Source organism: Pipistrellus hanaki (assembly GCF_964339955.1).
Source record: "Pipistrellus hanaki genome assembly, chromosome: 14".
In the NCBI taxonomy this organism is placed as follows: Eukaryota; Metazoa; Chordata; class Mammalia; order Chiroptera; family Vespertilionidae; genus Pipistrellus; species Pipistrellus hanaki.
This window is the reverse complement of record NC_140516.1, coordinates 50743153-50885859: the sequence shown is the minus strand read 5'-3', so window position 1 is coordinate 50885859 and position 142707 is coordinate 50743153. Positions and strand designations below refer to the sequence as shown.

Genomic DNA, 142707 nt, shown 5'->3' with positions numbered 1-142707 from the left:
TAAGAAATCATGGGAATCGGAAGTGTTTTAGAAGAAGGGTAACTAAGCAGATATAATGTATCAATAAGCCATAGTTTAGAGAAGCCACAGCACCTTACCTTCAGAGGAAATCTTGAAAGCAGTGGGAAGAAACCCAATGAAGCAACAGCAGTAAGATTGACAGCAGGTTTCCCAAGAGCAAAAATGGAGTCTAGAAGACAATGGAAAACATCTCCAAAATGTTATCAAAATGAACCATTTAAGATTGCAGACACTGCAAATTCATTGTACTGTAGAACGACATTGAAATATATATATATATATATATATATATATATATATATATATATATATATATATATCAATAAAATGTTCCCAAAGAATCAACTAGGAGAGTTCCCGACTCTCCCACCTACTGCAGGGAACCCTAGGGACATTCTCCAAGAACCCTGGCTCTCAGAGCCAGATCCAAGAAGCAGCGCTGTGCACCAGCATTGATGGATGTGGTGATACCCAAAGTGAAACGGACTGTGTAGAAATTGCACAAGTGTCTGATTTCTGGGGGTAAAAAAGAGCTAGAATGGTGAACAGCAACAGAAAGTTAATGGAGGCGGGGGAGGGGGGGGTCATGATCAGAGTTCAAGTGTTTTTAAAGAACCAGTGTTACCTTTTGTCTCTGTTTTGTCTGCAAGTGAACATCCCAGCATCCCCTTGAAAGGGCAGCATGTCCGAGGGCTTCCTGCCCCGGAATGTGAGGTGGCGACACCCCCCTGGGGACCGCTGTGCCCAGGGAGCCGCCCTGCCCCTGGGGACCCTGCGGACCCTGCAGAACAAAGCTGTGGGTGGTCTGGAAGACCTCGGACAAGGCGGGGTGTCCTTCTGCAAAGCTGCTGAGTGAGCAGGGCTTCCGCCTGTGCGTGGACAGCAACAAGGATGCCCCTCTGGAGGACCTGTTGATCTGGACTCCGGGAGGGACCCAGGGCAGCAGTGTGTGAGCCGGAGGGGACCTCACCCTGAGCACGGAAGCTTCCGGCCTGGGAGCACACCCCACTCCCACCAGACATGCGGTTAGCCGTTCTAACGGGGACAGTCCGCTCACCTTAAGAGTAAGGCTCAGGCAGGTTTCCCTCCTGATGTGCCAGTAATGGCTACACGTTATTCCGAAGCATGGCCCCAGTCCCTGGGCCATTAGACCAAAGAGCTCGGAAATCAGAGCTCAGCTCTCACACCGAGACGTGTCCAACCTCAGTCCTCTATTTCAACGTATTCATGTTACAGGAACGAAGTGTGTTTTATATTCTCGGAGTCTGGGAGCTTCAAGGACAAAGCCTTCTCTGCCTTCCCTCTACAATTGTCTGCTGTGAATAAGGAAGAAGCCTTGAAATTCTCATCCCCCACAGGCCATCGGCAGTGACTCGGAAAAGGATCTCGTTTTGTTTGTGTGTTTTCTTTGTTCCCGTGATTGGAATCGGTCTCCTCCGGTTTCCTGGCCCCCGAGGTGGCGTGTCCAACCCTCAGGGTGACATTGGAGGGAAAGGAAACCTTTTGTATTCAGCCAGGAGCGAATCGTCTTTAATTATTTCCAAAATTAATTTTCTCCCTAGGAATATGATTCCTTCATCTACGGAGATGTCAATACAAGTGATTTGGAAACGGGAGGGTGCCGGAGTTGTAGCTTGGGGGGTTCGGGGGATAGAAATGGCGCCCTGTGCGTATAGAGTGGGTTTGTGGTTGAGTCGTAAGCCGCACGGAGACGGCAGGTAAAACACAGTTTCCTCTGGTCAGAAATGGTGTTTTATCCTTGACCGGTAAGACACCATCTATAAAGAGTGCATACATTTGAGGATGGTCTTTTCCTAAAAAGAAGGTAATACTAGTAACATCTTAGAAGGCTGTTACTGAGGTCCAGCAAGTGCGAGGGAGTGTAAAATCTGATTCTAAGTATCCGGTTTAGCTTGTTGTGGACAGTTGGACCATGGTCAGTGCCCAGCAGAGCAGGCCTGAGAAGAGTGAGTGACATGCAGAGCCATGGCAGGAGGGGGGGGTGTCCACTTACCTTCTCCAGGACCAGAGGCCACGCAGGAGGCCAGCTCACCACACCCCGAGGCTCGGCCTCCGTGAAGGCCACTGCCTGGCTGAGGGATGGCACCAGCTGTCACAGCTCCCCTCTGCTGCCTGGGCACCAGCGAGCGGGAGCCTGCAAACCTGCATGTGAGCTCCGAGCACCACTTCCGCTCCCACGGCAGGAGGGGCGCCGAGCGCCGGGCTGGCCTAGCTCTGGAGGGAGCTGTCAGGGAAGAAGGAAAAGGCAGGAGGTCAGGAAACTCCATCGGGAGGCCTGGCCCCCGCCTGCAGGTCCGTCTACACAGCCCGTCCCGAAGCTGGACACCCCACCTTTCTCAGCCAGGCCCCTCTTTGTCAGCCTCCTTGCACGAGCAAATCTGTAGGACAATTACAATACCCAACTCTCCGGAGTATTTTTCGGCATCACACCCACATCTTTCGAGTCCGGCCATCTGTGAGGCAGCTCACCACTCACACATTGTTCCTCAGGAGAGAGGATGTCAGTGGATCCGGGAGCACAGCAGGCGGGCTCCACCTCCCACCCACATGAGGGGAGGCAGAGGTCCGCTGGACTGAGCCTGGAGCCCTGGCCAGCAGCTTCAGATCCAGCGTGAAGGTGCATGAAGGTCACAGCCCTGCCTCCTTGTTTACTGTGGGTTCTTGTTTCCGTTTACAATTTTAAAAAAGGTGTTTTTTATTTTTGCCCTGGCCTGTGTGGCTGACTGGTTGGAACGTCAGCCCACAGACAGAAGGGTCATGGGTTCAATTCTGGTCAATGCACGTCCCTGGGTTGCAGGCTCCGTCCCTGGCCTAGGTCGGGGTGCATGCAGGAGACAACCCATCGATGTGTCTCTCTCACATCGATGTTTCTCTCTCTCCATCTCTCCCCCTCCCTTCCACTCTCTAAAAATTCTGGTTTAATTTGTTTTGGACGTTTTTACCATGGCCAGTGCCCACCGGCGCAGGTGTGAGAACAGCAGAAAGAATATCCTCGGGTGAACATCAAACATGTGTTGACCACTGGGCTGTGAGTTAGGGTTCAGCTGGAAGAAGTGCTTGCCAATTAGGCAAAGGTGGGTTCCGCCCCCTCCCGTGGTGGAGAGCTGGAGTCCCAGGGTCCCTGCCCCCGTCTTTCTTTCTCAACTGTGACCATGGGCTCCCTGCCTGCTGCCCCCACAGTCCCCGAGCCCCAGCCCGAGGTGGACGGCTGGAGGGGCAGAGCCACCCTGCCCTCCCACCTCATGCTCCCAGTGCCCATGGCGACAGGCCAGCCTCCTGCACCCCATTATCTCCCTGACGGTCCCGCCCGCGCCCGCTGCGCTCGGGAAAAGGGCCCAAATGGCTGCCTTGTCATTTTTCAAGCAGCGGCAGCTTCGTATTTATCACGCTAATGCATCCTCGCCATTATCTCCCCGCGATGTCACCGAGCCGGGGCCGGCCTCAGGAGGGAGCTTTCATTTCCAGTTAAAGTGACACTCAAGCCGGCACCTCGCCTGCACTTGCCGTGGGCGTCCCTCCGGGAGGAGCTCGCAGTGATCCCAGGAGCCGCCCGGGAAGCCCAGGCCCGTGTGCAATCCTCTCCCCGTCCAGCCAGCCACCGCGTCCCCCCACCCCCAGGTCCCCACAAACACACCGACATCCCAGCGGCCCCTGCAGCCCGGGGCGGGACCCTCGAAGGAAGACGGACCGAGGCCAGCTGCCCCTCCATGGGTGACAGCAGAGAATCAGAGCGGTGGCCCTCGGACCCGGAGAGGCCCAGGAGCCCAGGGGTCTCCGTCGCCCCTTCTGGCCATCCAGAGAGTAGGACACACGTCCTGAGCTGGCCCCTGGGTGGGAAGGGTCTCCTGTCATGCCCCTGGCTGTGTGTGCCATTGGGGGGGGGGGTCCGGAGTGACCCTGCTTTCCCCTCCCACAGCCCTAACTCTGACACGGAGCCCCTGTGCCCGAGGGTCTCAAAGTCCCTCTCTCCTCTGGGTTCCGGAGCCCTTTGTTCCGCATCACCCTCAGGAGCCTCTTCATACGTGTCCCTGGCGGTGCCACCAGGAGCCGTGGCTGCCACAGGCACGTGAGCTTCTGCTTATGTGCCACGCGTGCAGCTGAGCCATCCGTGTGAGAAGAGTCACGTCCAACAAGAGTGTGCACGCCCCTCCCCCATCCATGTCCTTCCCGGGTCCTGGGCCCCAAGGCCCTGGCGCTCCCGCAGGACGGCCCCGCGGGTGCCTGCTGGCTCTTTGAGCTCCACGCCTGGCTGCCCCGAGCTCAGGATGACGTACACAGAGCCTGTCGTATCTAATAGTTCACAGCCTCAGGGGGTGACACTAATCCTCCAAAGATCATTTCTTTACACAACGCCCTGTCAGACTCCCCCCTGCACCCACCACCCACCGCCGCTCACTTAGGGGCGGAGCCGGGGCCGCCGTCACCTGGCATCGGTGTGACATCCGTCCGCACGCAGCCTTCATGGCACAGGGGCTCCCCCGCCCGAGGCGGTAAGAGCTGCTGCAGGCAGAGCCGGCACCCGACGGGAGGACCAGCCGGCTCAGTTCTGAGGCCGGTTCCCGGCTCAAGGTGTTGGAACAAAAATCAAGGCGATTCAGGGGGGACCCAAGGCCAGAGAAGCCGGCACAGAGGAGACCTGGCTTCGCCCGGGTGCCTGTAGGCCCCTCAGACCGGTGCTCCTGCCCCACCCCCAACGCGCGCGCGCGCGCGCGCGCGCGCACACACACACACACACACACACACACACACGAAGCAGGGGACTTCTCCAGCACAGTACAGAACCCTCCCTGGGACAGGGCTCTGCACCGGGGGCCAGGGGAGGCTGCTCCTCGGGGGCCTTGGGCGAGGCCGTGTTTGGCTGCCGCCGACCTCGATGGTTTGCACAGAAAATCAGTCACTATTTGAACATTTTCCTCCTGAAGACACATCTGAGAGCCAGCGCTCAGAACGGGAGTCTGCGTAGGTAAGCGGGTAAATTGGAGCTATCAATAGATTTCTCCTTTCAAATTGGGAGGGCAATAAACTGTGGAGAAGTGATTTTGATGGTAGCGTTTCAGAGCAGCGTGTCCTGGCAGGGCTCCCAGGCTGCCGCTGCCCGCCCCACAGCCTCCCCTGCACCCGGGGGGACACACGGTTTCCATGGACACAGCTTAAAGGTGAGTCCCAGGATTGTCCACAGCCCCATGCGACTTTCCACGCAGGCTGACCTACGGGAAGTGGACAGGCCTGCGCTGGAGGCGGCTGTGTGGACCTGGGTCTCATCGCCATAGTCCATGGCACTGGCCCAGGCCCTGTGGTTGGCGGGACGCAGGCTGGCTCTGAGGACGGTCCGGGGACCCGCCTTTACGCTTTACATCCAGGGACTGTGAGCTTCGCTGGACCTGCCTGTGTCCAGCGAGCCTGTAAGATCCTGATTGCAGGCACCGCACACCTGTCACTACGCCCCCAACCCCCAACCACAGGGCAGGGCCAGGGCTGTGGCTTTCCAGCCGGCCGTCCCACGTCCTGCCCTGCAGGGGCAGAGCCTTCCTGCCCACGGTGCCCGTGATGATGCCTCCTGTCCGGGTCCCAGCCCCCTCTCTCTCCAAAGTCTCCTGGTCTGATGTGAAGCAGGAGACACCAGTGATGACAGATAGCTCTGTCCGTGGTCCTGTCCAATCAGCACTGGGCAGCCCTTGCCTGGAGGGGAGACCCTGCCCAGTTTGTCAACCTTCAGAACTGGGTGCAGGGGCCAATGTGCTCCTCACTGGTCCTCCCACGGAGACCCACCTTCAGGGCCCGGGGGTGAGGGAACACACCAGCCAGGCCTACTGTGGTTCGCCCTGCATTTTCTTAGTCACAGAAGCCCAGTCATTCAGTTTACATCACAACACACATCCCGATCCGTGTGCCGTGTGTATGTGTGGGAGTTTCTCAAGGGTATTTGCTCAGAAATGCACTTTGAGGGCATCTTCCATTCTCTAGTTTGGGCTAAACTGCTCTACCGCGTGGTCCCCCAGTTTCCTGTCCTGTCAGCCCGATGGCTCCCAGCACGTTTCCCTCAGACCTTCACCCACCCGGCTGGATGGCTTCCTGTCTCAGTATGCACCTCCCCATCACCCTTGAGGCCCCAGGCGCAGGGTGTGGGTGGTGGCTCGGGGCAACTCCTCTGTAAGTTATCTGCTCGTCTATCAGGTTTTGCTTCCTGTGTGAACTGCTTGGTGACCCTTATGAACCTTGGACATCGATGGCACGCATTCTAAACACCTGCCCTGCCCCGCCCGTATTTCCGTTCTGTTTTCGGAATCGTCTGTTGTCAGAAAGGTAACATTATCCGCCCTTTCTTCCATGATCTTGGCTCTGGATGTCTTAGTCAAGAAACCTTGCCTGACCCCCAAGTCAAAGATACGCTCCTAAAAGTTCCTCTAAACCCTTCGAAAGCCTGTCTCTGGCACCTCGGTTTCTGCTCCACTTCTGACACTCAGAAATGTGATAAAATGGCTTTGAGCCGCGCTGTGTTTCTCTGGCTCCCCTTTCCTGCCCGGGGAGCCGGTGGATCCGAGCCCGCAGCCCCGCCTGCTCAAAGCCAGCGCCCATCCTCGGGGACTGCAGCTGCTTTGTAGCTGGTGCGGGAAGAGGGGGGGAGGGGGAGGCCTGCCCTTGACCTGATCGCTTAAATCTGCAGTGAAGCTCCCCTGCCCGACCTCTGTTTCATCCCCAAGATCAACAGAAGCCTTTTGGCATCTGCCCAGGTGGCTCCTTCCTTCTGCGTGCTCGGTGGGTATCGAGCGTTTATCTGTCTGGCTTGCTTAAGGCAACAGCCTCGACCTTGCTCTTGCTGGGGAATTGGGCTTCTGTCAGGACTCAGACTCACGGCGCCAGTTTCCCCATGAGCTCGCAGCAGCCCTTCTTTGAAAGAAAGCTCCCAGGACCCCAGGCGGGTAGAGGGTCCCCAGCGGGGTGCCCGTCCCCAGTCTATCTCCACGCACCCTTTCTGGTCCACGGTCACGCTCAATCCCGCACTCAGAGGCATATGCCACTTACCACCGACCCGAACTCCTGCACCAGTAACACGGCAGTGCTGGCAGCCCCGAGTGGCACACTGGCGGTGACCTGCCCTCGAGCTCTGTGCTTGCCCCGGGGCAGCCCTCGGGCGCGGTGTGTGACAGACAAAGCTGGTGTGCAGGGGCAACATCCTCCTAGGCAAGAACTTGGCCCAGCATGCCTCATTTCTCTGCACTGCTCCCCTCAAAATGCAGCCACACAGTGTGTTCCCCAACACCCCTCCCCGATGCCCCCAGCGTGGCACCTCATGTCATCATGGGGCGCTGTCAAAAGCAGGAAATGGGCATTGGTGCCATGTAATAGGATCAAACACAGTCTTCTGGGAGGGTTCATCGGTTCTCGTAGGGCTCGCTCTACTTTAAAACGTTGGGTGAACCACACCATGAAAACTTACCGTACGTACGGAGCCACATTCCAGTTGGGGCACATACAGAAGGCAACCAATTGGTGTTTCTCTCTCCCCCCCTTCCTCTCTCGAAGCATGTCCCCATATGAGAATTAAAAACAAAACAAAAAACAATACAATGGCTAGGAACATGTGTGGACGGGTTTTTGTACAAACGCAGTGTTCATCTCTCCAGGATAAAGACGCATGTTACCGCTGATCATAAAGCCACATCTGCCCACCGATTCTCGCCATCATGCCAATTGTTTGGAAACGGCCTCACGATTCCCAGGACGATGTGCCATTCTGTCTTCCGGCCCCTGATGCAGGAGCACTCCCCCGTCCCATGCGCTCGTCGGCACTTGCTACTGCCCGTGGTTTTTATTTCATCCATCCTGATAGGAACGTGCATTTATTTCATCACCGACCCACTTTGCATGTTCCTCCGGTTAATGACTTAAACATCTTTTTGGTCCTTTGAAACCACGCCAAACGAGCGGCCCTCTGCTTTTCCCTCCCACCTCCATAGCCCTGCAGCCTGCTGGACTGCTGTCCTCCTTTCCCCGAGGGCTCGGCTCACCCCATGTCCACATCTGCCCCTCCCTGAAGGGTTCTGTGTCTGCTGCCTCTCATTTCAGTGGCATCAGAGGGAATCAATCCTCCATGAACTTGGCTCCACCCAACATTCCTACATAGAAATAGAAAGGCATCAAGGAATGGAGCAAGATGCCGAGTGTGCACCACGGGGGACATGAAGTCCCCTCTCCATGACAAGCTAGAGAGACGGGACAGCCCCCGGGCAGCTGAATCCACCTGTGCCCACGGGGCTCTCTGGCCAGGGGTGTCAGGCCTGGATCTCTCACCAGCCATTCTTGGGTCCAGAACTGTGGACAAGCCTGGGTCACTCTGGTGTCCCACCAGCTACAAGCCCCATGAGACCACGCAGACTTTCCAGGAAAGGCCTCGGTGGGAACCCGCCCACACCCTCAGGGGTATGTGTATATGTATATGTGCATGTGTATGCGTATGCATATATGTATATGTATTAGTATATGTATTTGTATATGTATATGTATATGTATATGTATATGTATATGTATATGTATATGTATAATGGACTTGGAAAGACTCCAACGTGAGTGCTGCCTTTGCAAACCAGGCTGCAGTGCCAGGGACGCCGGCGGGGTCCCGGCACGGTTCATTGTGGCTCCCAGGAAGGAGGTGGACGGGAGCCAGTATTTTGCAAATAGCAAGGCTGCCCGGGGTTCGTGCCCTGGGGACCTCAGCTCAGCATGGCCGGCTTCCAAAACCTGGCCCTGCTTTCACAGGGCAATTCAGATTACTTTGCACAATGGATGGGAATAAAGTCTGAACATTAATGCTAATGGTGTCAAAGGCCCATAATCAGACTCCACGGGCCTCATCGCAGAGCCCGCAGTGCATCGTGGGAGAGCACAGGTCGGGAGAACCCCATATGCCTTGGTGCATTTCGAACTGGGGGCGCGGGATGACCTCAGCGCATTGAAAACAAAGGCACCGAGGAGAACCAGGAGGAAAGGGTGATGCTTTCGCCTGTGGTCCGGGTCCAGATCCCAGAGGGGGCGTGGCCGGCACTGAGCCTCCCTGACTCAGAGGGGGAGACAGCGGCAGCCAGGTCTGTGACTCAGGAATCAGGGAGCCCAGGAACCACAGTTTGTCCAGTAGGGGACCCAGAAAGTGGGGTGAGTCTCACAGGAGAAAGATGGGAGACCTTTGAACCCCCAAGTTTGTGGGTGAAATTACCCAGCGGGTTGCTAGAAATGAGTCCTAAGAGCAGCGGAGCAGCAGCCAGTCGGAGCCGAGAGTCGGGGTCACGAGGAGAAGGCGGGAAGCCCCGGGCTGACATTCTCCGCCAACAGGACAGAGGAGGATAACATGACACCCCCACCCTGAGCCCCCAGGGGTAACCTGGTGGACAAGAGTGGACAAGCCTCCAGCGTGGGGAGTAGCGGCCGCTTACGACGTCAGAAAGGCCCTGAAATCTCACAGTGCATACGTGGAAGAAACCTAAAGAGATTTCCCCAAATTAGGCCACAGTCCTGCAGGTGGACACGACACCCCCAAACTGGGGAAGCCGAGGACGCCCTTTTAAACTGTCTGTTGGAAACAAAACTAGCGTTGATCTGCCCTGGCTCACGTTTCTCTCCTACTCAGATGATGTTTCTGCAAAACCACGTGAAACAAAGCACCGGGTGAGTACAGCCAGAAAGGCAGCACTCCAGGACAGAGTCCCATCTGTCTCCCCCCGCCCCCCCCATACACACTACTGCCTGCTGGTCTCATCCTCCAGCCACGCTGCCCAGCCTTACCCTCACCAGGCTGAATTCCTACAGCTTCTCTTACTACGATCTCATGAAGGAATTCATGTGACACCCAGCCACACAGATCCTTCTCTTTCCCGGATGGCTCTGAAACTTGATAAAATCCCCTCCTTTTATACTAATATCTGTCTCTGCCTCATCCTGTGTGTGTGAAACATGGGCCTCTATTTCCAGCGCCAGCGAAAGGCTTGTAACGGATTGCTCCCTGCCCTACGTTCCAAGGACTCCGTGATTCCGTGTTATCCATCACCGAGGCGGCAGATGAGCGATGTGCCCAGGGCCTGGCATCACGGTGCCTATGCATATTAAGCGCTTAGGAGAAATCTTCCAGACCCAGCCGTCAGTCATCTTTGGGCACGTGACTCCACGCGGCCGCATCACTGCAGACGAGCACAGTAGTTAGTGCAATACTACAGTGTGACTCTGGTGCCACTATGGACAGCCAGGGCACACCCCAGGGGCTAAGGGCACAGTCCCCAACAGGACTGCCCTTGTTCAGATGCCAACCGCAAATTCCCAAGGGCACCCACACTTCCACCCAACTGGTTCCAAATGTGAGGGCTTCTTGACCCCCCACCGTTTTGATAATTCACTGGAAAGACTCAGAGGACTCGGTGAGGTGCTCTTCTTGTGATCCGTTCCAGGACAGAGGATACACTTCAGAGCCAGCCACGTGAAGGGACACATAGCATGAGGTCTGAGATGGTCCCAGGCACGGAGCTCCTGTGTCCTCACCCCAGGAAGCAGGATGTGTCCACTCCGCAGCCTCCGGAGGAGACTGCCAACCGGGAAACTCACCCGAGCCTGGTAGCTGGAGTTTTGAATGGGGTTTCGTTAGGTCATCATGATTGATTGGACAGTCGGCCACGTGACTGAACTCGGTCTTCAGCCCCTGTCCTTCCTCACAGGGGAGACTCCAGCGTGGCTCCCAGCCCCAGCCCTTAGATTCCATCGCTGATGGTTCCGGCATGGCCACCCCCCACCCCAAGGCTACCAAGGGTCCCACCATGAGTTACCAGTTACCATGAGCTCCGATGTGGTCCAGGGCCCACCACGAATAACAAAGAGGCTCGCTCCCACCATTCAGGAAATCCAAAGGGTTGAGAAGCTGCTCTCAGAACCCAGGATGGAGATTCGGTCCCTGATTTATTAGTCAACAGCTAGATATTCAAAAACGCATTGGAAATTGGGTTGTTCCATGTTATTTCTAGTAAATCAAAAATTTTGAAGTCCTAAGTTCTCTCTAGAATTGTGAAATGAAACTTACACACAGGCACACCATTTTATACAGGTCCCTGGGAGATCCCAGCTCCCATACGTAATAAAAAACAGAGAATTTTGCACCTTTACGCAGAAGAAAGTAAGAAAAATATTGGAATTCATATACACACATGTTTAAAACACAAAAATACGGTGTGTCAGACAGAACATCCCAGGACTGGATACGTGGATACATACATATTTTTTTTTTTTTAACTTTCTTTTTTTAAAATATATTTTATTGATTTTTTACAGAGAGAAAGGGAGAGGGATAGAAAGTTAAAAACATCAATGATGAGAGAGAAACATCCATCAGCTGCCCCCTACACACCCCCCACTGGGGATGTGCCCGCAACCAAGGTACATGCCCTTAACTGGAATCGAACCTGGGACCTTCCAATCCCCAGGCCAACGCTCTATCCACTGAGCCACACTGGTTTTGGCAATGGATACATATTTTGGCCTAAAGAGGACCATGCTCCCAGGTTGCCTCTCTCAGCACCTAGAGCGGAGGCCGCAGGCACAGACAGCAAGCTTGCCCCTCACAAACCGGCGGGCGGGGGAGGGGGCCTGTGTCCCCGCCGCTGCCGGGGTTCCCTGTGACCACCTCACCGGAAGTGTAGGAGGAAAGAGCGTTGGATCCCCAGGTCTGCATTTCCCCCCAGACTCACTGCAGGTGAGACTCTTACTTTTCTGTTAGAATGGAAAGTCGAATTTTAAAATGTTTTTTGAACCCCTCCGTCCCTGACGGCTCTGGCCAGGCAGGGCGTGTCCAGCTCCATGTGCCTGGCCGGCGGCCATGAACATGTGTGAAGCGTCCATGTGCCTCCGGACCTGCTGGGAAGTCTCCCTCCAGAGGCTTCGGTCAAACCCCCTCCAGGATGAAACACAGCTTTCCCGCGTCTGAGACAGGGCCCCTCTCTAGGACTGACTTCTGCTTGGGAGAGAAAATAAAAAAGTCATTTTCCTGCAGCTCCAGTCGCTGAGCTCAGTTTGAAAGGAAGCTCTTCTTGGTGGCCCAGTTCCATTCAAAAGAGGATCAGGGGAGCCCTCCCCTCAGGGCAGCTGGGATTTCTGCACATCGTGGTGTCCAAGAGCCTCATTAGCATATGGTTTTCCCTCTGGGCAGGGCCACTTCGGCTCAGAACCCAGGGAACAGCTGCCATTACCGCCGCCTCCCGGCCTCTCATCATCTTTATGGAGTTCAGACAACGCCTTTGCTGTTATGGATGCTTTCCTTTGACATTTCTCTTGGTGTCACCCAGGGAGCGGAGACAGGGGGCCCCTCTGGGTGCAGGTGTACATCCGCTCGCTCTGGTCCCCGAGCGGGAGGGGACGAAAGGCCAGGGCCTCCGGTGGAGGCTGCTGACAGTTGCCACGTGAGCCGTCAGGTAGGCCAGCGCATCTGCATAGCTGTGCTGGAGGGCTGCTCTTTTTGCAAAGGCTGCCACTGAAACAAAGCTCAAACTGGCCCCGAGGCAAAAGCTGTTCATCTAAGGCCAAGCAGAAGGAGCCACATAAAAGGGAGAAAAGGCCGAAACCGGATTGGCCCAGTGGATAGAGCATCGGTCTGCGGACTGAAAGGTTCCAGGTTCGATTCCGGTCAAGGGCATGTACCTTGGTTGTGGGAATATCCCCAGTAGGGGGCGTGCAAGAGGCAGCTGATTGATGACTCTCATCGATGTTTCTAACTCTCTTTCTCCCTTCCTCTCTGTGAAAAACCAATAAAATATATTTTAAAAAATAAAATAAAAAAAATAAAAGGGAGAAAAGGCTCGACCAAGTGTTGTTCAATGGTTAGGCGTCGACCCAGGAAACAAGAGATCAAGGTTCGTGCCCTTGATCAGGCCCTTGACTGCATCCCCCGTTAGGGGGCGTGCAGGAAACAGCCGATCCATGATGTTTCTCTCCCATTGATGTTTGTATCTCTGTCTCCCTCTTCCTTCCCCTCTTTCTAGAAATCGATAAAACACACACACACACACACACAAAAAAAAAAAAAACACATTTCTTAAAAAGTGAGAAATGCTGGCCAAGGCCCAGGTCCTGGGAAGAGGCTGCAGGGGTGTGGCTTGGTGTGGGGGTCGGGGGGGGGGGGGGCACTTCCTGGCCCAGAGGCGTGGCCCTTTCCAGAGTCCCTGCAATTTCCTGGGACCCACCATGCAGATCCCCCCCCCCCCTGCACTTTGCACCCAGGTGACCCCGCTGGTGCTGCTCACATGGCCCACACTCCCCTCTGTCCTGCCCGCTGGGGAGTCACCCTGTGCCCCCTGCGCATGCTTCCTTGTCCCTCTGTCCTAAGGCCCCCACTCGCAGACTGCGGGAAGGGCCTTTCCCAGAGTCGCCCTGGCCTGGGAGCCTTGTATTCAGCGCACAGGCCACGCTCCTGCCCGGCGGCCGCGCTGTCCTGTACAAAGGAGCCGTCATGTTCTCCTGTCGCCGGGATCAGATTGCTCTCAACCACCATCAATAACCCGGGAGTCTCCGCCAGGACCGCCGAATGGATCCAATTCATGCGACGGAGCCGGGAATGGCTGCCTTTTGAGAGGTTTGTGCTAAGACATGGAAGGAGGGGGTCTGGTGTTCTCCGCGGAGATCCTTTGGATGTACAGGGGTCTCTGTTCTCCGGGGCTGGCCTGAGTGTCCTGCCAACGGGGCCCCTTTGGGAGGGAAAGAGAGCTGGTCTGCGAACGGCCACGGGGAGCGGCGAGGCTGGGGGGTCCGGGCGTGGGTGTCGCTGGCACGTGGAACAGGGCAGGCAGGATTCAGGGCCATCACCACGCTGAGAGCCACGGGAAAGCTTTCTCTGGGAGAGGGGGCGACCTGCTCCCCAAACCCTCAGCCTGCCCCCTCTCCCCCCCCAGTCCTGCAGGGAGAGCCGGTGGAACCCGGTGAAAAGCCCTCGCGCTGCTCCTCACAGAGGAATCTGGGGCTCCTTCCGGCGAGAAGGGGTCCATGTGCTCCCTGCGCTCCTGGGAGGCCCGCTGGCACCGGCGGGAGGTGTGTACAGGGACAAGAAGACTGTCCAGCCGCGGGGGGAGCAGATCTTCCAGATGAGACCTCCGGCCCCGACCCCGGCACACACAGCCACTGGCCGCCCTAAGCCGGAGAACGCTGGCTCCCGGACAAAACCGCGCCCCCACCGGAGTGGCCATGTCCAAGGCCACCTCACTTTCTTTTCCTTTTTATTTATTTTATTTTTTGTTAATCCTCACCTCAGGATATTTTTCCATTAGTTCTTAGAGAGAGTGGAAGGGAGGGGAGAGACAGAGAGTGAGAAACATCAGTGTGACAGATCGGTTGCCTCACACACATGCCTCAACCAGGACCAGGGATCGGGCCGACAACCTAGGCGTGTGCCCTTGATGGGAACTGAACCTGGGACCCTTCAGTCCCGCAGGCTGATGCTTTATCCATGGAACCAAACCAGCTAGGGCAAGCCACCTCCCTTTCATTAAGCCCGGCTGAGGCAGCCTTCTCACAGGCCTTTCCTGTTATGCAGAATTAAAAATTCACTTTTTTTGTTTTATTGGCTCAACTAAGATTTGTGTGAATTATTTCACATAAACTAGAAATCAATTTTTACAGCAGCAAATTAAAGCTTAAAGATATTTCCTTCAAAATATATTCCCTTTTCTTTATTAAAAATATTCATTTTCAATTAAAGCATAATTGTATGCAAATTACTATGAGCCTGAGTCAGGAGATTATAGCTTTCATCATAATTTTAGAGTCCATGATTAAAAAAAAAAAAAGAAAAGAAAAAGAAAAAGTGAAGAACCACTGACCTTCTGAACTTTTATAACTTATCCTAAAGGCCCAGTGCATGAAATTCATGCAGTGGGTGGTAGGGGAGGGTGTCCCTCAGCCCAGCCTGCACCACCCTCTCTTAATCCCAGACCCTTCAGGGGATGACCCACTGGATCGGGCATCCCTCTCTCAATCCAGGACCACTGGCTCCTAACTGCTTGCCTGCCTGCCTGCCTGTCTGTCTGATCGCCCCTAACCACCTCTGCCTCGGCCCCCACCACCACAGCTTCATCAGGAAGGATGTCCGGAATGACATCTGGAAGGTCGTTCAGCTGTCGGTCTAGTTTTATCATTAGAGATGATCAAATTTGCCAAGAGGAATTATTTGCAGTACTCCTTTTAGATCATCTAAGGAACACACATTAAAGAAAAGAACAATGACCAAGCACTGCAGCCCTCACAAAACCGAGGTGCCTGAGTGGGGTCGGAGCAAACTCACGCACACAGCCCAGGCCCTGCCGCCCGCATCCCCTCATGGTCCCTCACCCCGTGCTCAGTCACCAGGGCATTGCATTGGCCACTGTCAACTATCAAACGGGAAAGCTTTTATTCCGGGCGGTGATGCCTCCTGAGGTGTGTGAGGGCGGACCTCAGTCTCCTCAGCTGTGAAATGAGGGGCGGGAGGAATGACCACGGGGCTAATGAGCCGCGATGGCCGTCCCCTAATAGCCAGAAGCCTCCTCTCGCTCATTAAGCCAGAGCACAGCGTGGCTCCGGAGTGCTTGGATGGGGGGAGGGGTTGGAAGGGACTGAGCTCAGTTCAGGAAATGCCTCCACACCATCTCCTTGGCCTCTGGGCCTCGAAACAAGAAGGGTCTGGCCTAGAAACATAACTCCAGCTGCCATGTCAGCACCCCACGTGCCCCGCCCACTAGAGGGCACGCACTGGCCATGTACTTGCAGGATGCCCTCTGCTCAGCACAAGAACGGATGCTTTCCTGGGAACCCCAGCCACACACACCCAGGTGGCGCCCATCCCAGACAGCCCCCTGTGGTCCCGCCCAAAGAGAGAGCTTCAGGGACTAGGGGACCCTCCAGCAGGCAGGGCAGGTGCTGGGGGGCAGGGAGACGCCCGCCTGCAGAGAGGTACCCATTCCTGATGGAGCGAAGGGCCGGTGCTTGGTCTGCCCTGCTGCTCTCCTCCCAGCCCAGCCCACAGAGCCTCCCTCTGGGACCAGGGCCTCGTTCTGAGGTCTGGGCTCCACCCGCGGCCCACGCTCTTCCTCTGCCGGGCCCTCTGGCCCATCTCCCACCTGGAAAACCCCCCCTGGACCTCAACACCCGCCGCAAACAGTCTTACTTACCGAGCGTTCCCGGTTCCCCCTCGCCCGCCCTGTCCTCCGGGTTCCCCACCGCCTGGCAAGTCCTCCTCGCCATTTCCAGGGACTCGGTTCACACCCTCAGAGAGAGCGTCCCTGAAGGCAAACGCCTGCCCCTCACTGTGGCTTCACCGGGCTTCCGGGCGAGGATCTAAGTGAGGGCCTGCAGCTGAGGCCTGGCTGCTACCCAATAAAGCCTTGGGGTATTCGCGGGAGGAGGGAAGGAAGGAAGGAAAGCCACATGCTTACCCTGACAAGCTCAGGGGAGGCCTGCACGGCAGCCTTACAAACTCAGGGACGGGAAGTGGCCACCAAGATGGTCTGAAGTTAAGACCTTTCAGCTTAAAGCAGTTCATGGCGGGAGCCTTGTCCTAGGACCTAGGTGGTATTTTCCCAACAGAAGTCCATCTTCCCCTTAACTGAGATGCCCCCGTCTCTGCACCCCGGGTAACACACCGGGAGAACAGGCCTTGGCAATAGCTAAGTGGCTTCCTCCTCTCTGAGCCCCTCAAAGCACAAGCACCAGAGCAGAGGCCACGCCCCTCATCATTCTGGGGTCATGGCGGACCCTGCCCCCCCCTGTGTAAGAGAAGCCCATGTCTATCATTTTGCCTTTCATCCAACCCCAGAGGTTTCCCTGCTTGGCTTCCTCCCGCCTCCCTAATCTATCTCCAATGGCATTCAAGTAACCCACTTATATCTTCCCTTTTGATTGCAATGTGTGAAATAAGGTACAAAACTGCCATTTTCCGGAGCATTTTCTCAATCCGTTGAGATTCCGATTCCTGGCAATAGTCATCAGTTTGGCTCAAATAAACTTATAAAAGTTCCCTGCAGGTTTGAACATTTCTTAGGAGGAGAGGAGGGAGGTGTGGCTGGAGGATACTGTCCAGACCACAGGCCCACACACAGAGCGTCGGTGCCAGAGCCGCCTGGGCTGTAGGCGGTGACGTGTGCCCAGCCGCTGGAGGCATCATGATCGGGAATGCCCATTAGTCCACCGGGGCCAGGACGCCCTGCTCCGGGGCCATGGTGGGAGTCTCCGCCTTTTCCTGATCACCAGCTCTTCCGCTAAAACAGACCAGGGGCCAGGGGGTATTCAAGCATCAGGACAGAAGGGGTGCGCAGGGCAGGTGGAGGGCCAGCTGACAGGGCTCAGAAGCAGGATAGGCTGTGGGGAGTTCGATTCTGACCTTCCTGAGGGGTAGCTGGCCGGGTCCCCCACATGGTCCCCCCATGCCCAGGCCTTCTCGAAGGGCCTGCTGCAGGGTCCAGCTGGCCTGATGGCAAGCCACAGCCCTTTCAGAGGCCCCCATGCGGGATTTCCAGCCCCGGAGACCCGGTGTCCGGCGTGGGGCGGGCAGAACGTTGGCCCTCCCTCCCTCAGACACATGTGTTTTCCAGGACAAACCACAGAGTAGCTTCATTCTGTTCTGCACTGGAATCACAAGACTGTCACCTGGTACCAAGCAGCAGCATCTTCTATTATTATTATTATTATTATTATTATTATTATTATTATTATCACTCAGGGATGTGGAGAGCGGCTACAGTGTTTGGACAGGTTCGAGTCTCAGACTGAGAGGGCACAGTCCACTCATGGCCATGTGCAAGTGCCCGCGTGGAGGGCAGAGCCCTCCCAGCACAATGATAGCCAACAGCTGTGGTTGGGAGCTTGCACCTGTGGTTCAAACACGTGGCCGGCCCCACGTGCCTGAGTGATAGAGGCTGCAAGTAAACAAAGCTTGGTCAGGTGCATGTAGTTGAGTAGGATCAAAACTGACGAGAATCGTGTAAACATCTTGACCCACCCTTACTTTGCCTCGTGGCATCTGCTATAAAATAAAGACACAGCTTATAGTCTGTGGCACTGGCGCTGTCTCTCAATCAGAGAGGCTCTTCAACAGAGAACCAGCGTCCCACCCAGACCCAGCTTTCATTCTCTTGTCTGTCTTTTCTCAATCCTTCACCGCCCCCACTCTTGGCCGTGCTGTCGCGGCACACAAGGACATGCCTACAGAGAGAAATATAGAGGGAGAGAGAGAGACGTTGATGTGAGAGAGAAACATCAATTGGTTGCCTTCCATATGCTCCCTGAGTGGGGATCAAACCTGCAATGCAGGCATGTGCCCTGACCAGGAACCGAACCCACAACCTTTCAGTGCTCAGGATGATGCTCCACTAACAGAGCCAGTCTGGCCGGCCGGCAGCAGCACATCAGAGGTTACAAAACACTGCCACGCCCCTGGGCTCTCTGGAAAGGACAGCGATGCCCAGCAGAGGACTAGGCTGCAAGTCCTGGGGAGACAGGAGCAAGCCCCCTTCCCCCCCTCCCCCCCGGGAACTGCCATCAGCAAGATTCCACGAGCCACACCTAGCCTCTGGCAGCTAACACTTAATTTCTAAGGAGGAAAATAAAGAAACCAAAACTGTATTTCAGTCATACACATAAAACAAACCGAATAACAATAAACCGAGAGAAGAGGAAAACAGACTGGAAAATGAAGATCTATAAATGTGTAATGATGTGTGATGAGGTGCTCCGTTAGTCAATAGAGAGCAGAATAGAAATATCTGATTTTCCAGGAGCTCAGGAAGGCTGCGGCTCCGGGGGAGGAGAAGGCGAAGCAGTCCAGGCTCGGAAACCACCCCCCAGCTCAGCCTGGGGGCCCCAGGGCCCCTCTTTATGGGGAGACCACCTATTGCTTTTCTGTCATTATTATTATTTTTGGAAAGTAATACATGCTCGTAAGAAACTGCCCAGAAAAAACACATTTTAAAGACCTGCCTGCTGTAACCCAGGGTGAGAGCCTGGGGAGGCATTTGCATTCTCTCCCAGTGTTGTGCACACATATTTACATAATTGAGCTTATACTGCACATGAAATTTTATATCCTGATTTATTTTTTTTTACTGAATATTGTATAGTCAATTTTTTTTTTTACCAGTTGTTGACAATTTTCAAGAAGTCGTTGAATGGTTCTGTAATTTATCTGTTGTACGATCCAGCACCATTTAATTATTCCCCGATCGTTGGACGTGAGATTTTTGCATTTTTCCACTATTATGGCTAATATTGTGATGAGCACCTTTTCCGAGAAGTCTTTGATGGTCATTATGACTGTTTCCTGGGACTAGTTTCTAAGAAAAGAAATCACTGAATCAAATTATGTTAAGTCAAGAAAGTCGGCAATAGCTAACTAATCCTTAAGTAGCAGAAGCAGGCTCACTGCTCCCTTCCTTAATGGGCAATGACTACCACCCTTGTTTTTAAACTTTTCTAGTTCGGTACGTAATGAATATCTCCCTATTGCAGTGGATTGGTTCTCCCTAATCAACACAGATTTGGATAATGTTTGTGTTTATCAATACTTTGCTTGCAAATAACCTATTATTCCTTCAGCAGCTTTGCCAGAAAACAAAAGACAAAATCCTAAAGACCCCGATTAAAACAATAAACATGCTCAATTAAGTGGGAATTGGGGGACATATCCTTGACATCATAAAATATTCCTTAGTACCAAAGCCAAGCTCGTACCTCATCAGAAAACATCTCCATACCTGTGGGACATTGTAGTGGAGACATTAGAGACATTAGCCAATGCAATCAGACAGGAAAAAAATAATAGCGGGGCAGGAAGAAAACCCTTTCTGTTTGCTGTGACATGTGAGTATCCCCAAAACCCCAAGAAAGTTGGAATTAAAGTAATTAAGCTAAAACCAAAACCTACCTATACAAAGCATAACAAATTAAATAATCCAGTAAAGTTTCATGGTATAAAATGAACATAGTAATAAATAGCCTTTGCACAGTAATAACCAAACAGAAGAGACAGTGGATAAGAATAGAGCATTTAACTAGCAATAAAAAATACATAAAATAAACTTTGAAAAACTACAAACTTACATGAGAAAAATGCCCACTTTAAAACTAAAATTAGACTTGCCCGAACAGAGAGGCATCTCCTATTCGTGGGCAGTAATATTCAAAATTATAGAGGCCAGTTTCCTCAGGTTAATGTATAAATTTCCTGTGATACCAATGAAAAGTCTAATGGATTTATCTTTTTCTGAAATGAAACAAGCAGAGTCTACACCTCATGTGGAAACTACTGCAAAATATCTTAGCAGATATTTTTGAGCAATTAAGGGAGGCTTACTAGATATTAAAAATATGATAAACAGACCAATAGAAGAAGCCACAGATCAATAGAAGAAAATAGAAATCCATAAATAAACCCAATTACATGATGTGGGAACTGAACACACACTAAAGAGAGCGTCTCTCAAATCCACGGGTAAAATATAAACGTATTTTTTGGGGGTGTGAGAAACTTGGCAGCCCCTTGGCAAACCAGACTCTCTCCCCTTCCCCCCCACCCTCACAGCATTCACCCTGACACATTTCAGCTGGATCTGGAGGCAAAAATAAAAATGTGCAAATACCAGAGAAAGCAGGAGTGACTGTAACCTGGAAATGAGAAACACTTTCCTGTTTGGAACTCAAATTTGGGAGCAATAACATGAAAGATTGATAAGCGGAAAGGCATACTTTTAAAATTAGATGGCACAAATCACTCTAAATGAATTCAAGATAAACAGCCCAGTGTGAGAAAACACTTACAACTGTATTCATCATGGAGAATAACACGTGAAAACTGCATGTGGATCCCGTTTCTCCCCTTTCAGATGCACACAGTTCATAAGCTTGACAAGATGGGGGGGTGGGCACCCTGGCAATGCTGGCGGGTGTAGAGAGAGTCGCTGTCCCATGGAGGGGGACACACTCCTTGGAAAATGGCATGAGCACACACCACGGCCTGGTATCACATGTCTAGGAGTTTCCCTTGGTGACCAATGCCCTGAACTATGACCCAACATTGGCAAAAATGTAATGATTCCCTCGTTGCTGACATTGGGAATATGGAAAGCCCCGCAGGGCGGAGAGTCACGTGGTCAGGAGGCTGAGAGATGATGGGAGCTCTGTGCTGACATGAGGGATGGCCTGTTGGATTTTTTAAGTGAAAAACAAATAAACACAATAACCTAGTGCAAAAGAGTGAACATGGTGCACAGTCGCTTATGTTACAAAAAGGAGCAGACGAAGGGTGACGGGTAATTTTCTATTCAACTTCGCACATGTTCTACATGTGCAGAAAACAAAACCAAGGGAATAAAACGACAAGCCATAGAGTTAAATCCAAACAGAACTCTGTGGACCCAATCAAGTTTACAGCAAATGCATCATGAAAATCACACAAACAATTCAGACGTCTTGTGAATAGCATACCCTCTGTGTCCGTCCTCCGTGGGCTGTTCTCTGAGGACAGCGAGGGAACGGGGGCTTTCGCTGGCTTTCGTTGGACGGGCCGATAACACAGGGAGAGTGAAATCGTGTGTCCCAGAGCGAGCGGATGAGCAAGTCACGGTGGAGACCCTGGGTGGTGGCCCGTGCTCTTCGCGGGAGGGGGAGGGGAAGTGGGGAGGGCAGGCGGAGTGGGCACACACACCTGGGGTGCTGTCTTTGCATCCGTGCCATCACTGCAGCCCCGCGGTTGCAAAGATGAAGTGTTTAATGAAAATGCAACAATCCTCTTTTCTCTAGTGCAGTGGTCGGCAAACCACGGCTCTTAAGCCATGTGCAGCTTGAGAGCCGCAGTTTGCCGACCACTGCTCTAGTGTAATGAAAGTATGTCTGCATATGCTTGTTATATATCCTCTATCTGTTCATTAAAAGAAACCCGGGTTCCTTGGAGAAATGGGTAACTCTAAGACTGGAAAGGGAGAGCGCCTGTGAGCCTGAGCACCCCCCCCCCGAGACCCCTGCCTGGGCAAGCCCTGCCCCCCCTCCACCCCGCACCCCTCTGATTGCTACTTCTTCAGTGCCCAATCGGGGTTCCTCGGGGACATGCCCCTTCCCCCAGCCGCACTCCCTAAAATACGCTGGTGATTGTTGGGCACGAATCCGCTCACTCCGCTCGCACTGTGCACCAGCTCCCTGACACACGATGTTTATGTGCTCATTACAGAAATGTTTATAGCAAAATAAAATGAATATTTCAAAAGGAGATTATGCATTTAATAATTTCTGGGCCCAAATTGTCTAGCACTGGCGTTTTCCAGCAACTGTAGAAACTGGGCACGTGGGCCTCCTGCTGGCTGAAGCTCCCGGGTCCTGCGGTGCCACGGCCTGCAGCCCACCCCCGAGGCCCCCGTGGACAGGTCACCTGCCGCGAGCCACGCTTCTTCTTCTGTTTCATGCACACATGCACACGTATGTACACGCATGCACATGCATGCACACACACACGTACCCTTACCCCCGAGTGTTTCTCACTGGAAGGTGCACATTTAACACCCCCGGCTCAGACCACCCAGCATCCCTGCTCTCCCATTCAGAGAGCTCAAATCACGTCCCACGTCCCTGGTTCCAGTGGGGCTGTGGCCCTGGGTCCCGATGGCCCACACTGGGCCCCTGCTGCCTCCACCTCCAACCCAGCCCTCCCCACACCCAGCCTGGCCCGGCCTCTGCTGCCGGCCTGCCCCGGCTACACGCATCGAGGGCCATCCAGGTACCTGAGGACAGCAGATCAAATCGCTAGGTTGGTGACTTAGGGCAACGAGGCCCCAGAGCGACAGGTGACTGAGCAGAGAACAGCTCTGACCCGGTAAGAGAGGCCCATGCGGAAGCTCCCGGGAAGGCTGACTCAGGGCCCTGCTGAGCAGGTGCTCTGGCCACCGTCTCACCCCCAGTGACGCTGCTGGAGGGGAGGGTGGCATGTGTCCTGCAAGGCCAAAGGGACTCTGAGCCCAGGAGGGCTGGCACCTGAGCCTCTAGAAAGAGAAGGAAGAGCCCAAGGACACAAGTTTCCACTGTGGCAGGCCGGCCCCTTGGCGTGCTGTGTATGGGGTCAGGCAGCTTCAAGGGGCAGGGCCTGCATGGCCCTGTGACCCTGACCTTCAGACCACGCCCTCCAGCTTCCTGCCAATGCCCAGCGCTTTTCTCCAGAATTCCACAGCCCGCCCTGTCCTGCGCGTGATGCCCTCCTCCACGCCCCCCCCCGTCCCCGCTAGCACTTCTTCCTAAAGGCCTGTCACAGGCAGAGCAGGTCCTCCACCCACCCCCCACCAGCAGGTGGCTCCGGAGCCGGACACCCATCACCGGCCCTCTCCCTCCACCCCAGCAGCAGGCAAACACAACCCTGACCTCGGGCTGTGACCCCGAGAGCCAGCCTGGGGCCCCGTCCCCCAGGAGCAGGTGGGAGACCTGTGTCCCCCCGAAGGGCCTGGCTGGCAAGCAGTTCACTCTCACCGTCCACCGGAAGCCCGAGCTGGGGTCCGGGCTGGGGCTGCAGCCTTCTCCCGCGCCCTCACTTCAGGCTGAGTGGGAGTTCTCCCTGCGTTTCTCTTGCAGAAAAAAAAAAAAAATTCTTTCCATGAATCAAAATTTTACACATCTCCGCTGAGGCTATCCACAAGCATTTCCAAAGATGCAGATCCCTCTGTCCTCCTCTCATACCGGGCCTTTACCCCAGATTGATATGGCGAGGTCCTGAGCCCCGGACAGGACGGGAGGCCGCTGGCCCGGAGCAGTGGGGCCGGGCCCGGAGGAGCCGGGATGCAGCTGCGCCCGGAAGGCCGTGCCCTGATCGCAGGTGCGGAACCCCGTCTTCCCGGGGTGAGCCCAGGTGTGGGCCCCACGTCCAGGTTTTACCTCCATGGAAACAGGTCTACCCCGCGCATGGCAACCTAACCGGCCAATGAGGATTAAATCAGAAACAATAGCGGGGTGTGTGAGGTCTGAGCTGCCTGCAGGGGCAGCCGGGCTGGGTATCACGTGGCATCTCTTCCCAGAAAGCTCATCAGCTCCGCGCCCTAAAGACTCCACAGCCTGGGCTCTCACCCTGGGCACCCAGCCGGCTCCTAGAGGGTCCTCGGCCCCATGGCGGCCGAGGGGGAAGGGGGGCCCCAGCCAGAGCCTCCTCTCTCTTATTTCTAGCGTTGGTTTTTAAAAAAATAATAATAATATTTATTGATTTTTAGAGAGAGATAAAGGGAGTTGAAAAGGGAGAGAGAGAAATCAATGGGAAAGCACAACATCAATCGTCTGCCTCCTGCACGGCCCCCACCAGAAATCAAGCCAAAACCCGGGCATGTGCCCTGACTGGGAATCCAACCCACAACCTTTTGGGGTCCGGGACAAAACCCAACCAACAGACCCAGGGCCGAGCTTTCCCTCTTTATGTCACAGCCACTGGGACAGGGCTTCCCCTCTGAGGCCCCAGGCAGGAACCGGAGTCCAGGTGCCCGAGGCACAGGAGATGCCCAGGTGTGAGCCAACCTACAGGGGGGAAGGGGGAGGACTCAGCCTCCTCTGCTAACATCGGGCAGGTGCCCACTCCTGCTGGCTCTGATATCGGAGACTGGAGCAGGGAGAACACCAAGGGACCCAGCTCTCGGCCTGGCTCCTGGGGTGCCACGAGGGTGCCCGGGGCCATTGTTCTCTCCCCGATTTTGGAAGTTCCATCATGCAAGTCTCTTAAAGGCCTAGTTCCTCCCAGATCTTCATCCCGTGTAAGCACAGGGAAGCCTGGTTCTCAGACAAGGACAGAGGCTCAGAATGTGGGCATCTCAGCCACCTTCCTGCCTGGGGCCGTGTCAGCCGCACCCCCTCCTGGACGCCTGCACCCTGTGGTCCCCGTCTCCCTACACTGGGTCTCCGTCACGGATCTCCACCAGGTCGGCCCACAGCCAGGTGGGGGCCATTGCTCACCGACCAGTCCCAGGCTGGCTCCTTCTCCGAGCTCCTGGGCTCCCCGCTAAGAGCGCCTCTGAGCCCGTTGGCAACGCAACCCCCCACGCCACCAGGCCAATCTGGGCCCCGAGCCTCTGTCTGTGCTTTCCGACACCCGCTGTCTGCCCGGTGCCAGGGCTGCTGAGGAGGAGAGGAACGTGTGAAATATGCATGAAGCTTTCAGCAAGGCCGCCCCGGACCTCGTTCCCTCCAGGAGCAGCGGCCACCGCACAGCCCCGCGTGGCCAGCAGCGGCCAGGCCACCAGCGGAGCGATGCCCCTGGGCTCTCTGTAAGGCCCTCCTACCAGGAGCTCCAGCGGGAAGGAGCTGCCGTAGGGTGGGGAGGGGGGCCCTGCTGCACCCCAACTCTGTCCTGACCATCACCTCCTCTCTGGGCTTCCTCCAGAGCCAGGGGGAGGACTCAAGCAAAATCCGTGAGGGAGGAGCCTCCTAACGGGAGGGGAGCCGGCGGCCTGGGTGAGGCCTCAGAGGCTGAGACAGGTCCAGGGCTCTTTCCGAGCTGCAGGGACCTGGTGGCAGACAGGTGGGGTCCGGACTCTGAGCCGCCCCATCCCAGAGGAGTGCAGTAAGGGGTGGCCTGGCTGCCCACGTGGCTGGGGATCGACACAGGGTGACCCCGGAAATGACCGGTCCTGGGTGGGCTGGGCTCTGAGCTTTCTGAGCAGAAGAAACCAGTTCTGTCCCAGTGCTGCCCCCTCCGACACCGGTGATGGCTGACACCCGGGACAGGTGTGAGAGCCAGGGCTCAGCCCAGCCGCAGGCCCGCCGAGGCTGACAGGAGCAGGGGCTGGGCCTGCAGGGGGACGGGGCCAGCAGGCCTGGGGGGTGGCCCCCAACCTGGACCGCACAGGTGCGCTGTGCACCCACAGGTGCCGGCCCGGGCACAGAGGAGGGGAGGGAAGGAGCCCGAGCAGCTGCCGGCACCCCAGGGAGAGCCAGGGGGTCTGTGACCAGGACACCCTCCCCCGCGTGGGTAGGGGCCCCTCTTGGAGCTCGCCCTGTCCCTGTCCTGGGTTCTCAGCCCTTGACCAAAGGCACTTCTAAATCCTAAGTATCTTCATGGTCATTTGTCTTATGCAAACATCGTGGAAGTGAACACAGCTAAGAGGCCGACCCCACCCTCCACCCCACCCCCACCCAGAGATAATTTCATCATTTGATAAGGATTTTAATGGATTTTAACTACCTCCCCAGGTATTCCTTCTTAAATGTTTTAATTTTAAGACCTTCCCGGCTTAATACATTATCCGGTGCATAATCAGGCGGTATATCCTCTCTCCGATCTCAGCCTGAGACATAAGAAGAGGGATAATAATACCTCGGTCGGGTGATTAAGTACAGCAAATGGGGCAAGGCCGGCCTCCTCCCAGCTCCAGCTGCCCGGGTGTCCCTCCCTCCCCTATCTGTCACCTCCTGACACCCCTCTCCCTCACCCCTCGGCCCCACTGGCCCAGGTACCGGTCACTCCTTGGGCAGCCCAGGCGGACCCAGACGCTGTCTCTGGGATAGGGTATGGTGCACGTGGCATCGATCAAGCCTGCTCTGAGGCTCACTTGGCCCCGCTCCCCCTCAGCCCCCAGGACGGGGAGGGCTACTTGGAAAGAGCGGAATCGGATCTTTAAAGACCAGCCCAGGCTCGGCCGCTGGCACCGGGCTCTCTGGCCCCCGTCTCTGTTTTAAACAGCACTGAGCGTCGCCCCGCCCTGGAGAGAAACGGGGACAGGTATGCTAGCTCCGCGGGCCTGGGCTGGTGGCTTCTGCCGCCTGAGACCTGGAAGGCATAGAACCGGGACTCCTGAGGGCCCACGTACCCCGGAGGAGATAAGGGGGTGCAGGGAGCACTGAGCGCAGAGCAGGTCCTGGCTTCCCCTCCCAGCGTGACTGTGTGGGGTCTTGCTGAGCAGTGGTGAGACACCAGGGCCCCGAGGCCACTTGCTTGCACCTCGGCCCGATCGCTCACTGCTTCTCTTTGACTCAGTCTGTCCGTCTGTAAAATGGGGCGATCCTGACGGCCCTGTGGGTTCCTGCGAGGAGCACAGGAGTGAGCAGCCTGTGGAAGCAGGAAGCAGGGGAATGTCCGGCAGAGGTCCGAGCTGAGGACAGCTGAGTGCCATTGTGGTCTTAGGGCCATTGCACCCAGGCCAGCACGGTCCGCTTCGCCCCTCTGCCTTCCCCGCACTCGCTGCTCCCAGAGGCGGGGCTGTCTCTCCTCTGCTGCCCCGGAGCAAACCGGCTGCGGCCTTGCTGGGGCTCAGTGTCTGCTATGGCCAATTGCCACATGCGACCCGCTGTTGTGCCCCCCTCCACCCCTGCCCAGCTAGAGATGAGGGGCATTGGCAGGGGACTCAGCAGAGAGACCCTCTGGACAAAGGATGCCCCGCACAGGAACCCAGGCTTTGCTGCCCGGGCCTTGCGGCCACCAAGGTCAGGCCGACCTCGGAAATCAGCTCCGGGACAGTCCCCTCCTGGCCACCCACAGGCAGAGCGGACACGGACGGTGTGGACGCGGTCGGATCACTGGGCCGTTACGGGCCATTCCATTTCTAAAATACGGCGTCAGTTGCAAAGCGATGATGCCTGTGGCAAGAGATATTTATCGTGTGTGGGACCATAATAAATAGTGCTTTTATATCCTAAATAAAACCGAAAAATCCTGAATGCTTTGCGGGCCCCTTTTATGTCTTCCCATTACGGCCCCGGTCCAGTGGTTTAGCCAAAATTTAGTGGCGGTGACCGTGAGCTACGGTGACACGCGCCCCGACGCCGGGCAGCCGTCAGCGCACGCCACCCCCGCTGTCCCGGAGGGACCCCCCGCTCTGACCCAAACCGTGGGACGTGCAGGGAACCGCTCCTGGGAGCCGGGAATGGCCGCTTCCTGCAGCACCTGGTTCTGCACCGGGAGGCCGCCTGGATCAGGATCCTCTTTTCTCAGCCTGGGGTGCTTTCCCAGTCCCTTGAGGGGGTTCCAGCACAGGAGCAGCTGTGCCATCCTGCCACTTGCTGAGAGCAGAGGCGCCTTCTCCTGAGAGGTCTGAACCTCTGTCTTTTCTCTAATATATTCATTTCAGAGAGGAGGGAGAGGAAAATTAATGAAGAGAGAGAATCATTGATCAGATACCTCCTGCATGCCCCTACTGGGGATCGAGTCTCAACTAGGCATGTGCCCTGACCAGGAATCGAACTCTGACCTCCTGGTACAGAGGTCAATGCTCAACCACTGAGCCACCCCAGCTGGGTGGGGAGGCACTTTCTGTAGAGGCTCCTCCGAGCCCTCGGGGTCATGGCTGCTTCTTAGGTCAGCTACCCCGGTCTGCCACCGGTTCTGTCCTTCCGGCCTGAACACGAATCCGTTAGCCCCGCTCACATCACAAGATGATTTCTAGTTCTCGTTAGACCCTGGCAATGGGAGTGGGACTGGCTTCCCCGGGGGCCACCTCCTATAAACCAGGAGGTCAAGGTTCAATCCCAGTGATGCCCTGTAAGGCACCCCCCTGGGCCTGGCCTTCCCCTCAGTCACGGCCCAGAACCGCACAGAGTGACCTGGGAACGGTGCTGGCATGAAGACCAGGGCACAGCCCAATAGGGAACCCCCGGTGCCCAGGTGTGTCCTGATCTGTGTGGCTGTGGGGACTGACCGAGCGGCAGGCGAGGAGGTAGAGCCACCAGGGGCCAGGGACAGAGGCCGCGTCTCTGAGTAGACACTCCCTGCCCCCGGAGTGAATAGATGGGTGCGTCATCACGCAAAGAACACGTTCATTATCCGGGGTTTTATCTCGCGTCGCTGCACGTTGGGAAGGGGGAGTTTTGTTTGGGTAGGATAGAAAGAGCCCACCTGTGCCGTCATACATGTTTTTGGGAATGTCTCCAAACAGAGCACCGTCAGTCACCACACCATTTTGCTGCTTGAGGTTGCGTGGGAAGACTCGGCCACACAAACACCATTGGTTTAAAATATTTATTAATTTAAAAATCTTAGATTTTTTTTTTTCTATACAAAGATGATGAGAAAAGTCCCATGCACACTCTGGGCATACAATAAAAATAACTCAAACGTTATTGGATGGTTTTGTACAAAATAATTCTGTCTCGGTGGGACCTCCGACAGGCAGTGCAGCCCCCTCTCCGGGCCGGATGCCCTGGGGGTATGAGGTGATTACCCTACGACATCTGGGGGTGCCCCCCACCCCCGTCCCTGTGCCCTGGTGTTCACGGATGTCACTATGACGAATGATAAAGGACCCTATTGCTACTACGCAGGAAACTAGACGGAGACGTGAGGACACTTGAGTGAGGCGGGCCCCGGCTCCGGAACTCCTGGGGGACCCCCCCCAGCCCCGCAGGAACTCACAGAGGGGTGCAGGGGAGTGGCAGAGCGTCGGCTCACCTCGGGGTGGTTTCAGACGGTGCCCGCTCCTGCCCGGTTACCAACCTGCAGTGGGTTTAGCCTCTGTGTATATTACAAGTCATTTGCATAATTGAAACAACCAAGGGATCCACATGGCATGGCAATTAGAAATGCATCCAACTCTGCACCTTGTACAAAAAGCTTCAATATGAAACAGTAATCCTCTGAGGACTGAGCCGGCCCGGGAGGCCCTCTCCCCGCCCCCCGCTCAGCCTGGGCCTGCCCCACCGCCCTGCCCCTTCCCGCAAAGCTCAGTCTTATTGCATTGTCCGCACACTCATCTCATCTTCCGCAGCCTGAGTCTGTTTTCCTTGTCCCGCTTCTTAAGCGTAAGGATGAACTGGTTGAAAAAGTGCTCTTGGTCCTTCCTTTTCTGAACGAGTCGAAACCTCTGGTCCCGGCCGTACTTCTCGGCAAACTCCTTAAACGTGGTCCTGAAAAGCAAGAGGGCCATGGCGAGCCCTGTCCTGAGCCGAGTCCCGGAACCGTGCCCGCCGGCCGTGCCCGAGAGGGAAGGCGCCCCTTCCCCCAGGGCCAGCTGCAGGGCCAGGGGAGCGGGGAGTTTGGGGATCAACAGGCTAGAGGGAGTAGCTCTGGGCCTCCAACAGCTGACCAGCCTGCTCCCCACACTGGACTACTCCCTCTGGGGCTGGCAGGGTCCTGGCCTACTTTCACTTGCAGACTGACCCCCCTCCCCCCATGGGCACATCCAATGGCCTCCAGCAATGAGCCTGCCTTCCTGCCTCTCCGACCTTGCTCTGAGCACACTACCTCCCACCGGTCTTGGTATCTGCTGTTCCCTTGCCTGGCACACCCTTCCCTTATGTCTTCACTCATCATTAGGCGTCAGGCCAACCATGTTTTCCTCGAGAAAATGCTCCCTATCCGGAGGGTCAGGGACCTGTGCGTGGCTCTGGCATGACCTCCGTCAAGGTTACGACCTCCGTAAGCCTCCATCCTGCCGTTTTACCCGACCCTCCCTCATGGGGAGGAAGCGCCCTATTGGCTGTGCTCTCCACTGGACATCCTGCAGTCCGGCCCTGTGGCCGGGTGCAGTGAGCACCCCGAAATTGATGGCCTGAACCCGGAACTGCCAGGCCAGAGAGTCCTGTGAGGTCCCCGGAGATGGGTCATGGGCCTGGACCTGGAGCTCAGGAGCAGTGACAGCTACGGAGCGGCCGAGGCCCAGGGGCCGTGTGCAGGCGATCAGACCTGCCTCCCTCGGAGCCTGGCGGGGCGCTGGCCTGAGCGGGTAGGGCTCCTGGGGTGCAGGGGAAAGCTCCGCCTTGGTCCAGGGGGCACCTCTAGCCTTCCCCCCCCCCCCCCATTTCTGGCATATTTCTCTCCATACCTGGGCGACACCTTCGACTCCTCCAGGAGTTTTCTGAATTCTTCTTTGGCTAGCAGCAGCTTGCTTTTCTTTTCCTTGTACTCCTCTTTTATCCTTGTCTTGACGAACTGTTCAAATATCTGCGAGCACACACGAGAGAAAAGTATGAGGGGGTTGCGTCTCAGACATGCAACCGTGTGTCTCAGACACGACACGGGACAGCAGGCCTGGAGACGACCCCGTGAGGGGTCCCTGCCCAGGGCCCCGCCTGGGTTCCCCGGGAGGCAGAATGCGGCCGCTGCAGGCACCATCCCTGACACCAAATCGCCCGGGGTGATGCTGTGGAGAGCTGCGGTGTGGACGCCCAGCCCTGCGGCCCCCACGAGTCTCCTCTCGGGTCTCGGAGAGCAGCCTGCAGCCCCGCCAACTCTCACATCACAGCCGGAAACGCGCAGAGGACGCACTCTGTTCTAGTCCGTTCTTATGGCCATTGTCTTTGAGCCAGTGCGGCCCCTGGTCCCGCCCACTCTGGCCTCCAGAGAGACCCCCCGGTGAGTGTGGGCTCAGGGACCCCTCTCCCGGGGTGTCACGGAGCCTCCAGGTCACCGGGGTGGGTCCTCAATGCGGACAGGACCGAGAGGAGACCTGACCTGGACACCGGCTGCCCGAGTTTGACAGGCGGTGTGTTTGGAAGCCCCACCCGCCCTGGGAGGCAAATCCCTTCAGGAGCGGGGACGGTGTCCCTGGGGCATTGGGTGGCCCGCCCTCCGGCAGGTTCAGGTGGCTCGTGGTGCTGACATCAGGAACAGGGTCGTTCCAGAGGCTAAAGCCACAGCGGGCAGAGCAGGGCGGTCAGGTGCCCTCCAAACCTCAGAACGTGACAAAGAGCATCAGCTGCAGGTGCGTGCGAAGACAACAAGATGAGTGAAAATCCCACAGGCGACCCTATCAGCCGATAAGGAGCAGTTCTGTGCTGTTCTACCCAGTGGCCCTGGCAGAGGGCGGACTTCCTGCCGAGGGGACCGGGACGGGGCTGAGGGGACAGGATGGGCTGGCGGACGCTGTGACCTATCTCTATTTCGGGATTCCATCCATCACAAGCTTCTGAGATTAGACACATGGGATGCTGAGCGCCCCCTGAAGACTCAGCAGCAGAGACATCCCGCAGGGGACTTAAAGGGACCAAGTCCCGATGTGACTGGCTTATCCCCTCGGCGGCAGGCGGTGCTGTAATCTCTCCGGCTGCCTGGTGTTTTAACTCACCCGGAGGTGAACGGGAGATAATGTCCAAACAGGAGCGTGCGGCCCCGTCCTGCCTGGGAATCCCACTCTATTGATTTCAAATCTGGAGAGAGAGCCGGGCCCTCCCTCTGCCCAGAGCCGTGTATCCACCTGATCAGTGCTCCGCTTCCCTCCCCCTGTGCTCGCCGCTTTATTTACACGGCTGCCACTTAATGCCGGAGGTTTTGTCCCTCCTTAGCAACCGGGCCGGCTGTATTCAGAGTGGGGTATGGCTTTTCCACAGAGACCCAGCTGGCTCTCGTCCCAGGATGGCGTGTTCCAGGGTAGCAAGGTGAAACGCCACGAGTTACCATAGAAACGGGTCTGTGTGCAGGCCCTTGACCCCTGCTCCCTGTCTAGGCTCACCCGCCTCCCCTCAGGCGCCCCGAGAGCCTCAGGGTTCGCCACGCCCACGCCGCTGACGGCAGGCCCCTCTCGGACTCCGAGTAGGGTACTTCCCTTCGTAAACAGGACTGTGTGTTTTGAGGGGGGCCCAGCTGTCCTCCCCCATCAGGTCAGCCTCAGCTCCACGCTTCCTAGGCTCTGCCGCCTCTCCCTGGGGTGGGGCGGTCTCTCCTGAACGCTGGCGTCTACCCTCTGAGGACGCCCGTGCCCAGTGCATCGGCTCCTTCCCTTCCTCCTCGGGCCTGGGGACCAAGCGCCAGTCCGTCAGGCCTCCCTGAGAAACATGCTCCAGGCAAGCTACCCGAGATCCAGCCCTGCCCTTTGTGGAGACGCCCATCCTTTACGTAGGGACACCGTTCCCTGGGGCAGCTCCCGTCTCCCCGTTCGTACCCCGGACCTTCCATCTCCCTAACGCGGGCGTCCGGGGCGAGCTCAGTACGCTGGTGACAGGACACCCTTCCTCCTCAGCCGCCACGCGCCGGCCACAAGCTCTGGGCTGGGGCACCGTCCACACCTCCCCTCTCCCCCGGCGACGGCCTCTGTCCGCCAGCCGTGCTCCCAGGAGGGTCATTCCGATGCCGCGTCCCCAGGCTGTCCCCCAGCCTTGCCCCCGGTACCTGCTTCCGTTCCTCAGAGTTCAGCAGGAGGTAGCGGGGATCGAACACGACCTTATGTAATTCTTTCTCCCACGTAGAAAACGCTGACACCTGCACGGGAGAGGCAACAGAGCCGCCGTCAGCACCTGTGCTGAGCCCGCAGCCCGCTGACAAGGTCACGGCCAAGGACAGCGGTCAGGGGCGGGATGCGGTGCTGTCTGAAAGTGTTAACTTCTAAGAAGTCAATGCTGAGAGCATTAGGAAGTTTCACATCTGCTCTCCTGACCCTATTTCTTCCCGGGACGTCTCTCGGGGCCACGAGTCTCTAACCCGAAGCCCTGTCCATCCTTGGAGCTGTGACACGCTGGATTGCCACAGCTTAGAGGGAGAAAGGGCACGCAGACCAGAGAGAGGCACAGCCTGCAAATAGTCTGAGTGGAGCATAATTTTCGTTGACTTTTCATTTTCCTTTATTGGTTGAGAGAGAGAGAGAGAGAGAGAGAGAGAGAGAGAGGAAGACAGAGAGATAGAGAGATAGAAACATGGACGAGAGAGAAACATAATTGATCCCCTGTCTCCTGCATGCCCCCTACTGGAGATCGAGCCCACAAGCTGGGCACGTGCCTTGACTGGGAATCGAACCAGTGACCTCTTGGTTCCGGGGTCGATGCTCAACCACTGAGCCACACCGGCCAGGCTTAGTTGATTTTTAACCCCCACTTAACCCTTTTTGAGGTGGGTTTTATTTTTTTCAACTATTTTATTTTGCAGTGGTTTAAGGTTTACAGAGAAGTCACAAGCATATTGCAAAGTCAGCATGGACCCCACATCGAGTTTTCCATATTGTCAACTTCTTCACATTCTCTCGATTCTTCTACAGGACTGCTCACAAAGCCCACACTGCACTCAGAGGTCATTCTCCCTTCCCACCTAGGAACCACGTGACACTTGGTCTGTCTCCTGTGGGCCCTGCCAGGACTCGCTGTCACATAGCTCACTCCACCAGTTTGCTGACCGTCTTCGGAGTTGTAGATGCGTAATAAAATACATTTTTAAAAAGTTAACAGTATATCATCCTTGCCTTTGACAGAATCCACAATCTGTGAATATTTGAGATGAGCCACATCGACAGCGACTATAATTTACGGCGATAAAACAGGTGTCGTCACATCTCTGGGCAGCCAAGCTAACCTCCTGCGGGACCTGAGCAGTCGAGAGGGGGTGCCCGGGCGTGGGGTCCAGGACGGAGGTGGGAGCCAGACAGCATGACATAGGGACTCTCAAGGCGGATGAAGATCGCCCCTTACGGAGTCCTGGGCCCCCAGGTCTGGTGCTGAGGCAGCAGCGGCTCTGGCTGGGCCCCGATACAGTCAGGCAGGAGGCGACGAGGATGAGGAGGGCGGTGCGGACAGAGGGTCACACGGATGCACACGGAGCCAGGACGGGGTTCCCAGCGGCTCAGAGGGGAGGCCCTGCCTCAGCTGTAACTGAGTGACATCTCAGTCCCGGGATCGCCTCTGATAAATGCCCCACCCCCAGGCCTGTGTCTCCACAGGTTGGACGGCAAGTCCCCCCGATGGGGCCTGCTGAGCGCTTCTTGGGGCCGTTCTCAGCCCCGAGGGGCCCCAGAGTTATGGGACGTGGCCCCCACTGTGGGCTGTGCTGGCCGGCGTGCCCTCACCCCTGCAGCCGCCCTCCTCTCCTGCTGCTGACGGCCCTCTGACGTCACCGTGTCTGTTCCGGTCCTTTGACGCCCTCTGACGTCACTGTGTCGGAGCGGCTGTCTGCTCCCGGCCGTTTCTCCAGCGGAGACACCAGAGCTGGCGTCTACAGCACGGGCACAGGAGGAGCGTCAGGGCCCACTGCCCACCCGACAGATGCCACCGCCAGAACGTGGCCACGTCGGGTAGGGCCAGAGGTCACCGTGGCGGCTGGCTGGCACGGCGTCCCTGGTGGCACCATCTGCACCTGCAGATGCCACGGCTGGAGGGAGGGAGGCGGAGGGAGGCTGCAGCTCAAGGTCGAAGCTGGTGCCGTCTGCAGCCCCTGGAACTGGCCCTTCCTTCCACAGCTGTTTCACCGCCGCTTCGTGGAAGCAGCCTCGTTTGGGAGCCCGGGGTGCTGTGTCTGCCTCCTGACCAGCCGAGCACTGAGCTGTCCGTTCAGAGGACAGAGTCAGGCCCTCACCAAAGCCCCCGGGGGGGGGGGGGGAGCAGGCCACAGGGCGGGGGCAGGTGCACAGTCTTGAGCACAAAGGAGCAAAGTCACGGATGAAATGGCTCCGCCTCAGTCGCAGCGTCACCAGAGCCCGTCCGAGCTCTGAGCAAAGGGCCGCGTGGCCGCCGGGGGAATCCGTTCAGAGGAAAATGGATTCCATTTAAGTAAAGTGTCTGAGAGGTCAGCTCCGGCTAAAGGTGAGAGCGTGTGAGTCCCTCAGCGCCCGATGCCGGCGACGGCCCCTCCGTCACCAGACCAGCCCTGGGCGGGCAGGGCGCCTGCGGGAGGCAGACGCTGCTTTTACCTTCAAAGCCAAGGCTATTTTGAGTCTCTGTCGATCCTTGGGTCCCAGAGCGGCCAGGACTTAAAGACGGGAGGACAGGCAGGAAGACGGCCAAGGACGCCTCGCCAAGTTCTGAATCGCAGGATCGATGGCCTGCCCCCGGGGGAGGGGGCAGGAGGGAGGGGGGTAGGCGCCGTCTGGCTCACTCAGTTACAGCTGAGGCAGGGCTCCCCTCTGAGCCGCTGGGAACCCCGTCCTGGCTCCATGTGCATCCGTGTGACCCTCTGTACGCACCACCCTCCTCACCTCGTAACCTCCTGCCTGACTATCGGGGCCCAGCCAGAGCCGCTGCTGCCTCAGCACCGGACCTGGGGGCCCAGGGCTCCGTAAGGGGCGGAGCTCCATCTCAAACAAAAACCCAGTTACTCCAGAAGCAAGTGTTTTTTAAGCAAATGTTATGGTCCCACATGCTGTGCTGGTGGGTGACCCGTGGGCCCTGGGCTTTCTCCTGCTGCCCACGCTGGCTGCCGGGTCTCAGGGGATGGACCACAGGCCTCGGGCGGGAGGAGCAGGCCTCTCTCACCTGGTGGAGGAGGCGCGGAAGCAGGTGCCGGGTCCTCAGGGCACCAAGGCCGCTAGGGGCAGGAGGACAAGACAGCCGCTTAGTCTCACAGGAGACCAGCGGCCCCTCAAGATGGCGCTTAACCATCCCTTTGGCCTGAGCACCCCTCGGCCGCCCCCCATGAGCCTCGATGCTGCCAATTCGGTTCTTGAGGAGCTGCCTGCCATCCTCGGCCCTCCCTCGCGTCTGCAGGCTCAGGCTGATCCGTAATTAGCTCTCACACCATTACCCTCTTATCCAATTTCCCGGAACGCTCCCCGCGTCTCCTGCCTCTGGCGCGGGCGCTCCTGGCAGTTACAGGCAGCGGGGGACGGACACCGTCCAGAAGGAAGCGGACAGGCTGGCGGGGGTGCCCTTGGCATGTCCTTGACAGTGAGACAGCGCCATCCTTTGAGTGTGTGGGAAGCAGCCCCGCGTCAGGGGCTCGGGCGCAGCCAGCGGACCCGGGAGGTGACTGCAGGCTCACAGAGACGGGCCCGGCAGGAGAAAGCCTCGGGTGGCCCAGGAGCCCTGGCAGGGGCCTGGAGAACGTTCCGGAACCTGCCTGAGATGGGTCTCCCAGGCACAGGGAAGTGGGGGTGTGCATCCTGGTCCCCATCCCTGCTGGGTTGAGCACGGCCCCCGGAGATGCTTAATCCTGAACGCAGAGGTGGCAGCGGTCGGCCTGTGGGAAGTCCCATGAGCCCGGGGGCGCCAGGTGAGGCAGTTTCCTGCAGGTAAAGCAGAGGGAAGCAAGGGGCCTGGGACACCCCGACGGCACCCCTCATCTGCCAGTGCTCACAGTATTTCACTAATTCAGGGTTGTTATTTTTTCTATTTTGATGGATAAATAAAATTTTAGGCTCTTATTCCACCATATACTTGGCTGACTTCATTGACTTGGGGGCTGTTCTCACACTCGGGGTCGTTGTACCCCATCCTAGAACCCGGGCCGTCTCCGAGGCAGACCCTGTCCAATGCTAACGGGGAGGGGGCTGCTGAAGAGCCACACCCCAAAGGCCAGGGCGGCCATCCGGGAAGGAGGAGCCACAGCAGAGAAGCCGGGAGGAAGCCGCAATCTGAGGACAAGAACAAGCAGGTCCCCAAAACCACCAACAGTGAATGCCAAGCTCCTGGCCGCCCGGCGCTCTCCGAGCGAGCCGGCCGCAGGGTCCTAGCACCTCCCTGTGCGAGTGAGCCTGCTTCACCACAAGCGGGGATGCGGGGCGAGGGCTCAAGGCTGCGGAGAGCACGCCCCCCAAGATCAGCCTAGAGCAGGGCAGGGGTGGGGGGGGGCCACCTGAGCATCATTCAGAACAGCCCAACGGGAGATGCACTAAATAAAGGAAATGCAGGATTTCTGAGCCCACAATTGGTGCCTCAACAAAAAAACGTCTTCTAAAAATGTATGCTAATATTTGTAAATGATTAAAAGGAGGAAACGGTATCCAAGTGTATCAACTAGGTAAACTATTAATGTTTAATATCCTGTATATTTAGAACATGAATGTTCAGCCGCATTTAACTATAGCATGGTTCACTGTTTGTTGTGCTGTGAGATCAAATGTTCATTCTGGATACTTTGAAACACTCTGTTATTAAAAAAAAGGCTGGGAGAAAATGTACCCAGTGAGTGTGCTGACTGTCTCCTAGGGTGGCATTTCAGGGGGACTTTTCTTATTTATACGCTTAATATTGTGCACATTTCCTATAATAAGCATGCGTTCCTTTATAGCATAACTTTATTAGCGGTGTTATGATGTGTCTTGTGAGATTCTGAAGCGTTGCCATAGGAACCGGAGGCAGAGAAGCTTCCCACAGAGCAGAGAGGCGCCCCGCGGAGCAGACGTCACGGGGCCCACATCGCTCCGCTCCCTCACGCCAGGGCCGCCTCCCTGCCCCCTGTCACCTGCACCGGAGGGCGGGTGCGCCCTCACAGCACGCGTGCTGGCCCTGTGCCACGACGGCCCCGGACGGCCACGTGGTTCACCCGTCACTCACAGGCAGGGCCCCCCTGCTGCGGGGGAGAAGGTGCCAGCTGCCCCGGCCCCCCAGACCCCCACAACGAGCCTCTGCTTCATTTGTTCCAACGTCACCCCGACAGCTCAGGCCGGTGGCTGTCTCCGTGCCGGTGGAGACTGGGGGCCGTCCTCATCCTAACACACTCGGAGCCAAACCCTGGGAGCCAAAGCCAGGGTCACCGGGCCTCCCAGAGGCTGCCCACGGCCGGGAAATGGGCCCAGGTCACCCACAGAGGGGCCCTGCGGGGACCCCGTGCACCTGCAGCCCCGAGTCCCCAGGTGGCTCCAGAGAGGCCGTTCCTTTCCTGGTTCCTGGGAAAGCCATACTTCCTTCTAAGGGACGCCTTGCCGAAGGAAGAAGGTCCCCATAAGGTGACCAGACATCCCGCTTTTGGCGGGACAGTTCCAGTTTTTAACAATTTGTCCCGTGTCCCACGGCGTTTTAAAAAAAATCCCGATTGTTGGAAAGACAGTCTTCTCCAACAATTGGGACTTTTTAAAAACGCTGCGGGACGCGGGACAAATTGTTAAAAATTGGAACTGTCCCGCCAAAAGCAGGACGTCTGGTCACCTTACCATAAATCGCTCTGAACGCATTGCCTGCGTCGGCGGGATTAGATGAGTAACACGCAGTTCAATCACACTGGCCCTCTGGACGCCGAGGTTTACAAGGAGGCTGTAGTGCGGTTCTCGGGGAAACAAAATAAAGACAGAAGCTTCCCTGGAGCCATCCATTCCGTGCTACAAGCCACAACGCGAGGGCCCCGCCCCCACCTCGAACCGGGCCCCTGTAAGCTGGACACCCACAGGGCCTCGCCTCACCGCGGACAAAGGCGATGGAGCACCGTGTTCACCACGCAGCTCGTGAGACAGTGACCTTTCTGCGCCTCATTGTGAAGCAGCTAGAAATCTGACGGGCTCGGCTACCGCCTCCTCACGGGCACGAGTCCCTCACGGACTCCGCCGGCCTGTTTTATAAAGTCAGAGTCGTAAACAGCGGCCTTGCTCTGTGCCATCGGCAGTCACTCCGGCGGTCTTCGCTGCCCGGGGCTGCGTGGGGGCTTCCTCTGAGCCGCTCGGGAGGCCTGAGGTCTGGGCTCGGGCTCCACCGCAGCCTCTCTCCCCGGGAACCCACCCCTGGGCTGGGGCTCCCCTTCGCCACGGCCCATGCTCACGGGGAGGATCTGAGGCCGAAAGGAGCCTCCCGCCTGCGTGAGGCTGGGATGCTCTGGGAATCCCATTAGGAAAACCGCTCCCCCAAGGCTCCTGGGATCCACTCCCAGGTAAACGCAGCGGCCAGCGCCCCCGGGAAGGGAGGGGGGTCCCTCGGGCAGCCCTGAGCTCATGGGGGTCAGTGTGATGCGGTGACGGTGAATCAGGGCTGGTGGCTTTCCAAAGCAAAGAGATGAAAGCGTGGGTCTGAATAAGATGGAGCCTCGAGAAATGCCGGAGGCCCCGGCGCTCCAGGAGCTGTGGCTCACTCAGTGACTGGGCAACTGGAAGGGAGGCAGGGCATCAGACGGCGGCCGGGGCAGGGGCAGCGGGCAGGGCCAGGAAAGGGACTCCGTGCCAAGAGTGGAAGGAGGAGCGAACAGGGTGGCCACCACAGCTGGTGACCCATAGTGACCTTGGGTACTAGCCTCCAGGTCCGTCAGGCCAGTCTGATGGCCCCAGAGGACCAACTCCCCTGGGTGGCAGGGAGGCGTCTCCGTCTCCATGGGCCTTGCACGGCTGACCTCCCCCGGGACTTCCAGAGAAAGGGCGGGCAGATGGCTGAGCGGGAAGGGGCAGGACGCCAGGCGCACCCCGAGCCCCGCCCTTGCCCCTGTTCTCTTCTTCCTGGTCGGAGGGACCACACCCCTTTCTAAAATGAATGGGTAGCTTCATAGATGCATCTAGTTTTAAAGACACGTCCTTAAAAAACAAAGAGCAACCTCCACCCACCAGGACCTCCTCCCGCGTGCCCCTGGCACGCCCTGTGGAACTGGGTGGCGTGCTCACTTAGGGAAACCCCTCGCACTGTGGCTTTCAGTTCCCGTGTCCCCGTTCCTTCCGAGTCCCCTGTGGCCCCGGCTGTGCTTTGCTGGGGAGTGAATGGTCGGTAGAGGGAGCGAGGGGAACATTCCAAGTCCTGGTGCAAAGCAGGGTGGGTCTCCGGGGAGAGTGGCTGAGAGAACCCCTTTCTGATTCTTGAGAGAGGGGGCCTTGTGTTCCCTGGTGCCCGCACTCCAGCCCGGCTCTGCAGAGCCCTGCTCAGAAGGCCGTTCTGGGGGCGCTCTCTTCCCAATGGCCCTGCACCCCAGTTCCCACTGCCCTTGCCCTGGGGTGCTGACTGTGGGGAACTTGCTTTGGAATCCCCAAGGTCACCGACAGCGCTCACGGCAATGACCCTCGCCCTTGGGGTCTGTGGCTGCCTGCGCGTTCAGTCCCATTGTGAAGAATTCCAATGGGCTCACCTCCTGTTTCAGCGTGTCCTCCACCCACAGGCCAGAGCGGGACATCACAGGCCCTGGGAGGGGACTCCATTATAACGTGTTTTCCCCCATTGAGTTCACATGGATGAGTAGCCAACCACAATGAGGAAATCTTAGAAACCAAAAGCAGTCCGGGGAACCCACAGCCGCGGAGACCCCACCTGGGTCAGGAAGCCCGGGTGTCCCTCGGGGAGGGGTGGACCCTGGCGCTGGCCGGGTGCCAGCAGGACTAACACAGACAGGAGCTTCCCGGACGTGACCTCCGTGCCTGGGGGACGGGATCGAATCCCGGCCCCGAGAGCCGCCGGCGCAGGTGCTCACCCCTCTCTCCAGCAGCATGTCTCGGAAGTGGGTCACCCGCTCCTCCAGCGGCAGGAGGATCTGGGGCGGCAGCGTCCTGGCGCCCTTGTCCTCTCGCTCCGCCTCCTCGGGGCCGGGGCTCACGTGGCCTTCGGTCCTTCGGGGCACAAGACACAGTGGGTTAGACGCCCCCCATCGCGGCCTGCAAAGCCCTCGGAGGAACTCTTCATCAGCAAAGACTCTTGTTCTCGGGAAACTCGTTTTAAATCCGGTGCAGCCACACCCGCGGAGCTGGAGGCGTCAGCTCTCGCCACGCAAACCGTGTTGTTGCATTTCGGGCAGAAAGCTGAGACCGAAGCCCTAGCGGATGGGCAGCCGGAGGGGCTGGTGGAGGGGCACCGGAGGCCGAGCAGCCGCGGGCCCACGGAGGAGGAAGCCGAGGGTCACCGCCTCGCACAGCATCGGAGTTCACACCTGGCTCCGTTTTTCAGGGAGAGGCCTCGGGTCTGTACAAACGCATGGAGGACGGTTATGGCGAAACCGTTTTGTCTCCCTTTAGGGTGTGGCCCGTGTTGTCCTGAGTTCTAACCCAAAACAGAGACTTCAGTGGCAACAGGGAGACCGGGACCCTAGGGTTTGGTGGGTAAAGTCCCTCACGCAGTCACATTTGGGCTTTTTGTTGCTGTTAATACTCACTTGAGGATATTTTCCCATTGTTTTTTCGTTTTGTTTTGTTTTGTTTTGTTATTTAGTGGGGGTTTTTTAGAGAGAGTAGAATAGAGGGGGAAAGACAGAGAGACACATCGATTGGTTGCCTCCCACATTTGCCTTACCAGGGCCAGGGATGAAGCCTGCAACCTAAGTACGTGCCCTTGACTGGAATCGACCCTGGCCGACGCTCTATCCACTGAGCCAAACCGGCCAGGGCGTGTCCGGACTTTCTGAGGTACGTCTAACACAGGGCTGGCCCCGGGTGACCTGCTCCTGGGACGCCGGGCAGTGTCCGGAGACATCTGTGGTGGCCACACTGCAGAGGTGCTCCCAGCTCCCAGGAGGGGAGGTCAGGGGTGCCGCTGACCCTCGATGCACAGGACAGCCCTCCTGGGGGACGGTGCGCCCTCCTGGGGACTCTCAGGGCGCCGGGGAGTCTGCATGCTGCATTTGGGAAGGACGAGATGGGGCCATTCAAGGTCATAAGGTCACTTAGGGCCAGGACCAGGTGTGTCGCCCTCCAAGTTCATGGCCTTCCTACCCTGTCCGTCCAGGGCATTGTGAGCATCCATTAGACCAAGGGGGGGGGGGGGGTGAGGCTGCTAAGCATGTTCTGTGTCTCACAGGGTTTTCACGCACGAGGGCAGCGATAGGGAAGAACCCTCCTAATGCAAAATGCGCCAAGAAAAGAAACGATTGCTCAGCCCATTAGGAAACCTTATTTATACACCAACTATTCCGGGAGAGCGCACCAGCTTTGCTTCCCAGGCGATGGTGCGGAATTTCGAAAAAAGAAAATTACCAGTGGATTTGCAATTGTGTATTCCAACGAGTATAATTAGGATTTCTTCGTAATCGATTTCCATTGGTTAAAAATAGAAGTGTGGAGACGAGACTCGCACGGTTGTAACTTGAAAGGAGATGAATAGGGGCGCCGGGAGCTCGGCGCCGACCTGCCGCTCACGCTCACCCAGTGAAACGTGGCTCAGAAGCTGGGGCCTCGCGGCCGAGCTCTCGGTTCCGTCAGAATGGGCCAAAGGCAAATGCGAACTTGCTGAATAGATTTTAATATTCTCGTGGCTGAGTGACTTTGGTGCCATCCACTAAACGTAAGTTCGGATAGTTTTCATAAAGCTAGTTCTGGCCATCCTGGTCCCCATCCTGGTCCCACACTGCCTGGGTACCCGCTCCATCCTGGCCGAGGGGGTGGGAACGGTCTCTCCTGGGGAAAGGGCTTCCCTGAGCCCCCATTCCCCAGGCTGACAGGAAGCCCCATGGGGTCAGCTCACTCAGGCGCCACCTCAAGCTCCTGCCGCCTCCTTGGACAAATGGAAACCCCGAGATGGAGGGGGAACTGCTTTGCCTCAAATCCCAAAGCAAGCGAGGCAGAGCCTGAATGCCCACCCAGAGCTGTCAGACCCCAAACCCACCCCTCCCCCAGCGCAGGGCTCCGCCCAGCCCCTGGACGCCCCCGTCCACTCCTCCAGGCTCCAGAGGCCAGGGCCCCCGAGACTCCTGCCCCCTCATGTCATCGCTGAGAGGACCCTTAAACCTCTGGTTAGTGTGGAACCCCCGCTTTGCTCGGCCAACAGAGCCCCACGGCCCCTTTAATTCTCCGCGGAGGGAAGAGCGGAGGGGAGGGCGGGACACCTACCGGTTCCTCTTGGTCTTCACGCTCGGGTCTTCCCGGCCGTCCTCGGAGCCCGCCCCGTCGCCGTGCTCGCCTGGAAGAAAGGCGCGTCAGGACGGAGGACGTCAGCACTCTGCCCCGCAAACCTCCAGCGGCTTCCCTGCGGCCTCATCGGCAAACTGGGCAGACGCCCCTCCGTGAGGACCTCCAGCCCTGCGGCCAGGTCCTCCAGGAGCGCGTCCTTTCAGGGCCGCCGAAGAGAAACCCCCTCCCTTCGTGGGACAAGTGGTCCCAGCCCGCCACCGGGGCAGCAGGCCCTCCGAGGGGCCAGGGGACGGAGATGAAGGTGGGTGTCCACCCCCTCACCCCTGCCCTTCCATTCCACGTCTGCCTGGCGTCCCTGTGCGTGAACCCCCAATCCCGGCCCCTCCGCTTGCCTACCGCGATGGACGGATACTCAGATTTCTCCCGCAAGCCGCCTGCCCCTCAGTGCTGGCTCCACGTCCACCTCAAAGAGCCAGGCTGACTGTGAAGACAGCGCCCCTCCTCCCACCCCGAGAGGGTCTGCTCCCTAAATGTCTGAGGAGCTTTGGGAATGGCAAAGTGAAATGGGCTGAGACTGGTTTGGCTCAGTGGATAGAGCGTCAGCCTGTGGACTGAAAGGTCCCAGGTTCGATTCCGGTCAAGGGCATGTACATTGGTTGCTGGCACATCCCTGGTGGGGGGTGTGCAGGAGGCAGCTGGTCGATGTTTCTCTCTCATTGATGTTTCTAGCTCTCTATCCCTCTCCCTTCCTCTCTGTAAAAAAAATCAATAAAATACATATATTTTTTAAAAAGTGAAATGGTGCCTGGATGTTTCATATTTGCCTCCAGAAGGAAGAGAGGACAAATGAACATTAGGACTTCCGTGTTGTGTTTTGAGTTATTGCATCCCGTCCTGTCTACAAAGCGCCCACCTGTGTCCCCTGCTTCTGGGGAGAAAGACAGGCAGGCAATGGCTCCAGATGGAACCCAAGGTAACTCCCACCTGTGGGCTCACGGGACGATCTGGGCACCGTGAAGGTGGGCGAGGCTGAGAGTGGCCTTTGGCCGGTTAAAGGCATTCAGTGCTTCTGTGGCTTGTGAGCGTGTGGACTTACGGCGGGCTTATGGGGATGGAGCCCGGCATAGGCCGAGGAGCATCTGCACCCTCCACACGGAAGAGCCGTAATAGCCGAGCACCCCGCCACGTGGAAGGGACGCGTGCGAGGGCTGGCGCCTTCCATTTCACTTTCGCTCCCAAGCATTTATTCTCAGCTAACAGCACGGCTGCGAGAGCCATAAAAAATCTGGATGCTCTGCGAGATAATTAGAAAATAATTCAGGCCTTCGCCTTAATCTTTCAGCCCTGCTCGCAGAGAGAAAAAAGGGCCCTTTCCTGACCTGCTGAATGATGGGCAGCTCAGTTCTGCGGGCAGCCCTGTCTGCTGCACCCCGAGCTGCCACACAACACACTCTCAGCTCCCACTTCAATGCCTGCTGAGCACCACGATGCATGCATGCACCCACACACACAAAAACACACACACGTGCACACACATACACACATGCCTACACGCACACAGGCATACACATGCCTGCACACACACCTCTAAACCTAATAGCAGCTAAATGTGGCAGTTTGGTTTTTTTTTAATTGATTTTGTACAGAGAGGAAGGGAGAGAGATAGAGAGTTAGAAACATTGATGAGAGAGAGTCATCGATCAGCTGCCTATTGCATACCCCCTACTGGGGATATGCCCGCAACCAAGGTACATGCCCTTGACTGGAATCGAACCCAGGACCCTTCAGTCCCCAAGCTGACACTCTATCCATTGAGCCAAACCGGTTTCGGCTAAATGTGGCAGTTGTTTTATAGAATTCATTTATTTTGCTTCCTCTTGAAAAATAGTGGCCATCAACTGGAATGCTGGATTGTTCCATCTCAGACCAGAAACAGGCATTACTACATTCAGATCTATAATAGTTAGCAAAATCTCCACCAATCACAATCGCTCCTGGAACTGGTTCTTATCGTCATTAGGGTCGAATGGTCTAATGAGTCCTGATGGATGACCAGCCAGGACACAGGCTGACGGCTGAAGGTCGCCAACGCTGCTTGGTAATCCCTGCTTATCCTCCAGAGCGCCTCCTGCCTTCATTCCGCTGCCGGCAAAGCAAGGTGGGTGGGTCTCCGGAAATTAGAAGCTGTGCATTCAAATGTCAATTCTACCCGGCAACAGGAAGTGGAGAATCGAGGTCACCGGAATAGCTTTAAGATTCAGGTTTTAAAAATTACTGGTTTAAGAACATCTCTCTTAAAAGAGAAAGCAAGGGTAAAACTTTCGTGACGACACGTAACTGTATTATCCCCCATCTATCTAGGCAGAGTAGTTAGAGCCACGGGAACAAGTGGATGGAAGACAGAAACACCTTAATACATTGAAGCTGGGTTCACTGGTTGTTCCTGGTTGTGTTTGTGGGATCTGAGACTCCATTCTCCCCTTTTTTAGTATACAATGAGACGAGTAGTCTAGAGCAGTGGTCAGCAAACTGCGGCTCAAGAGCCACATGCGGCTCTTTGCCCCCTTAAGTGTGGCTCTTCCACAAAATATCAGTACCCCAATTAAGTTAATAACAATGTGCCTACCTATTTAGTTTAAGTTTAAAACATTTGGCTCTCAAAAGAAATTTCATTCGTTGTAGTGTTGATATTTGGCTCTGTGGACTAATGAGTTTGCCGACCACTGGTCCAGAGTGAAATGGAGCGCTGACCCAGGACCCGGTGATTCAGGTCCCTGTCATGACGTTCCTGAAACCAGGAGGCTCCCTGTGGAGACACCTCCACAACGAACCGGAAATCTCAGCCAGGGCCTGCCTGGCGGTTAGGAAATCAATCCACACACCACGAGCAGCCACCCACAGGAGCCAGCTGGGCCTTAAACCTCAGCCAGCCAGCCATTCCCTCTCGGCATCTGCCCCTGGCCCACCCGAGTCCTTCCCTGCGGGCGGGGCACTCCTAACCACTTCTGGTCCAGTGCTCCCCGGTTACAATCACTTTTGGTCACATAAACTGTGGAAATGAGTAGTGTGCCTCAGTTTATCTTTCATCACCATCCCTCCCCCCTCTGCGGTCCTCCTGAGCATTCAATGCATTCAACTGGCAGGCACCTCGGTGGGACGTGCTTCCGGTTCAGCTGGCCCTGGCCTGGTTTGTTCCAAATGAGAGAAGCAGGAGAGCGACTATGCATGGACTGCTAATGAGCCAGCTGCCTCCTCGTGGCGACTGACACCGGGGAAAATAAATAAATAAGCAAAAGCAGCACCCAATTATCTGCAAGAATGCAGGCTAAACAAGGAGCCAGGAGCCTGCCTGCGTGATCTGCCTTCCACCAGCAAATAAGACCACCGCCATGACGCACCTAAGGTTTCTCATGGCTGCGTGGTCTCCCAGCATTCCCCAGTGTGTGGAGATCTCCATCCCAGGCGGGGGGGGGCTTCAAGACGTGGCTTTCTACCAGGGTCTCTTGCTCCAGCCCTCGCTCAGCATGTTAAACATCCCTCTGAAAAATAGGTGCCAGGCCCTGGCTGGTTTGGCTCAGTGGATAGAGCGGCGGCCTGCGGATTGAAGGGTCCCGGGTTTGATCCCGGTCAAGGACACATGCCCATGTTGCAGGCTCCATCCCCAGTGGGGGGACATGCAAGAGGCAGCCAGTCAATGATTCTCTCTCACCATTGATCTTTCTATCTCTCTTCCTCTCATCATTGATCTTCCTACCCCTCTCCCTTTCTTTCTGAAATCAATAAAAATGAACATTTTAAAAAACAGATACCTGCTTATCAAAGGAGAAAACAATCCCTGACCCAATTTCTATTGCACCTGCAATCAGCTGGGGAGGAGGGGAGGGGCTCATCACCCCAACGTGGGCCTCTTTGGGATATGGAACACTTACATCTGGTTATTTTTAAGAAACAGAAGATGCAGAAAGAACTTTTCCCCCCTGATATTTAGATCGAGGCTCTGTCCAGGAAAGCCGCCACCTCCTCTTAACCACAGGCACTAAGAACTAAGTGTCACAGACAGAGGTGCCCGGTTACCAAACGCTGGCTTTTCCGTGCCCATGTGAGTGCCCTCCTGTCCTTCGAAGTCCCAACCACAACCCCACCCACCACCCTTCCTCTCCGTCTACAAATGGCGTGTAAACCTCCTCGGCCTGACCTGTCCTCGGGCCCCACATTCTTAGAGGACCCCACACGAACATTCACGAGAAATTTGGGACATTCTCTCCTGTTCGTCTGCCTCATGCTCATCTGATGGTTAGCCCGGCCAGAACTGAGCGCGGTGGGAGGAAAATCGTTTTCTCCTCCCCCACACGACTGAGGCTTCACAGATTCGGTTCATTGGGCACCCAGAACGCGCCTCTTTCCGCCTCCGTGGGCTCCAGCAGTCTGGAGAACGTTCTCATTATATTAAGAGAAACAAACATATTAGATTTGTCATCGCTCCATCCAGAAAGACAGCCACTGGCTTCCCGGGAGCAGTGGCTTCCACTCGGCGCTGCGAGAATGTCAGGATTGTAGAAGCCCCTCTCTGACGTCAGACAAAGGCTCTGGGTTTGACGGAAAGAGCGGGCCACTGCCGTCTGTGAGCCCCGGATCAGCAGAGACAGAACTGCCATTGCCAACCCAACGAAACACCCACAAAATCAAACAAGACCCCCTCCTTCAAGGGGCCACGCGTCTGTTTGTCAGGTCAGCCCAGAGCTGACCTCAAGTGCCCCCACCATGTGGCCCAGGAACTGAGGGAGGGGCTCGCCCAGCGCAGAGCTAATAAAAACGTGGGCGGTCTAACCGGGAAGATCCAGACTGAAGATGCAGAATGTTATCCCAGGGCCCTGGGACTGACCGCTGGCCCCCTGCCCCGCCCCCGGGCCCCTCGCCAAGCACGTGGGCCTCTCCAGGGGGGTCCGAGAGCCACTGAGACAACAAAATGCTGCCTAATGCCCAGGCGGGAAGGACGCGTGGAGCGGCGGAGGGATGGAAGACCTGCTCTGGGTTAAACACTAACACAGGGAGAAAGCCAGATGTTTCTGCAGAAAGTGGCCCAAGAGCACCATTACAGATTCTGAGCACCAAGCACGCTTCCTTCGAAGTCAGGGTCCCCCACCGCCAGGATCGGCACCTCCCCGCCCACTCCCTGGGACGCCCGGCCCGGACACGCACACACGGGCCCGCGGGCGGCCCGCGCTCACCGGCCGCGGCCTCCAGCTTGCGCTTGTGCGGCGGGTCCTCGAGGATCCTGTCGAGGTCGCCGCGGTGCTCCAGGTCCTCAGGCTTCTCCCACACGGACAGCTGCATCGTGGGGTTGAAGAAGAAAACCCGGTCATCGCCCGTCCAGACCACGCACCTGTGCCAACGGAAAAGCCCCCCTGAGTGACAGGCGTTCACGCAGGGCGTGGAGGGTCTGCGGGTCGCCCCCGAAGTCCTCCCGGGGGTCTGGTTTCCAGAGAAAAGGGACCACCTCGCCTCCGACCAGAGCACATCCGGGGGAAAACCTGGCTGTCCCACGGGCCTCCGCTGAGGCCACCAGCCTGGCCTCCAGGGTCCCCCCTGCCGCCTGCCCTCTCCCTGGAGAACCGGGGGTGCTGAGACACCAGGAAGCACCCCCAATTCTTCAGGGAGAAAGGCTCCCAACCGGGAGGCCCCGACCTTCCCTACCAGGTGGACACTTTAATACCCATTGGCAGAACCGCGCCTGCCCTGCCAGGAGCTGCCGGTCCCTGTGTGAGCCCAGCCTCACCTGAGCGGCGTGCCTCTCTCCCTGGTGACAAGGCAAGGCGCTGGCCCCTTGCTCTCGGGGCTCGGGGCCTCTTACCAGGGGGAGCCGGGCACCGGCGTGGAGGCCACGGGTCTGCTGCCTTTGGCCGCGCTGTCCTCTCCTGTCACCAGGATCGGCGGGGGCTCCTTTCGGCGGGAAGAGAAGGAGAGCGCCGTTTTATGCTTTTATTCAAACACTCATCTTCAATGGCAGGCGAGTAAAGAATAACAAGTCTCCTGCAGACAGACCTGCCCACCGTGCCCGCGAGATAATGACCTGCTCTGAGCAGCGCAGCCGGAGGGGCCAGGCAATTAGGCTGCGAAGATGGAATTCGCGACACCGCGGAGCGTGGGGAGCGGCTCAGACACTTCGTCCTTAATTATCCCGAAGGAGCCACGCGTCTGCTCCCACAGGGGCGAGGCGGGCCAGCAGCCGGAGGCGGCTCCCGGGCGCCGGCAGTTCTCAGTGGCAGACAAGCCCGCCGGATTCATCTCCAGAAACAGGGTGACCCGGCGGCTGGAGTCACCCTGCCACCTACACGCTGCGGTCGGAGGCAGAGAAACCGAAAGCGGCGAAGGCCCTGGTGCAGCTGGGGCTGGCCCATCCCCGACCCTGGAGGGCAGGAGGCAGCGACAAGCCCCGTCCTTGCAGAGGCTGGCTGCGCCCTTGACCGTCCCCTCCTGGAGTTCCCCTGGGGCCAGAGGTCAAGGGGCGGGCAGTGTGCAGGTGGTTTGTGCACAGCCAGGTTTGAAAAACACCGTGTTTCTGTATCTCTATTTACAAAATAAAAAAGAGGCCGTGAACACCTAGAAGACAAGGGAGATTTATTTTCCCTAAACTTAAAAAGAAAAAGAAGGCCAGCAGGCGTGGCTAGCATCAACCTAGGAACCAGGAGGTCATGGCTAGCGTCCTGGTCAGGGCACATGCCCAGGTCTCAGGCTCGATCCCCAGTGGGGGGCGTGCAGGAGAACCAACGAGTGATTCTCTCCCATCATTGATGTGTCCTCTCCCTTCCTCTCTGAAACCAATTTAAAAAAACAATTTTTTTAAAGGAAAACCCAGGTGTCTGTAAGACCCAAAGGTGAGATAAATCTCCAACCAACTGCGCTCTGTCCACCCGTGGGCGACAGAGGGAGGCTGCGGCCTGTGGACACCGTCCACCCGTGAGCTGAGGACCAAGAGGCTCCTGTCATCCGGACCAGATGGCCGAGGAGGGACGAGAAGCCCTGAGGTGAAAGCGTTCCTGAGTGGTCTCCAGACGGGCACACCGGGCGGGGCGTCTGCTAACCCCCGGCAAGTCACCCCGGAGAGGAGGGGTCCTCCATGCAGGCACACGCCTCGGTGCTGTCCTGGGTCTCCCCTCGCCCCTCCATTCTTCGCGACAAGAAACTACCCCACGGAAACGCCTTGTCACGCAGGTGGCTGCCCCTCCGCGTATAAGCGTCGGAGCAATCTTTCTGGGAACTCCGGGGCGGAAGAACACGCCTTCGCTTCCTGTGATCCAAGGGGGCCGAGAAGCATAATTCACAGAACAGGGGGTGTTCTGAAGGGGTTGCATGGGAAAATACATTAAGACGGGCGTTTATATTACTAATCCAATTAGAAAAACGAGGGGAAGGTTCCATTAGGGGGCTAATTGAACAGTCGCAGCCCGATGAGGGGCTGCGGGGGTGGCAGACGATCCTGCTGATTACTCGGGGAAACACGGAGGCTGTGATTGGGAGGGGTGGACACTGAGGTTCGGGGCGCTGGGACCGTGAGCCGCTAATTGCCGAGGCCCGCGCCTTCCCCAGGCCCCTGCAGGTGACGGCTTCCCGTTGGTGATGAAAAATGGCTAATCACGGCGTCAGGCTCCCCTTCCACGCCGAGGCAATAAAAGTGAATTAGGCACGCAGAGCGGAGTGATAAAGGAAGTAGTTAAGGCCCTAGAAAGACTGATTAATAAACGTCACCCCGTACAGCTCGGCTCTCTCCGAGCGAAACCTTTCACGGAGGAACAAAACGTTCATGTGCACCGACATCCGGGATCCATTCACGCCGGCTCCTGGGCGCTGAGACGGGGCGGAGGCCGGGGACACCGAGGTGGTGCCTGGAACGCCCAGCCGCCGGCAGGAAGACCGGGGCCGTCACAGGCCGAGGCAGAGACCGCCAACCAGAGCCGAGTGGGAGGGAGTGTGAGCGAGGCACTGGGCGACCAGGGGCCTCCATCTGACAGGACGGGACAACATGAGCCCCATTGGGATTGTCAAAGGCAGCCACGACAGCGGAGCTCTGGGCTTCTTCACGTGGCGGCAGCGGGCCCCAGGCATTCGTGGTTGGCCCTGAACATGCCACTTGGCCATCGGGCAAAGAGAAGGTCTAAGACCAGAACGTGTTTAAAAAAAAAAAAAAAAAATGTGTGTGTGTTGCCAAAACCGGTTTGGCTCAGTGGATAGAGCGTCGGCCTGCGGACTGAAAGGTCCCGGGTTCGATTCCGGTCAAGGGCATGTACCTTGGTTGCGGGCACATCCCCAGTGGGGGATGTGCAGGAGGCAGCTAGTTGATGTTTGTCTCTCATCAATGTTTCTAGCTCTCTATCCCTCTCCCTTCCTCTCTGTAAAAAAAAAAAAACAATAAAGTATATATTTTTTAAAAATGTGTGTTGGTGTCTATAAACACCAACCCAGCCTTGCCCAAGGGGTGCCTGCTGCAGCTCAGCCACTCTGTGGGCACAGCTTCCCCTGAAATGGGGGACAAGAACACGGGATGGAGGGTCACACCCAGCGAGCTCTGCTCTCCCCGGGCTCTCTCCCAGGGTGTCCGCTGCAGTGTCTGGGGGTGACCGTCGTGCACAGGGACTGGCTGACCATCCATGCGCGGCGCCCCATGGGGAGGCCGGTGGGAAGGGTGTGCAGCCCAGGCCCCCCGACCGGGATCTCACGTCCTCAAACCGACCTTGTGTCCTTCTTCCCCGGCCGGGCTCCTCCTCTCGGCGCGCAGCATCAGGGCGGGAGGGCGGGGCGTGCGGACCCGGGCCCTGCTCTTCTCTGCGGGACCAAAACAGTCGGCGTTAGCATCCCATGGTCACGTCGGTTTGGTCTAAACAAGGATGTGTTTAACATTCAAAGAGTGGCTTTTTTAAAATTACTGGAACAAAGAACTATTGCAGACAAGTCTAAATGGGTCTAACTTGTCAAAACGATGCCCGGCCCGTGTGGCTCAGTTGTCACGGTTCCATTCCCAGGCAGAGAACATGCCCGGGTTGCCGGCTCCATCCCCAGTGTGGGATGTGCAGGAGGCAGCCGGTCAATGATGTTTCTCTCTCATCATTGATGCTTCTATCTCTCCCACTTTGAAATCAATAACAATATAAAAATTTTTAAGAAAAGAAAACAAGGCATGAGAAATATATCAGCATCTCCTAATTCGAAGAGTGATTCTGAAATTCAATCTAATTTTAGTTCAGTAATATTAACATCTCTGGGCCTCAGTTTCCTCATAAAACAATCTCCTAAATTCCTTCCCATTCTGGGATTCCGTGAGTGCACAGGACACCTGGAACTGTTTATAGCCCAAAGCAACACAAGACGGACACGGTGACCTCGGAGGGCCGGCGAGAACATTCTTCGTCCACATCCTGCTGGACACGGACTAGCCCCCAGGAGCAGGCAGGAGAGAGAATCCACCGTCCTGTTCTGAAAGCTACGTGGCCTCTGGCAGACTGTCCTTCGGAACCAGACCCCGACCCACAGACGGTCCGCACCGCGCCCTGGAGGTGCCGTCGCTCGGAGGGGCAGTGGGACGAGGAGGTCCTGGCTCTGGCAGACCACTGGCTCTTTCGGGAAGGGTTTACGAAGAAAATCCATGGCGACACCAGTGCGCCTGGCCTCGGCCCACAGCCAATGGAAGGCCAATGAGCTCAGCAGACGGGCCATTGCTGGGGACCTGTGCAGGGATAAGATGACTCTCCGGTGACCTCGGTTCTTGGAGGGGCCCGGGCAGGATGTGGGGGAGCCCTGGGGCCCATGTCCCGTTGGCCACAATCCAGGGGCCCCGTTCGTATGTGCGCATGGTCTCCCCTCCAATGACACATACGAACCGTCCACCTACAGAGATGTCTGAAGGAGGAGAATAGCCCCGCAGTCTCGCCGTGAGCACCACCTTAGAGTGATTTCCGGAAGGCCCGGTGAGCAGCACAGCGCCTCACTCACAGGAAAGGAAAACAGACGCGGGCGCTGCGCTCGGGGTGAGAGGCCGCCTCCAGGGAGGGCTGCGATGATCTGTCCGTGCACGCAGCACGGGCTCCTCCGAGAACGCGATAATAAGGGGAAATGCAGTTTATGCTGGAGGTAATGGAGATGACACACTCAGGCCCACTGTCTGCGCCGTAAATGAGGCTTGAAGAACACATTGAGTCTCAGGGCCTCTGGACGCGCTGAAGCGCGGAGGGGACGGGGTCCCGGGAAAGCGGCCGGAGCCCAGCCTTCACGCTGCCCGAGGGGGGAAATGCACAGGCCGAGGCCCAGGTGCCAACGGAGGGCAGAGGCTAGGAAGACACAGGCAGCCCCAGAGAAGCCGGGGGGGGGGGGAGGGATTGATGGGGTGCTGGGGGGCCCTGGCTGCAGCTGGGTGAGGGGACCCCGGCACAGAGCCCAGGCCCCCCGTCTTTGGACACGGTCACTGCCCAGTCCTGCTGGGAGCACAGGGCAGGGGGCTGAGAGGAGGGGTCCTTGGGGTGCCAGGGAGCGCGACCGGGCAGTGCGGCCGGCTGTGATGGGGGCGGGCACCAGGGGCTCAGGGCCCCTCCGTCTGCACCCACCTCCCGCACACGCGCACAAAGACAGGACTATTATGATGATGATGGGTTTGTAGCGATTACAGGCGATAGATAAATGGATTTCTCTAAATCCACCGCTTAGTTACAATGGGAGGAAAGCTGATGTATGTATGCAGAAAGCAAACAGGCGGAATGTCAGCCTTGCGACTTTTCTAAAGGTGACATAGAACGTAAGTCATCTGTTATAACAAAACCCTCTGCATCCCGGGCTGTTCGAGGCGGGGACGGAAACTGCCCCCAAGTGTATCCATCGTTCCCTGATCGGGGCCGCCTCCCTCCTCTGCCACCAACATCGTGTTCCTGTCTCCTGCCCCTCGGGCACGGACCCCTCCTGGTGCTGGGGCAGGTGCCCATTGTGCCCGGTCGGCCAAGGCCACAGTGTGGGCGGCCCGCGGCAGGGACAGAGCTCCTGGGGCCGCCAGCCTGCATGCCTCCCGCCCCCACCGAGTCTGACCGCGCCGCCCACTCCCCTCCTCTGAGTCCTGAGCGCGGTCTGTTTCCACTATTTTTGCTTCCAGCGATAGACCTGCTGTGCGGCCTTTCATCCCGCAGCCTCTTCACGCAGACAGTGAGGAGTCTCCCCTCTCCCTTCTCCCCTCCAGGCTTTCATCCTCCCGTCCTCCTCAGAGCTTAGCAAACCACTGCCTGCACAGGGGCTGGGGTTGTTGGAGCGGAAACAGCAAAGCTCGAGGCCCCGAGGCCTATGCCCTGGCGGGCGCACATCCCAGCGGGTGCACATCCCAGGATATGCAGACCCTGGAGGGTGCAGACGCCAACAGGTGCATATTTTAGCAGGTACAGACCCCGTCAGGTGCAGACCCTGGCGGAAGCGCGCACACAAACCTGCCTTTGGCCCCTGAGAACTCTGCCTCAGAGCCCAGCTGTCTCCAGGGACATGTAAGTAGGTGGTCAAACTTCCCTTTCCGTGTGAAAATGCACTGAACAGCGGTCCAAAGAGCGTGCCCCCCAGAGCACCCACCCCCAGGGTCACCTCGGCTCCTCCAGCCTCTACGGCAGCCGGCGTGGCCCAGCCGGCCCAGCCTGTGACCCTGGGAAGTTCAGGTGGAGTCCCACCCTCCACAAGTCCACCTCCAAACCCAAGCTGTTAAGCAAGGATCACAGATGTTTTCTTTTGATTTTGAGGTTAATGAAGATTTTGCTAATCTATACTCTATACTCTATAATCATCTATAATCTATAATCTATAATCTATAATCTATAATTTATAATCTATAACAAGTGAGTAGAGCCTTGGACAACCTTTCACCATGCTAGAAACAGCAACGGGCAGCCTACAGCACTTTCACGGCACTAATTGAGGGAAGGCCCCCCGTGTGGTCGGGGCGCAGGCACCCTGAGTTCCCCGGCAGCCACTCTGGTCCCAGCGCAGAGAGGTGAGCCCCTCTGTGCCTGGCAACATCAGTCCTTTCCCGAAGACAAAGGCTTATAACTGCTGCTTCATCTTTTGGCCAAAAACATGTGCCCTGCTCTCAGCTCGGCCTGTGAGCTGTGCCTGGCCGGTATGAGTGACTCACCCGCCCTGTGGCCAGGGGCACCGGGTGAGGCCCTCGGAGCTGGGCAGGTGGCTCGTGCCCATGCTGACAGAGACTCTGGTACATTAAAGTGAGACCCCAAAGATGGGAAGGGATTGGGACCAGGGGGTAGGGATGTCATATGGGGATGAGGAGTAGGAAATGCCAACTCCAGGAGCTGAGTCCTCTGTGACCCAACGCTGACCCCCAGGTGCCCGGGCACAGTGAGGGTCAAGATGGGACCTAAGACAGAGGACTGCTCGCCCCTGTCCTTCAGCACAGTCGGGGAGCCCAGGGTAAGTCAAACTCAGAACCATCACCCCCTTCCTTCGCCCCCTCCCCGCCCCAACCCCATTTGTACATCGCAAGGAGAAGTAGAAGCTGAAAAAAATGTAAGGCCAATGACATATGAAATCTGGCTGTGAGCAATGTCATCCATAATACATGTAGCACAGGATGGAGTGTTGTTACATGCAGGAAAAATGACTGCCTCTCACGTCTACCCTCTCCCGCTGTGTCTGTGCGCTCAGGGGAGAGAGGGCCTCGGGAGGGGCTGAGCTATTCTCAGGCGCCCTGCGAGACGCGACAATTAAGTGCTGCGGCCCCAGATAGTGCACTTAATACCTCCGCTCCCTCAGCAGGAGCAGTCACAGCCCCTGCGTCCCACCGTCCTCCAAGTGCCTCTTTACATGGCCTTCGCCGACACATGGACCAGAAACACACGATTGCCTATATTCTACTCTAAGTGACATTATTCCGTGTTATCAGAAGAGAAACATTTCTGTAAAAAAAAAAAAAAGAAAAGGATTCAATATTAGAGCAGCTGTCGTATAAAAGTGAGGTTAGCGAGGGCTGAGTTCTGGAACAGGGGTTGGGACCATTGAGTGCAACCAAGAAATGTCCCTTGTTGACCTGTTGATATTTGGCTCTGCTGACTAATGAGTTTGCCGACCACTGTTCTAGGCCCTTCTCGGGTCCCCGAGTCTCCCCTGTGAGCGCACATGCCGCCTCTTACAAAACGCGCCTGCATTGTCGCTGCCCGGAAGAGAGGAAAGTGCTCAGGAGGGTATTTGGCGTCAAGTCCGCGGGCCGCTGGTGTCTGTGGGCCTGGCACCAGGAGGGCCTCAGGAGGGATCTCATTTAAGAGGAATAAGCATCTATTTTATAACCGATAGGAGCCACGACTTGTGATCCATGCATCCTAACCTAACCCACTTGCGTGACTGATGTGTCTGCCAGACGCATCAGAAGAACACCAGGTTCTTCTGCCAGAACGTGACCGAACCAGGCGATTTCACGGAACTTGGTGCCCAGCACCGTGCACACGAACCACAGCCACCACTGAGGCCTCCCCACCGCCCAGCACCAGCGGCTGCCAGCTCACCCACGCGGACATGGAAACGCAGACCGCACCTGGCTGGCTGGCTGGCTTTCACATGTCCACGCCACAGAACTAATGGTCCAGAGCTCGTCTCTCAGCTGATGAAATGAACTCGGCCTTTTTTTTTTTTAAAGCAGCTTCTTTCCGTTATTTTCTCTCCAAAAGGGAGGTTGTTCCAGCCATTTGATACAAATGGCTTTAATTAGCTCTCGGCAAACATAACCTTGAACAAACACAGGCTTGGGAGGGAGCTCTGCAGGCGGAGAGGAGGAGCAGGGCTGCGTGGGTGGCATGGATGTGCAGCCTGGGTCCTCCCTCCCATTCCTGTGGCATCGGGAGCGCCCCTCGCCTGGCAGAGCAGCCCCTCGGCAGGGCCGTGGGGACGCCGGGCCGCGGGCACACACAGGCGGCTTTTCATGGCAAGGGCAGGCGCCTTTGGTTGGAGGAGAGAGAGGAGGAGACCCGGCACCTCCGAGTTCTGTTTGCTCTGCTCACTGCAACCCAGGGTGGGGCGTGCGCAGGCTGAGCCTACACGAGGAATCCGCCAAGGAACCTGCTTTTTCCATGCCCATTTTTTTTAAAAGGTCTTAAAAACGTAAAAGCCAAGCCTACCCTTACCACAAGCATCCGGTAAAAAGAGACCCTCTGTTTCCGAAATAACTCAAAGGAAGGTTCTAGTCTGAGACTGTCCTTCCCTCAGTTCCATCGGGCCAGTGACCATGGGGGCCAACGAGGGTCAGCATCTCTGTCCATAAGCCAGCGCTTCCATCATGGCCCCGCCATGGCCTTCCGCTGCACCTCACCTTCTGTAGGTCAGAGTCTCACCCTCCCTTCCCTGTCGGTACCTTGTTCTCTAGGATTCTCTGCTGCCGTTTCCCCCGCCTCAGATCAAGCCGGGGTGCAGCTTTATGCACCTGCTCTGTCTGGAGTAACCTCCCCACCGCTCCCCCAAACGGAGCTCGGGCCCCTCCCTTCTGGGGCGCTGTGCACGGCTCTCCGCGCTGTCCTTGCTCTGCCCTCCGCTCTGTCTGCTCCTCCTCACGCAAGGACTGCCCGACACTCCGGGCTGACGCATCTGTCCTCCTCGGAAGATAAACTTCAGCATTTTGTCTGCCGTGCGCCTACTCCGCCACGGTGCTCGGGGGCACCCACTGAAGGACATGGTCACTTCCCCCCCTGAAGGACAGTCCTCTCTGCACCTGGCTGGGCCGCGCTGTGGGCTTTTCCAACCCCCCACTCCACACCGGATGTTTCTAGTTCCCGGTATCTGCCTCCCTGTCTGCCCACAGTGCCCACTCCTGGAAGCAGGCCCAGAGCCCGCCCTCTGCAAGCCCGCCCCCAAGCACTGCGGAGCGCGGACCTACAACATGGTGTGCATATTTCCACTCCAGCACGACACAGCTAATGGCTCATTATGTGTCTGCAAGCGCCCTAAGAGCGGGCGCCACGCTTCTCATCTTTAAATGGCTCTGCACCCACTGTGTGATTGACACAACACAGACGCCTAATAAATGTTGGATGACCGGCCAAGTGTGCGCATCACTGAGTGATCAGCCACCCACGGGAAGACGTCCGCACGCCTGTCAATCCGCCCTCCCACGTCAGAGCCATCAAACCACAGAGAACAAACGGCAGATAAACAAGACACCGGACACACGCTCAGCGAGAGCTGCAGCCTTGGTGGGGTTCCATTCCAGAGCAAGGCCCTCTGTAGCCGGGAGCCTGCAGACCCCAGTACAGTCTGTCTCCAGGGGCTCTGCAGGGACATTGATCTAGAAAGTTCCAGGAAGAAAAAGAAAACCCGATCTTCCCACCGAAGGATGAGGACAGCCGAGCACTGAACGTGGTCACGTGTCCTTGAAGACACTTGTCTCCGGGCATCTGGTTGGACAGGTGGAAGGGCTGCGGCACGGAGTGTTCTAGACCCCACCTGCGACTCCGCCCTGGGCACTGCCCTCACCTCCGAGTAGCTCTCACTTTCTGTTTTGCTCCTTGGTTGGATTTTGCTTTTCTCAGCAGCCCTCCCAGGATAAATCGAGGTGTCTGCTTACCCCAAATAGGTTTTGTTAGACTAGAGCAGTGGTCAGCAAACTCATTAGTCAACAGAGCCAAATGTCAACAGTATAATGATTAAAACTTCTTTTGAGAGCCACATTTTTTAAACTTAAACTTCTTCTAACACCACTTCTTCAAAAATAGACTCTCCCAGGCCGTGGTATTTTGTGGAAGAGCCGCACACAAGGGGCCAAGGAGCCGCATGTGGCTGGCAAGCCACGGGCTGCCGACCACCAGCACTAGACTAATCAGGTGCTGTTAGCCTAACACAGGGTGGGGCGGTTTGCCGAGTCAGACGCTGGGGATGAGACCTCATCCAAGGGTGCGGCCACTTGCCATCTGACCCCACATCGCCACCCCGTGGTCAGCTGCCCTTTACCCCCGAGGATCTTCCCCTTCCTGCCCATGCCCTCCCTCGTGTCCTACACACATCTCTGACCCTTAAAATTCAACCAGCCCTCTGGGGTACACACCCGGATCCAAGGATAACAGAGAGGCCCAGGCCAAAAGCTGAATAGAGAGCAGAGGCTCAAGATACCAAAGACAGTGACCTCGGTGATGGCAAGGGTCACAGGTCAAGTTCATTACCACTCCACCCCCACCCCCGCTCCCGGAGCAGGAGGGTCTGATGGAGAGAAGGGTAATGAATGAGGAGCAGATACTTGCTAGGGCTACGTGACTTCAGGCTACGTCCAAACTAATCCTGGCCTGAGCAGGACTCCCCTTGTCCAGGATACAAGGAGGAACATCCCAGAGGCCCGGAGAGCACCCCACCTGGCCCTCGCTCTGCTGGCATTCAGCCCGACGGCCGCGGTCAGGACGGAGCAGCTCTGCCCTTCACTGATGGGAACGCGAAGGCTGAGAATGTCCGCCTCTGTGGGCAGTGCTGTCTGCTGTGCCCGCTTCGGTCTTGAGCTTCCCAGCTTCCAGCCAGCTCCCCCCACTGTCCCTCAACCACAAAACTGCCCCACACGGCGAGGTCCGGGCCACTGGGTCCTCCCTCGGAGCCGTCTTGCAGGCCCTACAGCTGCCCCTACAGAGCGCTGTGTCTGGGGAACTTGGGGGGATGGGTAAGAAGAGGAAGGGCCGAAACCGCTTTGGCTCAATGGATAGAGCGTCGGCTTGGGGACTAAAGGGTCCCGGGTTCGATTCCGGTCAAGGGCATGTACCTTGGTTGCGGGCATATCCCCAGTAGGGGGTGTGCAAGAGGTAGCTGATCGATGACTCTCTCCCATCAATGTTTCTAGCTCTCTATCTCCCTCCCTTCCTCTCTGTACAAAATCAATAATATATATATATATTTTAAAAAAGAAAAAAGAAGAAGAAGAAGAAGAGGAAGGATGCCACCAGGTGCTCCACGCGGCCTCCCTCCCGGTCCCCACAGTCACTGCACCTGCCCAGGTTCGCCGCCTGCCTGGTGACAAGGGCTCCTGTGGAAGGCAGGCCCACGCAGGCTCTGCACCGCGGAGGCTCTCGCCGTCCTGAATGGTGGCCTCCCCTCCGCTCTGTCCCCAGCACACGCCCCGCCAGAGCCAGGCAGACACCGCCATCGCCAGCCTCCGGCGGGGTCAGTGCCGGGAGCGCCGGACTGCCGACAAGAAGATGCAGGCCTGGCCGTCTGGAGGTTCTCCGGTGGCCTTAGGTTAAGGTGACCAGATGTCCCGCTTTTTAACAATTTGTCCTGCGTCCCCCAGTGTTTTAAAAAAGTCCCAATTGCCGAAACCAGTTTGGCTCGGTGGATAGAGCGTCAGCCTGCGGACTCAAGGGTCCAGGGTTTGTACTTTGAGTCTGGTCAAGGGCATGTACCTTGGTTGTGGGCACATCCCCAGTGGGAGGTGCAGGAGGCAGCTGATGGATGTTTCTATCTCATCAGTGTTTCTGACTCTCTATCTCTCTCCCTTCCTCTCTGTAAAAAAATCAATAAAATATATATTTTTTTAAAGTTCCAATTTTTGGCAAAGCGGGACAGTCCCGATTTTTAACAATTTGTAAAACGCCTCAGGACACGGGACAAACTGTTAAAAATCGGGACTGTCCCGCCAAAAGCGGGATGTCTGGTCACCCTACCTTAGTAGGTACGTGTTCTGAATGCCTGTGAGGTTCCCCTCCCCAGCTGTGTCTGATGCAAGTCGCTCTGTTGATAGGAAAGTTTGAGCTGAAACAGTGGGACTCAACGGCCCTCCTAGCAGAGGCACATCGTGGAAACAGGGTGCCCGGCCCGGTTCCGAAGTTCTCACAAGGGAGCGCGGTTCCTCCCGCCCACAGTCACTCCACCCGCACGGAAACACACGGGCCGCGCCAGAGACAAATGAGCTTCCGAACCAAACGGCAAATCTATGCACAAACCATCCCACCCGCACGCAGCCCGGGTCTAATTAGCGAAAAACAAAGCGAATCTCTCTTTCCAGTGGCTTCTGCGCTCAACAACGCGCACGTAATTTACATTGATTCGGGACAATTATCACAGAAAACTCCGAAGATGCTTCACGCACGTTTCGATGGTTTTGACACTGGATGTTCTGCCAGTGCGAGTTGCACACAGGGGACGTGGCTCTGTGCGTGTCCTTCCCAGTCGATGCAAATTCTAGCGGGCGGTGCATCCACTGTTAATTATTCAAATCCCAAAGCATGCAGCAGCGTGAGCTGCCTGCCTGCGCCCCGACATCCAGACACGCATCCGTCCTCAGAATGAGAGAGTGCTCCCAGCTCCCGGGTGAGCGGCCTCAGATCACCATGCATTCTCAGACAAATCTGAGCACACATGCTTTCTCTTCTCTTTTGTACACAAAGGTGTCTCCATAAATACTTGCTTTGTACCTTTTTTTCCTTCTCTTTTTTTTAAATCCTCACTCGGGGGTATTTTTCCATTGATTGTTAGGGAGAGTGGAGGGGAGAGAGGGAAAGACAGAAAGAAATATTGATGTGAAAGAAATGCATCCATTGGTTGCCTCCGGCATGAGCCCCGACCAGGGCCGGGGCCAGGAAGGAGTCTGCAACTGAGGCACATGCCCTTGAGCGGAATCGAGCCCAGGACCTTTCCTTCTGCAGGCCAATGCTCTGCCCCCTGAGCCAAACACAGCGAAGGCCCACCTACTTCAGAAACCCAGTGCTATCTCGTTGACAGCCAGGCCAGTAAAGCACGCATCATGCTTTTTAACAACATCCAGGGGAGGCCAGCTTGTGCACCAACCCCCAGGGGTGGACACAAAGGCCGTTCTAGTCGTTTCCTGTTACAGTTCTTGTTGTGTGAGTCCCCCTCTCCTGGCAGCCGGGGGGGTCCATGTGAGGGCGAACCCCACAGGGAGTGGCTGGGTTGGAGGCTGCACAGCTTTGGGTGCCTCCAGTCAGCAAGTGTTTATTGAGAACCTACTGTGTGCCAGGCACTGTTCTTGGCCAGGGGAGGGGGTGGTGTGGGGAGGATGAAGAAACCAAAGAGGTGACATCCAGGCCCCGTGGAACTGCTGATGGAGACAGGTGGTCAGTATGGCGGCCTCCGACCTTCTCCCCCGTGGCAAAGAGACCCCTATGCTATCTCTCCTCTGCCGGAGACTCTCTTTTCTTTTAAAATATATTTTATTGATTTTTCACAGAGAGGAAGGGAGAGGGATAGAGAGTTAGAAACATCGATGAGAGAGAAACACCAGCTGCCTCCTGCACACCCCCTACTGGGGATGTGCCCACAACCAAGGTACATGCCCTTGACCAGAATCGAACCTGCGACCTTTCAGTCCGCAGGCCGATGCTCTATCCACTGAGCCAAACCGGTTTTGGCTGCCGGGGACCTTCATTCCAGCCTCCGCCCCCGTCCCTCCAGGTCGGAGCTGTCTCCACCTCGCAGGTGTACAGGGTCTGTGGGCTGGGACAGACCAGCTCGGTGCTGCTGTCCTTCTGACTTGCATGGTGATCACGGTTCCGTGCCCAGGATTTCATTGGTAAGGGGGCCAGTGGGCTGTTCTGGCCTTTGGGGGCTTCTGGGTTTGTGTGGCGGTGTGGGCGAAAAGCCGCCTCACTGCAAAGCACCTCACAGCTCTGCCACGATCTGCTCTAGACGTGCCCGGGTGCCATCTTCGCCTGTCCCTCCGGGCTCTGTCCGGGCGAAGGAGCGTGGGGTGGACACCCCTCTGCGTTGCTCCACCAGGCGGCGTCCGTGTCCTCCACTCCGTGACCCCACAATCCCCTTCCACCCGATGCCCAGCACCTACCTCGTTACCAGAGGGGCCCGTGGGTCTGAGTCTGTTCCTGGGCCGGACACGCACAGTCACATACGCTCAGGAAGACCCAACAGGAGCCCTGGCCTGTTAGCTCAGTGGTTAGAATGTCGGCCTGTGGACTAAGGGGTCACAGGTTGGATCCCCCTGGCCCTGCGTGGGACTCACACAGGAGTCCACCCGTCGATGTGTCTCTGTCAATGTTTCTCTCTGTCTCTCCCCTCCTTCCCACTCTCCCTGAAAATCCACGGGAGAAATATCCTCCGGTGAGGATTAACAACTAAACAGACAAAAAAAAAAAAAGTGGTCACAGACGAAAACACCGAAATATTTGAGTGTCAGGCTGTTGCTTGGTGCTTTCTACCAAGAAGAAGTTGGGGGTCCGTCTCGCCCACCTCCTGGCTCACTGTGTCCCTGGGAGGCGGAGCGATCCCCAGCCCCGGTGGGAAACAGCGTGGCCTCTGAGCCCAGGGTCACGCCCGAGGGCTGAGGGCTCAGCCAGTCTGTGCCCGGATCGGGTCCCGGACCCGGGCCTCCGCCCCTCACCCCTCCCGGGGCCCCCGGAGAGCCCTGCGGAGTCACGTCCAATGGCTCATTCCCTAACCAGGCCCATCCCCTCCATCCAATCTCATCACACCTGGTTTTACTGCCTTTTGTGCCTGATAAGCGGTTCCCATAAAAGGAGAGCGAAAATGTACATCTTAGCACTTTCCCTTCGGTCCCCGCAGGCCCCTCGGCGGGCGGCTGCGGGATTGAGAAGGGGGGTCGCGCGGCATAAATTAGACGCATCCCGGCTCCCGGCGGCAGCACCGGCTCCTGAAATGTGAAGCCATGAAACCTAAACAGGGTTTCAATTTCTCCCGGTGTCAGAAGCGGCAATAAAATCAAAGAGTGAGAGCGAAGGGGACGGAGCGGACGCCGAGGCGCATCCCTCAGGAGCCGCAGGAGGAGTGAATTCGTCCCCAGCCACTTCCCGAGGCATCGCCTCCTCCAGCCCGTCCCTCACCCCGAACCTGTCCCTTCCTGCAGCCTGTCCCTCACCCCCACACCCTCCCCTCCCCCAGCCCGTCCCTCACCCCCACACCCTCCCCTCCCCAGCCTGTCCCTCACCCCCACACCCTCCCCTCCCCCAGCCTGTCCCTCACCCCCACACCCTCCCTGCTGAACTGCTATTCGGGGGAGAAATGACAACTTCCCACAGAACAGCTCCGGCTGCAGGGCCCGCTTTCTGAGGCCTCGGGGTGCAGACCGCGCCCCGATGGGAGCCTGGGAGGGGCCACCCCCCGGAGGGGTGCTGCTCCCCCAGGGCCCCTCAATGAGGACATGGACCTGCGGGCCCAGTGCAGCGGAGACCCGGCTGTTTCTGTCCTGCACGAGTGGCCAGAGGCAGCGGGGTCCCCAGACAGAGTCCAGGTCGCTGTTGATGACTAGCGCTGAAGGGACCAACCCCCGCCCCACCCGCCCCACCCGCCCCACCCGCCCCCCCGCCCCCCTGCCCAGCGTCTTCCACGGAGACCACAGAAGAGCCCCATGAGCACTGCATGCTATCATTGGGTAAACGCCCAGTAAAGTAGATTATAACATGACCATTCGTATCTGGTTAAATGGAAGTATTTAAACCAGTTTAAGCTGGAAGAAGACTTTATGTTTTAATATTAATTGTCAAAGATATTATTGCCTCGCACACCAGAATCTTAACGGTGGGATAACCAAAATGGCCAGCTTACAGACACACTGCACACCGACAGCAGCAGCCTCCAGGGGTCAGACGGTGCCTGGAGCTGCCCCGACCTCACTGGCTGGTCAGACCCACGAAGGTGAGGATTTGAAAGCTACAGGATGCTGTTCTTTCCCGGGTTTTCAAAACAGATGCTTGGCTGAGCACGGAGCGCCAGGGCGGTGAGGGCCACCTGAGGAGCTAGAAGGCCAATCATCTCCATAGTCATTCTCTCTCTCTCTCTCTCTCTCTCTCTCTCTCTCTCTCTCTCTCTCTCTCTCTCTCTCTCTCTCTCTCATTCCCTGACTTCCACAGGCAATGGGGCTGTCACTGAGCCCATCCTGCAGATGAGGAGACTGCGGTCCATGCTCTCTCGAGGTCCCAGCTTTGCAGCTCAGACACCAAGGCCAGCGCACCTCCAGGGCGCCCTGAGCAGAGCCCAGAACACGCGCCCCCCCCCCCCTTGCCTTCTTGCTTTAGTTGCTGCTGTGACCAGAGCCACCTCTGGCCCAGAGTCTCTGCACAGCGCCCTCCGCAGGGAGACAGCAAATGGCCGTGCTGGGGGGCAAACAGGAGAAAGGGCCGGCTGGGAAGCCCTGGGCACTGCGGCCTCCAGCTCTGCTGCTAAGCCACGCTCTGCCAGGTCACTGAAGCCTCCGGGAGGCAAACGAGGGCCCCGAGGAGGCCCTTCGGCTCCCAGAGCGTCCCAGGACGACATTACGTGTCACCAGGAGCCTGTCAGGTCTGTCCTGGGGGGCCCTGGGCTTCCTCCCCTCCCCCTCCTTATTATTCCTCTCCCCTGCTTTGCTAACTACCCCATCAGGCCCAGGGTGCAAACATGTTCTGTTATTAGTAATAAATTATAACTGCAGTCAATAACTCATTTTCCAAAAATTAATTTGGCAGCAACGGCACGCAGTTCCCCATGTAAAATCAAGGAGGCATTGCAAGCCATTATTTCACGTCGGTCCTGGTTTCTCATTTTCCTCCAGTAAAGATTTACAATTTCCATGAGAGCTGCCGTGCACTTTAATGTTTTAATCAAAATAAAATGTCCAGAGACGTTCCGTTCAATCTCTCCTTCTGACGCAGACTCACTTCGGGGCCTTCTGAGGGCTTGGTTTTGGACAGTGCCCGCGGCAAATGCACCAGAATTATGGGGACGCGGCTCAGGGTCATGGAGAGGCGGGAGAGAGGCAGGGATGCCCTGTGGGTGGGCGTGGGGGAAGAACTCCATGGTCCCGCCCAGCATGGCCGCACCTGTCCTGCTGGAGGCCCCACGGCCCTGCCCTGCAAACGCAAGAACCAGGCTAGCCTGGAGGGGCCAGGAGCCAAGCTAAGCTCCCAGCAGGTAGGACTGGAATTAGACTAGATCCCCCAAATCCAACAGGGAAAGACTGGGTACCTGCACATGCAGGGTCCACAGCTCTGTCTTACCCACCAACACGCCCGGAGGGGGCAGAGGAGAGCTTCCTCCTGCTCTGGCCCATGCTGTGCCGGGGGCCCTGCTCTTAACCACAACATTTCCACCACCACTGCCACATATCGCCCACCACTACCACCATCACTACCACCTCCACCACCTTCACTGCCATCACCACCACCATCACCATCATCATCACCTCCACCACCATCACTACCATCATTACCACCACCACCACCACCATCACCATCCATCACTACCACCTCCACCACCTTCACTGCCATCACCACCACCATCACCATCATCATCACCTCCACCACCATCACTACCATCATTACCACCACCACCACTACCACCATCACCATCACTACCACCTCCACCATCTTCACTACCATCACCACCACCATCACTACCATCATTACCACCACCACCACCACCACCATCACCATCACTACCACCTCCACCACCTTCACTACCATCACCACCACCATCACTACCATCACCATCATCATCACCTCCACCACCATCACTACCATCATTACCACCTTCACTACCATTACCACCATCACCATCACCCCTACCACCATCACCACCACTGTGGCTGCCATCACTATCCTCTAAACAACTATTAATACTTTTGTACCTCACTCTGTACAAGGCCTGGCACTAAGCATCCTTGCATCCAGCATTTCATGTCCTTCTTCCATCGACCCTCTGCACTAGAATTAACGGCTCCTTTAATGTATATTTTATAGCAAAGACACAGGCACGGGGAAGTTGAGCGACTTTCCTAAGATCAACAGCTTTTACGGGATAAAGCTTAATTTTGAGCCTGGCTCATGGACCATGGCTTCTAAGCCCTAAACCACTTGCCAGGCCCTGACACTGCCCGGTGCCCACCGTTCCACTCCTCTGGCCCCTGGGCCCGATGCCTTGCTTCTGGTACCAGCCCTGACTCCAGGCAGCGAGGCTGCCACCCTGACTCCCCTCGGTGAGCCCTGAACCCACACTACAGTGTCCTGGTCCTCTGGGCAGTGGCTGGCAGAGAGAGAGAGAGAGAGAGAGAGAGAGAGAGAGAGAGAGAGAGAGATCCGTGAGCCAGTTCTGAATGCCCGCCGACCTCGGCCGGCTTTTCCCAGCATCTGGACGCCCTGAGCTCGGCCCTCCCCCTGTGACTGTCACGCTCAGCATGGTTCCAGGGACAGCATTGGCCCAGGACCGAGTACAGAGCCACGGGGTTGGGAGGATTCAAGGGCCAAAGAAGAAAACACAACTGGAAACAGACACAGGCCGGCCCTCAGCCTGGGGGTCAGGGCGGCAGAGGTCGGGGTGCCCAGAGAGAAAGCGCCCACCCTCCGCCAAGACCCGGCAAGGATGCTGTGAGGGGGGAGGCTTGAAAGCCAGGCTCCCACGGTCCCCGGGCCAGCGGGCCTCTCCCTGTCTCTCTGCATTTCTGCCTCTCTTCCCCCCACACCCCGGGCGTGCGTCCCTCTGGCTGTTTCTTTGTCAGTCTGTCAGTCTGTCTCCCTCCTGCCCCATCAGCTCACACGTGGACACAGATACACCAGGAAGCACAGAGGGCTGGGAGGCGGCCTCCACAGCCTCGCACGCCAGGAGCGAGGAGAGTTTTAGGAGACAATCAGCTGACGTGCAAAGTGCCGCGGAGAACACAGCCACCGCCCGCATGTGGACACCTTACAAACGCCTCTGCTGGAGGGGCGCCAGCCGCTAACGGTGCAGCCGGGCCGTCGGTTCAGCATCCCCAGGTAAGAGACACGAAGGAGCAGGGCTCCTCACGGAGGGACCAGAGCGCCCAAGGCCAGGGGCAGAGAGGGTCCCAGGGGCTGTCCCCCCCGTCTCAGAGCCCGGCCCTCACCCACGCGGAGCCCCGGGGCAGGGGCAGCCATGCTGTGGCTCAGTTCAGACCAGGAGCCGTTCAAGAAGGAACCAGACTCTGCTATGGCTTCTTCGGCCAGAGCCGGGGCGTGGCCGGTGCAGCACAGGGGGAGGCTCTGGTGATGGAGAGCTCCAGCGCCCAAAACTCAGGAGCCAGCTTCTCGACCGCTGGCCAACACCATGGCCCTGCCACAGACCCCTCCCTTCACCCCCCAGGTCCCAGCAGAGCCAGGCTGCGCCCCCGTTCCAGCCGCCGGAGGAAACTCGGCAGAAAGACAGAAGGACGGCTTCGTTCATGCACTCGGCGCCCATCACGGCATTCAGAGCTCCGCACTGCACGGCCCGCACAGGAACCTCAGGATGGCGCAGGGGCCCTGGTGTGCAGCCTCGGGCCGGCCACGGGCTCCAGCCCACGGCGCCGGTGACCTGGCCACCTGGTCGCTGGCCCTCAGGTGCCTCTGGAGAGCACCGCGGCTGGCAGGACGGGTTTCTCATCTGATTATGTGGGAACCGTAAGCCATCGAAGTAACCGAATGGACCGAAGTTCCCTCTGCGTTCAGCCTACGCCAGACCATCTTTTCGCTGTGGCTGAGAAGGTCCAGGAACATTCGCAGCTCTTCCTTCGTTCCCAGGTCATGAGGCAATGGCGGATATGAAACTCGGTGTCTAGGGTCTGTGCAGACATGTAGCAGCACACTCAGGGACACACAGGGCAGGGAGGAATGACACAGAGAAGCTGCTCTGCCCTCTGGCTATGTGGCTACAGGAGAGAGGCCCACCCTCTCTGGGCCTCAGATCCCTGATCTGGAGAGGGCATCCCTCATCTGGGGAGGGCACCTCACCACGCCTTCCCTGCGGGTGCCAGGAGAGCAAGATGGGGGAGCATTTGGACCCCTGCCTGCCCCAAGGATTGCACTTACCACTGTGATTGTTCTTGGCTGGGGTCAGTAACAACTTTCGCAAATGAAGCCCAGATCCATGTAAGAAAGCCGCCGAGCAGCCCGAGTCAGCTTAGAGAGTTCTCTTCCCAGGCCGGAGCACACAGTTGCACCCACTGCTGAAACCTCCCAGCCTACAAACCTGCTCCCAGCTTCTCCCTCAGCCTAGCAAAGCTCAAAGACAAACAGAACGAAGACTTGGTGACTCCAGGGTGCGGTGTGACCAACATATCTTCACCTCTCAGGGATGAGAGACGTCTGCCTCGTCCTACGAGCGACGCACAGAAGCGCGGGCAGGCTCAGCTGAGCTTGTGTCTGCCTCGTCCCTGCCCTCTGCCGCTGACTCACAGACTGGCCGAGGAAGCCGCCTCCAGGGTACAGTTCATTCTGTAAGGTCTGAGTGAAAAGGCCTCTCAAAGTCCTCCTCAGTGTCCACGTCCATGCCGTAAAGTTAAGAGTATCCCCAAAGCGTGATGGAAAACGTTAATAACCCAGCTAAGAGGCATGATGGGAAACTTCATTCATTTAGCCCCATGCACAATGGAAAATGCCAGTCATCCAGCGTAAGGCATGGTGAGAACTTCATACGTATTGCTAATTGCATGATGAAAAGCTTCATTCATCCAGCCAAATGCACGATGGGAAATGTCAATCATCCAGTCAAATAAATGCACAATGGAAATTTGATTCATCCAACCCAATGCATGATGGGAAACTTGATTCATCCAGCCAAATGCATGATGGGAAACACCATGCATCGAGCTACATATAGGATGGAAACTTCCATTAATTTAGATTTGGCATCTGTGAGATCAAAATTATTAGACTTCACCTAATGAGTCCATAATTGCATTTAGACTCCAAAGTGGAACAGTACATAAAAGCGAGGTGGTTCGGGTGATTTGACAAATGCATGTAGATGATGCTTTGAGGTTTCTCAGGAATAGCAAGGTCTGCCGTTGCAAGATTCTTAATTACACCTGAAGCTAACAAATTAGGCCTACTTACCACTGGCTAATAACACAACTAATTAACTTATGAAATGTTTGTGAGGGAACACAGATGCAAATAAAATATCATTTTACCATGAGAGTTGAAAGGAGCTGAGGCGAGCGAGGGTAGCTCAGATGGTGTGAGCCAGGCTGTTGGACCAAACCTGAGATGACATGTGCTCTCACAAGGGATGGAGGTGCCCCTCCTGGGCCACACGACGGACCCCCTATTTACACAAAGGCTGCAGACCACTGTCCTCTCGCTGGTGCGTGCGACCTACAGCAGCGTGCTGGAGCTGAAGACTTCAATCACTAATCAGCCTGGCAAGGCAGACGGCCCCGAAAACTGGTTCCTAATCAGCCTCAATCAGATGCTGCACCAGCACCAAGGGAGTGTGACATCCAGCCAAATGCATGGTGGGAAACTTCTTGTGGCTGGTCCTCAGCCCTCTACAGCAGTGGTCGGCAAACTCATGTGTCAACAGAGCCCAATACCAACAGCACAACGATTGACATTTCTTTGGAGAGCCACATTTTTTAAACTTAAACTTCTTCTAACACCACTTCTTCAACATAGACTCACCCAGGCCATGGTATTCTGTGGAAGAGCCACACTCAAGGGACCAAAGAGCCACATGTGGCTTGTGAGCCGCAGTTTGCTGACCACAGCCCTAGAGGCCACGTGGGCTCCTGTGGTGGCCAGTGCAACCCCCGCACCTGGGAAGATGGCACATTTCAGGGTGGGCAGAAGGAACACCCAGACTCAGCAGAATCAACCCTTGCACATGACCTTCCCATGACCTTGGGAATGCAGGCGGTTCACTTGTTGGACATTTGTACAGAAACTCAGAGAGAAAACAGACACACTTGGCCAGGTAGTTCACGTTATAAAATTACTTTTCTCTGGAATAGGATGGTTGTAAACTCCCAGAAGGTGTTGAAATGTAATTCTGTTCTTCAGATTCTCTGCAGCCTCAGCTCTGGCCAGCCTCTGCCGGCCTGGCCGGGCCGTCCTCCTGCCCCTCCCCACGGCCTGGAGACACGGACACAATAACCGGGGCTGCTCTCCCCGCCACCCCACCCCGCTGGGACGGTCCCAGGGCACATGTACGCAGAGCACTCCGAGCAGCACCTGCTCCAGGTAAGCCCTGAACAAATGGGATCTGCATCTCTTGCTCTGCTGTTTGCCGAGCAAAGCCTAATTGAGAGAGCAATGTACACATCGACGTGAGCGTCCGGCTCAGCAGAAGCTTAGCTCTGCTCCTGCGCTGGACAAATCAGGAAGACAGGCAGGCACCTGCCCGACAGGACCCCTGGCCGACAGGACCCCGGACGGGGAGACCTGAGCTTACCCAGGTCCCAAGAAGCTCTCACATGACCGGTGAGGACAGTTGGAAGGGAATCACCTTAACCTGGGAGAGGCCCGGGGGTCAGGATGAGGACAAGTTTTTCATACAAAACCAAACCAAACCAGGAGCTGCAGGCGGGAGAGCCGGTCACACTTTGCGCGTCCACAGCTCCCTGCAGAAGCCTGGCTTCCTGGGGCGGGTGCCCAGGGCTGGGGCCCGAGGGCCTGGAGCTCGGCCAAGGCCCAAGTCTAAGGCCAGCCGGGCAGGGGCTGTGCTTCGCTTGTGAAGCTGACTAATCCCAGCCCGGAGTCCCTCCCATCGTCCCCGCACACCCTCCTCTGCCCAGGACCCAGGCCCAGCCTCGCCAGCCTGCCTCCACGGGCCGGACACACCTCACAGGAGTGCTGGGGGCTCTCCCCGCCCCACCGAACCCGGTTTCCCCTGGCGGCGCCTCAGCTCATCTCACGCCCATCTCCGGTACCTGCACCCCCTGGGATCGGCCTCTTGGGTTGGAAGCACCCCGTCCTCCGGGGTCGGGGCCCCTCCTTTAGGAACCCGGAGTCTTTGTGTGATTTCCTAAGGGCGTGCGGGCCTGGTCACCACCCTCCAGATCCCCACACAGTGAGGGTCAGGATTGATAGGCACGCGTCTGTCATTTCAATGTTTCCACGAAGTCCATCACTGCTTCTGGGTGACAGGAAGTGCCAGGTACTAATGGGGGCGAGGAGCAGGCTTCAGTTCAGCTTGAAGACGGATTTGGATCACGTGAGGTGGTGGTCCGAGCAGCGGGGCCCAGTCAGGCCCGGTCCATTCCGCATCCTCCCCAGAACCAACGTGCACGTGTCCTTTCTGAGCGGGAGGCGCCCATGGCGGGCTACTTCCTGTGAAGCCGGTGCAGGTCCCGACCCAACAGCCCTCTCTGATCCTCCGGAAAGTGCGGGGCCAGCGCCGCCCGCGGTCCCGGCCTCCCCTGGCTCCCCTGCTGCGCCCACCGCCCTCCGGAGCCGGAGGGGAGGGAACGCCTGATCAGACCCCAGGATACCGAAGCCCGTCCTAGCGTTGCAAATGGGGGACGCACCACTAGATCAGCATATGAGCTGCTGAGAGAAAATTACCTTAACGTGTCTATTTAAATATAAATGGAAATTTTAACTCCAATTTAGAGAGGAATAGACGTCATGGGGGAAGCACACCCCCTCCTCCCCCGCTCCTGGAGGCTCCCTGTTTGCTGAGGAGATAAAGGGGTCACCAGCGGGGGTGCTGGAGCCCCAGCTGTGCAGACCCCGGCCCGAGGGGGCAGGTGCTCGTAAGGACACGTGGTTCAGGAGCCCATGAGCCCACAGGGAGGGCAGCCCACAGGGAGGGCAGCCCATGGGGAGGCAGCCCACGGGGAGGGCAGCCCACGGGGGAGGGCAGCCCACGGGGGGTGCTGGCTGCGGTCAGAGGGGCCGTGGAGGGTGCAGGGGAAGGACATGAGGCCCGGCTGTCGAGAACGTCGCTGAGGCCGGAAAGAGCGTGGTCCCGGGCCAAGCATTTCCTCTGACCTCTCGTGAGTCAGAAACCGCACCGAGAAGGGAAGCCAGGGCTGCGGGGAAACACAGAAACCTCCCCGCGGCAAAATCACTCGCCCACGAAAAACAGGGACCCGCCTCCGGGGCAAAGAGCAACACCAGATCGCTGCTGCCTGAGCCTGACCTGGCCCGGCCCGGCCCAGCCTGTGCTGCCGGCCCCACACGGGCACAGACCCACACGGGCCCCGGGGTCGGGCAGGACACGCAGTGATGGCTTCGCCCTAGTGGCCTCGCAGGTGGAGGCGTCAGGAGGACATCACTTCGCTGGAAGGTAAAACCGTAGACGTGGGCAAAACCCAGCCCCAAGTCATCAATGGGTCCGTTCCTGTCCAGTCTCCCCTGGATTAAGATGAAGAAATGGGGGCGGGGGGGAGGGGGGTGGAAACAGTCCCAACCGTATGACAAAGCCCCAGGAGACACAGGTCAGAAGTGGGTCGGGTGTGAGACATCAGGGCGGAGTGGGGCCTGAGGCAGCGTGGGGCAGGCAGAGCCTCGGGCCTCTCGGGCCTCCTCACAAGCACTGACTCCAGGCCCGTAGCCGCCGGCCGGCCCACGACAGCAGGGCCTTCACTTTGACAACGGTCTTCCTCTCCCACGGGTTGTTTGGAGAATCTCGGATGAAATGGACATCCGCCCGCTTTGGAAACTCTGGACAGGCTTCCTGGTGCTGTTATCATATCACGGAGGGAGAAACCGAGTCTTCCCAGCCACAGGCGGGGCGAGAACCCGTTTCTCTGACCTCTCAGGTCCTCCTCCCCTTCCCTGGGCCCCGTGGGAAGCCTGTCTCCCCCGGAAGGGGCGGGCAGCCCGCCAGAGACGGGCCTCCTCCCCGCGGCCCGTGTCTCCGAACAGGAAATTTCCAAAAGCTTTTAACAGGGACGCGGCACTGAAAAGCAATACATTTTAAAAATGTGCCACGCGTCGGTTAAAATTACATCTGTTATGATGACTCATTAAAAACACATTAGAGTTCTCCGCAAAATTAACTTGTTTGCGAGCGTTTTCCAGAGCCGGCCGGGCCCCCCACGAGGCTGCGGGGCCCCTAAACGCAGGAACGTGTCCGGACCGGGCCTGCCCGCACAGGAGGCGGTCTGGCTGCGGGGCCTGCCGCCTTCACGCCCTCGGGGAGCAGAGGCCCCTAAAGACCCACGTGCCTCTGGGACATTGGCGGGGTCCCGTGGCCCTGCCCCCGTGGGGTCCCCCAACTCCTGTGCCCACCGCCTGCGGCTGAGGGTGAGGCCATGTGGCCACGCGTGGCCCTGGGTCTGCCTGTCTCTGGGAGCCGGCTGCGCGCCCTGGAGTCCCGCCCCTCCGGGGACATGGGAACGCACAAACTGCCGATCCTCGGAAGAAGTCATATCCATCCATAACCCAACCCGCGAGAATCGCCCGCTCAGTGCAGAGCGCCGCCGGGTAACATATGACGCGATAAATATGACACAGCCTCCCGGGCTCCGGGCCGTGAAGGTGCCGTTTCTCTGCGTGCCCTGCGAGCACGGCCAAGGCGACCGTCCGTCAAACAATGAGTCACCGGTGCCGAGCGGGCCCTGCGCGTCCCGCCCCGATGCGTGTTCCACGTCACCCGCACACGGCGCTTCTGTCTGTCCGGCGAGGGCTGCGTGCTGACCGGCGCCGGGTTCTCATGTGAGTTAGTGCCACGCCAATGGGCCTGGCTTCTCTGCACGAAATTCACTGTCTGAGAAGGAGGGGCTCCCTGACATGCCTCCTGCCCTCTCTGGCATGCCAGCCCACACGTGAACCACAGATGCCATCACGGCAAGACTCCCAACTCCATCGGAGGCGGGGCTCCCTGTCAGTCCTGCGCCTCAGCCCTGGGAACTGAAGACTTCCGGCCGGAGAGCCGAGGCCGGTCTCCTGGGAGCCACACGCCGAGGGGGCGACACCTTGTCGCTGGGCCAGCTGGCGGCACAGAAACGCAGCCTCACGCTCGCGGCATTCGACAGAAACGAGCCACCTGCTAACTACGTGTAATCTAAGCTAATGATGGTTTATAAGTGCAAAAGCCAGGCAACAAAAATAAAATAAAAAGGAGGCCTCCCGTCCTTGCCAGGGGAAGGGGGGCAGGTACAGTGCGGTCTCCTCCTGTCTGTGTGGGACAGAGAGAATCAGGCTTTCCTGCTTCGAGGAAAGGCACGAAGGAACACAAAGACCGGATGCAGGAGGCTCTCACACGCCTGGGTTCTCAGCCCCCAGCCTGGGCCCCGCCCGCAGCCCCGGCCAGGTGGGCTCCGGGCAGCGAGGACGGCCCCTCCCCTGGCTGTCCGGCTGACCTGGGCACTGCAGCCGAGTGGATGAATGGGTGACTGACCAGAGTACAGAGTCCAGACTCCGCACTGCAGTTAGTGCAGAGATTACGGTCACTCAGACAGTGATCGCTTACGGAGAACGCTCCTCACGTCTCATTTTCTCACAGACCGGGGAGCCTCTCACGGTATCTGTGAGACGTTTACATCGAGCATTCTCGTCCTTAAGGCCAGTGCTCAGCTCCAGACCCGAGCGCCAACCAGAGACGCTCATTCGTATTCCAGGCTCCCGTCCTGTCACTCCCATCACCATTAGGTTTCTGTCTGTGTGTCTGTCTGTCTGTCTCTGAGGCCGGACTTTGACTCTCTCCTCCCGCTCAGGCCACGGCTTTGACCTCTCCTGCCGGCCCCCAAGCACGGCTGTAGCATCCAGCTCTGTCCACCCGGACTGTCCCCTGAGGACCAGTGTCCAGAAGCAGTGCTGCTCCGTGACCCGCCAATCCCCTCTCCTTGTGTAACTCCTGGGTCACGGATGTTCCAGGCTGGACCTGGGGCCACACTTCCCCAGCCCGACACACGCTCGGGGAGGGGACAGAGCCCAGGAGCTCATTCTTCCTTCGGAATCCGATCCCGAGTTTTTACTTCTCTCCAAACTGATGGGTTGGAGAGGAAGAGAAATGCCTTCACAGAGGATATCAAGACCTTTGAGAAAAGTCTTGGCAGCCAATGGCACACCCATGTGCTCTGCGCCCCGCCCTCACATGCCAACTGCCAACACGCCCCTGGAACATTCATCCCTGACTCTCCGACGGTCACGTGGGGCGATGGCGTGGTAGGGGGTGTGGGCAGCTCGCCCACTCGTCTCCCAGAGAAGAAGGTGGAAGCAAGACCCATCCGTGAACATCTCCTCACCCTCCTCCTCTCTCTGCCTCTGAAATATGAGATGCGGTCAGCAGTTCACGGTAAACTGTGGTCTTTACAAATAGTGTCTATAAAAGGCTACAGGCTACATAGAAGAGTTACTTCACAGAACAACTTCCCTACAGCGCCACGGAGATCCAAGGCGCTGCGAATGTTTCTAGTGTCACACACAGCTCTACCCAGAGTAAATCACATGCGTCTTAAGACTAACTCCCCTGAAGGGGATGGGAGGTCAGGGGACATCAATGTGGAAGGAGAATGATACACACTCATCTTCAGAAAGATACTCTGTCCTGCTGACAGCAATGTCTGAGTCTGTCTCTATAATACAGGGTAACATTGTAACATAATGCAGAAGGAGAAAGGGGGGTCACACAGTAACATTGAGGTCTCATTGCTACAATTGGCATTCTTTGTTAGTAACAAACTTACACACATTCTGTATCTTTATTAGGTCGTGTATTTCTACTTTCCGGATCCCTTTATTCATGGCATCGCATTTTTTAAATAAGAGCTAGTGTTCATGTATGTGGGTATATATCGATAATATACCTATCCTATATAATAAAAGGCTAATATGCAAATCAACCAACCAGCAGAACGACCGATCGATATGACACACACTGACCACCAGGGGGAAGATGCCCAATGCAGAAGCTGCCCCCTGATGGTCAGTGTGCTCCCGCAGGGGGAGTGTCACTCAGCCAGAGGCTGGGCTCACAGCTGGTAAGCACAGCGGCGGTGGTGGGAGCCTCTCCTGCCTCCACAGCGCTAAGGATGTGGGAAGCAGGCCGAAGCTGGCAGTCAGACATCCCCAGTGCTCCCAGACTGTGAGAGGGCGTAGGCCGGACTGAGGGACACCCCCCTCCAGTGCATGAATTTCATGCACTGAGCCTCTAGTGTGTGTGTGTGTGTGTGTGTGTGTGTGTGTATGACTAAGAGACCGAACAACAGGTCGCTATGATGCACATTGACCACCAGGGGGCACACACTCAATGTAGGAGCTGCCCCCTGGTGGTCAGTGTGTTCCCACAGCCAACCTCCCCTGGCCGGCCAACCTCCTGCAGTCCCTCTCCCTGGCCACTGGCCCTGACTGGCCCAATCAGGACTGAGCAAGATGGCCCTGATCAGCCCCAATCACCGGCCAGACTGAGGAACCCCTCCCGTGCACAAATTTGTGCACTGGGCCTCTAGAAGTGTATCTATATGTGCATGTATACAAACACACATATTCATCCCAATGTCTCAGTCTTTTCTGTGACTTTTTCCTCTCCTGTCTACAGTTTATTGGGTTGTTTTTTTTTTTTTTTCTTTCCAGATATTTTCCCTAGTTAGCGCTGTTTTTATAGGTGATTTTATAACCCATTTAGTGCTACATTAAAATATCAATTTTGAAGCTACGGAATATAACGTGCACTAAGAAAAGAACCTGTCGTTTTAGTTTCCATTAAACTTTTACAAAATCACTTCATTTCCTTGAAGATGGTTGGAGGCCGATTGCCAGTGTTTTTGTTGAGATTATTTCTGACTCATCTCCCGCGCCACCCCCTCCCCTCCCGCGTGTCCCCCCCCTCCCCCCGCCACACCGTGCCTAAGAGACTCGTCACGCACGCTGTTGGAAATGCACTTGGTAGTAAAACACGCTAACTTTCCTAATACCACCTGGCGAATGACGGCTCGGGCTCTGCGATTTATCACTGGCCCCTAAGCATGGCACGTTGTTAAAACCGTGGAATCAAACACGAAACCTGTGGAGCACAATGAGGCCATTTTCCGGGCACGTTTTGAGATAGCGGCGGTTCCCAGCCTGAGGACAGGATGACCCGGGGACCTGGGGTCAGAGCTGCCCGCCCAGGAGCGCGGACCCTGAGAGAGGCCGCTGTGTCCGGAAGGAGACGCCGCCAGGAGCCTGTATGCCGAGCAGGAAAGTCTAAGGCGGAGGAGGGAGAGTATCTGTGTATCCCCAGGGGCTGCTGCAAACAACGTGGACTTCCTGAAAATCCGCTCACACGCGGCACCTGCTTCATCGTTGCCCCCAAAGGCTTGTCCTTAGCAGCCAGTGGCCCTTGTGAACCTGAAGACATCGCTGGCACATGTCTGCTCCAAACCCTGCAGAAGTCCCAGTCCACCTGCTGTACAGACATTCCTGCGCGTCCCTCTGGCCCCGCTGCCCATTCTCTGCCCAATCCCCGCCCCGACACCCATCGCAGCCTCCCCGATGGCTCATACCCATGTCAAGCTCACCCCACGCAGTCTTCACACAGGCTGTTCCCTCTGCTGGAATGTTCCATCGCCGTCAGTCCCCCAGCAGGTCCCTCACCGCTCCCGGCTTTGCCCAAGTGAGCCTGCCTCCTCCCTCTGCTTCGGAGCATCCTTTCCGGTCGGCCATGTGTGGTTTCCCGCACGGGTCACTGTCCACCGCCCGCACCGCTCACTGCGTGCCCCGTCTTTTGCCCAGGGCCTGTTCTCCCCGCAGGTGTACACCCTCAAGGGCAGAGGTTTTTATTTTGTTCCTCATGGTTTGCCAGGCACCAAAACAGTTCCTGGCACCCAGCAGGTGCTGAGGGGATGTTTGTTGAAATGAGTCAATGAATAAATAAAGGAAGATAAATGAGTGCATCTGTTCATTTCCCATGTCGGTGCACTGTACCCGGCAAAGACGGGTAATTTGAGGGGCTGGCGTGAAAAGTCACCATTTCATACAGCTTCAACGGGGTGCGAATGCTTCCCGCATGAGGGGTGTTTGTCTCAGGGATCGCCGAAGCAGACCTTCCTGGTGGCGATGGGTGTATGTGTGTGTGTGTGGTGGGGGAGGTTGGCATTATTTGCAGAACTACGTGCTTGGCAAGGCCAGGGACCAGAAGGCCCCCTTGCCATGCGAGGCCCCCGGGCAGTACATCTCTACTGGATGAAGGCAGGGCTCAGAGTGCTTCCTCGCGGTGCTTGGCTGAGCCACGTTCTGAGCGGAAACCGGTGGTGGTCGCGTCCCCGTACAGAGTATCCCAGACGTGAGGCCAGTGAGGGCCGAGACCCGCACAGCCGTCCGGCCTGGCCAGAGGGGGAGGCAGCTCCATGGAGGCCCGGGCCACACTAACACGATGGGAAAGCCGCCAACCTGCAGGCCGGGGGACAGTGTGGCCACGTGTGAGTCCCCACCCCCGGCCTCGGAAGCTCTGCCCTCTGTGCTTGAGTAGCCGGTGGAAAGACCAATGCTGGGGGTCAGCCATGCAAAGCCTTCTCCCCCAGGTCCCTGCAGACGGAGGCCCCACGCCCTTCTCTCAGGAGCCTGGGCAGCTGCTGCCTGGGCTTCATCTTTAGGAATTGGATTGATTGGGGAGCGAGGGAATTTGGGGCAATGCTCTCGCCCCGAAAGCCCTAATTCCGGGCTTTCCTATCAAGGAAGGGATGGGAAATTTCTTTATTTCCCTCAAAATACTCTCACGTTTTAAAAATCAAAGCAGCATTAGCGATGTCAGGGTTTTCCAATTTCCTTCCACCCAGCCTCGACCTCTCCCCCATCACTGCCAGTCCGACCACGGTCAGCCTTGCCCTGCAAGTCTGCCCACCACACCCTGGCAGCTGCCCCCCCAGAGCCAACCCTCGTGCCACCAGAGCGGCTGGGCTGAAGGAGGGGGTGGGGGGGGGGGCGGTGTGTAGAGACCTGGCTGCAGCTTTGGCTCAGCATGTGGTGCCCGGAGCCTCTGCCCAGCAGTCCTGGGAGCCATCCTTCCTGGCGAGTAGGGTGTCCTGGCACAAACCACGCACCAGGCACAGGTGCCCCGCACCCCGGTCTCCTGGCCTGCCGCAGTCTTGAACTCTGGGAAATTAAAATCACATGCCCTTTGCCCAGCCGGTGTGGCTCAGTGATTGTGTGTCAACCTATGAACCAGGAGGTCACAGTTCCATTCCTGGTCAGGCCACATGTCCGGGTCACAGGCTCCATCCCCAGGAGGCAGCCGATCAATGACTCTCTCATCATTGATGTTTCTATCCTTCTTTCCTTTTTTCTTCGAAATCAATAAAAATGTTTTTTTTTTTTAAAAAAAGCCAACACCCCTCCTGTGCTTATTCATCTGCTGTGGCCAAAGGACATGTGTGCTCGCCATGTGTGCTCGCCAAGGGCAGTCCACTCCGGCGCGGGTCCCGGGAAGCTGGGGCAGAGCGGGGCCCGGAGCGGGGCGTGGACACGGCTGTCACTCACCCAGAGTGGACGTCAGCTCTGCCGCTGCCTGCGGAAATGGAATTTCACGCCTTCGCTTGAATGCGGCCTTTATTGGACGCAGAAGAGTAAATAACAGCCCGTAAACTGTTTGCTGATACGGGAAGCGGCGATAGCGGAGATATGCAGATAGCACACCCGCCGAGAGGGCGTTCATGCGACGCCCAGAATAAAAATGAGAATTAAATGTCAACATTCATCTTATCTCCTCAGAATAAAGGCACATGGGACAGGAGTAGGTCCCTCGGTTATCTGTTCATTTATTTGTTATCTCGAAAGAAAGCTGTTTGCAGATTTGGACAAGGGGTCCGACAGCGCAAACAAGTTGGGTGATAATCAGACCCGGTCAGCAAACACTCAGAGGCTTCCGCCCGCAGGGATGGCCCAAGCGCCAGCTCTGCCCTGGGAGGCCCGGAGACAGAGGTGAGGGCAGGACAGCCCGGGCTTAGGGGTGACCGGGATGACCGTGACATCGCACACCCGGGGAGAGAGCTCTCAGAAATCCGCCGCATGACTGAATGCCCAGCTTCGGCATGACCAGGCTGAGTCCCTTCTCACCTGCAGACGCCACACCAGACTCAGGTCGGAGTCAAGACCCTCCCAGGGGACACGGCCGGTGTGGCTCAGTGGTTGAGCATCAACCTATGAACCAGGAGACCAGGGTTCGATTCCCAGTCAGAGCACATACCCAGGTTGCAGGCTCCATCCCCAGTAGGGGGCATGCAAGAGGTAGTTGATTGATGATTCTCTCTTCCCACTGATGTTTCTGTATATTTCTCCCTCTCCCTTCCACTCTGAAATATATATATATATATATATATATATATATATATATATATATATATATATATTAAAGACGTTGGGCTCCTGATTGCCCTCAGAAGGTACGGGGTCTTCAAGAACCTTTCCAGAACATGGAGGACAACATCCCAGCCAGACGGCAACAGAGAACGGACCACAGTGACCAGTGGGAGTCCTGGGAGGGGATGAGGGCAGGTGAGTCAGAGAGAGGCAAAAAGGAAAGAGCAAATGCTGCATCCACAGGTGAGCAGCTGCCCCAGGTGCCACAGGCAGAGCAGGTGGCGATGGGGGGCAAACAGGCGTGCTCGGGGGGCAAAGGGCTCCCTTCCAATTCAATGCACTTTGGAAACACAGGTCCAGAGGCCTCCCAGGAGGTGGGGAAAGTCAGAGACACAGAAGATGAGAGGAAATAACAAGACACGAGGGGGGACGATCCACGACGGCTGGGACCCCAGACACACAGCATCCCCAGGGGGAAGGGATGGCATATAATATGTTTGTAATAGATGTGAATATCATGTGACTACATCATACTCTCTTATAAGTAATTTCTATCACACTACATGGATTCACATTATACTCTATATGGCATATGTTGTAATCCTATCTAATAAAGATGGAGTATGCTAATTAACCCTCATGCCATCACAAAGATGGTGCTGCCCACAGCAAATAAGGAAGAATATGCTAATTGACTGCCCTACCCTCAAAAATGGCGGTGCCCACAGCCAATAAGGAGGGAATTGCTAATTGACTGCCATACCCTCAAAGATGGCGGCACCCACAGCCACAAAATGGCAGGGCCCAGGCTCCTCAGCCCTCCAGCCGCCCAGGGCTGGCCTGAGGTGCAGATAAGCCTTGGATGGCAGCTGCCCAGACTTCCAGGGCCACTCAAGGCTCAGGTAACCAAGGCTGGCCAAAGCTTGTGCTGCTGGCAGTGGCAGCAGCAGAGGTGTGACGGGGGCCTTGCCTTCCCCTGATCACCAGGTCGCCTCCTACCTCTGAGGGCTTCCAAAATATGAGAGAGGGCAGGCTAGGCTGAGGGATACCCCCCTCTAATGCATGAATTTTCATGCACCAGGCTTCTTGTAATATAATATAATGTGTAGCACAATGTAAAATACAACCTATAATCTGTATTCACAGCACCTGTGTGAGTATGTCTGAGTGTGTGTGTGAATCAGAGAATTTACCAGCAATAAAGAAGAATGAATTTTTGTGTGGACAAGGCCCACATTTTCCCACAGAACTCGTATTTTTAAATGTGTGGATCCCCTCAGAACATCACTGTGGATCAAAGAGAAGCGTGGTGCCCTTGCCACCGTGATTTTCCAGAAAGGAAACACACCTGCACACTCACACGGACGGAGCACACCCTTCCCTTCGCGAGTCCCGATTTCAGAAGACGGTTAGAGCAATTTCTTAAAGAGAAAAAATGACTCAAGCCAATATTGTGCAAACTTGACAACCTATCCGTCAAGTTTGAAGGCAAATGAGAATTTTAAACATCAAAGAGATTGGAAATCCCTTTTATTGGGACATTATGGCAGCATATGCTCCCGGAGAGTGTGGCTGGGAACTAGAAGTGGAGACGCCGCATCCGGGGCCCTGGCTGTGAGCCAGCAGACACCGCCCACACCGCAGCTGCCGGGATGCAGGAGGGATGATTCGGGAAGATGGATGCTTTGAGGAAGGAAGGCCCTCGGGGACTGGGGTGCGGGGAGAGAAGAGGAACTGAACGGAAAGGTGCGGGGAGGAATATCCTGGGGACATACAGAATCGGGAACAACCAAAAGGAGGCTGGATGGAGCCCTGGCCTCGGCTGCGGGGTTTTGAACAATGAGAGATGCGCGACGGTGTCCGCTGCATTCTGATGCCAAAGCGTGGTCCTGAGGTTGGGACTCCCATGGAGCAGCGCTTATTAATATGAATGAATCTAATTAATAGTTATGACATCTAAAATCATGTCACAATCTCGCCCGGTCGGTGTGGCTCAGGGGTTGAGCATTGACCCATGAACCAAGAGGTCGCTGGTTCAATTCCCAGGCAGGGCACTTGCCAGGCTCAATCGCCAGGAGAGGGCGTGCAGGAGGCAGCCTATCAATGATGTTTCCCTCTCATCATTGATGTTTCTATCTCCCTACCTCTCTCTCTCAAAATCAATAAAAAACATTTCTTTTTTAAATCACTTCACAATCCGAACATGCTTTCCCTCCGTGACTTCACAGACGAACAGACTAAGGGGCTCGGCGGCCCCCACCCCGCCTGCTCGGCTGCTGAGCTGGTCTCAGCGCCGTGCCCAGGGTGAGACCCGGCACATCTCCCTTCTCCCGAGCACAGGAGGGTCAGCTGTCCTCCTGCCGAGGACACTCCGGCCCTGGGGCGGCAGAGGGCGGAGCTGGGGTGACCACAGGATGAGGCGGGTTCTGCAGGGACCAGGACAGGTACTGCTGGTGGGCATGGGGTGGAGAGAAACCCACCAGGGTCAGTTCTTAGACACCTGGAACCAATAAGCTCTGGCCCCACTGTCAATCACGCGTGGGCCCAGGCCTGGCACCGAGCCTGACTTCAGCCCCATCCTCCCCGCAGAAGGACCCGAATTTCTCGGAACACATCTGCGCTGACAAAGGGCTGGCGGGCCCCCCACACTGTCTCAGGGGTGTTGTGGGCATCACCGCCACCGGCGTGCGGAGCAGGGACGGTGACCCCACCACCGACGAGAGAGCGAGCCGGAGAGACGTAATGAAAGGGTCGCGAGGACGGCGGCGGAGGGACCGTGCTAATTGCAGCGTGCCATCCGCCAGGCAGTCCTGCCAAGCCAAGCCTCCGTGGGATGCTTTGGACTCGTCCCTGATTAATTATTTTTGGAAATAACAGCCAACAGCAGAGCTTGCTAACAGGCTTAAAATAATAAATTGGGGAAACACCGAGAGGTTTACATCGGTTCGGCTAAGCGCCCACTGTGAGCTCCCTGGGAGGGGGTGCCTCCTCCTCGAAGTGCGTGCTCACCCCACGGAATCACGGCTCTCCACGTCAGCAGCCGTGACAGCCCCGGGGACATGCCTGCAAGGGCAGCAGCCCGACCAGAGGCGGGGCTTCCGAGGCGGCCATGGGGAGGCATCCTGGTGAATCGTTAAACCTGGTGTCCAGCAGAGAGCTGGTCTGAGGTCGGCCTTGATGGAAGGAATGCAGCATGTGTGCATGTGTGTGTGTGTGTGCAGGTATCTGTGTGTGTGTGCGCATATGTGTGCATATGTTTGTATGAGTGTCAGTGTGTGCATGTGTGTGTGCGCGTATGTCCGTGTGTGTGCATGTGTGTCCGTGTGTGTCAATGTGGGCGTGCATATGTGTACGTATGTGTGCATGTGTGTGTGCCAGTGTGTGTGCACGTGTGTCCATGTGTGTGCATGCATGCTGTGAAATTGGGGGACATTCCCTAACTCTTCCAGTGTGAGAAGGGGGCTGTGCTCCTTGGGCTGCGAGGGACCCAGCGGGAGGCCTGGGGGTGGAGGCCTGGGGGTGGAGCCCCCGTGGCAGGCAGTGTGCAGACTGAGGGTGCCCCCTGTCGGCACCACCCCGTGCTTTGGTCGATCTGAGCCCCATGGGCACAGTGTTACTGTGAGCCCCTCGTTGCACGTTCCTAAGGCCGGGAGAGGTGCCTGGCACCTCGGGGCAGGGAGGCGCCTCTTCCTCAGGCTCAGTGGGGCGTCTCGGGCCTGTGGTCCGGTACTCTGTGCTCTTGCACAAGCACGTGCGTGCCACTACGTGCAGGATGCGTTTCCAATGTCTTTTCCAGCAGCGGCTGGAGGCTGACAGTGGAGACAGCTAATGCCGAGTCCGGAGTTCCCTTCTGGCTTCCAGCAAGGGACTCCCCGTTTAGAAAATTCTGCACCTTAGACGCCTAAGGTGCACATGTCTTTCTCGCTCTCTCTCTCTCTCTCCATTTCTATCTATCTATCTATCTATCTATCTATCTATCTATCTTCCTTCCTCTCTCTCTAAAACCAACAAAAGCACACCCCCAGGTGAGGAGAACAAAGTGTGGCTGTGCCAGTGTTACAATGTGGAGCTCGCATCCTTCACAGGAGTTCACTTGTGGGGACACACTAGACGCGGCCTTTGCTCCCGGGTTGTTTAAATGGAATGTTTTCCTCCCGAGAGCTGCTCGCTCCCTCCCTCCCGGTGCTGGAAGCCCCGGTGCCCTTCCCACCGGAGCCGCGGAGCTGACACGCCGGAGGGAGAGGGATTGTGCGGCGATGCTATTTTTATCCCGAGCCCTCTGAAATGTTAATGTGTATTATGACATTTTTCATTGCAGGGATTAAAAAAATAATAAAACACAAAGGAAGAGGCTGCATCCGCCGGCGCCGGGCTGCGGCTGTTCGGTGCCTGCTGCCCGCCCACGGGGTCTCCGATGAGGCGGCCGCCGCCCCGGGTCCCGGCGCCGGGACTTCCTGGCTCACCGTGCGGCTCGGGGGTGAGTTACGGGGACCGGGAGACACGGAGTCGCTTCCCAGCTGCTCGGAGGCAGGACAGGATGTGGCAGTCAGCCACTCAGCACTCCGGAGCAGGGACAGGTGGCGAGCGGCTTCCCGGGCAGATGGCTCTGCCTGCTCGCTGCGCGGGGTGGGAATGACTCCGGGTGGCCGCCACTCCCCCCACATCCCCCCTTTTCCGCTGGGACGCTCAGGAAACGGTGGGCAGAGGGTTAGAAAGAGCCCTGTCGTCTAAACCGAGGCTCGCCCCAGAACGTCATCTCCTTCCGCAGGTGGTGCCCACCTGTCCCCCAGGCCAGGGCCACTGTGGTCACTCAGACGCAGGCCTGGCCCCAGCGGGCCAAGGAGCAGAGCGTCAGCCTGCAGACTGAAGGGCCCTGGATTCCATGCCAGTCAAAGGCCCTGGTTGGGGTGTGTGCAAGAGGCAACCAGTCTAAGGTGACCAGACGTCCCGCTTTTGGCGGACAGTCCCGATTTTTAACAAATTTTCCTGCATCCCGTGGCATTTTAAAAAAGTCCCTATTTTTGGCCAAAAATCAGGACTTTTTTTTTTTTTTTTTTTTTTTAATGCGAGGGGACAGTCCTAATTTTTAACAATTTGTCCCGTGTCCCCTTTAAACCAGTCGATGTGTCTCTCTCGCATCGATGTTTCTCTCTGCCTCTCCCCCTCCCTTCTACTCTCCCTAAACATCAATGGGAAATGTTCTCGGCGAGGATTAACAACAACATAAACACGATGTGTCTGAGGGTCTCCGGGAGACGGGGACAGGGGGCCGTGCTCTGACAAACCCTCCCTCGCTCTGTCTTCCTCCCCTCAGGAAACTGCACCCCCCTTACACACTAGGAGGTACACAGGGTGTCAGATACATTCCCCCCGAAAAGTGTTTGTGCTTGCACCCCAAGTCCTAAGGCGTAAGGGAATGGTCAGAAACGAGGAAGGCTGAGTCGCTGAGACCTGCTTGAGGAGAAGGGAGAGGAGGCCCCCTCTGCCACCATCCAGCACAGGCCAGCTCCCCCGTCACAGCCCACACCTGCAGGTAACCCCACTGTGCCCGCCTCCTGCTCCCTCCCCTCAGATTCAGGGGCAGACCTTTAAACACAGTAAGTTGTCCTCAGTAAGCGCCAATGATGGATCTGAACCACAATCTTGACCTGTCTGTAAATTATGTCCCACGGGAGAGATGATCTCTGTGGTTTACTCATTTTCCCATCACACGCCTCATGCATGCTCAGTAACATGCCGAAATAGAAGTAAGATTCTGTTCTTGAGAGTACGAGGTTCTGCTGACCAGCTAACTAATCAGCCTGGCAGAGAACTGTGGGAGCCAGGGGCCCGGGCTGAGAAGGCCGCATTAGAGTTACCAGAAGCGAGGTGAGCAAAGCAGAAGCACCCCCACACTGAAGATGGCGAGGCTGTTTCTCATACATGTAACAATCTAATGACATTTGTTATCACTGATAACCAAGCAACTAATGATACTAGTACTAGAATTAGTATTCTAGCCCAACTAGCATGGCTCAGTGGTTGAGCGTCGATCTATGAACTAGGAGGTCATGATTTGATTCCCAGTCAGGGCACATGCCTGGGCTGTGAGCTCGATCCCCAATAGGGGGTGTGCAGAAGGCAGCCAATCCATGATTCTCTCTCATCATTGATGTTTCTACCTCGCTCTCCTTCTCCCTTCCTCTCTGAAATCAATACAAATAAATATATTATAAATAAATAAATAAATAAATAAATAAAAAGAATTCTAGCCCAAACCGGTTTGGCTCAGTGGATAGAGCATCGGCCTGTGGATTCAAGGGTCCCGGGTTCAATTCCAGTCAAGGTCATGTACCTTGGTTGCCGGCATATCCCCAGTAGGGCATGTGCAGGAGGCAGCTGATTGATGTTTCTCTCTCATCGATGTTTCTAACCATCTCTCTCTCTCTCTCTCTCCCTCTCTGTAAAAAATCAGTAAAATATATATATATATATATTTAAAAAAAAAAAAAAAGAATTCTAACACTATCTCCAGGGTACAATCAATATTAGAACCCTGCAGAATTTCTGCTTCAGTCTTCTCGAAGCGCATAAAAAGCTAAAATAAAGAGCACTTGCCCAGGAGACTTGGGTACTTAGTAAATGTCATTCCAAATCAGCGTGGCTTTCGCTGCGTGTAAGGACGGGACCTGACCGTGCGTTCACAAGGACGGCGTGGACACATGACGGAGTGGTCAGAATTCTCAGACGCCCGCGTGCACTGGGAACACGTGTGGACAACGGAGTCGCCACCAGTCAGGACCGGGCCCCCCTCCCCCCTCCTATGCCCCCACAGGCATCAGGCACCAGGCACCGGGCATCAGGCAAGACCGAAGGATGTCTGCCACCTGAGCCCTGAGGACTTTTCTGAAGCATACCCCCACAGCACCCAGATCAACACTCTTGACGCCATCCTGGCCCATCCTGCACGCCCACAGGCCTCGGGTGCTCCCATAGAGGTCCTTCCTGGTGGGTGGGACCCAGCCCTGCGCTCCCAACAGGCCCAGCGGCAAGGCCAGCTGGTCTCCCTGGCGGCTGAGGCTCCATCCGCACCCACAGCGCACGCCTGGGTACTGTGTTGGCTGAGACGCTTGCCTACCTCCCAGCACGCTGCCTTGCTTCCCTTCGTGTCTGTGTGAGAAAATCTCCAGCTTCTCAGTGCCTGCCCTCTCCCCTATACGTCCCCTCCCCTAACGGGTTAGCAAGGCAAGTGGCATTTCTCAAACAGACACTGGGAACTGGCTTTATGGCAGAAAAGGCCCGGCATGACTGAACAAAGCCTGCTGAGTGGACCGCGTCCCTTTGTGTGGATGGATGATGAGCAAACCCGTATACCTCCTGCCCCGTGCCCCGGGGGCCAACCTGGCTGCCCCACAGCTCAGGGACTCAGGGAGCCGGCACCTGCGGGCTGGCTGGTCCCCCCCGTGCCCCTCGCTGTGGATTCTGGAACCGACTGGAGGCTCAGAGAGCCGTGCTCTCGCTTACCAGGGAAGGGGACGGTCCGCAGGGGTATTTTGATGGGCGCCAGCGTCAGGAAGTGGCAGGGCTGCACGCCGGAGGGGGCCGGGCCCCCGAGTCCCTCGGTGTCCACGGAGACCATGGCTGCGGCCGTGGCGGCGATGGCGATGGCGGGGCTGCTGCCCACGGGCTTAAGGCTGTTGTGGCAACCACCTGCGGGAGAGGGACAGGCGGTCAGCAGGGGAAACAGATGCCACTTCATGATGCAACACACGAGCACAGCGAACAAGAGCGGGGCCAGCCCTCTTTCCTGGAAGCGGACACCGTGTGCCTCTGTCCCAGAGGGAGCGTGACCAGGTCCCCGCTGTCCAGGCGACGAGCACACAGATCTGCAAGGGCCAGCAGCCGCCACATGGACAGCCACCAGCTCCTCAGAGGAGGGGCCAATTTTTTTAAACTTCAACTTCTTCCAACACCACATCTTCAAAACAGACTCGCCCAGGCCGTGGTATTTTGTGGAAGAGCCACACTCCAGGGGCCAAAGAGCCGCATGTGGCTCGAGAGCCGCAGCTTGCCGACCATGACCCTCACCAGCCCATCACACTGGGTGCTGTCCACTATACACATCCGTGACGTGCACAGCAGAGGCGTGCCTGTCAGCCGATGCCGGGAGGCTGTGACCGCCCCGTTCAAACGCTTCTGCTTCCGTCTGCCTCGCCCTCCAGCTCCCCAGGTGTTTTCCCGGGGACTCACCCGCCCGATGCCCAGCTCAGGGACAGGCCTGCCGCTGTGGCCCAGGGGTAAGCATGGACGTCACTTCCTGTTCACACAGGGGTTTGCCATGAAGGATAAAGTCGCTGTGTGCTGAAGGATGGATGCTAAGGCGCAAGCTGTTTTGTCAATGGGAGTGTGGGGACATCTCTATTCCCGGGGGACAATGTTGTTGTCAAAAAATGATGTGCCAACTGAAAAGGAAAATGAGGGAGCGAACGGATCTGCCTGTTTAAAAACAAACGCGTGGAAAGCCAGTGAGGGGCCTGTTTTGCATTCATTTGGTTACGAACCAACTCCAATGAGTTCCCGGAATCCACTGACTATTATCAGTGCAGACAGGAAGTCAATAACCCATAGCGACAAGATTCTTTCCCGAATTGGGTGGGGGGTGAGCTGGGAGGAGGCCCGGGCCTCGGCCAGGAGTGAGGAGCGCTGCCATGAGCACAGGGCCCTGGGCGGGCACAGAGTCTGGCTCCCACCGCCAGCACAGGGCCCTGGGCGGGCAGCGGAGTGCAGCTGGGAGGCGGGTGCTGAGAAAGCCCGCTGCGGGGTGCAAGATGAAGGGGCAGGGGAGGGGAGAGGGGAGGGGCCTGGTGTTCTCCTGCACCCCCACCACGGTCGGGCATCTCCAAGCACCTCTGCTCACCCGTCTGCAAGGCTCCGGCGGAAAGCCGATGCCGCAGGAAGCGTGATGCACACAGACACAGGAGCCAGATACATGAGCTGCCACGGAGCCAGCCAGGCGGTGCGCGGAGCCAAGGACACCCTGCCTGGGATGCTAGCTGCTTCCCCTCCCCCCACCCCCAGCCCCCTCCCTGGCCCCCACCGGAGCCTCCCGAGCTGACTCTTGGAAGAGGAGCAGGCACTCAATAAATTGTGCCCCAGGATAAATAATTAGCATAACTTGTTTTCCCCAAAGGGCCTCGGAGAATCCCTGAGCTGAGTAAATAACAGGGAGATAAGAGAGGTCCAGCCGAAGGAAAAATAAGAAAACTGCTAAGCCAGCTGAGAGATACGCCGGAGATGCTATCCCGTAAGGATTACTTATAAAAAATCAATGTTTTAAGCAAAACAGTGATTAACCGTGTGCTTCCCTCGGCGGTGGCCCGGGGAGGCGAGCTGGCCGGCGGCGGCCGGAGCCAAGCTCCGAGCTGGGCCTGCGCTGCCCTCTTATCCATCACCATCACCGCCGTCTTGGCCACCCTCGCCAAGAGCTGTGTGGGCACATTCTGTCCTGGGGAACCTGCTGGTAGCCATCCACACCTGTCTGCTGCCAAAGACAACCATCCGGGGAGGTCTAGGACGCTGGGTCTGACCCCAGGCCCTCTGCAGGCCGGCCCCGCCCCTCTGAGACACCCGGGCCACCAGGGCATCTGAAGGACTCCCCTTGGCACCCACCTGGGCCCTCTGCCCAGGCCCTCTGCCAGCGGCTGGCACGCTCACTTACTGAAACCTCCACTGGCCTCAGCAACACGGAGGAGACAGGAGTGGGGGCGGGGGCAGGCAGGCTCTTATAAGACCTCAGGCAGAGAGGGGTCACACGACTTTTGAATTCACCGAACGGGCACTGAGTACATTTCTCTGAAATGCTTACTTAAGCTCCTGATTGAGCGGTTTCTCTAACGTACACCCGCAGATACATGGTTGAGAGCCCCACAGACACACTAGGCGTCTCCTGCTACCCTGTCCCACCAGGAGCGATGGCCACGTGTGGCTACTGGGCCCTGAACTGCGGCTCACGGCCTGGGATGTGCTCCAGGTGTGACACGCGCTGGGTTTCAGGAACAAAGCCAAAGAAAGGGAAAATGTCTCGTTGATAAGTTTATGTTGGTGATACGGTGAAGTGATATGGTCTGGATATTGGGCTAACTAAAATAAATGACTGAAATGAATTTCACCTGTTCTGTGATGTCTCTTTAAAAAATATATATTTTTATTGATTTCAGAGAGGAAGAAAGAGAGAGAGAGAGAGAAACATCAACGATGAGAGAGAATCACTGATCAGCTGCCTCCTGTATGCCCCACCCTAGGATTCAAGCGCGCAACCCGGGCATGTGCCCTGACCGGGAATCATTCATGACCTCCTGGTTCATAGGTCAACGCTCAACCACTGAGCCACGGCGGCCTGGCTTGCTGTACCTTTTGAAATATGAGTGCCAGAAAATTTTAAATTCCACGTGTAGTTCACATCATATTTCTGCTAGAGAGTGCTGCTTTAAGGTAGGCACCAACATCTGGAAACTTCCAATAAGACAAAAATGAGGCGAATAGCCCTCATTTCCCATGTCCACGTTTATGGAATTCTGACGCCTCCTTCTGTCATTCCCTCGGCCCCATCTCGGCTCCAGTGTAAAGAATCTGAACCACATCTGAGACTTAGAACTGTCATCTTGCATCGAATTGATTCATTACTTTGTGGAATGTCACCCATAAATCCAAAGGGGAAAAAAAAGATTGCCAGACATAAATTCCTCATTTTTAAAAATGATATAAGTTGTGTTGGTAAACACAGCCCTCGCTTAAGTTTTTCATTATCCAGGCAGCCTCTCAATTTTAGTTGATGCCTGAATAATTTACCACGGGGTCTGGAGACACAACCAATTTTCATCCAAATGGCACCTTGAAGTACGCGTGATACAGACAAAACAGAAAGCAGTCACCGGGGGAGCTGCTCTCCCGTTCCTTCAGGGAGGGTAGACGCCTCCCTCTGGTCCGGAGCAGCGCCTCAGGGGGATTACCTGTGAGAGCAGGTGGGGACCCCCAGCACGGAAGATGCCATTCACGTGATGCACTCAGGTGCCCGCAGCTAACACACAGCTGGCGAGGGGCAGGACCGTTTTGAACCCCGGGCAGACTGGCATCAACGTCTGTGCTGTGCTGTCCCTTCTCTCAAAGCAGAATGTTAGGCCTCTGGCGAGGGAAGGCTGAGTAAGCGTTTTCCACGTGCCAGTGTTTTCTGGCTTCCCCAGATGGCCCCATGTTGGGCGCCTTTGGGATCGCCCCGTCATTTTCTCTGGAACTGGAGCTAAACGGGAACATACCCACAGGCCATGGAGCAGAGCCTGCCCCGCACTCACACGCCTGAGAGGCCCCGAGGGCCTCCGGGCAGCTCTGAGCCTCACACACATCCCCATCTTCTGCTCAGATCGATGCTTTTCCATCACAGAGAAGCAGCGTGTCTCCCGCAACGTGCTAAGCCATGTTGGGGCTCCCAAAGCCTTCTCTGTGCAGCTATGACTCCAGGTCTCCGGGTACCGGTGCCCCGTGTGAGGGCGACATCACAGGATGGCGTCCAGGGAGCTGGATGGTTCTGGACCAGGACTGCCCGGCTTCGGCGACACTTGATCTCTGACCCTCACAGCATCACCAGTGCCCGGACACACAGTCTCCGGTGGGGACAGATGGATGCATTCCGGATAGCCCTCTGTGGGGATGCTCGCTGTGCGGGAAGCTGGTGCTGCCACCTCTGCTGGAACCCAAGGATCCACAGGGCATGTTTGCAAGGATGCAGGGAGAGACCTCTCCGCGGGGGTCTCCGGACGCCTGGTCCTCCAAGGACCCTGCCCTCAATCTGACGTGTGGTTAAAGATACACCTGTGTCGCCCGCACCAGGCGGCACCCTTTGGGACAAGTGGGCTGGCTCCACCATCTCCTCTGTAGGTGTCTGGGGTGGACGAGCCCCAGCAGCAGGTAACACTCTCATGTTCAATGGCATGAGGACGAGAGAGGCACTGGCATGTGTCTTATGGCTTTTGTCTGACTCTAAAAGCAATGCATGTACATTAAAACTGGAAAATGAGCCCTGGCCGGTTTGGTTCAGTGGATAGAGTGTCAGCCCTAGACTGAAGGGACCCAGGTTCCATTCTGGTCAAGGGCACGTACCTCGGTTGCGGGCCTGATCCCCAGCCCCGGTTGGGGCGCCTGCAGGAGGCAGCCGATCGATGTGTTTCTCTCACATTGATGTTTCTCTCTGTGTGTATCTCTCCCCCTGCCTTCCACTCTCTCTAAAAGTCGATGGGAAAATGCCCTCTGAGTGAGGATTCACAACAACAAAAAGGGAAATAAGAGATATTATAGAGCTGGAAATAAAAGTACCCCTTACCCCAGCCTACAGCAACAGAAATAGCCACTATTACAGTGTTTTTCAATCTTTTTTGGGCAAAGGCACACTTGTTTCATGAAAAAAATCACGAGGCACACCACCATTAGAAAATGTTAAAAATTTTAACTCTGTGCCTATATTGACTATATATAAAGTAATTCTCTTGAATAGGAATCAAATAAACACAAAGAAAGTATTTTATAATTACTTTATTATGAAATATTAAGTAAACAAAATAGTGAAAAATTATAAAATTCTTGTCTTGTCTGCACCTACGGCACACCAGGCAACATCACAGCGGTTGAAAAACGCTGCACTATTAACATCGTGGTGTGTCTCCTTTGGTCTGTCGTCAGTGTGCACATGGGTGTGAGCGTGTGTCCAGTGCTCCAAGAATTCAGGTCATCTGGTTCAAGTGGTTTGTCCCCTGCTTTTAAAAATTTACTAAAATATAATAAAAGCATTTGCTTTTGTCTAAACAATCTTCCAAACGTGATGTTATTAAAAGTGGAGGGTATTTTAAATAGTGGTGTTTCACAATTCGCTTGACACTTATCTAGTCAAGGACATTTGAGATTTAATTTTCCTCTTGGGATTGTAAGTTGTCACAGGTTCTTTCTGTAACCGGCTGTATACATGAATTCACTGAGTGAAATTATATGAACATTTTAAAGGGCCTGAAAGTCCAGTCAGTCGCATGACTCAAAACACACGACTTCTAATAGTTGTGGAAGAATGAACACTGTTCTCTACTGCAAACACGGAAAGGAGCCAAGATTTCTGAAAACCTGTGCCAATTTATGTAATAGGAGAATGCTACATTTTCTGGCTTAAATTTGCATTTCCTGAATTACCTATGAGGAAACCACATCTCGCACAATACTCATAATTAACAAATAATAATTTATGATTATGCTGTGAGTCCTCTCTTTGTATCTATTTCTTTATTATGGTACTAGGACATTGTCCTCCATAACAATTCTTTTAAAACTTATTACATTAATCTATATGTAGATTAGAACATCAGTACCACATTTTAAAACTGATGTGACTTTAGAATAAGTTAAATCCCTCTTACAGATTAAAAAAAAAAAAAACATATACAGGGTATCCCAAAAAAATGTATATACGTTAACAGCTGGTAGCTCAATTTTGAAAATTAAATGTGTTTTAGTAAACATTTCCTTTCTAATTATTCAAAGTGTCTGTATACATTTTTGGGGGGCATCCTATATTTGTTCATCTCAGGTGTATATTCCAAGATCAAGATTTTTTAGAGATTTCAAAAAGTAATATAATTAGCATTGTACTACATCCATAACTTAATTTGCAAATAATTAATATCTCACAATATTCTATTTTTCCTACCCAAGTCCATAGTGAGTCTCTCCAGTTGAAAATAATTCCACAAATTCTTAGTTTTTTTTTGTTTGTTTGTTTCCTGCTTCCAACTGGGAGTGGGCCTAAGCCATCAGTCAGACATCCCCCAAGGACTCCTGGACTGGGAAAGGCTATAGGCTGGGATGTGGGGACTCCCCCCACACACACACACACACACACAAGTGCACAAATTTTGTGCACTGGGCTTCTAGTAGCCTAATGAAAGAATATATTTTTTCTTATTAAACCCATATATCTGATGTCATTGCCATGTTTTTCTTATTTTCATACAAGTTCTGCAACGATGAAATTCGCTCCACTGAGTCCTGGCAGGTGTTAGCATTACCATACTGCTACATTTTCATTTTTTCAGTAATACTTAAGGATTGTTATGGCTCCCTTTAAAACTGAAATCTGACCATATAATTTACTTGCTTCTGTTTGTTTTCTATTTTCTAAAAACATCAGTAAAATGGGTAAATAACTTCCATAATCTATATTAGCATGTCGCCATTTTCTATGTCCTGAAACAAACTATAATTACTAAAGATTCTCCTTGGAGTTTGGGAGGCTTTACCGGTGAAGACTGAGACGGGGCCAGGCTCAGAGGGCCAGGGCTCAGGGACAGGGGAGAATTAGTTCTCTGAGCAGAAGTCCGCTCAGAGGAGGCAGGAGTCCTGAAGGCATCTATGTAGGTGTCCATCTTGATCCAAGTTGACCACCTCCCAGGAAATAGCTAACCTAATCACTTAAAAATTACTAATACTGAGAAAAGATATTTCCAGTTAATGTATTTCTGTTTTTATAACCATCAGTGAGGAAAGCATGTTTAATCAACTGAATTGATTTTTGTGTTTAAAACTATAAGTGTTTGCCTTTATTCTTATCATCTGCTTCCTCAGGTTTTCTTTAGTTTCCTCTAACTTTCTATTGCTTTGATTTGAAGTGGATTTACGCTGGTCCCCACACTTTCATAGCTCACCCCGTCATCACTTCGAGCTTTGGATCTGCTCTTTAGCGCCACTGCCCACAACTCATCACTCCTAATAGCACACCTCCTGTTTGCCTCTCACACAAAAGGTCTGGTTTTGCCATCTGGGCTTGCTTCGTTCCTCTCTGTTTGGTAGTCTTGTAACTTCCAGGCGGCTGGGTGTCTCTTTAGGGTTCATCTTTCATTTTTCACGTTCACTGCACTGTGGCAGGCAGGTGAGATCCCCCACTATCACTCTGTCACTTTTTTGAAGTGTGTTTCATGGCGCTATTTTTTCCTCTTTGCTATTATAGCAACTTCCAACAATAATAGAGTGGATAACAGCCCCAGGAGCCCCACGATCAAGTCACAACATCCAGTCACCAGGTGGCAGTGGGCGTGTTTCCTCATGACACGCACCCCCAGCCGCATGCCTGGATCCGAGCACACGTGTGGTGGATTGACCTTATCCTCCCGTTGCAGTAGTCGACTCTCAAGTATAAGAGTTTTTTTAAAAAGCGTAAGCACAGCCGAAACCGGTTTGGCTCAGTGGATAGAGAATCAGCCTGTGGACTAAAGGGTCCCAGGTTTGATTCCGGTCAAAGGCATATACCTTGGTTGCAGGCACATCCCCAGTAGGGGGGTGTGCAGGAGGCAGCTGATTGATGTTTCTCTCTGGTCGATGTTTCTAGCTCTCTATCCCTCTCTCTTCCCCTCTGTAAAAAAAAATCAATTATATATATATATATATATATATATATATATATATATATATATATATATATATATTTAACACCTGTCACACCTACAGGCTGATAAGATGAAAGTAATTCCCTTATGTTTTCAAGACATAGTCAGCGTCTGGATTTCTCCAGTTCTCTTTCCATCTTTTTCTTTCAAACCAGGGTCAGGTAAACTTCACACACAGTTCTGGGTGTGTCTCTTATGTCTCTTCCTTTTAAAAAACAAATGTTGAGTGCACTCGCGTAAAAATTGCATTCAGCCAAAGTCACTCCTTTTAGGTGCACAGTTCTCAGAATTTCAATAAACACAATCATGTAACCACCACCACAGTCAGATAACCTGTCCACAACCCCTAACCCTCTCCCCCCACAACCCCATCGTCAATACCTTCCTCCAAACCCTAACCCTACCCCTGGAAACCACCGATCTGTCTCTGCTCTTAAGTCAGAAAAGGGCAGCGTGTATGACGTGGGTGTTTGCTTCTGGATGGTTTCACTTAGCATCACGGGTTCGGGGTCCAACCGCTGGCTGCTGGACCAGAAGCCGTGCCTCGTTATCTCCACCCTTGTCCATCGCTTCCCAAGTAGCGGACCTTCACGCTGTTCCCGGGTCTTGCTGCTCACAGACAAAGCCTCTGTACACAGCTGTGCACAGGTGTCGGGGTGGGCACTGTTTTTCTTGGGTGACTGTGTAGGCAGATTACTGGGTATCGGATGTGGGTCTGCCTGTGAGAGACGCCCACACTGACCCCAAAGTGACTGCATTCCCACCAGCAAGTTCTGGAAGGGCCAGCCGCTCCCCGTGTGCTGAAGCTACAGCCCCTCTGAGAGGCATGTGGGCTCTCACCGCGGACTCGGGGTGCCTGGCCCCGACGGGGACAGCCAGCAGCTTTGCCCATGCTCATTGCCGTCCACGCATCTGTGTTGGCAATGCGTCTGGGAACACATTTTGCCCACTTTGTTGGGTTGTTTGTTTTCTTGTTCTTGGCTTGTGAGAGTCCTTTGTGTATTCCGGATATCAATTATTTATTAGATATGTGCTTTGCAAGTATTTTCTCTTAGTATTTGGCTTTTCTTTCCATTTGATTCGAAGTACTTTCAAAGAGCGGCAGCATTTAATATGGATGAAATCTAGTCCATCCATGCATTTGCTTTTATGGCTCACGCTTTGGTGTCATATCTAAGAAACCTCTGCCTAATTCGAGATCACAAATTTCTCTTTTATGTGGCGTGTGTGTTTTTTTCAGAAGTTCTAGGGTTTGGAGTTTTATAATCACACCTCTCATCTACTTCGAGATAATTTTTGTATATGATACAAGGTATTGGACAAGGTTTGGTTTTTGTTTTAAAGACCAGTCCCCGGACCATTTATGGAAAGTCAAGCTTTTCTCTATTGAGTTGCCCTTATGCCTTTGTCAAAAAATCAATTGACCACGTATGTGTGTGCCTATTTCTGGAAGGTCTATTACTATTTCTATTGATCTTTGTTCTTATACTTTCACCAATTCCACAAGGCCCGAATTCTTGGAGCTCCATCACAAGCTTTCAAATCACTTATTTATGCTTCCTCCACATTTAGTTTTCTTTCTCAAAACCGTTGTGGCTACTTTGCTTCCTTGGCTTCCTATGCCAATTATAGAATTAGCTTGTAAACCACTATGACACTGGGGTTTTATTTAGGATTACATGGAACTCATAGGTCAACCTGGAAGGAATTGGCATCTTAACATTGAGTCTCTCAGCCCATCAACACAAAATCTCTCTCCATTTATTAAATGATTTCTCTAACCAATGTTTTCTAGTTTTCTGGGTACATATTTTGTTAGCTTCCTCTGTAAACATTTCATGTCCGGGGTGCTTTAATGTACTACCATTTTATTTTAATTTCCAATTGTTCGCCACCAGCAATACAGCACTGCGATTGAATTTTCACATTGACCTTGTAGCCTGCAACCTTGATAAACAACCTATTGGTACTAGCGGCTCTCAGTAGACTCTTAGGGATGGTCTGCATGCCTCGCTTTGTCTGCACAGAGAGACAGTTTCATTTCTTCCTCCCTACTCTGTGTGCATGCTTCTCGTTCTTTTTTCTTGTTCTTTATTGCATCGGGTAGGCCTTCCAGCACAGGCTTGCATGGGAGAGTTGAGAGCACAAATCCTCGTCCCATTCTCCATCTCAGAAAACATCAGGCGTTCAGTATGAGATATGACTGTAGCTGTGGGCCTTTCATGGATGTTCTTTGTCAGTCTGATGACGTCCCCTTTAATACTGAGTTGAATTAGAGGTTTGTTGGGTTTTTTTAATATCTGAATAGATTTTGAGTTTGACAAATGTATTTTCCACATCTATCGAAATGATCCTGCTGTTTTTCTTCTTCGTTGTTCCTGTAAAGTAAATGACATTGATTTTCTAACGCTGGGCGGGCATCGCATTCCTACAAAAAGCCCTGCTGGCTCACGGGGTGCTGTGAGCTGTGTACATCACTAATATTATGCTGAGGATTTTTTTTTTTTTTGCACTAATGTTTATGAAGCATATGGGCCTGTAATTGTCTTTTTTATAGTATCTACGTATTCGGTTTTTGTATCAGAGGGATGCTGACCTAAAAAAAAAATAATAATAATACGGTAATAACTTGCGAAATGCTATTCCTGCTTTTATTTTCTGAAGCAATTTACTTAGACGTGGTGTTCTTTCCTCGTTACACTCTGGGCAGGGGTGCAGTGAGCTGTCTGGGCCTGGTGCTCTCTGTTGGAAGAACAGAGCTGCTTCAGTGCTTCTGGTTATCCATTCTTTGTTTCTTCTGGAGTAAGCACAGGTAGGGGTGACTTATAAGACTCTGCCTGTTTCTTCCAGGCTGTTAAACTCATCGCCATGAGGTCCTCTATATGGTTTTCCCATTAAGTTTCTGTACTAAAATCTATAGTGATGCCTTTTGCTCATCATGACTTCAGCAATCTGTGCTGTCTCTCTTTTTTCTTATACTCTATAGCCAGGGGGTTTTGACTGTACTGGTACCGATCATTCTTTAAAAAAGAACTTTTGCTGTTATTGATTTTCTTTATATTTTTCTCATTTTAGGTTCTTTGATTCCTGCTCTTATCTTCACTATAATATTTCCTCTGTTCGGCCTCTTACAGGTTAGCTGTCCCTTTTCTAGTTTCCTAAGATGGGAGCTTAGCTCGTTGAGTTGAGGATTTTCTTGGGTTTTGTGGAGGTGTTTGGGTTTTGTTTGTTTTTGTGAGAGCGTTTGAGGTCTAGTCTCTGGATAGCTGTTGTAGGTGATTCCGTCTTGTTGACTGTAATCGTGGGCTGTGAGTTAGTGCTCCAGAGCGTGTTCCTCTCCCAACAGCAAGTCTGTACCTTTGACCAGCATCTATCACGTCCGCTTCTTCCAGCCCTGGCAACCGCCAGTCTGGTCTCTGCTTTTTCAGATGTAGCTTTTTTAAGATCCACAGATAAGTGAGATCCTCCAGGGTTAGTCTTTCTGCGTCTGGCTTTTCTCATCTAGTCTCATGCCCTCAAGGTCCATCCATGTTGTCCCAAATGGTAGGATTTCTTCCTATCTCCTGGCTGAGTAATATCCAATTGTATTACATGTACTGTATCTTCTTTTTCCATTCATTTATAGGTGGATCCGCAGGTTGTCTCCCACACCTTGGCTACTGTGAACAATGCTGTAATGAACATGGAAACGCAGGTACCTCTTCGATATCCTGCCTTCATTTCCTTTCTGTATATGCCCAGAAGTGGTATCACTGAATCACATGGTACTTCTATTTTTAATTGTTTAGACCTCTGTGCTGTTTTCCATAACGACTGAACCAATTTACCTCCCCAGCCATCATGCCCAGGGGTTCACTTTCCCCCACATCCTCACCAACTTCTTGTTATCTCTCATCTTTTTTATAATAGTTATGGAAGCAGGTGTGAGGTGATATCTCATTGTGGCTTTGATTTGCATTGCCTTGATGACTAGTGATATTGAGAATCTTTTCTTGTACCCGTTGGCCATCTGTTTGTCTTCTTGGACAAATATCTGTTTTGTTTTTCTGCCCAATTTCTAATCAGATTGTTTGTTTGAGAGTGTTGTTATTGAGTTGTATGAGTCCTTTATATTTTTGAACTAGAGGCCCAGTGCATGAAAATTCGTGCACTTGGGGGAAGGGGGTCCCTCAGCCTGACCTGTGCCTTCTCTCAGAAGAGGAGTCCTCAGGGGAGGTCTAACAGCTTAGGCCTGCACTTCTGTGGGAGCTGACCTGCGGGCCAATCCGGGGACAATGCCAGTCCAACTGTTGCTGATGACTGAACTTAATACTCTCTTTCATGGCTTACATAAATGTCATACTACATACCAAATACAGGAAAAAAATCAGGCAGAAGACAAAACTCAGATCATAACAGTTCACAGGATAGAAATGGTTCGATGTTCTTCACAGTGAAAGCCACAGGACCCAAAGCCTTCCGTTCACCTGCCCTCCCTTTTGGGGGACATTCAGCCTCACATCTCATGGTTATAGCACTGCCCATCCCCAATGGTCCACCATCTCAACAAGCATCGATACTGAGACTTCCTAGAACTGAGCCCTGTGAGACCACATTGTCCAACCAAAGGTTGGTCATCAAGGCATCCTTCAGATTGATTTATAATCAAAAGGGGGAATTCTGGAAGAAAAAGGGGTTCTACAGAAAGTAACCTCACACAGTGATCTGACCATAAATTCCCAACTGGGTAGGTCATGGTGGGTAGTGACACCCCAGGCTTCTAACTTCTTTTTTATTAAATGTATTGGGGTGACATTGGTTAATAAAACCCTACAGGTTTCAAGCATACAACTCAATAACACATCATCTGCCCACTGCATTGTGCCCTCGTCACCCAGAGTCCAATCTCTTTCCGCCATTGTTTATCCCCCCTTTGCCCTCTCCTTTAGTGAAACGTTATAAGCCAGCCTTGTTCATTGTTCCTGTGCATCTACCTTAGGGCACCTTTGAAATAACAAAAGCAATTACCACCCTCCAAAGAGTACATAATCTTATTAACTATTCTGTAATCCGATCCCTGCCTAGCTTTCTCTAATCTTCCCTGGGTTCCCTCCTTAATTTCAAATGCATAAAAGAAGCTGCAAAAACGATTATCTCAGGAGTGTTTGAGATCTTGCTTCCCGGCAGCTGTCATCAGTTTCGCTCAAATAAACTCTTATTAAAAATTCTCCACAGGTTTGGATGATTCTTACATCAACAGCTTCTTCAACTAAAGAGATATTTAGTGTGTTCGTAGTATGAGTGTGCCAACAAGAGGTTAAGGTACACTGCAAAACGTCTATGATACTCAAGGATGAGCTGAGAGTTGGGAAGTTGACGCAAAGATTCTGCCTGACTGGTTTAACTAACTTACCTCTTTTTAAACTTAATTTCTAATTATCTGGGTGACAGCTATTGCTGATGCATGAGGAAATAGAAATATTATGCTTACGTATACCAAAAGAGCCACCTGCAGCCACGAATCCTTGTGTGAACCCATGCAGCCTAACCACCTTTCATCATCATTACACGAAATAGGAAACATAATCATCTTCTTGAAAAATGTCTATAAATGCACGTGTGGATGCTGCTCGTGTGGATTTTAATAACGCGGTAATGCCTAGTTACCGGGCAAGGACAGAAGGCAAGTTTCAGTCAAGAATCATTAAGGCCCATGAAAAAAAAAAAACAAATAACGAAGCTGTTCTTCCTGACTTATTACTAAACAAGACCCCTAGCAAATTAGAAGACGCAAGGTAGGCAAACAGAGCAGCCCGCAGACCTCTCTCCTCAACCATCCCGTTAGCCACAGGGCATGTCCTTATTACTAAATTTCAGAGACACCCGTCGAGACGTGCGTGGTAGGTAGGAAATTACAGGAAGCTAATGTAATTCTGAAGTCATAAAATATTCCATAATGGAGGGTGTTGCAAGGTAATTCTGGCACGGGCAACATTTGCTTTTATAATATGATCGTATGTTAAGGTGATTTTAAAAATCAATTTAAAAATTCATAAGACGATTCCGCTCTCCTGTTACTATATGGGTTTATTACACGATCTTTCATGCAGGGATTATTTCATGGGAGTTTATTCCCAGACAAGTGTTCTTTCAGGTCACCGAGACTCCAAAGACAGAACAAAACCAGTCTTCCAAATAGTATGTGCTTCTCTACACCATGCCCGGCACCACCCGCTATGTGAGGTCACAGAAACCTCACATGTTCTGCAGACTGGGCAGCGTTGACGCATGCACCTCGCCCCACATGAGTGTCCTGATCACGTGGTGCCCCTGTTAAGAGCTACCAGCAGAAGCTGTGGTCCAATTCTAAAAATGAAGCACCAAAAATATGGTCCTGGAAAATCCCTTCTGCCATCTCTTCGATCTTAAATCAAATTCTTAAATCAATCTTAAATCAAAATCTTAAATCAAATTCCATGCCCCCCCCCAAACACAGTGAAGTTACCCCAAACTCCATTTCTTTACCAAAAGGAAACATGCCAATGAAAAGAAATGATATGTTACTGAACGAATGTAAAAGAATTGTTTCATTAAAATGGCAAATGCAGTGTTCATTCCTAGAACTGGCTCACGTGTGGCTAGAACAAAAAGGAGGAAGAAACGTAAAAAAGCACGCGGGCACGGCTAATTGGGCACCAACCTGGTATAGGCTGAGGTGCTAACACCACTGTGGGAAGAGACCTGGAGGCAGGCGCTGGCCTGGACAGAGACACAGCTACTTGATTTGCCAATAAATGAGGCTTTTCATACCCATGGAACAATCTTGATTCCTCGGGATATATCCACGTTGAGTCCAGAGCAAAGGAATTATTTAAAAAGATCTGTCCAAAAAAGAAAGCAAGTGTGACATTTCAGACCATGCACATGAGAAAGACGAAAGACGACTGTAAAATATCTGTCTTGTCTTACATTGATCAAATGTTGGAGAGTCTCTACGCGGGGCTCTGTAAAAGCATCCTCCTCCAAGCCAGAGGCCCACCGGGCTCCAATAACAATGCCCATGAAGGTGCCGTGGTCTGCGCTGGTCTTCCACGACTGACCTGATTAATTCAGCACAGCAGCCCGTGGACAGACTGAAGAACCATCCCCAGGAGGTCCTTTGGCACAGACTAGTCACCATACAATTTTTCTTTTCTTTCTTTTTTTTTTTTCCTTAAGTTTTCAAATGAAGCGTAATCAGTACATTTGAATTCAAACGCCAAAATAGACCACCAGAAAGAGGAATGCTTAAAGCAGTCGTAGCAAGAAAAGCTCGCTTTTAAAAATGTATACTTGAATTACATCGTGTTTAAGGCCAGCTGCTGACCCATTGTTACAGGTTTAAAAACTGAATTTAAAAATTGTGAAGAGTAGCTTCTGATTTCCAATGGAAAATTCTATATCGTTCTATGGAATCTAAATATATTAAACTAAAATGAAATGCCACTCCCTTCCCCCGCCTCCCCCACCCCCCACCCCCTCCAATCTGCTGGTGTTTAACAGACTGATCTTGTTCTGAAAAGATCCCTCTTTAGACCTAGAAGGTCGATCCTGGTGCAATTAGCAGAGAGAAAACACGCTGTTTTCTATTGTTATGGAAACACCCAACGACTTCATAACTGACTCCCACTTATCCAATGAAACTACTTGCATGTTTACCTTACAATTGGGCATCCGTTTGTCTATCCAACCTTTCCCAGCAGGAGGTGGGAGAGCAGATGGGCAGACATGTGGGAAAATGGGCACCAGCTCCACAGTGGAAGAGGGGGACAGGCCTACGGGAGGAGAAGAGCCACCGAATAGCCACTGAAACCCAAGAAGAGAGAAGGGAATGCTCGTTAGCCCAGATCTATCAGCTCTAGTTTGTCCCAGGCTACGGGGGCAGCTGCTTTCTAATTTTTTTAAAAATGGAATTAAAAAATATATGTATTTAACGAGGAGAGAAACCTCCTCTTTCCCCAGTTAAAAATAAATAAATAAATAAAAACCCACACGTCTTAAAAATGGATACCGTCACAAAGCATGATCCACACTGCACTCTTCGATACTGAGAAAGAACTTTTAAGCACCAAACCACGAGAGCCCGGTGAGAAGTGGGCTTCTGCCTGAGCTAGGAGGAGCCACAATGGAGAGGGGAGGTGCTGGGGCGTCCCTGTATGGATCTTGAATTCTCTTCAGAGGCAAGCGGAGAGCTGTATGTCATGATAGTCCCTGCCAGTATCACATTCTGCATGAATGATACGCATCTTTTTAAAAGACAAACACCAATGCTATTTTCAAAATAAAGCTCATGAAGGAACTAAGATTGAAAGTTGCCCTCGCCTCTCAAGTGCTAACAGATTCCAAGGCAAAGGAGAGGAAAGGGCGGCTCGTCGATAACCGAAGATCCCCAAGCACAGAGTGAACCGCGAGCAGCCAGAGGGGCAGGCCGGCTCGGAGACAGTCTCCCTGGTTACAACAACTGAATCGTCACGAGCAGAGAACTGACAGAGCCGTTGCTCCGTGATGTGGAATGCTTCCACATCTACTTCTTTTAAGATCATAAAAGCATTTTTTTTTTCTTAAATTTTCCTGTTACGTGAAAATGTCCCTCTGGTTCTAAATATTGTCATTTCACAGAAAACATGTAGCACAAAAATATTTTTAAAAAGAAGAATAAGATTTTTTAAAAATATATTTTTAAATTTACACCCCCAAAAATGCAGTGTTCTATAGAGGAGGGGGAGAGAGAGAGAAAATGCAGTTCCTGGGCATCATATACCTCTAGTGGCAGCACTCTGACATAGCAACCCCTGAAAATGCCAAAAAACCTACCCACGTTTATTCAATAAAACCCGATATGAACTGCATCGCACATCAAAATAGGCATCCAGGACTGCATGTGTGATGTTATCATCAGGTCTAAAGACCAGTGTGGGCGGAGTTTAACAACATCCTTAAGGAAAACTCACAAGATACGATGGGAATAAAATTAATCAAATGGTGGGTTCTCACATACCACTCGTTTGAATATGCTAATGAAGACTACCCTTGGAATAGAACGCGTTTTCCCCTGATTTAAATGCATCCGCATAGTTAAGAGAGCAAACAATGCACCTTGCCCAAACCAGCCTGCCTTGCTGGGTTGCACCATTAACCAAAGGTACAATCACTTTTCCTTTTTTAATTCCGGGTTTTCCATGCCCAAGTATTCCAAAGTGCAGGATGGCGTCAGCTAGCTAAGGAGGCGGGCTCCGGTGGACCTCGGCTGGGGGTGGGGGCGGCGGTTTATCGCCGGTCACATTTCTCGGTATTGAAGGCAGGATTCCCCTGCAGCTTCCACCGGCTTGCATTCTCTTAAGCATTGTCCTGAGGCTATTTTCACACCGAAGAGAAAAAAAACAACAACACACAAACCCCAACCAGATCGGAATCAGAAACAGCTGTCGATTCCCAGCTTGATTTCCAAGTCTGGGGAGAGAGACTGTGAAAGTATTAACTTCTCTGCCATCAGCCGGCTCCCGCGGCGGCGGCTTCAGCACCGCGCGCGCTGGACAGCGGCCCCGGCGCCGCCGAAGTTGCGGCCACCTGGGTTCCAGCTCAGGCCTTGGGGTGCGGGTCCCCAAAAGGCTTGGCTGAGAGACCGAGGAAAATACGGAAAGACTGCTTCGGGGGGCAGAGCGGGACGGCAAAGAATGAACTTTGTGGCCGATGCACGGCTGCCGGGCTGGCGCCGCTGGCTGGGGAGCCTGGACCTCCGGGGGCGGGAGAGCGCGGGCCCCAGGCCGGCCGCCCGGGCCGGCGAGGGCTGCGCCGGGGCAGGGGAGCGCGGGGACCCGAACCCGGGACCAGGACCGGGGCGGGGGCGTTACCTGCCCGGGGAGCAGCGGGTAGCGGTGCGCGGCGCTGGCGGCGGCGGCGGGGTCTGGCGCAGCGGGCAGCGGCACCAGCGGCAGCAGCGGCTCGCCGGGGGCTGGCCAGCCGGGCGGCCCCGGGAGCAGCGAGGCGGCGGGGGGCCGGGCCGCTGCGAGCAGCACGGGCGGGGGCGCGACTCCGGCGCCCAGCCGGAGCAGCCCGGCGGAGCCGGGGACCATCCAGACCCAGGGCGGCGGCGGCGGCGGCGGGTCCGCATGCAGCGGCCAGAGGAGAGGCTGCCGCCGCCGCCGCGGGAGCCCGGAGCCCACCAGCATCCTACATGCCCACGCGGGCGGCGGCGGCGGGGGCGGCGGGCCGGGCGGGCGGGCGCCGGGGGTGCGGCCGGCCGCGGCGCGGGCTCCGGAGCGAACTCACTTGGTTCCGCGGCGCCGCCGCCGCCGCCGCCGCTCGCTCCGCCCCTGCCCCGCGCGGGGAGCCCCTCCTCCCGCCCGCGTCCTCCCTCCGAGCGCGGCCGCGGCGCAGCCCCCGCCCGCCCGGACCTCCGCCCGCCCCGCCCGCCGCCCCGGACTCCCGGCCCCGCCCGGCCGCCCGAACCCTCCCGGATCGGACCCCGGGCAGGCGGGGCGGCGGGGCGGCGGGGGCGCCGGGAGCTGGGGGCGCGCCTGGCCCGGATCCCGCGGATGGCGCCCCGGCTCCCGGGCGGCCGCGGGGAGCCGCTGGCCCTCGCCACGGTGCGCAAAGCGCCGGAGCCCGGAGCCCGGAGCCCGAATCCCCGCGGTGGCGAGCGGAGGCCCAGGTGGCCGCGCTCCAGCCGGGCACGTCCCGCCGCCGGGCGGGGCTGGGGCGCCAGACGGGGCCGCCGAGCAAGGTCCGCTCTCCGCCCGGCTTCTCTGGGGTCAAGGGCGCAGGGCCCGAGGGGGTGCTGGTTGCAGACCCCGGCGCCAGGCGGCACGGATTGTCGCCGGGGAAGAGGTTTCTTTCGGGGTGAATGTGCCAAACACTGTCCCAAGCCCCCAGCGGGCCCTCCTTCCGCGGCCCTACCCCGCGCTCCGCTAGCTTCTGTGCAACGCGCCGGGAGGTCGCCTCCGGGCCTTTGCACGGGACGCCCTCGTTCTCGCGAGAAGCCCGCTGTAAACCCGATGGGGTTCCCCAGGCACAGAGCTGTGCTCCTGCTGCCAGGGGCCACGGACAAACCCTTCTTTTCCCCACCCCTGCCTGGCCCACAGCCTGGCTCAGCGCTGCCTCAGAGCAGTCACCACCAGGCGGCGAGCTTCCCAACAGCTCCCCAGACCTCCCTCAGGCCACAGACCAGTCCCCGGGAGGCCCAGCCACTTGCTTGTAATCCTGGGCAGCAAGAGCAGCTCTGGGAACCCAGCCCAGTCATGGGCGGTTTGTGCTGGGGGGCGGAATGGAGACTTCCCCAGCTAATTAGGTCCTCAGGTCGCTAAGTGAAGCCCAACCAGCTACCTGCAGCTCAAGCCCAGTGCTCCTGAGGAGCCTGGTGGAGGCTTCCTGCTGCTCCAGCGGAAGGGGGGTTGTGAGGCTTGCATTCAGGAGCACGTAGCAAACTCAGCCTGACCTGGGCGGGACGGCATGCAGTCACGGGCCTGCAGCCACAGACACACCCAGACCCTCCGTCCCCAGGCTCTGCACTGGTCCATGCCACCCTCCTAGGGACAAACTGAGTCACCTGAGCCCTCTCGTTTTTCTTCTAGGGATGTTTCCACATAACCCTCATTTGCTTAATTTCCTCCTGCTCTGGCATGATTTCTTTTAGATCTGGGCATATGTTAATTTGCATAGCTGGCATCTCCATATTTTTCACTATTTTTCAATTAGCAAATGTATCTCTCTCTTTGATGCAAAAGTACTGGCGAGATTTTGCAGGGTTGTGTTTTTTTCTCTCTCTCTCTCACCTAAAATCAGAAAGCTCAGCAGATTTGAAGCCTTTTACTATTCAACTTAAGCTTTTAATTCCTGTGCCTATGTTTGTAAGTGCCCACCAATGTGGTGTGTCTTAACTTTGATGGGCACAGCCAGACTGAGGTACTGAGGGGGCACCTTTGGCAGGCAATGGTGGCTCCTGTTTGAATGATCGCTACTTATCCTTCTCTGTCATTTGGAAGCTGGGCCTGCACGGTGCTCTCTGCACAAAGTGCTACCCGCACGGACCCCAAGCTCCCGGGAAGGAGGGGTTCAGCCATCTGGGGGGGCTTCCTCGGGCACTGTGGGGGGGAGGGAGGAAAGGGGTCTCACCCCATCCCCACCAGCACTGTCCTTGGAGTGGTTCTGCCAAAGGCTGTGTTTGTCAGCGGTGATCCATGTTCCCTCCCCGGCTTCGCGGTGCCCTGGGCACAAGGCGCCTTGGGCAGCTGCGAGACTCGGAGCCGAGCCAGAGCTGGAAGTCACACGAGTGACTGTTCACTCCGAGAACCTCAAAGCAGCCGCCCTGCTCTGCCGATTCCTGCCTCGGGCTTAGCTGTACTCATTTAACACTGTCCCTGCTGCCTGCTAATTCCAGGGACACCTGCAGGGCGGTCTCCACCAACTAACGGCTCTTCCCCTGCTTCTGGCTCTCATCTCAGGGACCCCTACACACACCCAGAAACAACCCTACATCCCTGGATGGGAGGCACGCATCCCCACGGGGATTCCAGTGACTCGGAGCAAGAAGCACCGCTCCCTGAGAGCCGTGGTCGGCAAACCAGGGCTCCCGAGCCATATGCAGCTCTTTGGCCCCTTGAGTGTGGCTCTTCCACAAAATACCACGGCCTGGGCGAGTCTATGTTGAAGAAGTGGCATTAGAAGTTTTAGTTTTAAAAATGTGGCTCTCCAAATAAATTTCAGTTGTTGTACTGTTGATATTTGGCTCTGTGGACTAACGAGTTTGCTGACCAGCTGCTCCTGGCAGGTCCACTGACCTGTCAGCACCCCCACAGGCCAGACCGGGGCGGGGCCCATGGCTTCCTCTGACCTATGAAAAACAGCCTAAGGTCTGTCCCTGTTCTTCAGGCAACACCCACAGAAATCCCAGCTGAGGTGAGCGAATAGCACCCGAGCCAGCATAGATGCACACACTCGAACATCTACCCATGCTCACTCTTTCTACCTTGTGGAAACATAACGTTGGTTGTTAGGGAGAGATCAACGACATGAGATTCTGCAGCCTGTAGAAGGTTTTCCTTTCAAATTGTTTCACTCTGTTGTTTTAAGTGAAAGATCAGAATCAGAAGGTGAGAGAGATGGAAGGGCTGGTTTCCTGCCCCCCACCCCCCCACCAGAACTACTTTCCAAGCCAATGCTGATCCAGCAGGTTCTTCCTCCCGAAAACTCCCCATCTGTGGGCCCCGCAGCCCCGGGGCGACAGCCACGCAGGCACGCAGGAGGCATCTCCGCGGGAGGAGGAGAGCTGGCAGTTCGATGCCTGACTCATCAGAGTGAGAGATGAGGGGGAGCGGATCCACAGTTCTGCTCAGCGTGGAGTTAGCTCGGCCAGGCGCCCCTCCCCGCCCGAGGAGCTGCGGGTGTGGGGAGTCAGAAAAGAGAGGAAGGCTGGTTGTGGTGACTGACAGCTCCGGGCCACCGGGCTCACAGAGGAAGCTCCCGCCTGGGGCTCAGGGCCCAGTCTTGGAGGAGACACAGATCTGGAACTGAGTGGGCCAGCTGTCCCTAGTTCCGGAAACCCAGGCGTGGACAGGGCCACCGGCCAGCGCAGACTGGGAGAGGAGGAGAGGCCGTGCATGGGGTCCGGAGATGGGATCACAGAAAGGTAAACCGAGGCAGGCGGTGGCCAGGAAACCGCTGCGGATGGACGAGAGCGCGCCTGTTTGGTAAGGGGTGGTACAGTCATTTCTACAGGCCCTGCGCCTCGGCAGCACAGCGGGAAGGCTCAGGAGGGCTCAGCGAGTCGAACTCGTGCAGGGAAATGAGTGTGGTCCCTCGGGGCCTCCCCTCCCCAGCATTTTTTCCCTATTAATCTCCCTCCCTAGATAATATGATAACATATGCCGTATAGATTAGGTATTAGTTATTGGTTGTCTGATAATATTGCATTTTATAATGAATAGCTTTAATTCCAGCTTGTCCTCTACAGGCCTTTAAATCTCATTTTTCACTCGATATCCTAGCAGGAGGGGATCTCCGCATTTCAAAAGTTTCTTAGAAGGCCCCTCCCCCCTTATCCACAACAGAATGACACCGCACTGGGGACATCCGGAGTTCAGGTAAGTAGCTTCTACTGGAAACTCAGCGGCCCCTTGTGGGACAGACCGGCCGCGGGGGCCTCCCACCCCACAGCCTGTCACACAGTTTGCAGGGTCTGTCTGTCCATCGCCTTTCCGTCTGTTTCTCCCAGACAGACACAGAGCGCCCTGCACGCCGGGGTGCGTAGAGAGGAGCAGAGGAAGGTCGCTGTCAAATCAGACCTCACAGGCGGTGGCTGGACCCCCAGATGAGGACGAGGCAGAGGCCCGCGGGTGGGAATTGCCGTCACTCTGTCCCTGTGAGGAGTCACGTTTGGCCGTCACTCAGCCTAATTACACGTGGCCGTGCCACATGCTGACATGTGAGGGAGGCCACGGCTGGACACGTGTTACAACAAATCCGCTAATTGGAAATAATTCAGGAGCGCCGGCCTGGGCTGGGCTGGGGCAGAGTGTGGGTGATGGATGCCGTTCGTCGCGCTGTGATGAGGCAGCAGGAGATCAAGATCAAGTTGGCTGTGGAGCAGGTGCGACCCAGGCAGTGAGTCCTGAAGGCGCCCGTTTCTCTCTGCAGCTCAGCACTGGCCACCCCTCCCCGACACTGACCGGGTTCAAGTTAGCGCCAACTGCAAAGGGCAAGGTCTGATCTCATGGCGTAGCCCGGGGCACCTTGGTGAGCAGCACCAGGAGAGCGGGTCTGGGGGAGACGCCAATCGGGATTCGGGGCTCCTGCCTGCATGTGTCCAGCTGACCACAACTGAGATGGCCACTCAAGGCCCCGCCTGGTGGAGCACCTGAGCCGCCCGATGGATGTCCCCACGCGGGCTCGCTGGGCAACGCGACCATCGACATCCTGGGAGCTCAGAGCACCAAGAACAGGGCAGAAGTGGGTCCCTGGGCAGACCCAGTGGCCAGGGATGCTCCGGCCAGGTGGGCGTGGCCAGCCTTGGCCTCCAGACAGACTCCCATGCCATCCTCCTCCTCAGAGAGCCGGGGCCATGAGTCTTTGACGTCACCCACCAGCTCCAGCTCCTGCGAGGTGACGACTCTGGATTCAGCAATCAGACTTTTTTTCATCCAAATTCCCTGCTCCTGATGGTAAATTATTTCTTGACAGCAAAATAAATAAATAAATAAATAAATAAATAAATAAATACGGCAACGACTAGCATCACACCCTTGATTGTCCTAATCTTTTTCTCCTTGATAAAATATTCTTAGGGTGAGAGAGAAAAAAACAACAACAGAATTTGTTAGAAGATGGCCTGTGTTTTCTTCCCCGAACTGTTAGCTTAGCTAATTCTGTGCGCTCAGCGATTCTGCCACTTAACCTTCCCTCTGACTCCGCGCTCATTAATAAACATATGGAAGTGCACTGGCTCCGGGACCAGTCTCGGGGGCACCCGCCTCCTGCCCTTTCTCCATGTTCAAAATTAGACAGGGCAAAAGTTGTGATTATTTAAGGAGCTAAGTGGTAAAGTAGGCATGCATACATGCAACCAGGGGCCCCGAGAGTGAGGGTTTTCATGAGGACGCTGGCGGATGGACAGCCAGGCCCTCCCGCTGCTGAGAAGCCTGCCCCATGAGCGTCTGAGCTGCCCCAAGACTGGGCAGGTGGCAATGACTCAGCTAAGGGGCAGACTCGCCCTCCACGCAGCCATTTCCCAGGGCCCATGAGGGGGGGGGGGGGGAGACGCCCCATGGCCCCACCTCCAAGCCCTATGGGAGGTCATAGGGATGCTGTCCCTCCAGGTGTCCACCTGACCAGGCTCCTGATGTCACTGGACCAAGTCCCTGATGCCTCTGAAAATTACAACCGCAGGCTGAGCTCCCGGGGCGCTGGAGTCAGAATTCACATTCCCGGTGGGATGTGAAAAGCGGGTGAGGCTGTCTCGGAGGCAAGGTGGCCCCAGGCCCCTGGCAGGAAGACTAGGCACCCCCTGAAGGAGGACATTGGCGAGCCAGGCCCCGCCATATGCCACAGAGGAAGACTGAAGGGACGGATCCAAACCAGGAGGAAACACGCCATCCTGACGGAGGTTTGTAGGAAAGATTATAACAGAAAAACCAAACCCCCGAAGAGAGAAAGTGTTAGAGTCACAGCACACGGACTATAAAACATGTGTGCTTGATACAAATAAAATTTAAATATTTTAGTGCGCCCTTTTAAAATATTTTAAAATAATGCACTCAAGTTGCAGCTGAAGAGAGATTATAAAAAACAACAGGTGGATGTTCAAAACTGATTTAATAAACCTTTTAGATAGGAAAGACGGTGTTTGAGGTTTAAAACGCCACGCGCGCATGGAGAGGCAGATGAGACCCCGGTGAAGAGGTCCTTCGTGGGCGGGGAGAGATGAAGGAATTACCCCGAAAACACCACCGGAGGGACGGCATGGGGGGTGTGACGTGAGGCCCAGAAACGTGGGTGTTTACGTGAAAAGGCGAATGTCCAGGGAGAGTTCCAGAAGGCGATGGGAGAATGCAAAGACGACGGAGAGAGGAGATATGCGGGGTGACAACGGCCAAACCTCTCCCAGGACTGACGGAGCTGGCAAGGCCCCGTTTCTGGCTGTAGGGCAGGCCCCGCATGCTCCGAAGGAGAACATCAGGAGCCACGGCCGCCCTGGGCTCCCAGAAGGCATGCTCGGGGCTGCCGATGGGCCTCTGGAGTGGTAACGGCGGACCCTCGGAGAGCTCAGCTTTTAAAGAAACGATCTAACTGTGTTCACGTGCTTTCTGCCGTCAGTACATTCTGTTTGGTTAAATGTCTCTTTACTCATGGATAATAAAGAACATTATAAACCGATGAACAAAAAGGTAGATACAGCGGCAGTAAAGCATCAAACAGACGGTCAAATTACAGCGGGAAGGTTAGGGAGCGGTGGGGGAGATAAGAGATCCACTGAAGGACTTGTGTGCATGCATATAAGCATAACCAATGGACGCAAAACACTGGGGGGTGAGGGCATGTATGGGAGTGGGGTGGGGGGGGTGATGGTAAAATATGTACACATATAATACCTTAATAAAAAATGAAAAATAAAAGTCTCTTCACGTCTTCGACTGCTTTCCAGTGGGATCGTTTGTGTTTTTAATGTTGAGTTTCGAGCATTGTTTGTATATATTGATATTTAGGTAGCAATTCGTGGAACAGGTGATTTCAAACATTTTCTCTCGGTGTTTACCTCGCCGTCTCTCCTCCTAACGGGTCCTTCACAGCGAGAAACACTCACTTCACGTCGACGTGTCCATTGTCTCACATCCCCTCTCGTGGGCCGCACTAGTAATGTCAAGAGGGACTCTTTGCCAAGCCCTGGATACCACATAAGCTCTCCTGTGCCGTGTTTTTATTCTCAAAGACTCATGATTCCCATTTTCCGTTAAATCCCTGATTCATCTTGACCTGCATTTGAATAGCACACGAGGCCGGCCCGGGCCCACCTGCTGTACTTGGTGTGACCTGCCCGGCGGGGCTTAGGGCCTCCTGACTGCCCCAGGAAGATCCTTTCCCACTGGCGACCACGCCCTGCTCAACGGAGGGCCCGGCCCCGCGGCACCTGTCCTCCCAGTCCGGTGGCTCCTGCAGAATCGCCCCTCCACTCCGGGAGCCCCGGCCGTGGCCCTGTGGCTGCAGAAGGACCCTCTGCTGGACAACGTCCAACAACAAGTCCTGCTCAGAGTCCTTAAGAAGCACAATCAGTAAACCTACAATGAGCCCCCAAGGACGCCACTCCTGCTGCTCCGCTCAAACTTGACCTTCCACAGGAAAACGCATTAAAAAGCCATATTTACAGATTGATGAGTTGCTCTACAAGAATAATTCCACTTCTGCTATCAAGTGGCACGACGCTTTTAAACACCATCACTCATGTTGTCGCGGCTGCCCCGTGGGAGCCTGCCTCGCGAAGATCCCATGAATAAAAGATGCCCAGCGCCATGGCTTCCCGGGCTTGGCTGCGGCTGGGCGGAGGGCGGGGCCTGGCACACGTAGCCGGAGCCCCTTCCCCACCCGGGAGTGACGTGTGCAAGCCCAGGGACGGCCTCGGAGCGGAGCCTGCCGCCCTGAAGCTCGCGGTGGAAGGGAGGCTGCACCTGGACCAGGTCATCCTGGCCCCAGGGGAGTGGGCCAGGCTGCTCAGGGCACCGAGCCGGCACCTGGCGGGGAGCAGCAGGACACGCTCCTGAGGGAGAGAGAGGTCCTCAGAGCACCCACGAGGCCCATGCGTGTGCGAGCCTGCCCTGGGAGTCCCGGAGAAGGCGTGGTTTGAGCAGCGCTGTGGCTTCCTCCTCCATCCTCTTCTGGATGCTTCCACGGGACAAGACCTTCTTTCTCCCCCACGAGCTTTGTGAGTGAAGACAGGACCCACATAAAAGGCAAGCAGAGGACGAGTCTCTTTAAAGAACCAGTCTCAGCCTTGTGGGTGAGAAGTCCGGGGAGGAGGAGGAGGAGGAAAAGAAGGGGGAAGTGGGGAAAGGAGGAGGAGGAGGAGGAAGAGAAGGGGGAAGTGGGGAAAGGAGGAGAAGGAGGAGGAGGATAAGGGGGAGGAGGAGGAGGGGGGAGGAGGAGGAGGAGGAGGCCATTGCAAAACCAAAAAGGGTCTCCGAGCTGCTGGGCATCACGTGGGAGGGTTCAAAAGCCCTCCTGAGACCCACCTGCCCCGCCCCTCAGCCAGGCCGCAGCCCCCACACTCCCTGCGCTGAAGGGGAGGGAATCGTGTTTCCGGCCGAGGACAGGCTTCTCGGGAGCATTAATTACCAGCCGCCTCCTCGCTGTGTCATCCTCGCTCACAAAGTGCCGGGAAGGGGTTGCTGTGCAGAGCTCCGTGGGGGGACAGTTGGTGTGTGATCTCCAGAAGTTACTCAGAATAGGGATGGGGGCGGGTGGGGGGATCAAAGGCACTGAGGAACGGTATGTGTGCCCATTTCCACACCGTGTTTGTTTGCTCACCCTCACCCGAGGACATTCTTCCCATTGATCCTTCAATGACAGTGGAAGGGAGAGAGCAAGGGAGAGAGGAGGGGGTGGGGGGAAGAAGGTAGAAAGAGTGAGGGAAGGGAGGGAGGAGAGAAACATCCATGTGATAGAGACACATAATTTGGTTGCCTCCCCCATGTGCCTGGAACTGGGCCTGGGATTGAACCTGCAGCCCAGGTGCCCTTGACCCAGTCGGGGCCATGCAGAAAGCAGCCAGCCCACGTTTCTCTCTCATCGATGTTTCTATCTCCCTCTCTCCCTCTCTCTAAAAATCAAGCAGAACATCTAAAAGAAAACACCTCCGTTACTTCATAGGAAAGAAACAGGCTTTTGGATGACAGCCAGCAACTTGACCATGGAGACTTTCCCGTGAGACTGAGCGCTTGGCACCAGCACAGCCTCCCAGGGTGCCGCGCCGATGGTCTCCGAGCGGACCTGTGGGCGATGGCGCCGTCTGTCTGACCACACAGGACGCAGAATTGCCCTCTTAGGAGCCGCCTCGCTCTACACTCGGGGGCGTGCCTACACTCGCGTCCTGACTCGGATTCGCCTTCGCTCTGGGACCTGGGGCGGCAGCCCTGCGCTGGGCCCGGCACGTGGGCAGGTGCTCACACTCCAGCTGCCAGCCCCTGCGGCTGTTGTTATGTCTGTCTTGGGCCCTAAATGACACTGAGGTGAAGGCTACCCCTCGTCTCCCCGGGCCAAGAGGAGGACAGCGAGCTCCTGCTGGGTGGGCGGGGGCCAGGAGAGAGGCCATGCTCCTTGGGTAGATGCTCCTGAGGTGGTTCCAGTCCCAGGTTAACGTACAGAGTCCAGACGTAGGCCGTCCTTCGCAGCGCTCTCCTAGCGCGTGGGGAGTGGTGGGCCTCAGAGGGCCTCCTCAGTGTGGACGAGGCTCCCAAGAAGTCCTTGTTCTCGCCCTAGCCGGTTTTGCTCAGTGGGTAGAGCATCGGCCTGCAGACTCAAGAGTCCCAGGTTCGATTCCGGTCAAGGGCATGTACCTTGGTTGTGGGCATATCCCCAGTAGGGGGTGTGCAAGAGGCAGTTGGTCGATGTTTCTCTCTTATCAATGTTTCTAACTCTCTATTCCTCTCCCTTCCTCTCTATAAAAAAATCAATAAAATGTATATATTTTTTTTAAATGTCTTTGTTCTCAAGACTGAATTAGCTTGACCTTATATTTCACTTATTTGATCTGTTCACCCATCCCGAACATTGCAGTTTCTTAGGCAGCTCCATCGTAAGTTTTAAAATCGGGTGGCGTGATCGTATGAAATGCAAAATAACTGGAGGACCCACACTGACTTCAGAAACGGAGAAAGCCTGGGAACGTTCGATGAACTGAGCCAGGTCAGCGAGGCCCGGGCAGAAGGCGAGGGAGCCCCTTCCAGCCTCGGATGTGGACTGACATTACGAAATGCATTTCTCACATACTGTCGAGGTCACTTTAAGAAAAGGTTTCTTTTAACATGGCAAATTAAATTGCATTCTGAGAATAATCACCACTCGATAATGCGTTATTCTTTTATATATGGCTTGATTTGAATTGCTAATAGGTAGCTAAATTTTTACATCTATATTCATGAGGAATATTGGTCCTCGCCTTCTTTTCTTGTGAACTTTCTTTTCATAAATGAGTTGGAAAGTGTCCCATCTTCTATTTTCCGAGGGAGCTTATGTAATATTGGTAGGATGTCTTCCCTAAACTTCTGATAAAATTCACCATGAACGTCACCTGTGTCTGCAGTCTGTTTTGTGAGTGGGTTTTAATTATAAATCCAAATACATTAATAGGTAAGATAGTTATTTTGTATGGTTTTGGGGATGTTACTATTCTTGAGGGATTTGCCAGTTTTATATATAATTTTATGATTATTGGAATACTGTTGTTCCTACTAATGCCTTATTAATGACCTAGTATAGCAATGTCACCTCTTGAACTCCCAGTGTCAGCATCTTTCCTGTTCTTAAAAATAAGTCTAGGTAGAGGCTCATTGATGCTATTGGTTTTTTAAAATATCACTTTTCATTTATTTCCTCTGTTTTTGTTCATTTTTTATTTTTACTTGTTTTCATCTTCATTACTTCATTTTCTTTACATGTTTTGTTTTTATATTGTTTCTCTTCTCATTTCTTCATGTAGAAGTTTTGATCATTTTAAAACTTTCTTAGTCCCTGATATAAGCATTTAAAACTCTAAATTCCTCTCTAGGTCCCACAAAGTTTGATACGCTCTGTTATCACTGAGTACAAAAGGTTTTTAATTTCCAAGTACTTGATGTTTTCTAGACATCTTTCTTATTGATTTCTAATTTAATTTTAGTTTGTTCAGAGCAGATAACCTGCATGGCTTCAATCCTTTTTAATTTATTTTTATTCATTTTGGCCCAGTGTACAGTATATTTTGGCAAAGTTTTATGTGTACTTGGCAAGAATGTGTGTTTTGCTATTGTTGGGTGGATTATTCAATGAGAATAATAAGTCAACTTGGCTGTTAGGACTGTTCAAGTCTCTGTGTCTTTACTGATTTTATATCTACCTGTTCTTAGGTAACTTAGAAGTTGAGAAATATATAACTATAACTTTGGTTTCTCTATTTCTCCATTCCATTCTGAGTACTTACTCTCCCAGTATTTGGACTTTGATATTGGGTGCATACACACTTAAAACTGTTGTGTCTTCTTGATTAATCTATCATTTATTCTTGTGAAAGCTTATTTATCTCTATGATATTTCCTCCTTCTGTAATGTTTTATCTAGTAATTATATAGCCATTCCAGGTCTTGTATCAGTATGAGTTTCATGACATAACTCATCAACTTTCTACTTTTTATATTTAAAATATACAAAAAGGACATTTGTAATGCTTTTAATTATAAAAATTTTATCTAAAAAATTCTATATAATAAAAGGCTAATATGCAAATTGTCCCCAGGGGAGTTCAACCAACCTGGAGTTTGACCACTCATTATAATGTCTGCTGACCACCAGGGGGTGGCGTGGAATGAAGGAAGGCCCCGGCCAGCAACCAGCAGCCGGGAGAAGGAAGGCCCCAATCACCTGATTGCTGGCCAGGCCTAGGGACCTGACCTGTGCACGAATTTTGTGCATCAGTTCTCTAGTAATAAAATAAAATACATTCGTCATGAAGACAACATAGAGTTATGTTGCATTTTCGCAGTATAATAATCTCTGCCTTTTCATTGCAATTTAGATAATTTATATTTAACATACTCACTGATATGGTTAGGTTTAAATCCACCATTTTATCATTTCTCTTTCTTCCCCATCTGTTCTTACCTTATTTCTACTTTTCCTGTTGTTTACCACTATTTTGGGTTGATTGGGAAATTCTAGTGTTCATTTTCTCTATCCCACTGGCTTATTAGCAAACCCTTCTCTTTTGTTTGTTTTTTAGTCGAGGCTACAGGGAATATGCATAATTAAAATGTCACAGTCAGCTTTCAAATACTACACAGCTTTACACTTAAAATAAAAAAACATATAACAATGTACTCAATTTTCACTTTTCCCCCTTTGGTTATCTCCAGTCCTTTTACTCCATTACATGTTATGAACTCCACAATGGTTGTTATTCTTCCTTATGACTTTGATGAATGGTCTGGAGTTAAGTGAGGTCACTTTGGCCACTCAGAATTCAAACATCTTCCAGCTGTGTGAGCATCAGAAATTGTTCATTTCACAGCCACACAGTGATACTCCCGCACTGACTTTATGGAGTTCCACACTGTGAACGTGCAGCTTAATCTCAGCCAGATAGGCAATGAGGATCCCGTGGAACTTTCTGGAGCCCTTTCCCTGCTTAGCTTCTTCCTCACAGGTGGACTCACCTTGCTCACCTCTGACCAGTGTCCTCAGTTAAGCAAGGCTGGTAAGCACCACTGAGACCCACTGATTGTGCCCCAGTCTGGGTAATACCTCCAGGAGGAAGGGGTGAGCTGGTCACCGGGCCACCTCATAGCTTTGTTTTGTCCCCTCCCATCACCCATCCTTAGTTTGGGCGAGATCATACTGAACCATGGTCAATGGAAGGTAAGGGCAAGTCTACCAGCGACTTATTTATGAAGATGGATACATGCATGGAAGGATGGATGGGTGGGTGGGTGGATGGATATGGCTGGGTGTTGGGTTTTTGTTGCTTTTAACACCTTGACATAGCTGTGCATTCATGACACTGGCAGTCATCTATGAGCAGCAGGCGGGACCAGGACAGTCAAATGGCAGAAAGGAAAGGTGAGAGTGCTGAGTCCTTAAAAGGGTCTTGGACTAACTCTACAGCCACCTATGTCCACATGTCTCGTTACGGATGATGGTAATCTCCTCATCACATGAGACACCCCAAGTTCACACATGGTTGCTTACATCTGAAAGCATGCTGCCTACGGCGTGCTTTCTGTGGCTGTAACACTCAGAGCCACGGTTTTGTCATGTAAATGTTACTTACACCATCGCTACTGTTCCCTTTCACTAAACATTTCCTACAAACATGGTTTTCAACAGCCGTGCAAGAACATTTATGGTGAGTATTCCATACCCCTCTAGGGCAGTGTTTCCCAACCTTCTCTCATGGTGAGAATCACCTGGTGGTGTTGTTAAAACACAGATTCCTGAATCCCAACTAAGAAGTGCTAAACTAGAATTTTTGGGAACATATAGGTAAAATTGTATACTTAACTAGTGCTCTAAGACAGATTTTATATACAGAGCACTAAGTTAGGTATGCAGTTTTACCTATATGTTCTCAAAAATTCTAGTTCAGCACTTCTTAGTTGGGATTCAGGAATCTGTGTTTTAACAACTCCACCAGGTGATTCTCATCATGAGAGAAGGTTGGGAAACACTGCTCTAGGGCACATTGAGGGCTCCCGGTTTGGCTGATACACACAATACTGCATGACCACCTCTGCATATCCATCTATATCTTCAGATGGAAGGCCAAAGGGACAGACCCCCCCTAAGATCCCCATGGGCACTGCTCCCCGGTGGGGTGGGAGTGCCCTCGGGGAGGTGATGGCTTCGCAGGCCTTGGACTGGCTGGCGGCGATAATCCCTTTCTGCAGTTGACTTTCCATCTGCGGGATTCCCACGGAGGCGGGATCCTCTGGGGAAGGCGGTTGGCTGGTGGCCGTGTGTGCTAATGTGTCTCATGTTGTGAATCTGGCCGATGCCGCTTCCTCATTGTTCCGAGGCACCGGAGTCTTTTCCTCGCGTGAACGCTGCCTGAGGAGGCTCCCCACCCCCCACCCGCTTTCCCTCACATGCTCCAGGCCGAAATCCAGCACCTCCACCTGAGGACAGCATCACATCCCCTCCGGGCCGTTGCTAACCACACCTTACTCTGCTCCCGAGGCTAGCTTACGTCCTGATTGCACTGCTGCATCTTCTTGTGTGTTTCTTTCGAGAACACGAGTTCCATCTCACCTGTTTGTGCACAGCGCACCTCAATGATGTGCCTGGATGGGTGGATGGATGGATGGATGAATGGGTAGGAGGATGGATGGATGGATGGGTTCCTGCTGCTGCTCTGATAACGCTGAGGCTCCTGCCTCAGTGCTCACAGGTCTGAGGCAGGGACAACAGCGGGGATACTTGGCTCTTCATTCGAGAAGGAGCTGGGGAAACTGGCCAATGTTCTTGGCAAATTGGAGGCCAAACGAGGAGACTGTAAGGGCAGAGGCGGGACTATGGGCCCCGAACAGAGAGCACGGTTGGACGTGACCCTGGCTGCTGCTCAGGCTGAGTTAGACGGGCAGTGGTAGGTAATCGGGACTCCATCAGCAGGCAGGAAACACAGTCGAGGCGAGCCGCCCACCGCTCTGGCCGTCCTGGCCCTGGGATGCCCTGTCTGCGCTGCAGGTGAGTGCCCAGGTCAGGAGCCGGGTTCCTAGGCCGCTCCACAGTCTGCTTGCGAGGAAGCATGTACGGGTCTTCAGGAGAAGGCGGGCTCTGCGGCTCAGGCTCCTCTCAGTGGTCCTCGCCCCCCTCCCCCCCCCCCCCCCCGCTGCTCTTCCTGATGGAGCCACACGGGTGGGGACAGTGGCATGGGGGTGGGGTGGGCTTTTGGCTTTGTGCCCCCTTGACAGTGAGAAATGGACACTTGCTCCTGCTCTCGATGATGGGAAAGCAAGATTAATGGGCCATTTTTCTTGATTCCAAGAAGTGCTTTTCAACGTCGCCCCCCGGGAGAGGGAAATGGCACGTCCGGTGCCACAGTGAGCGGCCAGGCTTCCTGCAAGGTCACCGGCGTCCGGTGAGTCTGCCCAGCGAGCGTCATTTTTATGTTCTCCTCTGGCACCGAATAGTTAAAAGAAAGCTGTTTTCAATTGCCAGCTTGTCTCATTTTCAAGAGTAATCGAGAGCCAGAAACAACCGGATGAAATCTTCTTTAAAAAATGTTCACAGAAACGAATCTTTCCGTGGCTCAGATAATGGGAACGCAGCGACGGTTTCTGCTTCGGGTTTTTGTTTAATTCCCTCCCACCAATCCCGTCCTTCGTGGGCTCATCGCCGTCCGCATGCATCACGTCGTCCGCTCAGCGCTGATCATTGCACGCCGCGCCGTGCGCCCGCGCCGAGCCCCGCAGCCGCGCTGGTGGGAGGCGAGACACTGGGTTTCGGGAGGAAGGGGCAGCCTTGCCTTCGCAGGTTCGTGACGATGATTCATTCCTCCTGGGAAGCGCCAAGGAAGGAAGCGCACTGCTGGGCTGGTCTTTCCCCCACAGAGCACGAGCGCCATCATTCAAACCGCGAAACAGGAGGAGGGGGCGCCTGTAACCCAAAGAGCCGCCAGGCAGCTCCCTGCCAGTTTCCACCATAAGCTGTGTCCTCCAAGCGTGGCCTGGGCAGGGGCGGAGGGCCAGGTGCCCTCCCGGCAGGTCCGGCTCCTCCCAGCTCTCCCGCCTCGTGGGCCTGTGTCTGCAGCTGCTTGAGATCGGCCTCAGCCTCGCTCTCCCACACCCGACCCGTCCACGTCAGAAACTTGTGAAGGAGCATGGCCAGGGCCCCACCCCCCGGCACCCAATGGGGCGACAGAAGCCTGCTGGCAAAGTCGGGGTCCTCTCATATTAAAGGAGCTGGTGCATGGCGGGCCCAGGCCCATCCAGGGCAGGTGGCACCAATGTGGGTTTGTCCAGCGTCACAGGCCGGCAGCGGGCGCTGGGCTCAGCCAAGAAAAGTCGATGAGTAAATATTTGCTAAGCAATCCAACTGTTCATTCAACCGCAGCTGTTCTCTGAACACCAGCTGGACCCTCCCCTCTCTCCCCCACCCCCTCTCCCCAACCCCCCAACAGTGCAGGTTAGAACCTTAGACCCCGGGGATCCACGTCAGACTTGGAGGACCTCGAAGAGAGTGCGTGTGATGACAACTAACTGACTTCCTCCCTCTCCTAGCTAACCCGGCCCTTTGTCCCCAGGCTGCGGGTGTTGGGGGACGAGTGCTCGGCCACCCCCATGCCCTGCCGGTGCCCTCCTGTCCGGTCCTGAGAACACAGGTGCTCCAGATGGAGGCTCCGCTGCGGGTTCTGGCAGCCTCTGCCCCGGACACGGACTCAGCGCCTCCTATAGAGCTGTGTGAGCCGGTGCCCATCGAACATTTTCCGAAAAAAACAGAAGGCGCCCGCCCTGAACTTCAAAGCGAGACTGCCGGCAGCGCCTGGTTTTCCGTGAGGACAGCCGGGGGCCGTGAGCGGGGTGTCTGGTCTGAGCGCGGGGGCCCGCGCTCCCTCGGCACTGGCTTCCGGAAGGCGGCGGATTACCGGCCCACGTGCCCAGCAGCCTGCCTGCTCTTCCTTTCGAAGCCGAGAAGGAAACGCGTTTGGCAAAATCCCCCGAAGCAGAGGATGTCCTTCCGAGAAGGGACGAGGGCAGTGTCAGCGCTCGGTAAACGTGTCAGCAGGCAGTCACTGCGCTCCTGCCGCCACTGAAACGTGGCCGTGGCCGTGGCTGCGTGTGGCCCCGGGGAGGTGGCCGTGGGCAGGAATTCAGGTGGTGCTTCCAGCAGCAGCAGTGAGCCTTCCCCACGCTCCCACCCCCACGGCACCCGGACCCGGCAGCCCACGCACTCTGCCCCAGCTCGGAGCTTGTGCAGGCATATACCGTGTTTTCCGGCATATAAGACGACTTTTGAACCGAAAAAAAGCCTGCTCAGATTGGCCAGAGTCAGAGAGGCGGTCTATTAAAAAAAGAACTGGTGTTGCCTCGGAAGTGAGGGGTAGTCTTATACAGCGAATATAGGCCTAAACCTATGTTTTAGCTGTAAAATTAGGGGTCGTCTTATACGCCGGAAAATACGGTATGTGTGAACACATGTGTGTCTGTGTATGTGTACATTTGAGAGCCTCTGGTGTGCATGTATATGTGTGTAGCTGTGTGTGCTCGTGTTTGTTTTTGTGCGTGTGTGCACATGTATGTGGCTGTGCGTGTGCGTGCGTGTGTGTGTGTGTGTGTGTGTGTGTGTTCTGTGGGGTAGGGCTGCTGGTGGCTGGGCTGAGTATAGTGGGGAGAACAGAAAGACACTCGAAGCTCCGTGGTGACCAGGGCTGTGCCTCACTCCTCATCGTCTCGGTCGCTGGCCCAGGCTGAGTTGAAAAGTGAATCAGCAGGTGAATACATGGGAGAGAGAGGGTTAGGCCAGCACGAGAGCCCGCCCAGCCCTGTCACATGCAGCTCGTCAGGGGAGCGGCCCCTGTCCCTCCGCCTGCACCCCAGCCCTCCCGCCTCGGGCCCCTGCGACGAGAACGGCCGTGGAGAGCACCTGCTCAGGCCTGAGCCTCTCCCGCGAACGCAGGGGCCGCCTGAGGGGCCGCTCTCTCCGCGTCCCCCGTCGCCGGAGGGAAAGTCACCACAGACCCGCTCATGAACAATGTGCGACATTAAAACATTAAGCCCCAAACAGCCTCTCACAAGTGTCTGCTTAATTAAAAGTAATTCCCCAGCAGTGCCACGTGTGTCCCGCTTAAGAGGAAGCCCCATAAACCACCCCCGGTCCACGGAAACCATAAGTCAGCACGCGCTTATTTGCATGATGTGATTTTTCTTCCCTTTGGAAAGGTTCCTTCACTCACTGGTTCAGCACACGTCCCTGAGCCCACACCGGGCCCTGACGATAAATAAGAGGGACGCCCGGGCCGGCGCGCGGGAGGCAGGCGTGCAAACGAGCAGCGGAACAGCATGTGACAAAGTGGCCCCGAGGGCCGGGCTCCGGGGACAGCGGGAGCCCCAGGGAGCAGGCGGGGCTGGCAGGGGGAGGGAGAGCAGCTCACGGAGGGCCGGGGCCGGGGCCGGGGCCGGGGCGGCTCAGCAGAGGGCGGTGCAGGCGTCCAGAGCAGGTGTGCTGGTCCCCGGGGGAGTTCACGCCACAGGAGCGCGTCTCCACGCCTCTGGCCTTTGCAAACAGCGCTGAATCTCTGGCTCACGGGGGTCCCGGGAACTGTCCAGGGCAAGTGTCCTTCAGGTGGTGACTCGGGAATCAGAGATCAAGGCCAGGCCTGGAAGCCGCATCGTTGGCTCCACTTCCTCCCCCGCTGGGGGCTCACGTTGAGGATGAAATGCTTGGGCCCCGGGGTAACTGACGCAGAGCAGTTCCCCCAACCAGCCCCGTGGCCCCTCCCTCTCAGCGGGCGTGGCGGATGCTCTTCCTTTCCGGAAAGGACCCAGGGACCGGGCCTTGGTGCTGTGGGTGCCTCGTGGGGGTGGCATTCCCTCCGGGAGACCCAGAGGCACGGGATCGTCTCGCAGAGCCAGGGACGGGGAGTGCATGAGGCGCCAGGAGCTCCGAAGGGAGGAGACGGGGCTGGTTAATTTCAGCCCCAGGCCTGATGCCTCCGGAGGACCTGAGAGCATGCCACAGGTTGCATCGCCATCCCCTGGCCTGACGGGCCCCAGCCCAGCTCGCTCCTGGGCTCGTGACAAGTGGACCTTCCCCTGTCCACTCATGCTGCCTCCCCTGCCTGGCCGAGGCCCCGCCCTGGTCCTCTCCACGCTGGCCCACGTCTGCAGGCTCTCCTCCTCTCCATCCTCTGCACGCAGCAGGGTCCCCAGCAGCCAGAGCTCCGCCCTCGGGGTGTCTCAGTCCCTTCGCCCCTGCCATTCCTTTCCCCTCGATGTATCCTCCCTGAGCCGCCTCAGCCACCTGCTACTGACACCCCCAAACAGCCGGTCTGGCCTCCACCCCCCAAACTCCAGGCCCCACAGACCTCCAGCTGCACAGCCCAGACCGCAGACACCAGGTAAGGCCACGGCTCGTTACTTCTCACAGACTCCCACGGGCCTGTCCCCTACCGAGTTCCTGCTCAGGTCAGGGTGCCCAGCCTCCCCAGCACCCACGGCACACACCTCCGTGCCATCTTGTCCCTCACTGCCCACCCTGGCCCATCCAGTCGGTCTCTGGTTCCTCCCCATCCTCCGTTATGTCAACAGAGAAGGTGATGGAAGGACAGAGCCTGTGAGGAGGGGGCCCTGGAGGGCAGGGTCCAGGGAGAACCGTGGAAGGAGGTGCAGAGGAGCTTGTGAGAGAGGAGGCAGCACCTGACCCTGAGGAGGAGCCACTGCACCTGTGCCCGGGGCCAGTGCCCGCCTCTCTGCCAGCTCGGAGCTTCGCGCTCTCCCACGCTCCTGCACTTCAGGAAGTCATGATTTACTTGTCAGAAAAATTACTCCGAAATGGACAGCTCCAGGAGAAAGGACACATTCATGGACTGTTGCCCGAGAGAGCGCACCCCTGGATCCAAATCAGTGACACGGAATGATGCTTCCAGAGAGAAGCCAGCCTCCGCTTGTGAGGCCGTGGATGCCTGGGACCTGACCCGCAGAGAGCGTGCCCACCTGTCCTTAGGGGGCGGCCGCGTGTCGGGGGAGGTGAGGACGGACACGCTGGACAGCCCATCAGGAAGAGGCCCTCCTTCTGGTGTATAGATCCCTGTTCACGGTGACTAAACATCTAATTGGGAAGATCAGAGAAGGGACAGCTTAGCGGGATCCAGGTATTTCACCCTAGGGCACTTTAACTCAATCCCAGGATTTTTTAAAAATATATTTTTACTGATCTCAGAGAGGAAGGGAAAGGGAGAAAGAGAGAGAAACATCAATGATGAGAGTCACTGATTGGCTCCCTCCTGTACCCCCTAGTGGGGATGGAGCCGGCAACCCGGGCATGTGCCCTTGACCAGAATCGAACTGGAACCACTCTATCCACCAAGCCATGCCGCTGGGCCTCAGGTCCTGTCTTGAGAAGCCTGTCCCAGCGCCCAGCCTCTGAAAAGGTGACCTCCCGACTCCGGCTGTATTCCTCCGGGGAGCCTCACTCTGCGAGACCTGGGCGCCGCACTGGACCTCGCGGTAAAGAGAAATGTCTTTTTCACCGTCTCCGGCACCCATGTCCCCACAGCATAAAAAATGGAGAAAATGTTTCATCACAACAGAAATTTAAAATATATTCAACCAGTGGCTAAATATATTTTTTTAATTACCGGATAGTCTTATTTTATATTATTAAAGTTGGATATTTTAAATGAGTTTTTCTATCCCCTTGAGCAGCCCAAAATTCAGGGTTTTTTTAAAAAAAAAATAATTGAATTCCAATACATTTTGATTAAACCCTCAGCCAAGATCACCGAGTAGGAAGGAGGAAATGAAATCACTTTCGAACTACAGTTGACTTCGACATTTCCATCGACCACCTGACTTTAGATGCATTTATTTAAAACTGAGGGAGCTATCGCCCCTCATTTTGTAATTGTCTGGGCAGACCCCACCCAGGGTCATCTCACACCAGCCGCACCTGCTCTGTGGGCTCCAAGGACTGGCCTCCCACTGACCCTCGGCTCAGCACAGGCCCTTTGCATGCGCTTCTGTCTTCATTTCGCTCGCCCAGCACACCATCCCTTCCCCAGCCTGTGGTACGGGCCTCAGCCCAGGTGCCACGCCCACAGAGGAGACTTCAGACCCCAGCCCACTGCCAGTGATAGGCGACCTATCGTCTGATAGACAGAGCGCCTGAATTAATCTGAAAATGTAGCCATACTACTTTAAATCTCAGAACACATATCCTTATGTGAATAGGGGGATAAGTTTCTTAATGTGAAGAGGGGGTTAAGTTTTTCTTAAGTTTCCTTTTCAAGGCCTGCGCCAAGCATTGGGGAGGTGGCTCAGCTGTCAATCCAGGAAGCAGAACTGATAAGCAGGGTTAAAACATCATCACCTCGTCAACATCATCTTATCGCCTGGTGACTAAAGGCGATCGCTGATGCCTGCGGACTCCAGGGCTGCACGCCCCAGCCTCACCCCAGCCCCTTCCCCTTTATAGCCCTGTCCCCTGCACCTTGCTGCAAGAGGAACTCAATGCTGGTAAGCACCCTGTCTTCTTGGCTGGCCAGCCTTCTCAATAAACGCCTGATATGCAATGGACCTAAATAGACACTTTTCGAAAGAGGACATAAGGAAAGCCTAGAGACCTATGAAAACATGCTCAAAGTCACTAATCATCCGAGAGATGCAAATCAAAATAATGCGGGACCATCTCACACTTGTCAGAACGGCTATCATCAACAAATCAATAGACAAGTGCTGGAGAGGATGCGGAGAAAAAGGAACCCTCGTGCACTGCCGGTGGGAATGCAGACTGGGGCAGCCACTGCGGAGAACAGTATGGAGTTTCCTCAAAAAATTAAAAATGGAACTCCCATTTTACCCAGTGAGCCCACTTCTAGGAATATATCCCAAGAAGCTAGAAACACCAATCAGAAAGGACATATGCACCCTTATGTTCATAGCAGCACAATTTACAATGGCTAATATCTGGAAACAGCCTAAGTGCCCATCAGCAGATGAGTTGGTTAAAAAACTGTGGTAAGTATACACAATGGAAATCTACATTGCAGCAAAAAAGAAGTTCTTACCATTTGCAACAACATGGATGGACCTGGAGAGCATTATGCTAAGCAAAATGTCAGACAGGGAAAGATAAATATCGCATGATCGCACTCATTTGTGGGATATACTGAACAACATAAACTGATGAACAAAAACAGATCCAGAGACAGAGAAGCATCGATAAGACCATCAAACCTCAGAGGGAAGGCAGGGGAGGGTGGGGGTAAGGGGGAGAGATCAACATGCATATAAGCCTAATCAATGGCACAGACACGGGGGGGGGGGGGGGAGACATGAGCTGGGGAATGGGGGGGGGGGCGCAAAGGAAGGATAAGGATACATATGGAATACCTTAATCAATAAATAAAATAAAATAAAATAAAATAAAATAAAATAAAATAAAATAAACGCCTGATATGATTCAACATTGCCTTTGTCCTTGAACACAGTGACAGGCAGCCCAAGCCCACCCGGGGTTTCCGGTAACACCGGCCCCTCCTGCCCCAGGCCCCCTCCTTGGCACCTGTAACACCGCAATCTCTGTCACGTGTGCTTGACTGCAGCTGTGTCTGCCTCCCCACTGGACTGTAGCCCGGGGCCAGGCTGCGTCTTGTCACTGAGGGTGTAACCCCATGCAGTGCCCCACCCACGCCTGGCAGTCCACGTGGTGCCAGGCTGCAGGCTGCGCCCTGGAGGGCCCGGCGCCTCGGTTGTGCCAGGATCGCGGGAGCAGTCCCACTGCACCCAGACGGCCGAGCGCCAGCCTATTCTCATGACAACTGTCCCTGGGATGATGTCCTTTTAGCGAAAGCCACCTTGGGGCCTTGGAAAGCTGAACTGCAGTGTGCCCTCAGCCCGAGCAGCGATTCCTTGTTCCTCCGGCCCTGGGGCCCGTTATGTGACGTTTTCATTTCTAACGTTTCTCTCTGGGGACAGGACTTCCCCCTTTCCCGCCACTGGAACGATTCTCTGTGCCCGCATCACGGCCTTACCTGAGGTTCTTGCAAGCTGTCGCCTGCCTGTCCTGTCCTGGCTCCCTTCCCGCTGTCTGCACGGCCCCCAGAGGCTCCTGAGCCGCCTCAAGCCGCAGCTCCTGCCCCCTCGTCCTCTGAGTCGGTCAGTGAGACCAGAGCTGCCCCCGGTGGTAAACAGCAGGAGGACCAGCCCCGCCCCAGAAACCCAGGTGAGGCTGGGGGCTGTGCCCAGACCCGGGTCAACAGTGCGAGGCCAGCTGTGGCCAGGCTGCGTGATTGGCCTGGACGGGTGATTAGCAAGAGAGGTTTAACGATCCAGAGCTTCCTCACAGTCTGACTGACAAGCGCTGATTTCCCCGTTTGTGGCTCTACTGCCTCTGGGAGGAAACCGCCTGGGAGAGGCCCGGGGCTCCGTCCTCAGGAGGCGCCACGTGGGCCGGGCCCAGCATGGGCGGGAATAAGGGGCCGCGGCCGCCTGATGTCCACGCTCATCTCCTTCCGGGCAGTGAGATTCCGAGCCAACCAGTGCCCTGAGTGTCGCCACACCGCTTCGGCCTGCCCTGAGCTGTGCCTTGGAATTCTATGGCCTCCGGATCGAGGAAGGGAGACCCTCGCTTCTGCCCTGCTGCCTCGGTGGCAGGTGCAGCGGTCACGCTCACGGCCAGCCGGACAGAGGTGTCTGTGGTGACACACGAGTAAAAATGTCAACTATCTTGTTACACACACAAATCACAGCCGAAAACCAGTGTAACTTTCACCTCCTCCAAAACATAGCTGCTAAAGGCCAACCATTGACTGGAAGCCTTACCGAGAACAGTCAGTGAACACGTATTTTGTATGTTATGTGTGTTGCATACTATGTTCTTGCAATAAAGTGAGGGAGAGAAAATGACATGTTATTCAGAAAATTGTAAGGGAGGTAGGACACACTTAGAGCTTTGCGCTGTATTTATCAACCCTGCTAAACGCATGCCATCTCTTTGCAAGATGAATTGTCAGTACCTACACTATCCTCTTATCAGATACAAAACCCTGAGTGTTCTGAGTACCGCTGACACCAGACATCAAAAACAAACAAATGTGAGAAAGAAATTCCTGCCTATTTACAGCTGCCTTGGGCATCGATGTCAAAGCAGCAGCTCTCTATCCCTCTCCCTTTCTCTCTGTAAAAAATCAATAAAATATATATTTTTTTTAAAGAGAAAGAAAAGGCAGTTCCTCCAGTGCCAGGTTCTGCCTGACCTCAGGAACAAAGCATCGAAGGGACCCATCCCGAGACGGGTTCCCCTTGTCCAGGCCTTTGTGTCATCCAGCCCAGAAGATGGACAGCAGGTGGTTCTCCCCTCCACGGCTGACACCGCGTTAGACCTCTTGTCCTCCTTAGACCTGGAGCGGGAGCCCAGGAGCTGAGCTGCCTGGAGCCTGGCACCTGTGCACCTCCCCCGGCTCTCCCAGAATGCCCAGGCCTGTGCTGCAGAGACGGTCGGCGAGGGCTCCAGCAGTGCCCGGCTGAAAAATAAGCCATTTGAGTAAAGGGTGTATTGGATTTGAGGGAAATGGTCAGATGTAATAAGCACAACGGGAGAAGACGGGCGCATAAGTGGAGCGCTTAGAATAATGTATAACTATTAGCAGGTTCTGAAAAATTCATTTGATCTATTCAAAAGTCTCCGCGTCCCAGGAGGATGGAGGGCCCTCCCTCCCTGGATGGAATTACCGGCTCATGTTATTCATAAGCAAGCGGTCCAGCCTCCATCCAGCCGCCAGTGTTTATATTCCGTTCGGTTCTGCTGGGCAGACCTGGGCAGCGGCAGGCGGCAGGTCCCGCCTCACAGACCGCTTCAGCCAGAGCCCCACCCGGGTCACCGTCTGCCCTAACGACATGTCTGCCCGTTGAATCTATCGAAAAGCTCTGCCTCACAATGGTGCTCAGACAGCTCATTGCAGCAGTGCCCGGTGCTCTGAGGGGCCCTCACCTCAGGGGTCCTGGTGTCCCCGTGAGCAGGCAGACAGCTCACCCTGGCACTGGCCGCAGCCCACCACTCCAGCCCCGGCTCCGGAGCCTCGTGGGCATCCTGTGTTCAGCCCGCTGACGATTAGAATAGAGCACACACAAGCCCACGCGCACACACTATATGTGCTTGAGGATTCCAGTCCCAGCAAAACAGATTACTCCGATTCAAATACGGCTTTGGGCCCATAAATAAAAGTAAATCCTCGTCTTATTCTTGTCTTTTTCTTTCAAATAATAAAAAGCATGTGACTCTTCACTATGAGTATATTAAACTTTAAAAAAAAATCAAATTTTACTAGGCTCAGGGAAATCTTAACGGGTTGCTTGCTGAGGGATCTCGGAAGGTTTAAAGATTAATCAGCTGTGTGTTCTGGCAGGCGACGGCTTACTTCTGGGGTAAATAAAGCTGAGAGCGTGTCCTCCCCAGCAATCCCGAGCTCCGGCTTCATCGCTGGTTTTTATTATCGTTTTCTTTCTGCTCCGCACGCCCGTGCACGGAACTGTGGCCTGGGAAAACGTGTCAGAATCCGCTTTGGAAGTAGCTGAGCGCCGAGCCAGAGGCCTGGCAGAAGCGCCCCTGCAGGCAGGCCAGGTCGGCCCCTCGCTCTAACACCCGCCCTCCGTGCTCTGGTCCTTCCCGAGGCGGCTCACCTGACCTCTCTCGGCTCCCTCAGTGACTTCCTCCTCCCGCCTCCCCGTTTTTCAGCCTCTGACCCGTGTCCTTAGGACAAATACGAAGCTGTGCGATGCCCCATCCCCAGCGGCAGCCAGCTCAGCGCTCAGCCCCAAGCTGTCTTCCACTTTGCTGTCACCCCTTTTTAGTAAAGAGAGCGCCCCCGTACCCCGGTGTCAGCACCGAGAGATCCTGGTTCTGGGGCTTTCCTCTGCCCCTCCAGCACCTCACCCCAACTCCCCTCCTTCCCCTCCCCTAGCAGGGTCGGCCACCTGCTCCCGCTCCCGGTGACAACAAGCCCAGGTGCAGAGGCAACAGACTGGCATCAATTAGAAGTCGTGATTGAAGCTGAACATAATCAATTACATAATTTGAGCGATTCAGGTTTAATTATACGAAAACTGCCTCATACTCCCGGGACATTTGCAAGGATCCCCCACCAAAGGCACCTGCCTCGCGTCTCCTGCTGAGGCCGCCGACCGGGGGCCTCTCCCTGCACACTCAGCCGCAGGCGTGTGGCCTGCACAGCCGGACACCCGGTCACGTCCTGAGGGAGCGGGCGTGGAGCTGGCAGCTGCTCTGCCATCAGCGAGAGGCATTGCCTGTGGCTCCGGCGGCCGGACAGTGTGGCCCTGGTGTTGCCACGGCAGCTGACGGCGCCTTGCCCGTTCCCCCGGGGGGTCTGAGGTTCAGGTCACCACCGGGCGGCTGGCATCCTCTTCCGGCGGCGGCTTAATCCGAGCTCCGCGCCGTCGGCGTCGTGTCCTACACCTGGACAGGTCACCGTGGGGAGGGTCGCTGACAGGAGCTGATAATTCCCACGTGGTTCCTTTCTTGGGAATTAGGAGGACAGGCATTCTGACAGTGGCTTCTTATTCCATGGCGTTGCCTCAGACATGGTCACGGGATGGGACCACTCATTGCACAGCCTGGATCCTTCCCAATGTCATTGGAGAGTAAATGCCCCCAGAACGAGGGTCCCTGAGCTCCCCAGGGGGCTCCAGGGCGTGGCCGCCCACTGTGCAGTGGACAAAGGACCTCCCTTGAGGAGGGGCCTCTGCAGAGTCACCCCTGGAGACCAACCCTCCTGACTGCGGGCACCTTGCTAGCCCGGCGGTCACTACACCGGTGGCCTCTCTGGGTCAGGAGCGCCCTCCCACGTGGCTGGGTCACCCTTAGCAGGAGGAGAGCTGAGAGGCGCAGGCGACCTTATTGATGGGCCAGGCGCTTGGTCCCGGGCCGTTTCCGGTCGGGGAAGTGAGCGTCACCCTCTCAGGGACACAGACGGATGCTCTCGGCCGCCCCACTCCTCCCAGCTCGGGGCTCGCTCTCTCAGCCCTCCTCCCACCCAGAGCCAAGGCCCTCTCGGAGCCAGCCTGGACTCAGCGCCTCGTTGTGGTCTGCTTTTACCCCCTGGACGTCAGACCACCTGCTTGTTCTTGGCTCCTCTGACCTTGACCCCCAGAAGCTGTGCTCCAGCGCCGACCATTAGCAGAAGGTGCCCTCAGGGTTCTCAGGAGTGTGGCCTCTCCCTGGGCTCCAGCACCGAGGGGTGACGGTCCCTGAGGCCGGCGCCCTGGCTGTGGCCCTGGAAGTAGCGGTGGGTGTGGAAGCTCTCCCTAAACTCTAACGCTCAGGGCGAACTCAGGGTGGCAGTCCCCCGCACTCCACGTGAAATTCCCTCCCAGCCCCAGAGGGCCTTCGGAACTGTGGGGCCATCAGATGGCAGAGGGGATTGCTCTTCCTGCTCCAATTCCAGAACGCTCGGCTGTGGGGGCGGAGCTGATGCTAACGCCACGTGCCCTCCCTGGGAAGCGCAGCCATGGATGCTTCTCTGAGCCGCCTAGACAGCTGTTAGCAGGCACGCCAGGCAGCGCGCCGCTGTGTGAGGACGTGTTCTGTCAGCGGGACTTTCAGCTGTGCTCCTGGGGCGCGGGATCCTGTTTGCTGGCTCAGCGGCGAGGGACGAAGGCCTTCATGCATAGTCATCACCCGCCGTGCTGGTCTTCCTGCATCCTAATACATCACAGGGCCCAGCGACAGGGACCAGCGACAGGGCCCATCGATCGGCGAAACGTCGGACCATCACCCGTTCCGAGCTCCTCGCCCGGCCCGCCCCCCAGGCCTGGGACACAGCCATTCCACGGAGCTTCTCTCAGCGGGCGGAGCCAGCCCACTGGGTAACAGGGCTCTCATCTCGCAGGCCACTTGCCACACAAGCAGAAACACAAATGCCGCCTGCCAAGGTTTTAGACGGCGGCGTTCACAGGCGGGCAGGCCTGTAAGAGACGGCAGAGTGGGGAGGGTCTCCGGACAGTCACTGAGAAATGAGCCTTGCGATTGCACAGGTGGAAGCTCTCACCGCAGACGGCCTGAGGTCCCGTTGAGGACAAGACCCCAGCTCCGGTGGATTTTCCCTCCTCAGCAGAGCAGTCCGCCAGCGACTGGCAGATAGCAAGTGCAGTGGAGCCGGCCTTATGCACAGGCCCGTGGCTTGGCCGTGGGGACGGCTCGCTGAGAGCAGCCTGTGGGCTAAAACCCAGAGAGGCCAGGATGCTCGAGCATGTTGGCATGGACCTGGAGGAACCCGTCGGCCCCCCGCGGCCCTGTGGGTGGTGCCAGGCGGGCCCAGCGGGCCTGGAATCTGGGCCAGAGCACCAGTGCAGAGAGCCCTCCGAACACCCCTCAGCCCAGCCTTTCACCACGAGAGGGGACTGAGGGTCGGTGGGCACGCAGGCCTAGAGGTGAGGACGACTCCTGGTCCCTACTTCCAAACAGTGAGGCGTCCGTCCGTCCGTCTGCCAGCTCCCTAAAGAGCATGCAGAAGGCAGGGACAGCGCCACAGCCAGGACATGTAGCCACATCCCACTTGCCACGTTGAATGATGTGCTTCTTTCTCACCAAAGTTCAATTCTAAGAAGTCCTTACACCAGGCCGTGGGGAAGGCCTGACCCTCCGCGGGGCCTCATCAGAGACCCGAGGGGCCGCAGAGCCACGTGACTGCAAAGGTCGCCCGAGCCCTTTTATTGTGTCCCCCTCCTAATAGGTTCTATAACATAACTATCTCCCTTCAATTTGAAAGCCATTTCCCTTGTTCACCTTTCCAGAAAAATGTAATACCCTCCGGTGCCCGCTATAAAAACCATTCTGCAGGCCGGCACGCCAGCCATTCAGAAAAGAAGATTACCCATCAGAGTGGCCGCCGATGATGGGATTATTTTTAGGAAAGCACTTCACAACACACAGACAGTGTGGTCCCAGCAGCCTCGGTTTTTCTCTTTTAAAGGGACAGCGGGACGCCGGGCGGTCACGGCAAGCCACAGAGAAAGGCGGGGGCCCGAGTGCCGGGGCTGAGTGATGAGCCGGGTGTCTCGGGAAGGGCGAGAGAATTTCATTTTCTCCCTGATTATCCCCATCTCGGCGTCAGCAGTGGCCTGTGAAGGGGAAATGGAGAGGACCACAGTAAATTTTTCTCGTCGCACTGAAGAGATTAGGGGAGAGGCCGTGTGAGCTCTCGGCTTCTATTTTTCTGGGAACTTTAAAAATTAGTTTACTGAGCAAATCTTTTAATATTCCCATTGGCTCCGCGAAGGAAGAAGAGCCAATGACTAGATCTGACAGCTGGGAAAAGTTGTCTTAATAACCCAGTGTGCGTAATGCCCTGAAGCTGCTCCGAGAAGCCATAAACATGAGGCATGTCTCCACTCAGCCCCATTCCCCGCGTGTTCCATCGGCTGCTGCTTAAACCGCGGCCCGCCGGCGAGGCCGGGGCGGGGGCGCGCTGGGAATTAGACCCCCGGTGCCTCCCGGTTGTGCGGACGGAGCGTGTGACCTTGGAGAAAAGTGTCCCTTCCTCGTCGGTAAGACGGACTGTGTCTGCCATCGCTCAAGTCACCACACACACGGTTTGTGTCTGGACTGGATTCTGCAACGTTGGTCCGTACGCGTCCATCTCTGTTCCAATAACCAGCTGTCTCAAATCTCGCTGGGAATTAAATATCGGCAGGAAGGGGGATCAAACACCCTCACTTTTTTATTTTCTTCCATGTGCCCTTGACTGTCCGGCGGCCTCTACATTTCCAAATAAATGTGGGAGTTTGCTTGTCCATTTGTTTAAAAAATTAACAAAACCACCAACAACCCACACCTGTCGGTGTTGTGATTGGTTCTGCTAAGCGCTCATCTCTGCCGGTAAATTCGGGAGAGGATTGATTTTCCCAGTTTGTGCTTGTCACCTATCGCTGCATTTATTTAGGACTTCATTCGCTCAGCACCATTCTCCCGGCTTTTCTCATTGTTCTCGGTGGCGGTGTGGGTGTAGATTAAGTTGTCCACCATTTCCAGAGGAGCTCACACGTGTGTTGTCTTCATTTATAGAGAGTGTGTCAGCACAGGCATTGTTATATTCCTGTTACTCATCTACTGAACGCCATAATCGGTCCTGAGTTATGAAGACCTACCTCGTCACTTCTACTTGCTTCAGGGTCATCCAGAAAGGTCCTTCGTATATAAGGAAACCTTAACAAAACAATGAAATTTAAAAGTCTTTATAAAAAGAGATAAGGACATAAAATTCCCAGGGAAAGTCCATGCAAATGGCCGTCTACACTAATAAAAGAGTAAGATGCAAATCAACCATACCTTCACAACGCCCACCAGCCAATTAGGAATAAGTATGCAAATTAACCCAACAAAGATGGCGGGTTAATTTGCATGTGTAGGCACCGAGTGGCCAGGGGCAGGGCGATGATGCAGGCATTCCACACCACCCCAGCCGCTCCAGGTCTCTGGGCAGGTAGGAAAGCGGGAAGGCAGCTCCGGGCCAGAGCAAAAGTCATGCCAGCAGCCAGGGGAAAGAAGGCCCATTCTTCCACAAATCTTCATGCATGGGGCCTCCAGTGAGGTATAAGAAGAAACACTCAACCACACTAAAAAATCAAAGAATTGCAAATAAGAACAACACCAGCTATGTATCAGATAGGCAAAGGTTAAGAAAAACTGTAATATGCGAATTTAGTGGGACGTGAGAGAAACCGCCACCCCATTGTCCACTGTTGGAGCTAGAAGTCAACCTGTGACTGTTTAACAAAGTACAAAGTGTTTGTTTCCTTTAAGGAGGATTGCTGTCTTCTTAATAGTTCTCGAAAACACTATCCCCCACTCACAAACAGGCCTGTCACATGATAATCATACTAGCACCGGGCATAACAGAAAAGGGCTTGAAAAACCTTCCCCGCCCATTCATAGAAGACTACATAAGTTCTTGGTCATCCACACAAGTGATAGAGTTTGCGGCCATTAAAGCATAACCTGAAAACCAACACAGAAAGATGCCTAAGTCACATGGTGTGCTTGGCAACAGGTTTCAGAAACAGGAGTGTATTACAAAACCGCCTCACTCTGTAACAGAGCGGGTGGTAACAAACAGCACGCGGGGCGGGGGACAGCCCGGTGCTACCGTCACATCACCTGTGTCCAACCCGGGCAGTGCTGGGTAAGCTTCATAACATCCCTGTGTCTCAGGAACTAATCCGAGTGAAACACTCGGGCATAACAAAATGGTAAATAAGTGTCACCCATTGTTATATAAACGCACACAAAAGCCATCACTGTTCACGGGGAGAAAGCTGTCTGAAAGAACACACACAATGTTTCTTCAGCGATTATCTCTGACGTTTATTTCTATGTTAATCATGTTTGTAATGGTTGCATTTTAAAAGGAACATTTGTTATTTTTAATCTTTTATCATCGGGAAACAGAATAAAGATAAAATGGACTTTTTGAGAGGAGAGAGAGAGAGAGAGAGAGAGAGAGAGAGAGAGAGAGAGCGCGCTATGGATCTCGTTTGGGGTACGGCATATCCGCCAGCGAAGTCTTGGTTTCAACCTGGAGGGTGAGATGCCTCTCTAAAGTGGCGGCTCGTGGAAAATGAAAGGAAAATAGGGCGGCATCAGTCACCTGTCACCCAAAGCGTCCCAGACAGTGACTTCTCCAGGGAGTCCTGAGCTCCAGGCAGAGAGTGATATATGGAAACTCTTAAAAATAAATATATCTCTGCCGTTATTCCCTTTCCCCTTATATTAACTTTTAAAGGTTATTGCGCATTATATTTTCATTAAGAAGCTGGATAAATAACAATGCACTTGACATTAAAATTAGTAAATTCCATTCCAAACCTGTAAGCCTTTCAGCTGCTCAGCATCTAAAGCTCTGTTTTCATAATGGCTCACATGGTAAGTGTGTGCGGCTAATTTGAAGGAAATGCTCAGGGCAGGGAGGGGCCACTCGAAGAGATTAGCTGAAGAACATATATGCCTACATGCTTAGCCCATGGACACAGGCCGTATGTGGTGAAGGCGGGGCGGGGTGGGGGTGGGGGGCAGCAAAGGAGTGAAACCACATGGGAGGATGCAAATGACTCAAGTCCCACCCTCAGTCTCCTGCCCCGCCCCCACTTCCCCCTCCATTTCTGTGGGAATAGGACAGATACAGGGTTGCTGTCCATGAGGTTCCCCAGAGCAGCCGTGCGGACATGGAGTCTAGCCAGGTTTGCTTGGAATCTCTGCCCTGGTCTCAGCCTAGAGTTTCAACAGCAACCAGCATAAACCCCGAGAATGGTATATATTCTAGAAGGAGGGGAGGGGGGAGGGAGGAGTGAAGGAGGGAGGGAGGGTATGCAGAGAAGGAGGAAGGTGGGAAAGGGGAGGGAGGGAGGAAGGGAGTGAGGGGAGAAGCCCTTTATATTTGTATACAGACGTCAGGACTGGACTTGCTTTGTAGGGGCTGCAGCAGCTGGATCTGGGCAGTTGCCAAAAGTTCTGGCCGGAACATTGGGTCCAAGCTGCTCGCAGACCCTGGGCCATTACCATTTACTGTCCCATCATTCAAGTTTAGGAGACCCTGTGTCCTCAGATTATAGCTGGAACCAGCGGCTTCGGGACGGAAATACCATGGGAAGGGAGCCATTGAACAAAACCGAGGCCACCGGAGGCCTCTCTGCTGCTGCCCTGGATGCTACACCCAGCAAATGAGTGGCCTTAAATGTGCACACACACAAACCCAGCGGGCCCTCCCGTGCTTAAGCAGACTGCCAGCCCTCACGCCTCGGCGAGAGCCTGCAGGGATCCCACGCAGCTGGCCTCCCCGAGGATAACCCGAGTGGCAATCACTGCGCAAGCACTGGGTGTGGCACCAACCTACACTATTACCCGCCTCCTTTTCCAGGTGCAGGAGATGAGGCTCAGAGGGGGCCACCTGCCCGGCCACACCCACACAGTGTAGACTCAGGCCCTGAGCGCCAGCGCGGGACGCTGCCCTCTGCTGGACCGACCCCCTCCAGGCCTCTTCCTATCGCCTTTCCTCTCATGCTCATCATCACAGAGTGAGGAAACCTCCCCTTCATGGCCTGGGTGTGCACACTCTCATCGGAAAAGCTGAACCCCTGGCCCTCCCTCCCCCCCATCCTCTGGATCCAGGGAGAGGCAGGGCTTCCGTCTGGTCCTCCCTCTGTCAGGAAAATGGAAGGAGGCTGGTGAGCGTCTGTTGACCGCAGTCAAATGGTGTGGCACGGGCAGAGGGACCCGTTTTTAGCTCCGACAAGGTAACGCCTTTTCTCTTTTTCTTCTTTGAGTACAGGACACTTCCTTAGGAGGCAAGTGTAGGCCTGTAACACCTGCAGACGCACTTAAAAGTCAGAGCTTCTGTGTGCTGTCTGAGAGGCTGTGACGGGTCCATCGTAAACATTCACAAAGACATCTCTGCCCTTGCATCTCAAAAAGGAGGGAGAGGCCCTTCTGCAAAAGGAGGCTAATTAGGCCCCTCCCACACGGCGGTCAGCTCTTCTGACTTTTATTGGAAGGACTAATGTGTGATCAATACCTGTAGGAAATGCCCAGTTAGGCAGACACCTCTCCCAGCAATGACACAGGCAAGCCAGAGGGAGCATGGTGGCTGAACAACAAGGTAGGCCAGCAGAGAAAGGGGTGCTGTCATTCCTGGGCCTCAGGCGGCCTGGGCTTGGTGGACGCACAGCTGCAGAGCCCGAGCACAGCCTTACACGGCGGCTGGTTTAATTAACATTTGTTTGGAGTGAATATACGTTAATTTGGACACAGTTAGGTTTGTTGGCTATGATGTAGTGTTAGCTATTATCAAGCAATTTTCTCACCAGAATTCCATTCCTGTTTCTTCACAGTCTGCTTATTCCTCTATTTGTCTTCTTTCTGCAGAATAGGCCCAAACCCAGGCTCCGCAGTGGATTGAATGCAGCGATGATGTGCAGGCGCTCTGGCCAATCAGAGGGGCTCTCCGCCGGAGCCCGTCTGCATCGCTGGCCCAGGTTCACACACACACCCTTACCCTGGGATCTGGGGTCAGCCACAGGACTCCAGCAGCCCTCAGTCCGGTGTGGGAGACACAGCAAGTGACTGCTGGTTGCAGACGAAGTGAGCGATGGGCCCGCCCGAGGCCTCCCCGCCATGTGGGTGTGGCGGGCGGAAGCCAGAGGAGAAAGGTCTGCGAGGGTGCTGGGCTTCCACCTCGGTGGGCACCCATCAGCCTCCCGGAGGGACGCCTGGAGCCCTCGGCTCTGTGGGGGTCCTGCTCGTGTCACAGCACACGTCATTTTGGACTGACACCATCTGCCGAGAACCGATCCCAGCATGTAATGATTACAAGAGTTCCATCGAAAGGATGAAGGGACTCAACAGGATTGAGTCACGTGTAGTTTACCTGTTGGAAGCGGCTAGAAGGCACTTCCCCCAAACCTGAATAGGATTGTTAGCTGCCAGACAGCTCAGGGCATTTTATTGTCTCCTGTTGGCCAAACACCTGAGCAGCTGTAGGCTATTTCCAGAACTGATAATGTTTCTGTGAACCCTTTGATACCTTACCCTTTGAAGCGTATATTTCCACCTTGCCTCCGGACAAACTGTGTTTAATAAAAGCACGGGTCCTTGGTCAGGGGTAGAGCCTTCTAGCTCCTCCAGCTGAAGCTCCTCTGACCCCCAATGCCTCTCAAAACTATCTTTCATCCATGGACCCCATCTTAATCATCTACGCGCAGCCCTTCTCCAGATGCCGAGCCCTTTGTGTGGCTGGAAAAAGAACCCAGGCAATTTCATTGGTTCTGTGGATGCTGAGAGGAAGGCGGGGCCTGGGGCAGCCTGGCAGAGCCCAGCTCAGCCCTGCTCTGCCCGAAGAGAGGGGTGCCGAGAGTCAGAGGCACCACCTGCAGGCTCCTGTCCGGCTCTGCAGGGGCCCACGTGATCTTGACTCCGGCCCTTGTGAATCGCCGCAATCAAATCCCTTTCTGTCACGCAGCTGAAGAAAAATGCATGATAAACAATAAAGAATTGCCCAATTTTCCAGGCCAAATTGTTACCCAGACCAACTATGCAGAGAACAAGTGAAATGGCCCAAATTGTCGGATGCTTCAAGGATTTCTTTTCCATTTGTTATTTTTAAGCCATTGTTTTTAATTACCTCTTTGCAAAAGAATCATGTCTGATGGCTCCCGGAGTTTTAGCTGATCCAAGGAAGATATCCTATTGCCATCTGTCATATTTCTGTGAGGGTTTCTTACTGTTCTTCCCGGATTTCACATAAAGAAATTATTTTCACTTAAAGTTAAAAATGTTTTTGTTTTGTTTTGTTTTGTTTTCCCCCCACAAGAAGGAAGGGTTAGAAGTGCTCAAATGGGTAGAAAGGTGTTTGGTGAGAAAACACTCAGAAATGCTGGCGAGAGCTCATCTTGGTCCCAGGGAGGCGGCAGGTGGCCGTGCCTCTCCCGGGACACTCCCACTTCTGCGTCGTGGTGCCGCCACCGGGGTCTCAGCCGAGCCCATCCCCACGCGGGGGTGACCGAGCGAACAGCGAATATTCTACGGACGACTGGGTGATCCCGGCGCCGGATGGCGAACGTCCAGTCTTCAGTAAGAATCTCAGCCACGCATGCGCTTCCATCCCGCCGCCTGACCTCAGGCTTAACTCCACGCGCATGACAAGGAATTCTACCAAGATTGGTAAGAGCAGATTTTCCAGGAAGAAAAGAGGAAGCGTTGGGTCTTGTTAAAGGATAGTGACCACACGCGGCTTGAAGATTAATTATTAAAGGCTGCGGGGTTGGTGGTTAGTTAGAGCATCCAGATAGGTTCTGAGAAGTCATGAGGGATGGGGGGAGCAAGAGGGAGGGAGGGAGGGGAAGGAAGAGTAAAGAGGAGAGGAGAGGAAAGGAGAGGGAAGGAGAGGAGAGGGGAGGAAAGGAGGGGAGGGAAGGGAAGGGGAGGGGAGGAGAAGAAGGGGAGGGGAGGAGAGGGGAAGGGAGGGGAAGGGATGAGTGAGGACAGGAGGGTTGCCACGCTTCACCATCTTCTCTCAGCTCAGCCTGCGTGGGCCAGAGGTCAGGCGCTGAGGCTGCAGGCCAGCTGCCCACCGCCCCT

At 55.1% G+C, this 142707-nt stretch overlaps 1 protein-coding gene across 1 annotated transcript; it reads right to left on the bottom strand.

Annotated features, from left to right (window-relative positions):
• Nucleotides 1–29067: 29067 nt before the first annotated feature.
• On the bottom strand, nucleotides 29068–106850 carry TCERG1L (transcription elongation regulator 1 like; the record flags this gene model as incomplete). Its single annotated transcript, XM_084904398.1, has 12 exons — nucleotides 29068–29874; nucleotides 30792–30910; nucleotides 33074–33163; nucleotides 40970–41105; nucleotides 43314–43383; nucleotides 48563–48717; nucleotides 49186–49274; nucleotides 52063–52154; nucleotides 88715–88900; nucleotides 103343–103523; nucleotides 104341–104487; nucleotides 106533–106850. 12 exons carry the CDS (start codon nucleotides 106848–106850, stop codon nucleotides 29718–29720), a joined length of 1740 nt encoding a protein of 579 aa, XP_084760524.1. The 3' UTR covers nucleotides 29068–29717.
• Between the last annotated feature and the right edge of the window lie 35857 nt (nucleotides 106851–142707).